This window comes from Pleurodeles waltl, chromosome 9 (assembly GCF_031143425.1).
Source record: "Pleurodeles waltl isolate 20211129_DDA chromosome 9, aPleWal1.hap1.20221129, whole genome shotgun sequence".
Classification (NCBI taxonomy): Eukaryota; Metazoa; Chordata; class Amphibia; order Caudata; family Salamandridae; genus Pleurodeles; species Pleurodeles waltl.
In genome coordinates, this window is record NC_090448.1 from 271,063,639 (window position 1) to 271,207,817 (window position 144,179).

Here is a 144,179-nt window from a genome sequence, read left to right on the forward strand (position 1 = left end):
GGGCCAGTGGGGAGGCCAGAGGATGGATGCTGCAGCCCAGGAGGTGATCTCTGAGGTCCTGGAAGCATACCAACATACACAAGACAGAATATGCCAGATCCTGGCCACCCTCAAACAGAGTCAAAGGCTGCAGATAGCCCAACATCAAGAGACCATGGAGCAGTGGAAACAACGTAATGCCACCATGGCCACTGTTGCAGGGGTGCTGCAGCACCACTACTTAACCCAGCCTGAGACCCCCACAAACCTGGAAGCCCCTACCACTGCCCAAGACACAGACCAGCACTCTACATCAGCAGCAGCAACTGGACTGGTGGCACTGGCAGAGGACACACAGGAGACCAGCACCCGTACCCGTGCAGCCCAGCACCAGACCCTCAAACGGTCCCTCAGATCCAGATTTGGCACATGAACACCTGCCAAGACCAAGGCTCCCACTAAGAAGTGACTCTGACATGAACTGTCTCCCAAGTGTGCCACTGTGCTACCATCCTCACCCGTCAATAGCAATTTAACAACTTGCAAGGGACATATGGACCTATACCCACTGCCACCAATCGCTAGGCCCATGTACCTAGTATGGACATCCACCATTGGCCCACTCCCTATCACTGTATAGCGCACCAATGCATGTGTGACACCAAATAAAACACATGTACACCAATTCGTATGTCCCCTGTCATTATGTAGAATCAATTGTAAATGTGAATGCAGTTGCCAGTCAATTCCATAATCAGACCTTTATTGCAGGAATGCCACGCACAACATCGTCTGGAGTAAATCAAAATGTACACCATGTATGTTCCCATGGCACATGCCACAGAATCCTACAGCTAACAGTGTCAATGACTAAAGACCCCACATCCCCAAACAAATTAGTCTGACAAACATCATGCAGTGCAGACAACATCATCAGTGAACAGTACCTCATAGTCACTGGAAGTATAGTTGGATCAGCTGGTTCTTGGAGTGGACATCTTCCCCCTCTTCATCCTCACCATCACTTTCATCCACTCTCAGAGGAAGCAGGTCTGGATGTACAGCAGTCTCCTCCTCTAGTAGGTGTATAGCTCTCCTCACAGCCACGTGGTGCAGCATGCAGCAGGCCACCACTATTCTACACACCTTCTCAGGGCCATAGCACAGGGATCCCCCAGAGAGATGGAGGCATCAAAATCTAGCCTTCAGGAGACCTATAGTGCACTCAATCACCCTCCTAGTACATCCATGGGCCTCATTATAATTCCTCTCTGCATCTTTCCTGGGATTTCTCACAGGTGTCAGGAGCCATTGCATGTTCGGGTAGCCAGAATCACCTGCAAAAGTGGTAGAAACAGGACTGTAACAAACTGCCATTCCCTGCAGACAGCCTGGCTGTCAGCTATGTACTGATCCAGTGTCATACACACTCACCTATGAGCCATCCTCTGTCCCCTTGTAGTTGTTCCATCATGTGGAGCACACTGCTGTTCCTCAGGACGACGGAATCATGAACTGATCCTGGAAACATGGCATTCACATGTGAAATGTACTGGTCAGCAGTACACACCAATTGTATGTTCATTGAGTGAAAGTTCTTCCTGTTCCTGTACACCTGTTCATTCACTCTTGGGGGGATGAGAGCTATGGGGTGCCATCAATGGCACCTTTTGCATGGGGAATGTTAGTAAAGGCATAAAAGTCTGACTTGATGGCAGGGAGTTCAGCCCTTTGGGGAAACTTTACATATGTCTGCAGGTGTTGTACAGATGCATCCAGGAATTTGGACAGGATGAGGCTAAACACTGGCTGTGAGAACCCTGCACCCATGCCCACTGTCACCTAAAATGAGCCTGTAGCCAAGAAATGGATTACAGGGAGCACTTGCAATTCAGTTAAGATGGCATGCTGATTCTGATTAGCCGGTCTCAGTACAGGATCCAGTAATGCACATAGGTCATGGATTGTTGTACGATTGAGTCTGTAGGTGACAATAATGTGATGTTCCACCATGGTCTCCAAATGAACAAGAGGTCTGTACACAGATGGGGCCCTTCCTCACCATATGGGTCTGTACCTATGGGGAGGAGAGAACACATATGAGGGACACACATACGCATGCAAAACATGTTGTGTAAGAATAATTGCTGTACAATATGTAGGTTACACACGCAAGCGATGTATGATGTACAACTTTAGGGAGATGTATGCAGTGATACCTCTGGACTGATGTGAAGAACAGACACTCATGTGGGCAGGCGACTAAGGGCTGGGATTCATAGGGCCTGAATGCGGCCCCTGACCAGGAAATATTTATATTGTGCTAGCAAAATGGCAGCCTCCTTCCATCCAGACATGTCGGAGTGGAAGTGACCTCATTCCGCTGGCGGTTGTTGTCATGTCGTAAGGTGGTGCTCACCGCCATGCACCCATTCATTGGTTAACATGGTTGCCAATGGGGAACCCGGGCCTATCATGATCGCCGCCGCCGGTGACGGTGCACACCGCCGTGGGGCATACGCCATGTCGTCACCCCAATTTCACTTGACTCCTGGATCCCGTGCAGGGAAGTAGTCCACTGAGTGTGCTGCTGAGTCCTGACTCTGGTTACTCAAATGGCATTAGTCACAAGGGAAAGGGCCCCTGCCTTCTCCACGGAGGAGCTGGAAAAACTGGTGGACGGGGTCCTACCCCTGTGTGCCAAGTTATATGGGCGACCAGAGGAGCAGGTGAGTAGGCATTTGCCATGCATGGATGTGTGTGATGGTGGCGGATGCCTGTATGCATGTGTGATCGATATGTAACTGCACCGGCATAGAATGTGTGGCAAGTACTGTGAGTGAGGTGGTGAAATGATCTTGTGAAGTGTCCATCCCATAGGGAACGTATAGTCAGCTGTATCACATGGCCATATCCTAAACTCAGTTTTTCTTTTCTGTGTGTCCCATACAGATCAGCGCCCATCAGAAGAGGGCACTCTGGCAGGCCATCGCCAGGGAGGTGCAGACCCTGGGGGTCTACAACCGGCAGAGCACTCACTGCAGGAAGCGGTGGGAGGAACTGTGGTGCTGGGCCAGGAGACCTGCGAGGCCCAGTTGGGGAAGGCCTTCCAACTAGGAAGGGGTGCCCGTCGCACCCTGACCCCCTAATGTGCCGCATTCTCGCAGTGGCATATCCAGATTTGGATGGGCGCTTGAAGGCTGCACAGCAGCCACAAGGGGGTGAGTACCAACACCATTTCATGCCTCTCTGATAGATGTCTGAGGGAGCTGTTGTATGTATGCTGTCTAGTGCCAGGAACTCTCACAGGTGTCTACCAGCAGTCCTGCCCCCCATGGGCACGGAGATGATTAGGGGCAGGTCTAACAGTTCATCGGGTCCTTGTGTCATGTGGGAAATGAGTTGCATGCTGGGGTAGTGGCCACTAGTCAAGAGCGTAGTCATGACTATCGTTGTAGTGCTGCGTGTAGGTGTGTAAGCTGGGTGCGAGTGTGTGTGCACCAAGTATGTACATTCATTCAGTTATTTACAGATTTGTCTCATGTTTTGTCTCCCCACCCCTGTACTCTTGTGTTGTCTGTCTACGTCAGAATCATCTGGCGAGGGAGCAGTGGCACCGGCGAGTGGGGATGAAGTGGCCCACGGTTCCAAGGAGGCAGAGTCAACCGACGCCAAGGGGACCAGTGGGTTGGAGGGCGAGGGGAGTACCACGGGGAGGCAACTACCAATGTGAGCTCCCTGGTGGTGGTGGACCCCAGTGGGCCCACCCATTCTGTGTCATCTTCCGCCACCCCCCATACCATCACCGCCCTCCCCGTTGCTCCCCACCCAGATGCCTGTGCCCACTCACCCAGAGGGGTGGGTGTCTCCTTCGCTCCTTCCCCAGTCAGCCCTGCTGCCCTCATGGAGGAGGCTATTGACCTCCTGAGAACCATCTCTGTAGGGCAGACAACCATTGTGAATGCCATCCAGGGGCTAGCATCCCAAATGCAGCAATGCAATGCCTATCTGGAAGGCATTCACGGTGCCATGTCTGGCCTACAGAGATCTTTTTAGGCTCTGGCCTCCTCTTTGACGGCAGCCGTGTCACTGGTCTTTCCGTCCCCTCTCCAACCACCTCTACCACTTCCACAACCCCGCTCCCTTCACCTATCCCAAGCACACATTCAGACAGCCATGCACACACCTCAACACACAAGAAGCACACAGAGAAACACAAGCACCAAACTTCCCACCACAGGCATACACACTACCAACATACAAAGGCACACACAACAACATCCACTTCCCCCAGTGTGTTCACCTCTCCCGCCTCCCTGTCTGTCACCTCAACATGCACACCCACAAGCACTGCACCCTCAGTCAGTGTTGCTGGCCCCATTCTTGCAGTCACCACAACGTCAGACATTCAATCATCCACCCCAGACACCACACCTGCACTCACCACAACAACATTGACTGACACATGCAGCACACTCACAGACCTGCAGACACCCAGACAACATCCATTGACAATTGGCAGACTGTCCTGTCCCACTGTGTCCACCCCCCTCCTCCCAAGACACTCAAATGTTCACAGACACCCACCCAACACACATTCACACCTCAGCATACTGTACAGGCACCTGCATCCATGTCCAGCACACCTACACCAGTTGCAGGCACTCCCTCTACCTCCAATCCCACACCTTCCTCCATGTCCACCCCAACTGCCCCTAAAAAACTTTTACTGTCCCGTGTTGACCTGTTCGAACCCACTGGCCCACCCCGTCTCATCCCTAAACATGCCCATCTCCTTGCCCTGTCCACTCCTTCCACGTCTAAGTCCACCCCAGTCCGTCCTTCCCATTCATGTGCCCCTTCCCCAGAGAGGAAGAAGCCCAGTCCTGCCACAGGTCCATCTGCCACCCCCAGTCCAAACCCACTCCCTCACCTTCCAAGAGCAAACCCAAACCCCCTCCACCACCCAAACGTAAGACCAAGCCCCTCCCTCTCAGACGTACGTCCCCATCCCCACAACCCCCTGCCCCTGTTTACCTGAGGTGCCTGACTGCCCCTTTGATGTCCCTTTATGGTGGAGTACCATGTGCACATGTGGGAGTCAAGTTCAGCCTGTTTCATATGGCCTTATTTGGACATTACATTTTATATTATTTATTTAAGTTTGAGTGCCCAGTGTTGCTGTTGGCACAATCTGGAGACGTGGTTCATCATTTCATTGTGGGGGTGTGGTGTGCACATGTGTGTTCTTTGGGAGTGTGTTGTGTTGGGTGTGTAACTGTGCCCCTTTTTCCCTTGTTTAGTAGGTTGCAATACTTACTGTCGCCGTCTTCATCTGCGGTCACGGTCGTGGAGATATATAACAAGGAGCAGCACTGGCATGATTTCCAACTCTCTCTCCATGTCTGCTTCGGCGTGTTGTGTGTGCCTACGGTGAGTGTTTCCTTATATTTGGTTCGTTTCCACCCCAGAACTGACGGCGGTCTTGTGCGTCATTATTTATTGGGCTGGTGGGGCCTTTCCGTCGGCCTGTGGCGGCCTCTTCCGTCGCTGTCGGCACTCCTATGCTGGCGGTGTGTGGATTTCACGCTTGGTGTTTCTCATGTGCTTCATTATTTGGCAGTCCGGACTGCCAGCCTGTTGGTGGTAGTTACCGCCAGCGGTGCAGTGTTTACCGCCATGTTCATAATGAGGGCCTTAGTCTGGAGCAAGTGTTGATGGCTGAGGAAGATGCTGAGAGACAAGATGCTGTCATGGATGCAAGAGGTGCCCAGAATAAGTCATGTGTGTGAAAAGTAATTCGAAAAAAAAGACTGAAGGATACAAAGTGATGTCTACCCGCAAAAATAAGTTACGTTTCAGACGTGGATTTGCAATGCCATGCAAAGGAAAGTGTCCCAAAATTGCACATATATGCAAAGGCTGTGGTAAAGAGAACCATTTTGTAATGATGTGTAAAGCAAAGAAAAAAGGAAGGCCCTCATTACAAACCTGGTGGTAAATCCCGCTTACCGCCGTGCCGACGGCCACCAACATACTGTGATCGCGGTGGAAATCCGCTACGGGTATTATGACCCACACTGAGAAATCCACCACTATACAGACACCCACACAAGTCCACCACACCAAAGGTCAGTGATAAACTGGCGATAGCAAAACCCAAACCATCACGCCAACAGGAATACGACCACGGTATCACGACCCACGAGTCAACGCAGCGGTCTTTCAACCGCGGTAAACCATTGGCGGTATACACCTCCACGCTCACAATACACACACCCTTACGAAACACAACCACATTGGACAATTCTAAATACACACACCTGACACACATACACACACCATACCCACACCACTATAAAACACACACCCACATTACCCACAACCCCTTACAGCAAATAATTCTGAAGAAGCAAAGAGAGAGAAAAGCAAAGACCACACCATCATCCAGAGGCATAGAACACCATCACACATACACCATACACACACCTCAAAGCACACACCCCAACCCATCGCCCCACACATCACATCACACATCACCTCACACATCACTCACACCACATCATGGCACCTCAAAGACACCCCAGGTTTTCTGAGGAGGAGCTCAGAATCATGGTGTAGGAAATCATCCTGGTAGAGCTACAGCTATTTGGATCACAGGTGCAGCAGACGTCCATTGCTAGGAAGATGGAGCTATGGCGGAGAATAGTGGACAAGGTCAACGCAGTGGGACAGCATCCAAGAACAAGGGATGACATCAGGAAGAGGTGGAACGACCTATGGGGGAAGGTACGTTCCGTGGTATCAAGACACCAGGTAGACGTACAGAGGACTGGCGGTGGACCCCCTCCTCCTCCCCCACAACTAACAACATGGGAGGAGCAAGTCTTGGCAATCATGCATCCTGAGGGCCTCGCAGGAGTAGAAGGAGGACTGGACTCTGGTAAGGCAAATCTTTACTACTTTCACCCCCCTACCTGCATGGCATCACATACTCCCCCCCTCACCCTCACCCTCACTCCCATCACTCCACCACCTCTCACACACCCCACCATCACAACCCACCACTCCCACAACCAAGCCCTGCATGCAACAACAATGCATGGACACCCATCACAGACCTGCACAGACACCCATGACCACAGCATGCCCAATAGAGAGACTCACCCAGCCCACAAACTCACCACTCACACAAGGCCCAAGGTGTTAGTGCAAGCACGTTAATAAAGTGAAACACACCCATTGCACAAGCTGGCACACACAGATACAATACCAATGCATTTACATCCCAACAGGACCCCTACCCAACGTCACCAGACAGGAGGTGCCAGCCGTATCCAGTCCCCCCACAAAAGAGGCCCACAGTGATGGTAGCAACTCTGCACGTCTAGATCACGATGACCAGCCTGGCCCATCTGGGACCTCTGGACAGACGGTTACCCTGCCACAGTCCCAAACCACCACAGAAACTCCCCCCTCAGGACACACCAGCACAGCACCCACCCAGCAGGCCCATGCCACTGTCCCCAGGACACTTCAATCAGCAGTGTGTCCACCATTGCAGGGACCCCAGGCAAACCCACTAACCCAGGACGATCAGGGACCTGGGGTCAGTGGCAGTGGGGACACGGTTCAGGGGACAGAGGCACAGGACAACATGGAAGCTGGGAGGACTGCTGTGCAACAGGGGGAGGACAGGCCCAGGGAACCGACCCTCCACGAGGCACTGACCAACATCATGGGAGCATACCACCATTCTCAAGGAGACCATGGGCACGGTACTGGCCAAGTTTCAGGAGACCCAGCGGCTGCAGGAGGGACACTACATGGGGATCAGGGAGGACCTCACCAACATATACACCATCCTGGTCACCATAGCAGGGGTGCTGGCTGACATAGGCAAGACCATGAGGGAGGCAGTGGCACAACAAAGGGCCCCTGACACTAGCCAAATCGAGGGACAGTCTTCCACCTCTGCCAGCGCTAGTGGACAGAAGGCCCCGCCACAGGACCAACAGACCACCAGCACCCCACCCCCTGCAGAAGGAGAACCACCCCGCAAATGATCCCTGCGATGCAGGAAGAAGAGAGAGAACATTGCCAAGACCCCCGCCATGAAATAAGACTCCCCTGATTGTCACCCTTCTGTCCCACTATGTCATCCTGTCCAAATTGAACTGCCAATACTCCCCTTCCTATGCCCCACTGGACAATGCACCTATGATACCAAGAGACTGGACTCTACTATGGGCCTTCCTCCACCATCACCCCAGCCCCTTGCACATACCCCTATACTCATTAGCCCCTAAATAAATACCCTTTAAACACAAAGCAATCTGGATTCAGTCTGATCTTTCACATATGTATAATGACAACATTAGTAACAAATAACAATGCAAATGTTCATTTACTCATTCCAATGTATCACAGTTGTTGGGCAGCAGTACATGTAGCAGAAGGCAGAATGGGGTACCCAGATCTGAAAAATGGAAATCCAAAGTGAACAGTCAGTGTCCATAGACAGAGGTTAAGAGGCTGACTTGTACAATGTCCTACAGTATTCTGAAATGTGAGGAGGAGTTACAGTCTCTTACCTGTGTGTCACTAGAAGTACTGCATTATGATGATCATTCTGTTGTCAATATCTTCTTCCTCTGCCTCCTCTTCCTCACTGTCCACAGGCTCCACCGCTGCCACAAGACCATCACCAGGCTCATCCTCCTGCAGAAAAGGCACCTGGTGTCTCAATGCCAGGTTGTGCAACATGCAGCATGCCACGATTATCTGGCACACCTTCTTCGGTGAGTAGTATAGGGAGCCACCTGTTAGATGGAGGCACCAGAATCTGGCCTTCAAGAGGCCGAACGTCCTATCAATAATACGCCTAGATGGCCCATGTGCCTCATTGTACCGGTCCTCTGCCCTTGTCCTGGCATTCCTCACTGGGTTCAGTAGCCATGAGAGGTTGGGGTACCCAGAGTCACCTGCAAATGTCGAGGGATACCTGTAAGACACACACACAACCCCATACCCAGAAACCTACTCATACTGTGTGGTAACCTTGGGCTCCCCTATTAGCCACACCCGGTGCCTCTGCAGTTGGCCCATCACATAAGGGATACTGCGAATCCTCAAAATGTAGGTGTCATGCACAGAGCCAGGATACTTGGCATTCACATGGGAGATGTACTGGTCCGCCAAACACACCATTTGCACATTCATCGAATGGTAGCTTTTTCTATTTCTGTACACTTGTTCATTTCTGCAGGGGGGACAAATGCCACATGTGTACCATTAATGGCACCAATGATGTTGGAGATATGTCCCAGGGCATAAAAGTCAGCCTTCACTGTGGGCAAATCCTCCACCTGGGGGAACACGATGTAGCTGCGCATGTGTTTCAGCAGGGCAGACAACACTCTGGTCCACACGTTAGAAAACATTGGCTGAGACATCCCTGATGCCATGGCCACTGTTGTTTGAAAGGAGCCACTTGCCAGGAAATGGAGCACTGACAGGACCTGCACTAGAGGGGGGATTCCTGTGGGATGGCAGATAGATGACATCAGGTCTTGTTCCAATTGATCACACAGGTCTTGGATTGTGGCACAATCAAGTCTGTAGGTGGTTATGATGTGTCTGTCCTCCATTGTCGAAAGGTCCCCCAGAGGTCTGTACACCGGAGGATGCCGCCATCTCATCATCTGCCCCAGCGGTTGTAGCCTATGGAGGAGAATGGTGAGCAGAGGGTCATTTACCACATAGGTTACACGTGTGTCTGCAGTAATGTTAGTAAATCCGTGTGTGACGTAGTTAGTCCGTATATGTGCCAAAATGTGCTGTGATGCAGTTAGGTGCCATGCCGTGTGCCCCCCTGAAATGGCGGCTGCCTGACTTGTGAGGAGGGACAAGGGGAAATGAGGTAACTGTGCTGGCGTTGTGCTGCCTTGCGGTAGGCGGTCGAAGACCGCTGCGTAAATCAGCATTAGTTATCATTGGGCCCTATGGGTTCCAGGAGCCAATGGCCATGTACGCCGGCGGTGACGGTATGCACCGCTGTGGACGTGACCGCCATTTTCTATCTGTTCACTCACTTGATACCTGACCTTCAACAGGAGAGGACCTACACTGCAAGTGCTGCTGTGACCTGAGTCTGGAAGCCACAATGGCTCGAGTGTCTGGGGAAAGGGCCCCTGCCTTCACAGCGGAGGAGTTGGTCAAACTGGTGGATGGGGTCCTCCCCCAGTACACGCTACCCTACGGTCCTCCAGACAAACAGGTAAGTACACTGTGAGCATGATGCGTGGGCAATGCCTGTTTGGAGTGCTGTGGATGTAAGCCATATGTTGGGGGGCTGAGGGCTGCATGTGAGGATGGTCAGTGTATGTGCGTCAGGGCATGGTTGTGAACTGGTGGGTAATGAGTCTGACGGTCCGGACAGGTGAGTAATTTCCTTTCCTCCTGTACCTTTCCTCTAGGTCAGCGCCCACCAGAAGAATGGCATAGAAGTGCGGACCATGGGGGTCTATCATAGTCGGAGCACCCACTGCCGCAAGAGATGGGAGGACATGCGCAGATGGAGCAAGAAGACAGTGGAGGCCGAGCTGGGGCTGGCTTCCCAATGTGGAAGACCAGGGGGGTCGCACCATGACCCCCCTGGTGTTCCGCATCCTGGCGGTGGCCTATCTGGAGTTGGATGGGCGCTTGAGGGCATCACAGCAGCCACGAGGGGGTGAGTACAGTGTCATCAAGCTGACTCTGCGTGGTTTAGGAAGTATCTGGGTGGGAGATGTGGGTGCCCCTAGGCCAGGGCGAACATGGCATTGTAGGTCCCTTGCTGGGCAGGCTCTGAAGCACTCCAACCCCAATAGTGTTAGTGGGCATCTACTACTGGGCAGGGTCCTGTGGGTTTCAGGTGTGCAGCTAATGGCGTTAGGCATTGTACCCCATGGGCTGGTGACTTTCTTAGTAACTGGCAGTGCATGGCCTAGTGCATAGGGCTGCTCCCTGTGTGTTGTGTCCACCAACGGTAGGGGAGTTGCTGGCATTGACCATGTGTGCCTTCTGTCTTTCCCTCCCTTCTTGTTTTGTAACCCTGCCCTTGTGTGCATTAGCTTCATCTGGCGGAGGAGCAGAGGCACCGGTGATGGAAGGAGCTGCATCCCACATGGCCAAGGAGGGTGAATCCACGGAGGGTGAAGGCACCAGTGGGACGGAGGGTGAGGGGAGCTCCACGACGGGGACAGGAGGGGATACCAGTGACAGCGACTCCTCCTCTGATGGAAGCTCCCTGGCGGTGGCAGACACCTCTGTGCCCACCCCAACAACAGGTACAGCCGCCAACCCCCCTACCAGCATCGCCCTCCCAGCAGCCCCTCAGCGAGTTTCCCATGCCCGCTCACCTAGGAGAGTGGGCATCTCCTTCACCCCAGGCACCTTAGCCCCTGCCCCTGTCAGCCCTGCTGCCCTGAGTGAGGAGGCTATTGACCTCCTGAGATCCCTCACTGTTGGGCAGTCAACCATTCTGAATGCCATCCACGGTGTCAAGAGGCATTTGCAGCAAACAAATGCATACCTGGAGGGCATTCATTCTGGCGTGGTGGCCCAACAGAGAGCATTTCAGGCTCTGGCCTCAGCACTGATGGCAGCCATTGTACCTGTGTCCAGCCTCCCCCCTCCAACTTCCACTACCCAGACCCAATCCCCTCTACTTCAGCCTATCCCAAGCACACCATCAGACCAGCATGCACACACATCAACACACAAAAGTGGCTCAGGAAAACATGAGCACCACACATCCCACAGGCACTCACACAAGCACCATACCCATGCACACATACCAACATCCACTTCCTCCACTGTGTCCCCCTCCTCCACGTCCTCCACCTCCCTCCCAGTCTCGTCTCCACTCACACCTGCATGCACTACATCATCAGCCACTGCCTCCATCACCAGCACGCCAATCACAACACACTGCTCACGTGCAATCACCACCCCCACTACCATTCACACATCCCCTGTGTCCTCTCCCAGTGTGTCTGTAAGCCCTCTTCCCAATGTACACAAATGCAGGCACACACCCACTCAACAGACATCCACCTCACAACAGCCTCCAGCCCATGCACCTTCACCCAAACTCAGCAGACGTATACCTCCTACATCCAATACCTCTTCCTCCACTCCCAAACCCTCTCTATCTTCCCGTCCCAGTGTGTCTAAAAAACTTTTCCTTGCTAACATTAACCTCTTCCCTACACCCCCCCCGTCCTTCCCCCAGGGCCAGGCTGTCTAGATCCCAGCCCAGCACCTCAGCCACCAAATCTGCATCCGCTGTGGTCCCTGCAAGTCTGGGAGCCTCGAAGGGGGCACCCGTCAGAGCTGCCAGTGTGCCACCTACAGATAAGATGGACCACCCTATTCCGCCACCTGCAAAGGTCAAAAAGGGCCCTGCTTCCAGCAGGGAAAAGTCACACCACCCACCCAGCAAGGCCTCGCCCAAACACAGAGAGGACAGTGCCAAGGTCCCTGTGGCAACTGCCAAGGTGGGGAAGGGCCACAAGCCAAAGGGCAAGTCAACTCAGGGCATGATGCCTCCTGGTGAGGGGCTGGTGACCACCATATCATCAGGGATGGCAGCGACCTGCACCACAGTCAACACTGCCACTCCGACCGCCACCTGCACCCCCACCTGCACCGCCACCTGCACCGCCGCTGCCACAACATCAGGCTGCAGCATCCTCCCCAAGGATCAGCCATCCGAGGCTGCCGGAGATGGTATGGTGTCTCCCTCCACCACAACAGACACTTGCACCACGGCCAGCACTGGCAGCATCTCCGCCGCAGCCACCACCACCTGCACCACCATCTGCACTGCCACTTGCCCAGCCAATACACCTCTGTCGGACGTCAGCAGCATCCCCAGTGGGCAGCCGTCCGAGTCTGCAGGTGATGTCCGGGACCCTGTACACACCACTTGAGGCACCACCTTCAGCACTGTCACGACCAGCAATCGGCAGCCTAAGTCGCCGCAGAATGGAGTGTGGCTCTGCCTCCATGGAGTATCATGCTACTTGTTCCAGGTACATCGCGTGGCTCAGACACCCAGGTGAGAGGATGTCAACTGCCACACCCAGCTGCAGCATCACTGGGCACAAAGCCCCCTCCAGAACCAGTGGAGAAATGCATCCACTAACCCAGTCCTTGGCAGGATGAAGCACTCTGGGCACAAAGCCCCCTCCAGAACCAGAGGAGAAATGCATCCACTAACCCAGTCCTTGGCAGGATGAAGCACTCCGGGCACAAAGCCCCCTCCAGAACCAGTGAAGAAATGCATCCACTAACCCAGCCCTTGGCAGGATGAAGCACTCTGGGCACAAGACCCCCCTCCAGAACCAGAGGAAGAAGCCACCCACTTGAGAGACTGTGGCTTTGCACTTCCCAGGACCAAGCAGTGGGCAACCCACCCACTTGAGAGACTGTGGCTTCGAACTCCCCAGAACCAAGCAGTGGGCAAACCATCCACTTGAGAGACTGTGGCTTTGCACTCCCCAGGACCAAGCAGTGGGCAACCCACCCACTTGAGAGACTGTGGCTTTGCACTCCCCGGGACCAGGCAGTGGGCATGTAGCTCTCTCGAGGAGTAGTGGCGTCGTACCATCTTCCGGCTGAGGTGCCCAACCTCCCCTACCCCCTTAGGTGCCTGTTTTTTTGTTCGACCTGATGCCCGTGCAGTGTTCTCTCCGTTTTGAGGCAGGTATCATGTGTGGGCTTCGCCCATGCTTTTTGGGACCACTGGTCCACGGACATTTACAAAGGGACAGTGTACGGACTTGTGTACTTTATGTAAATATTTGTGTATACTGATTATTTGCGTTTCTCTTGATATATCTGATTGCTCCAATATAACACTAGTTAAACTCATTTCCTTTTGTCCTTGCGTTCTTCCAGGGGGTGACGGGGTGTATCTGTGATGTTGTTGGATATGTGTGTGTGTATGGTGTTGTGGGTGAGGGTGGGGGGTGGGGTGTTGCGTGCCGCATGTGTGTGTCACTCTCTTTTCCCCCCTCCCCTCCCCTGTGTGCTAGGTGCAGTAGTCACCGCCTTCGCCGACGCCGCCTTCTTTCTACTTCGTGGTGTATTAGTAGATACACCAACATGGGTAGGATCTGCAATTCGGGCTCCATGGTGACCTGGTTCTTCGTGGAGTGTCGAGAGGTGAGTGGTTCCCATTCGTTGTTCAGTTTCCGCCGTGCTTTTGATGGCGTTGGTACCGCCCCGGAAAAGCTGCCGGATTGGTGCCTTGTAATAGTGTGGGCGGTACATTGTCTTCCGTCTGTCTGTTGGCGGTGACCGCCGCTGTGTTTGTTGCTACCGCTGTGGCGGTCGGAGTGTTAAAGTGGCTGTCTATGTTGGCAGTTTCCGCCATGGTCGTGATCCCATTTTTTTTTTACTGCCGGCCTGTTGGCGGTATTACCGCCACTTTAACACCGACCGCCAGGGTTGTAATGAGGGACTATGGGCCTGATTACAACTTTGGAGGAGGTGTTAATCCGTCTCAAAAGTGATGGTAAAGTGACGGATATACCACCAGCCGTATTACGAGTCCATTATATCCTATGGAACTCGTAATACGGCTAGTGGTATATCCATCACTTTACCGTCACTTTTGGGATGGATTAACACCTCCTCCAAAGTTGTAATCAGGCCCTATGTGTGTCACGGACACAAATTAAGGGGGTCATTCTGACTCCCGCCGGCGGCGGTAACCGCACGCCCGGCGGGAGCCGCCGAATGACCGCACCGCGGTCAAATGACCGCGGCGGCCATTCTGGCTTTCCCGCTGGGCTGGCGGGCGACCGCCAGAAGGTCGCCTGCCGGCCCAGCGGGAAAGCGCCTTCAACGAGGAAGCCGGCTCCGAATGGGGCCGGCGGAGTTGAAGGCGTGCGACGGGTGCAGTGGCACCCGTCGCGATTTTCAGTGTCTGCTTGGCAGACACTGAAAATCAATGTGGGGCCCTGTTAGGGGGCCCCTGCAGTGCCCATGCCGTTGGCATGGGCACTGCAGGGGCCTCCAGGTGCCCCATGACACCCGTTACCGCCATCCTGTTCCCGGCGGTGAAAACCGCCAGGAACAGGATGGCGGTAAGGGGGTCGGAATCCCCATGGCGGCGCTGCAAGCAGCGCCGCCGTGGAGGATTCCCTGGGGCAGCAGGAAACTGGCGGGACACCGCCGATTTCCCGTTTCTGACCGCGGCTGTACCGCCGCTGTCAGAATGCCCATGGAAGCACCGCCAGCCTGTTGGCGGTGCTTCCGCGGTCGTTGGCCCTGGCGGTTGGTGACCGCCAGGGTCAGAATGACCCCCTAAGTGTGTGACTGCCAGAATGTTCCAGAAGCAATGTTTGACACACGCCCACAAGCCCAAGCGGCGACATCTGTTGAGGCAAACAGATGCTAAACTAAGGTGATCATTATCTAAATCATCAGCACACAGTTCTTCCGCCTCAATAATAAGTGAAAGTGAAGAAAGTGATTGTGCCACCTCATTGTTTGCCTTAGAAACACTTGCATGTGCTGGACTGGTCGCATGTGAGAAGAAAAGTCAGTCAAGGAAAAGTCGACATGTCAAAGCACAAAAATATCATACAAACACTGTCCAAAGATTACATTGAAAATAAATAGATGTTCAATACTTTTCAATATCGACAGCAGTGCATTACTAAATATATTACCTAAAGGGAAGTACAAAGAACTGTCTCCATTAATGGGTCTTACGCTGTCAAAGACTAAAGTCTATACTTGGGCTGCATTGGCACCCAGGAGGAGTAAGGGGTTGCAGCAGCAGTGAAACAAAAGAAAACAAAGGTAAAACAACCGATCCATGGGCTTCACGGTACAGGGGCAAGTGCCTGCTTGCTCAGTTTCAACATGGCTGCTGACATGGGATTGATTTCAGTGAATTCCAACATGAATGCTCATCACAATATAATAAGTCAATTCCCTTCATTGTTTCATAGTTTAAGGAAGTTAAAGACTATGAAGGTAAAGCTGCGTATTAATGAAGATGTCTGTCCTGTTGGTCTGAGCCATAGGCAAGACAGGCAATTACAGGCAAGTTGCTTTCCATTAACAAGAAGCTGTTGGAAGAGACCTTGAATCATTAATTAAGCCTTTTGTATGGGCAATCAACGCATCCAAGTAATTCCATTGTTTGGCACCCGCAGTGGAACTGGTCCTCTGGCAGTATCCCTGCCCAGGATTTACAACAATATTCACTTCCGCTCTCAAACAGATTCGCGGCCCTGAGTTTGCTTGAACTATTATACTGACTTCCCCAAAAGAAGAGGCCACTGTAGGTATGGTGGAAGTAGATTTGGCCTCCCCAACTAATAACTGGCCACCAGATGTAGCTATAATTCCTCAGATGAAGACTACCGGTATTATCTTTTGGAATGTTGCGGACTACAGTCTAAAATGGAAAATCCAGACTGTTTATGATAGTGGAATAGCATTTATTCATCTTTTGTCATGAGACTTGGTTACTGGATGCACCTCATTTAAATGGATACACTACTTACCATGTACCTGCTACTCCTTCAAAATCTGGTCGGGCTAAAGGTGTTTGGTTACTTTTATCTCTGTAGCATTAATGGGGGTGGTAGTACGGGTTGGTGATGTTTCACCTAACTATCAAATTCTCCTTTTTAAGCCGTGGAAGTCCTTTGATTTGTTGCTGGTAAATTATTATCATAACATTTTTGTCCCTACTATAACAAAGATGGTTGATGACCTAGAGAATTTCCTGAATAAGTTACTTGACTGTCAGGGTATGGGATTTTAACATTCAGTTGTGTGATACTAGAATCATGGAGTCCAGTGGCACCACCGATGAGTTGGATCAGCCCCTTCCACACTTCAGGCATACCCTGTATGGGGACGCATCAAATAGAGTCATTGCTGTCAACTTCTTAATGTTTGCTAATTCAGAAACTAGAGCAATTCCAATGTATTGTGGTGGAGGGTCAGCTTCTGTGACTGATTTTATTGGTTTTTCAAAAGACTTGCTCCCACTTATGAGAAACTGTAGTGTTATGCCAAATTGCATTAGTGACTACTACCCGCTTAAAACGGGATTTAAAGCGGGGCTTCGATAAGGGTCCTGAAGCCAGGGCATGGTATCCCGAGAAAGGATTTAACACAAACAAGGAACTGTGTGTTAAGCGGGGAAAGGGTGACAAAAAATTGTACTTAAAGATATTTTGGTAAATAACAAAGAACAAACTGTGACTGCCCTTCAGGATGACGTGAACCCTTATGATATTATTCAGGTCTTCACCACTATAACAGGCTACATGGCAGCTAAACTAATGATAGCTATGAAAAGGCCAAATACCAAACCTTGCTGGTTTAATCATCTTTGTTCATCTGCCCACTGAGCACTAAAAAGGCCCCTCGAGGCTCACCCCCGGGATCAGGCTGGTATTAAATTGGCTAGGAACATAGACAAAGAAGCGATAACTGCAAGGATTAAAGAATTGAGGGATAAGGGGTAGGAAGAGCTTATAGCGGATGAAAGACATGAAAGCTTTCTGGCAGGTAATTAATTCCACTAACTAACCAGGAGATGATGCCCCCAAAATAGACACTGTTATACCATCTTAGGTCTGGGTGGAACGTTTTTCTAAAGTCTTTAGTGCTGCTGATCAAGGATATGGTAAACCAGAGGGTGAGGTAATTTTTCCAGGCCACGATCTGGCTATAGCCATAGCCTTTAGTAAGGCAATTGAAGCCTTGGATGTCATATGGGCCATCCAGTGTAGCTCCCCAGACAAGGCCCCTAGTCCAGATAGAACTGCCTCACAATTTTACAAAGCACTTCCTGAATTTTGGGGCCTGTTAATTACTAAAGTAAAAAGATCTGCAGTAACTAGGCCCCTGGTTAAGACTTGGAAGGAGGCATATTTTGTACCCATTTTTAAAAAGGGAGATAAGGGACAATCTTATTGCTATCATCCAATCTCTCTTCTCGACAGCTCGGTTAAGATCTTAGGTTGAGTTATATTAGCCAAATTAGAGGTCTTGGTAGCTGAAACCCACGGTTTTGTCTGATGTTCAATTTGGTTTCCGCCCAGGCTTAGGCATATAAAGGCAAAAAAGGCTGTGTCCACCGTGCCTTTATAGATTTAACATGTGCCTTTAATACCGTGAACAGATGACAGCTATGGGCCGTTATAGCTCAACTGTGGATTGACAGTGGCATCAAAACTCTTCTTGGTAGACTTCATGCATACACTTCTGCTGAAGTCCGATTTAGTCAAGAGGGCGACTTGAGGGAGGAGTTTCCATCTGTTAAGGGGGTGAGGCAAGGTTGTGCGCTAGCCCCCCTTCCTATTTCTCCTTTACATTAATGGTCTGGAGGATCATCTGCGTAGCAAAGGAAAGATCTACCAATTATTGATTCTTGGCCAGTCCCCGTGCTACTTTATGGCGAAGATGCCATCCTGATAACAAGGACAGCTAATGGCCTTCAATCTTCACTGTATGCCTTTAACATCTTCATGGAGAATTCTGGCCTTTGGACAAATAGATCTAAGTCTTTCATCTTGAAGTGCGACCCAAAGTTGACCAAAACTAAAAAAATTGTGCTCGATTGCTCAGCGATCCTAATAGTTCCCATTTCACATATCTGGGTGTGCCAATAGATGAGGACACTAATTGGAAATTTCTAATGAGCATTAGCACTTTACAATTTCAAAGATCTATAGATACTGTTTTTAGGTTTTCCAAAAAATTGGGCCATAAGCCAGTGGAAGAACTGCTTACGGTTTTTAAAAGTAAATATTTATCTATTGCTTCTTTTGGGCCAGGTGTGTGGGGATACGGAAATAATAAAAGCCTTTAGATAGTGGAAAATGTTTTTTTAAACTGCTGCTTGCTGTCCCGCTCTCTACTCCATCATCTTTTCACAACACAGAAGTTGATCTGTGGCCCAAAGATGACTATATCAGATTGCAGCCCCTGCTTCTATGGCTTACAGTTTGGAGGATTCCCGAAGCCTACTTCTGAAGAGCAGTGCTTATGGGCTGCCTTGCTTTGGATCAAGCTCTGGACCTACCCTGACTAAATTTTGTTAGAAATACTTTTGCCAGCCTGGGTGTTGTGAAATACTTCCCCTGACTCTCCACCTGCTTCTTCTGTAGTATAAACAAAGAGTTGTTCCTGCAACATGTCTATGATGTGCGTATGAAGTGTGTAGACTCAGGGGTGGCTATGAATTCACAGAAGCTTTTTCTGTATCCAGTCCTGTATCTCCAAATCATTTCCGACGAGCTGCGCAATTTTTTATTGACCAAGTTCTGTTTGAAAACTGTACATGTTTTGGTAGCATTTCCTGTTCAGGGTACACGGTTTCAAACACTCTCCCCCTGTCCTTGTGATGGTCTCTCTCCTCAGAGCACAATGCACCTTTTTTTATTCTGTAGTTTGCTTGTTGTGATGAGGAGGCAGTTTTTACAGCCAGTTCTCCTGGCTTCAGGTATTAGATCTAGTTTTTCGGCCCTCACTTTTCTGATGGATTTGGGCAGTGAAGTCATTGTTCATGCTGTGTTCAATTTTATCTTGAGCACCCTCCGAATTTGCAGCAACTATTAATGATGATGTTATATTATCTCATTTTTATGTATGTATAGTTGTCTGTTTTAAGTATTTTAATGTTTTTATGGTTGATTGAATGCTCTGATTTTTATGTTTGATGTCAGCTTTTATGGTTCTAGTGAACCCAGTGAAATATTCAGGATGATGATGATTCTTAAGCATGATATTATTGAACATTCCACTGGTCCAACACCATCGGTTTCTCCCATAGTAGTAGTGCCCAAAAAGGACCATGAAGGAGCTGTGCACATATGCATTGACATGCACCAGGCAAACAAAGCAATTGAACGAGAACGACATCCAGGTTTGCACATTGCTGGCATGTTAACATAAGTGAATGGTCCCAAAGTGTTTTCTTGACTTGATTTGAATAAAGGGAAAAAGAAGAAAAGGTCCAGCCAGTTGACTTCCTTGAGTTGCCAAGTTGATTGAAGTTGTGAGAGCCCCAACCGGAGGCCTGGACCCTAAACCTCCCAAATAATTAGGTATTGAGTTAAGTTGGAGGTGAGCTCCCACTTGCAAAAATTTAAAATGCGGAGCACAATGCTTCAATGGTGATTAATTCGCAGAATCAATAAAAGTTCATTTCCAAAACTTTTTTATTTTGATTACAAAGGTGGACTTCCTTGAGTTGAAAAAGAAGAAGGGGAGAAAATAAATCCCAAAATTAACTACTTTGTCGTCCAAGTCAAGTTGGTCAAGATTGAAAAAGGGTGAAGAACAATGTTCGATGGAGGACAGCCAACACGTGTTTCACCCCATTAGCAAATTAGCGGGGGCTTTCTCAAGGCTGTGAAAGATATGTATGGACAATTATAAGTTACATGTCAGATCTTACCCAAATGTGAGCATGCATTCCATGCATATCATGCAGGACATGTTGTGCTCCTCATCGTGATGTAAATAGAAAAAATGAAATAGTGCCATAGTAGTCTCCCTGGTGTTAACCAAGGGTTAGAACCCTACAAAAGTATTAGTAGAGTGTAATGATAGATCAATTTAGAGGGGTCCACTGTTCTTATTCTTGTTGTAGAAGGAAATAAAGTAATTAAAGTTAAATAAAATCCTACTAAGTAGTAGGTGAGAAGAGGAAATTCTTTACAAACTGGCACTCTCGTGATGTGAATACATGCTTAAGAAAGGAAAATATGAGCAAGTGCTAATATAAAGTCAAGTTGTGTGAAAAGGGATAAAATTTGTGATATATACACATTTCTGAAACAAAGAATAACTTTACCTAGTTCAAAACATAGTAACAGACTTCAGACATCAATAGTCTCCATTGTCGGTGCAAATCTGAACATAGGAATCGAGCAGTAAAAACACACTTATATGACCAATAAATACTATACAAAAAACAGAGATGACAACTTTTCAATTCTTGGGGAAAGCAACTGCCCTCCCCTGACATAATCAAACAGAGCCCATTATTTTCATGAGCCTATTTAAATCCCCCAAAGAAAAAAGGAAAATTCGTTAACACAGAAATTCTAAGTTCACTCAAATAAGGTGAGATATATACCCCAATCATATCAGTAATGAGTCATCAAAATTAGAGGTAATATAAGCATGGTACAAGTAATCAACAGAACCACAAGACCTAGTTTATACCTGTAGTGCCATACATGCCATGTAAAAGAGCCAAAGGCATTAATAGGGATTTTTATGAAAACGTTTTTTGGACCGAAGAGCGTGAGCCTTAAATTCACCATGAATCATAAATAAGATAAACAGTGGTACCTGAAAGCGCAATAAGCGCATGAAGAAAACGGCGAAAAATCGCCGACAGGTCCCGCGTTCAAACGCTGCAGGCGCGTTCTCACTGCAGCTTGATATGCGTGATCAAGTGTACTTTCTCTGTTTCGGAGGTATCGAAACAGAGAAGGGACAACAGGTAACCAGCATACACAGAAACGACGGCGGCCATATTGAGTATTGCCGAGGCAACAGTCGTAATGGAATAGTGGGAGGCAAAATTGGATGAAAGATATTAAATACAATGGACTAAGCTTCAAAATGGCAAAAAGGCCTAATTGGGCGTTTGCAAAGTATATATTTAACGATAGTAATAGTAGAAAAAGGATGGTTAGTAGAAAAATAATATAATTAAAAGAGTTGGACCCATAGTAGATATTAAAAACAAAAACTCGGGAAAATCAGAGAGGTAAAAAATGAAATGGGAAGAAGAAAAGGAGAGAGAAAAAGAAGAAAGAGAAAAGGCATAGTCCAGAGAAAGAAGTGATAACCACTACACGAATAGCAGTGAGAAATAAAGATAATACTAGAAATCATATTTACTAAGAACCAGAGTTTTACCCAAATGAGTTCACAAATGCAAATACCCAAGTGGAAGAGGGAAAGGAAGTAACTGGGGAAAATAGTTAAAATAGCCAATAGAAAGGTGAAATCAATAAAGAAAGCTGATTTAGACTCATAAACAAAACCAATAATTAAAAAAGGAGAGAGAAGAGGAGAAGTACTGAGTCTACAGGTGTCAAAGAATTGATACAGCAAAGCAAATAGTGCAATACAATACTTTGAGCAAGAACAGGTATTTACAAAAGCCAATAGTGCCATTCATGATCTTGATTCAGGCCATTGTTCACTGTGTCATATTGGATAATCATCCTGCTTTCTTCCTGGCGGAGGCGTAATTGTAGGTTCCCGCCCCGTGGGGATGAAGTAAGACGACATATACCACTGAATTCAAAGCGTCGTTCATTATGATGAAATGTTTTATAGTGATCCACTAGGGGCGCCTGAGTGTCCAATTTGAGAATGTTCAGAAAATGTTCTTGGATGCGAAGTTTTAGAGAACGGATCGTACTGCCAATATAATACTTGTGGCATGGGCATACAATCAGATATATCACATTTTTGCTTTCACAATTGATGAAATCCTTGATCACAAGTTTGTTATTGTTGATGTATATGGTAGTTGTTCTGTTAAGTCCCAGTTTACATATTGAACACTTCGTACAGGTAAAAAAACCTTTGGGTTTAGAAAAGTAAGGATCAGAGGCTTTTTGTTGAAAAAAGGAAGGACAAAGTGTATCTCGAAGATTAGGAGCCCGACAAAACCCCATTCTTGGTTGTTGTGTAATGTACTTTTGAATAGAGGTATTGCTGCTAATAAGATGCCAATGCTTACGAAGCTGTTTCCGTATTAGATAATGACCATTATGAAACTGGGTAATAAAGCGGATAGTAGTATCCTCTTTCCTTCGTGGGGATGAATTAATCATCTTAGTCCGGTCCATTTGACCCAGTTTACAGATGGACAAGTGCAGTAACTTGTGATTGTATCCCCTATTCAACAGTCTCTCTGTTATTTGTGAGGAGAACAGGTCATAATCTCTAGAGTTGGTGCAGTTGACTCTTGCTCGTCTATATTCACCTTGTGGAATGTTTTTATACTTGAAGGATGACAACTGGAGGCATGTAGAATTGCATTCGCCGCTGTAGATTTTCTAAAAAAGCGTGTCTGTAGTCTAGCATGTTCCACATAGATCAGTAAATCTAGGTACTCAACCTGTGAATCAGAAATGTTATATGTAATGTCAATGTCCCATTTATTTGGAACCAGAGATTGCAGGAATTGTGTTAAGAGAGTTCTTTGTCCTTGCCAAATCAACAGAATGTCATCGATATAGCGCATTAGTATACAGGCATAGGGAGGTGCAAATTTCGCCCCCATCACCGTACCCTGTAGTTGTAGGTAGAACTGACCATCAAAAAGCATTCTTCTATCAACTTCTATCAAACACCAGGACGGCATAGATGCTGTCAGACAAGCACTTTCAACTAAACCAGTGTCATTTACCACTCACAATAGCATGATACTGAACATGTTACAATTCTGCCTAGAAAATAATTATTTTCTTTTTGATGGTCAGTTCTACCTACAACTACAGGGTACGGCGATGGGGGTGAAATTTGCGCCTCCCTATGCCTGTATACTAATGGGAGCAGTAGAACGAGAGTGGCTATGGAGTGACCAAAATGAATGCTTCTCCCACAATATCATCTTCTGGGGGCGCTATATCGATGACATTCTGTTGATTTGGCAAGGACAAAGAACTCTCTTAACACAATTCCTGCAATCTCTGGTTCCAAATAAATGGGACATTGACATTACATATAACATTTCTGATTCACAGGTTGAGTACCTAGATTTACTGATCTATGTGGAACATGCTAGACTACAGACACGCTTTTTTAGAAAATCTACAGCGGCGAATGCAATTCTACATGCCTCCAGTTGTCATCCTTCAAGTATTATCAAAAACATTCCACAAGGTGAATATAGACGAGCAAGAGTCAACTGCACCAACTCTAGAGATTATGACCTGTTCTCCTCACAAATAACAGAGAGACTGTTGAATAGGGGATACAATCACAAGTTACTGCACTTGTCCATCTGTAAACTGGGTCAAATGGACCGGACTAAGATGATTAATTCATCACCACGAAGGAAAGAGGATACTACTATCTGCTTTATTACCCAGTTTCATAATGGTCATTATCTAATACGGAAACAGCTTCGTAAGCATTGGCATCTTATTAGCAGCAATACCTCTATTCAAAAGTACATTACACAACAACCAAGAATGGGGTTTCGTCGGGCTCCTAATCTTCGAGATACACTTTGTCCTTCCTTTTTTCAACAAAAAGCCTCTGATCCTTACTTTTCTAAACCCAAAGGTTTTTTTACCTGTACGAAGTGTTCAATATGTAAACTGGGACTTAACAGAACAACTACCATATACATCAACAATAACAAACTTGTGATCAAGGATTTCATCAATTGTGAAAGCAAAAATGTGATCTATCTGATTGTATGCCCATGCCACAAGTATTATATTGGCAGTACGATCCGTTCTCTAAAACTTCGCATCCAAGAACATTTTCGGAACATTCTCAAATTGGACACTCAGGCGCCCCTAGTGGATCACTATAAAACATTTCATCATAATGAACGACGCTTTGAATTCAGTGGTATATGTCGTCTTACTTCATCCCCACGGGGCGGGAACCTACAATTACGCCTCCGCCAGGAAGAAAGCAGGATGATTATCCAATATGACACAGTGAACAATGGCCTGAATCAAGATCATGAATGGCACTATTGGCTTTTGTAAATACCTGTTCTTGCTCAAAGTATTGTATTGCACTATTTGCTTTGCTGTATCAATTCTTTGACACCTGTAGACTCAGTACTTCTCCTCTTCTCTCTCCTTTTTTAATTATTGGTTTTGTTTATGAGTCTAAATCAGCTTTCTTTATTGATTTCCCCTTTCTATTGGCTATTTTAATTATTTTCCCCAGTTACTTCCTTTCCCTCTTCCACTTGGGTATTTGCATTTGTGAACTCATTTGGGTAAAACTCTGGTTCTTAGTAAATATGATTTCTAGTATTATCTTTATTTCTCACTGCTATTCGTGTAGTGGTTATCACTTCTTTCTCTGGACTATGCCTTTTCTCTTTCTTCTTTTTCTCTCTCCTTTTCTTCTTCCCATTTCATTTTTTACCTCTCTGATTTTCCCGAGTTTTTGTTTTTAATATCTACTATGGGTCCAACTCTTTTAATTATATTATTTTTCTACTAACCATCCTTTTTCTACTATTACTATCGTTAAATATATACTTTGCAAACGCCCAATTAGGCCTTTTTGCCATTTTGAAGCTTAGTCCATTGTATTTAATATCTTTCATCCAATTTTGCCTCCCACTATTCCATTACGACTGTTGCCTCGGCAATACTCAATATGGCCGCCGTCGTTTCTGTGTATGCTGGTTACCTGTTGTCCCTTCTCTGTTTCGATACCTCCGAAACAGAGAAAGTACACTTGATCACGCATATCAAGCTGCAGTGAGAACGCGCCTGCAGCGTTTGAACGCGGGACCTGTCGGCGATTTTTCGCCGTTTTCTTCATGCGCTTATTGCGCTTTCAGGTACCACTGTTTATCTTATTTATGATTCATGGTGAATTTAAGGCTCACGCTCTTCGGTCCAAAAAACGTTTCATAAAAATCCCTATTAATGCCTTTGGCTCTTTTACATGGCATGTATGGCACTACAGGTATAAACTAGGTCTTGTGGTTCTGTTGATTACTTGTACCATGCTTATATTACCTCTAATTTTGATGCCTCATTACTGATATGATTGGGGTATATATCTCACTTTATTTGAGTGAACTTAGAATTTCTGTGTTAACGAATTTTCCTTTTTTTGGGGGGGGATTTAAATAGGCTCATGAAAATAATGGGCTCTGTTTGATTATGTCAGGGGAGGGTAGTTGCTTTCCCCAAGAATTGAAAAGTTGTCATCTCTGTTTTTTGTATAGTATTTATTGGTCATATAAGTGTTTTTACTGCTCGATTCCTATGTTCAGATTTGCACCGACAATGGAGACTATTGATGTCTGAAGTCTGTTACTATGTTTTGAACTAGGTAACGTTATTCTTTGTTTCAGAAATGTGTATATATCACAAATTTTATCCCTTTTCACACAACTTGACTTTATATTAGCACTTGCTCATATTTTCCTTTCTTAAGCATGTATTTACATCACGAGAGTGCCAGTTTGTAAAGAATTTCCTCTTCTCACCTACTACTTAGTAGGATTTTATTTAACTTTAATTACTTTATTTCCTTCTACAACAAGAATAAGAACAGTGGACCCCTCTAAATTGATCTATCATTACACTCTACTAATACTTTTGTAGGGTTCTAACCCTTGGTTAACACCAGGGAGACTACTATGGCACTATTTCATTTTTTCTATTTACATCACGATGAGGAGCACAACATGTCCTGCATGATATGCATGGAATGCATGCTCACATTTGGGTAAGATCTGACATGTAACTTATAATTGTCCATACATATCTTTCACAGCCTTGAGAAAGCCCCCGCTAATTTGCTAATGGGGTGAAACACGTGTTGGCTGTCCTCCATCGAACATTGTTCTTCACCCTTTTTCAATCTTGACCAACTTGACTTGGACGACAAAGTAGTTAATTTTGGGATTTATTTTCTCCCCTTCTTCTTTTTCAAATCAAGGAAGTCCACCTTTGTAATCAAAATAAAAAAGTTTTGGAAATGAACTTTTATTGATTCTGCGAATTAATCACCATTGAAGCATTGTGCTCAGCATTTTAAATTTTTGCAAGTGGGAGCTCACCTCCAACTTAACTCAGTACTTGATTTGAATAAAGGTTATCATCAGTTGGTACGTGAAGAAAGTTGTAGGTATAGTACAAACTTGTGAACACTGTGTTTTTTTAAATACAAGAGACTTAGGCGGTCATTCCAACATCGGCGGTAAAAGCCTCTTACCGCTGTCAGAAGACCGCCACCATACCGCTGCGGCCGGGGTAAACACCACGGTCATTCAGACCCACAGCAGGCAAACCGCCAAAATACAGACATCCACAAAAGCCCACCACACCAAAGGTCAGCGAGAAACTGGCGATGACCAAACCTCCACCGTTACGCCAACAGAAATACGCCCACACTATCACGACACACGAATCCACGCGGCGGTCTTTCAACCGCGGTATTCCATTGGCGGTACACACCGCCGCGCTCAAAATACACACACTCTTACTAAACACAGCCACATTGGACAATTTGAAATACACACACCTGAGACACATACACACACCACACCCACACACCCAATTAAATATAAAACACACACCCACATCACCCACAAACCTCCACCCCTAGAGAATTGGTACCATGCACTGAGAAATAGATATCCAAGCACCCAGACGCGCATATTACATTCACCCAGCAATATTACCACGCACTTCACACAACACACCAATACACATCACCACACGTAGCACCACACAATCCACCCCACACATCACCCACACCACCCCATGGCACCGCAAAGACACCCCAGGTTTTCTGAGGATGAACTCAGGGTCATGGTGGAGGAAATCGCACGGGTAGAGCCACAGCTCTTCGGAACACAGGTGCAGCACACCTCCATTGCCAGGAAGATGGAGCTATGGAGCAGAATAGTCGACAGGGTCAACGCTGTGGGACAGCACCCAAGAAATAGGGACAACATCAGGAAGCGGTGGAACGACCTACGGGGGAAGGTGCGTTCAATGGTATCCAGGCACAACATCGCGGTTCAGCGGACTGGCGGCGGTCCACCACCTCCTCCCCCAGAATTTACAACATGGGAGGAGCAGGTCATGGCGATCCTGCATCCTGGAGGCCTCGGCGGAGTATCTGGAGGAATGGACTCTGGTAAGTCTCATCTTCACTACTTCATCCCCCCCACCCCACCAGCATGCCAACTCATACCCCCACCCACACCCTCACCCCCATCACACCTACTCCTTTCAAATGTCTCACCATCACAACCCACCCATCCCAACCGCAAGCCCTGCATGCGACCACAAAGCATGGACACCCATCACCAAAGCATGCCCACTGCACATCCCCATCCCCCCCCAAACCACTGTCACAAAAGCCCCCACACAGGAATGCAAGCACTGGGTACACGGGCACCCACCCATTGCACGCTATGGCACACACAGATGCAATAACCATCCCTTTATACCCCTGCAGGACCCGAACGCCACGTCACCGCGCAGAAGGGTCCACAAATGTCCACTCCACCCCCAGAAGAGGCCCACAGTGATGACAGCACCTCTGTCGACCTGGATCTAGATGACCAGCCCGGCCCATCGGGGACCTCGGGACAGTCGGTTCCCCTCAGACAGCCACAGGCCACAGCAGACCTTCCCCCCTCTGGGAACACCAGCACAGCACCCCCCCAGCGGGCCCATACCTCTGTCCTCAGGACACGTCAATCAGCGGTGTGTCCACCACTACAGGGCACCCAGGTTAACCCACCACCCCAACAACAACAGGGACCTGGGGGCAGTGGTAGTGGGCACACGGTCCAGGGGACAGAGGCCCAGGGAAACAGGGGAACTGGGAGGGCTGCTGTGCGACAGGGGGGGACAGGCCCAGGGAACCCACTCTCCACGAGGCCCTCTCCTCCATCATGGGAGCCTACCATCATTCCCAGGAGACGATGGCGACGGTACTGGCCAGGTTTCAGGAGATCCAGCTCCTGCAGGAGGAACAGTATGTGGGGTTCAGGGAGGAACTACGAACCATCAGTTCCACCCTGGGCACCATTGTAGGGGCTCTGAATCTGATAGTCACCACATTGCGGGACACTGTGGCACCACAAAGGGCCCCTGACACTAGCATGGACCAAGAACTGCCTACCACCTCTGCCGGCGCTAGTGGACAGGAGGCCCCGCCACAGGACCAACAGGCCACCAGCACCCCACCCCCTGCAGAAGGAGAACCACCCCGCAAGCGGGCCCTGAGATCCAGGAAGAAGACAGAGTAAGATGCCAAGACCCCCGCCAGGAAAGGATACCTCCCTGATTGTCATCCCACTGTCCCACATTGTCACCCTGTCCATCCTTAAACTGCCCCTGCTCCACTTTCCACAGGCATTTGGACAATGCACCTGTGATACAAATAGTCTGGACTCTGCCATGGACAATCCTCCACCATCACCCCTCACCGATTTGCAACCACTCACCAATATAGAGCACTGTAATAAACACAGTTATTGCACAAAACAATCAGGAGTCTGGCTGTGATTTTGAACAAATGTATTAGACATTAACGTGCCAAAATGCTTATTTGCATTGTGATGTCAACATACCAATGTCACACAGCTGTAGTTCATGGGGAAACAAAGCAGATGTCACGCAGTGGGGCCCACATCTCTGAAATCGGAAGGGAAAGTCACAACTCAGTTACCATACACTGGGGGAAAAGGACAGACAGTTGAGAGGTAGTAGTGTTTAAGTATATGTAATATGCCGGTGTGTATTCTTACCTGTGTGTCATTGGAAATACTGCTGTATTACTGTGTTCCTGTTGTCTATGTCGTCTTCTTCGGCTTCCTCGTCTTCACTCTCCACAGGCTCCACAGCTGCTACAACACCACCATCTGGACCATCCTCCTGCAGAAAAGGCACCTGTCGTCGCAAAGCCAGGTTGTGAAGCATACAGCAGGCCACGATGATCTGACACACCTTCTTTGGTGAGTAGAATAGGGATCCACCTGTCATATGGAGGCACCTGAACCTGGCCTTCAGGAGCCCGAAGGTCCGCTCGATCACCCTCCTAGTTCTCCCATGGGCCTCAGTGTAGCGTTCCTCTGCCCTTGTCCTGGGATTCCTCACTGGGGTCAGTAGCCATGACAGGTTGGGGTAACCAGAGTCACCAATTAGCCACACATGCTGCCTCTGGAGTTGACCCATGACGTAAGGGATGCTGCTATTCCGCATGATGTACGTGTCATGCACTGAGCCAGGGAACTTGGCATTAACATGGGAGATGTACTGGTCTGCCAAACATACTATCTGCACATTCATCGAATAATAACTCTTCCTGTTTCTGTACACCTGTTCACTCCTGTGGGGGGGAACCAAAGCCACATGGGTCCCATCAATGGCACCTATGATGTTGGGGATATGTCTAAGGGCATATAAATCACCCTTCACTGTAGCCAAATCCCCCACCTCAGGGAAAACGATGTAGCTGCGTATGTGTTTCAGCAGGGCAGACAACACTCTGGACAACACCTTGGAAAACATAGGCTGGGACATCCCTGATGCTATGGCCACTGTTGTTTGAAATGACCCACTTGCAAGGAAATGGAGCACTGACAGCACCTGCACTAGAGGGGGGATCCCTGTGGGTTGGCGGATTGGTGACATCAGGTCTGGCTCCAGCTGGGCACACAGTTCATGAATAGTGGCACGGTCAAGCCTGTATGTCAGTATGACATGTCTTTCCTCCATTGTCGACAGGTCCACCAGCGGTCTGTACACAGGAAGATTCCGCCATCTCCTCGCATGTCCCAGCGGACGGTGCCTATGAATGACAACAGCGAGCACAGAGTCAATCAACCCACAGGTACGTAACCACAGCTTGCACATAACACGATTCTCACTCCAATGAATGCTTTGTATGAGTGTGGATGCAAGGCCTAGGTATGTGTGACGCAGTAAAAAGTAAGCCATGTGGGCCCCTGAAATGGCAGCTGCCTGACCTGTGAAGTGCGACAATGGGATGTGAGGTAAATGCGCTGGCGTGGCACACCGTGGCGGTAGGCGGTCGAAGACCGCGGCGCAAAGCAGCATTGGTTAACATTGAACCCTATGGGTCTCATGAGCCAATGACGATGTGCGCCGGCCGTTGCGGTACGCACCGCCGCGGGCGTGACCGCGATTTTCTATCTGCTTAATCACTCTATACCTGATCTTCGACAGGAGAGGACCTACACTGCAAATGCTGCTGTGACCTCGGTCTGGAAGAGACAATGGCTCATGCGACTGGGGAAAGGGCCCCTGCCTTCACAGCTCAGGAGTTGGAGAAACTTGTGGATGGGGTCCTCCCCCAGTACGCTCTACTCTACGGTCCTCCAGACCAACAGGTTAGTACTGAGGGAGCCTGCTTTATGGGCAATGCCTGTGTTGAGTGGGGTGGATGAAAGATGGTGGGGAGGGGAGCGATTAAGGCATGCATCAAACGACGGTGAGAGCATGTGCCACATGGCAAGGGTAGGGATGGGGGGCCACTCACATTGAATATGCAGAAGGTGATGACTATTTTTCTCCCCCTGTACATTTCACATAGGTCAGCGCCCACCAGAAGATCGATATTTGGTGTGCCATCGCCAAGGACGTCCGGACCCTGGGGGTCCACCACAGACGGGGCACCCACTGCCGGAAGAGATGGGAGGACATCCGCCGCTGGAGCAGGAAGACGGCGGAGGCTCAGCTGGGGATGGCCTCCCAACGTGGGAGGGGTGCCAGTCGGACTTTGACCCCCCTGATGTCCCGGATCCTGGTGGTGGCCTACCCCGATTTGGATGGGCGCGTGAGGACATCACAGCAGACACAAGGGGGTGAGTACACTCTCATTCTGTTGACTTTGCGCGCAGTGTAGGTGTCTGGGTGGGGGAGGAGGGCTGTGGGTATCTTTAGGCCAGGGCGATTTCTGTAGGCTAGGCCCCTCCGTAAGGCATGGCCCTGTGCCCCCGCACCCCACCTCTGTAGGGTGCCTAGTACAGCTATTCATGGCCCTGTGTCATCTATGTGTGCAGATGTCGTCCATAGGCTTGTAGGCCATGTCCCACGGATTGAATAGTCGACCCCAAGTGCGTGGCGTAGTGCAGGGGGCTTCTGTGTCTGTCCTGTCCGCCAACGGTGTCGCCAATGCATGCACTCAACATGTCTTTATTTTCTCCCCCCCCCCTTTTTTGTGGTCTTCCTGTTCATGTGTGCATTAGCATCATCAGGCGGAGGAGAAGTGGCATCGGAGCACGAGGGAGCTGCATCCCACATGGCCATGGAGGGCCATGCAACGGACTCCGAATTCACCAGTGGGACAGAGGGCGAGGGGAGCTCCACAGCGGGGACTCGGGCAGACATCTGTGACAACGACTCGTCCTCTGAAGGGAGCTCCCTTGTGGTGGCGGCAACATCTGTGCCCCCGCAACAACAGGTACAGCCGCCACCCACCGCACCAGCGCCGCCCTCCCAGCAGCCCCTTAGCGTTTGGCCCATGCCCGCTCACCCAGGAAGGTGGGCATCTCCTTCGCCCCAGGCACCTCAGGCCCTGCCCCAGTCACCCCTACTGCCCTCAGTGAGGAGGTTATTGACCTCCTGTGGACGCTCACTGTTGGGCAGTCTACCATTTTGAATGCCATCCAGGGTGTAGAAAGGGAGGTGCACCAGAGTAATGCATACCTGGAGGGCATTCATTCTGGTCAGGCTGCCCTTCAGCGATCGTTCCAGACTCTGGCCTCAGCACTGATGGCAGCTATTGTCCCTGTCTCTAGCCTCCCCCCTCCAACTTCCTCCACCCATACCCTATCACCTGTACCTCTGCCTATCCCAGAAACACCATCAGACCAGCCTGCACACACCTCAACACCCAAGGGAAGCTCAGGCAAACATAAGCACCACACATCACACAGGCATTCACCCAAGCAACATCCACATACAGACATCCCAACACCCACTGCCTCCACTGTGTCCCCCTCCTCCTCGTCTCCCTCCTCCCTCCCTGTCACATCTCCACTCACACCTGCATGCACAACATCTTCAGCCACTACGTCCCTCAGCAGCACACACACCAAAACACCCCGCACACGTGCAGTCACCACCCCCACTGCCATTTACACGTCCCCTGTGTCCTCTCCCAGTGTGTCTGTGACCCCCTCTTCCAAGATACACAAACGCAGGCAGCCACCCACCCAACAGCCATCCACCTCACGACAGCCTCCAGCCCAAGCACCTGCACCCAAAGACACCAAACTTACAACTCCTACAACCACAACCTCTTCCTCTACTCCCATACCCACTACACCTACCCGTCCCACTGCTCCTAAAAAGTTTTTCCTGTCCAAACTCAACCTCTTTCCCCCAACTCCCCCAGCCCGTCCATCTCATAGGACTACAGTCAGCACCTCAGCCACGACAAAACCGGCCCCTGTCATCACAGTCTGCCATGGACTGTAGAGTGCCCCACCCTCCAGGGCAGCCAGTTCGGTACGAAGCCAAGGCACGGGCAGCCCACCCCCGGAGAAACATCCAAAGATAGGCAGTGGCCGGCGCGAGAGGGGGAAAACACCAGGGACTAAAACCCCTACCATGGCTCCGGCAGGAAGTGTGGAGACAGCTGGCACACCGCCCAAGGTGGGGAAGGGCCACAGGCGATCAGGGAAGGCTGGGAAGGGCAGGACGCCCGACAACACCGCCATCAGCCCAGCTGGCCAGGAGGGCCCCGCCAGCCCCATCCCAGGTGGGCAGGAGGCCACCAACAGGCCCGGCACAGCTGCCCAGGAGGGCCCCGCCAGCCGTAGGACAGATGGGCAGGAGGGCCCTGCCAGCCACAGGACAGGTGGCAAATGACCTCCCTGCCATGGCCGGATCCGCTGAACTGGGCCCTTCATCTCAAGCACCGCTGAACTGGGCACCGCCGTCTCAAGCACCGCTGCACTGGGCCCTTTATCTCAAGCACCGCTGCACTGGGCCCTTCATCTCAAGCACCGCTGAACTGGGCACCGCCGTCTCAAGCACCGCTGCACTGGGCCCTTCATCTCAAGCACCGCTGCACTGGGCCCTTCATCTCAACTACCGCTGGCCCCTTGAGCGGCAGGGGCTGGCCCGCATCTGTGTCGGGCAGGGCTGCACGAAGCACTCTGGGCACCAGTCCCCCTCCAGAACCAGTGGAGACTGTTATCCACTTGTGAGACTGTGGCTTTGCACTCCCCAGGATGTAACAGTGGGCAGCCCACCCACTGTCTGGACTTGTGAGACTGTGGCTTTGCACTCCCCAGGATGTAACAGTGGGCAGCCCACCCACTGTCTGGACATGTGAGACTCTGGCTTTGCACTCCCCAGGATTGAACAGTGGGCATGGAGGCCCCTCGTGGATCTGGCGTCGTGCACTCATCTACAGAAATCACCCTTCCCTTCCCCCGAGGTGCCTGTAGTTTTGCTATCTGATGCCCCTGCAGTGTTCTCTCCGTTGGAGTCAGGTATCCTGTGTGGGCTTTGCCCATGTGATTTGGGCCCAGTGGTCCACGAACAATGCCTGCTACATTGCTTGGACTTGTACATTTATGTATATAAGAGTTTTTGATGTGTATATATATTTTTTTGCCAGTAATAGAATATATTCAAATGTTTAGAATCATTTCCTTTTGTCTTTGCATTATTCCGGGGGGTCTGGGGGGTGTCACTCTGATGTGTTGCTATGCATTGATGTGTGTGTTGTAGTGGGTGAGGGTGAGGGTGGGTGTGTCGCGTATGTGTGTACCCGTGATAATTTCCCCTCCCTGTTGATATGGCGGTCGCTGTTGGCGGTTTCCGCCAGGGTCGGAATTCCATTTTTTTTCCCGCCAGCCTGTTTGCGGTTTGGCCGCCGCTTTAAAACCGACCGCCAGGGTTGGAATGACCACCTTAGTTTTGCTGCCATCGGCTGCTGAACTTTTCTCAGACATCATACGACACATCATACAATCTGTTGTAAATGCATTCAATTACATCTATGACATATTCGTTTTTGGAGCTACACGAAGAGCACAATAAAGCTCTCACACAAGTATGTCAATTACTCAGTGATGCAGGTTTCACTTTCAATGCTGACAAGTGTGAGTTCAATCAAACAAAATTTAATTCTTAAACCACGTAATTTCCGATGAGGGCATGATGCCTGATTCTGCAAATGTACAAGTGTTGAAAAATGGTGAACCTCCACAAGATGGTTCAATGGTACATTATTTAATTGGAATGGCCAGTTTTTGATCGAGTAATCAAAAAACCTGATGGCATCTTTGCAACACAGGGCATACCAGCCCTTGTGAAGCCTGGCAATGGTCCACCCTTCAATAGTGAATACTTTAAATATTTTATGGAGCATTTAAACATAAAACATCAAAAGATCATACCTTTATGGCCACAGGCCAATGGACACATTGAGGGGGTTATTCTAACTTTGGAGGAGTGTTAATCCGTCCCAAAAGTGACGGTAAAGTGACGGATATACCACCAGCCGTATTACGAGTTCCATAGGATATAATGGACTCGTAATACGGCTGGTGGTAAATCCGTCACTTTTCCGTCACTTTTGGGACGGATTAACACCTCCTCCAAAGTTAGAATAACCCCCTGAGTGTTTTATGAGTACACTAAAGAAAACAGTACAGTGTGCAAAACTTGAGAACCCTTGAGAAGCTCATTTTGAAAACAGTATTGAATTCTATTCTACCAGCTTTTTGTTCCATACCCCCACTCGTCCACAGGTGAAAATCCTGCAACTTTGATGTTTGGGACAGCAGTGACAACCAAGTTACCTCAATGGACCACTGAAAGAGATAAAAGCAAAAGTATGATTCGTACAAGGGACTTGGTTAACAAACAGAGAATGGAAGTGTATGCTGACAAGAGGCAACATGCAAAAGACCTCTCCTTCAGAAAAGGAGATTTGATGATCACTCAACAGATGCTCAAAAGGAAATCTGATGCTCCTTACGATGCTGAATCTTTCCACTTAGTATCTACCAAAGGACACAATGTGACTGCCCAGCACCCTGGGAAGTCTATGTATGACTAATGATTTTCTAAAACAAATATAGTTTTTCATTTAACAGAGGGGGAGATGTAGTGTCTTGCATGATTTAGAATGGACCCTTTCTGGCTTCCAGCATACTCCATATTAGCGTGACGTAATCGCTAGAATAGAATGTAAAGAAAACTTGGTTTAGAATGTTGGAGTTCACAGGTACACGCATAGGAATAAAGACGTGTTTTACAGCTCTGTGTCTGGCCTAGTCATTTAGCGGATACCAGGATGGGGAAGATGCTACACATAGCAGTAGGCAAGGGGGTACTTGAGTGAGTCTCATCCACCATGATATGACCCCCTATGGTCCAGTCAGGGACAGGCCAACAATATGGCATCCCATGTAGGCAGAATCGTCACCCTCCATACACCCCTATTCTCCGCTCTTTGAATTGCCTCTCTCGCTACCCGCCCATTTTACCAGTTCCAACCCCCATCGTTAGGCATCTGGACTGAGAGATGATTTCCAGCTCATGGTTAGTTGTCTGTGAGCAAGAATCAGTGGAATGGTCTGTAATTCTGTCTGGTACCATCCAAGCCGCAGCACGGTCTTGAAGGCCAAATAGGTGCAGCTGGGGGGCAAGCACAAACTGCCAATCTGTAGCCCTATGAACCACTTATAGGACAGTGGTTCAATATGGAAGCAACAGCGGGCAATCCCACACCATTGAAAAAAGTCTGCATCTTCCACATAGCATCTAGGGCAGTCCGATGTTGCAGCTGAGAACATAGCATGTATTCCCAGGGGGGTAAGGTAAGCCTGGTGCAAGTAGTAAAACTGGATGAGCTTGAAGCAAGCATTTCTAGACACCTGACGGTTGAACTCCAGCATCCTCCTCCATTCCAAATCAGACAAGAGTGTCCCCAAGTCTTCTTTCCAACGCAAGTGGTCGTGTGAGGTATGGTGGTACCCCTTTCAGGAGAGCCCTATGGGGCAGAGTGACTTCCTTTGTTCACCCCACAATGAGGAAAGGATTGTGTAAGCATTCATGTTCTGGCAGTTCTGCAACTCCGTGAACCCACCATTCACATATCCAATGGACCACGGCTCCATGGAGTAAAAAGTGCCCCATGGGGAGGTCATAAGTCTCCTGTAGTCCTGAGAAGGGACATAATTTGCCCTCCACAAAGAAATCACCCAGTACAGTGTCCCCAACTGCCATCGACCTCTGGAGCCCCGCCCATCCCCTGGTCGCTCCCAGCAGCGGGCAACTAGCAGCGGTAGCTTAGCCATGTATGGTGTTGTGACCTGTGTCCACTTGCGTGCGCTAGCCCGAATTAAGTGTGCAATCGAAACATTCATATTTGGCACCCTAGAAGTATGTACCAGCCTCATCAAAATACTAGTCAACAACTCTCTGGATGGTGAGCCACCCTCAAGCATATGACCTCCACTGAGCGACCCATTGCACTTGCACTGCTAAGTAATAAAGCTCAAGATCAGGAGCCACTAGGCAACCCTCTGTCACCAGTAAGCACAACTTCCGGAGCACCACACTGCACCGCAAAGTGCCCCAGTACAACATAAGTAGTTCCCGAAAGAAGTTCTGGGGCAGCTCAAACAGGTGGGCTGCAAACAAGTAAAGGAGACAACCACCCAATCCCACACTGACAACGGTAATGTGGTCCAGGTGGGCACCGATCATGACAAGCTGGTGATTACATAGCTGTAATGTTCTTTGTACAGTAAGGGCCTCATTACAACCCTGGCGGAAGCGCCGCGGTTGCACCGCTGGGAACGGCGGTTTACCGCCATGGTTGTCCCAGCAGTTTTAATCCTCCAGGGCAGCGCTGCACACCAAGGTTGTAATGAGGGCCTAAGTCTGTTGAGTGATAAATGGCTACCCCATACAAATCGGATAGTGTACCATTCCTACCACAGTGTTGAGGAAGTAAGGATATACCTGCCCCTACAATATCACTCCAGAGTAGGTAGACACAAGACTTGTCCCAATTAACCTCCAGACCTGAATAACGTCCAAAGTCAGTAAGCGTGGTCACAACTCCCCTGAGCTCAGTGACTTCCTCTCTCAAGTATAGCAGCATATCATCCACATGTAAGGAGAGATGTGTGCAATCAGAAGCAAGGAACAGCCCCAATAGCTTAGTTTCAATCGAACCGTGCCAGCAAAGGTCTTCATGGTAAATGCAAATAACATTGGGGACAAGGGGCATTCCTGTCTGGTGCCTAATTCCAACACCAAAAGCCTCCAAGACCAGCAAGCCAATGCAGATCCTAGCCAAACAGTTAGTGTATAGGAGCTTTGTCCATCTGACAAAGGGCAATACAAATCCCATGCCAAACAAGGTTGCTTGTAGCAACTCCTAAAAGGGTGAATCAAATGCTTTCCTAATATCACTGAGATGACCAGTAAAGTCACCACCATCCCCTCTCGCTAGTCCATATCCAGGAGTAATTGACAGATAGTAGGAATGAAGGCAGTCTGGTCAGGGTGAACAAGGGAGCACATATGGGGAGTAGACAGGTTACCACTACTTTGCTCAAAATCTTGTAATCGGCATTGAGAGGTGGTGACAGGAGTCAAGGAGGACTAGGTCCTTATCTTTCTCTAGACGCAACACAACAGTGGTCTTATGCAGCAAGGATGGAAGTACACCCCACTTCAAGGAGTCATTAAAGAGAGCTACGAGTCAAGGGGAGAAGTCCAAGGCATATGCAGCACAGACCTCTAGCAACAGACCATCCAACTCAGGTACCTTCCCCTTCGCCATTTCGTTAATCGTGCCCTGTACTTCCTGCTCAGTAACATTCGCACCCAGTTGATCTGCCACTGCAGAATCAAGGGTCACAGGGGACAAGACTACTATGTAATCTAACATATCCATGTCACTAAACCACACCCTGCTGAGTACAAATACCAAAAGCATTGGAGAAACACCAAATTAATCCCTGTCTGTGTAATGACATTCTGTCTCGAAGCATCCCATACTTGAAGAATGGCATTCCCACTACCTTTGCCCCATAAGAGCCATGCAAGCATTCTGCCCGATTTATCATGCTCAGCAGGCACCCTGCCTACATAAGCTCTGTAATCAAAGTGGTACAGGCATTCAACCAGGGCAAGCAGTTTCTCTCTTTCCTCTAGCATGCATGCCCTACCTTCTAAGGTCTCCTCCAGCTTGCAGGAAAGACTATCAATTGTCGCTTCCTGCCTCTGGATATCACAGTGCAACTGGGTCCGCACACCTGCTTTGTTAGAAATGCAATATGGCAGAATCACCACATTCATGCTTCCCACTCCTCCCCCACCAATATTGAGCAATATATTCACCCAGCAGCACTCAAATAGCCTGATCCTCAAGCATCACAGGGTCCAAATGCCAAGTAGAGAAACTTGATTGAGATGTGAACACTGGAGGGAACGCAACACAGGGGAGTGTTCAGAATATGTTTTTGCCAGATATGTCACTCCTGCCACCTTACTGCACATCACATTGCAGGTATAAATTCTGTCGAGTCAGACCTCGATATTGTTTAATCCAGAGAGGTATGAATATACTCTGGGCACCAGATTCTGTACCCTCCAGCAGTTAGCAAGGTTCCACTACGCTACCCTGGCACAACCGAATCCTCCAAGTCAGAACCAGAACCAGAACCAGAACCAGAACCATGGTGTTCTAGGGACACTCGCTTAGAACAGCCCTCATTGGATCCCATAGAGGATGTGCTTTCTACTGCTCTTGTCTGTTCCAGTGCCATCTGTGAGGATATCCTCCTGAAACTAAATCTCTGCCTACACAGGAGCGGGGGCCCGCCGCAGCTCCTGCAAGTCAGGCTGAACAGTACCCTTGTCATAGAGCTCGATTCAGTCCCAGGCGGCAGACGGGTCAGTAAAGAAGTGCACCTTGTCCTCAGCCTGGGCCGTCATTTCAGCACGGAACAGCAAGGAGTAGAGCAGTCCCAGGTCAAATAACCTCTTCTTCACCGCCAGGAAAAAGGCCCTCTTTGTCTGAATATGGAGGGTGATGTCAGGATATAAGGACATCTTAGTTCTAGCCACTAGAAAGGAGCCATACGCTCGAGCCTGCTGCAGGAGATGGTCTCTGACCTTAAAATGCATGAGGCATGCCACCACTGGGCGAGGCGGGGCCCCAGGATGAGACGGTTGCACTGGAACTCTATGCACAGGTTCCAGGGCACAGAATTTAGATAGCCCCTCCGAGGCCACTTACCTCTTGCAGGCAATATTCAAGATATGTCAACAGAGAGTCACTTTTAGCTCGCCCTAGCAGCACCATGATGCAGACATTATTACGGCAGGGCCATCCCTCATGATCATCAAGGCGAGCAGCCAGGGGTCATGTCTGAGCCTCCAAAACTGTGATGTGGAGTTCGACAGATTAAATAGCTTGGGTCAGAGATTGTACAGTGCCCTCCAGGGTATTGAGCCTCTTAAAATTTTCCTTGAGTCTTCTCAAATAAGGTCAAGTTCCACTGAAATGAAGTGAATCTTATCCTCTGAATGTTCCCTATAGCCATCTATAGCAGCCAGGAGTTTCTCAAATTTACTGTCTATCTATGACAAGTCACTACTGCTAGCGCCCTACTTGATTTCCTCTTGGGGGCCACTCTTGGTCACGTCCTCTTTGGTCCACTGTGTGCACCCCATGATGACCCCAGCAAGCAATTTTAAGGTAAAACAAGGATCGGTCAATTCCCAACAAAGATAGTTTAACCCTTAGCACATTTCTGTTAACTTTATCGAAGGCTGTGCAATTGTCCACAAAACACATACAGTGCTTTAATGGCTCCCAGTGCATTTTTACGACAAGTTTTGTCAAAAGTTGAACAAAATGAAATGTTTTAGAGTATTGAAAGATTTTGTGGGGAGTAATGTGAGGGTCCCCATTTGTGAGGGTGAAGAAGCTCCTCCGGAGGGTAAACTAGGCCATTATATAGCCATCAACATCGGGCCCACACATGCATTTGGCTTAACCACTGGGACAAGATCACTGAGAAAGCAGGGGCTTTGTAATTTCCTCGCTATGGTATGTTTAATTTGAATATAATTGATAGTTTGAGACAAGTGTTATACCATATGAAGCTTCCACCTAGAAGAACAGTATGAGGCTTTGAATGCTTGGGAGTGTGCCACACTTGCTAAAGATAAGGAGGAGTATAGAACCCAGAGCTAAAAGGACAGCCTGTAGTTGGATGGGCACTATGTAAGATGCTGGACAACAGATGTGGTGCGGTTGAGGAAGTTAGGATGTACCCAGACCTAGAAAAAGACAACTCAAAGAAAAAGAAAGCAAGAGGAATAAAGCAAACAGGTGTTCAGTTTGAATCGAGTACTGATAGTGAATCTTGGGATTATTTTCTGGAGGACTTTTCCTCCCAACCACCTCCATACAATGTAGTCCAACCTTCTAGAGAAGGCTCCTTGTCTAGTGCTAATGAAAAAAACACTTCCATTCTTCCCATTCAGTCCCAAGTAGGAAGGCTAGCTCTGACAGTACCATTTGTGGCAGTGCTGATTCAGAAAGCCTTAGTTGTCAATGCACCGATCCAGCGGCCTCCGTTGTGCCAGTCCTAATTACAATAGGGCCAACCATGCCAATTCCAGTGTGACTCTCCCTATCATAAAGGGCTCGACTGCAACTATCCTCATTGCAACTACCCCAACAGTAATAGCTGAGGTTACTATATTTTTAAGTGCAACAGTAAGGAACACAAACCTGTAAATAGGAGCTTTTTGGCCCAGACCCTTTTTTTTATTGTTTACAGACCTGATTGCAGAGGTTTGCTACTGGACTCTTGAACTTAGGAGCATGCCTTAGAAGATAAGGGCCTTCCCCAGAAAGTGGAGAAACAGAGGAGGTTGATGACAGCCCAATAACTCAAATGACTTTAAGACCCTTAGATGTCCCTAGATTTGTATGGAACTGGATGAACCTATTAAAGGAAATGCAGATACAAGATATCTACAGAGAAATAAAGAAAATGAGCTATGGTTCTTAAGCAAGGAAATTACTCAACGTGCTGTGAAAGCACACAAAAGACTGTTAGAATTAGCAAATAATTCAATATCGATATATCTAAAAAATCAGGCCTGACAGAACAGCTTTAGAGCGCATGTAGATGAAGAAATGATTGCCGATTTGAGGACATCTGGGTTGAAGATACACATGAAGGAATTAGTTGTTAATATACAAGAATGGAATAATTTTGATAAAATAAGGCACAAGTGGATTGAGAGGATTTTAATAACTTTTTTTACATTGCGGTTGTTAGAGACTTGTGGGCTGAATGCAGGGTGGTGGTACTGTGGGCAAATGCATAACTCCAGAGAGTAGCTCAGATAAATGCACCATCTCCCTTGGTGATGCAGAAGTACTAACAAGTGATTAATTTTATGAAAGGTTAGGACACACTGAAAGAGATTGATTAGTTGCCTACTCGAGAGGATGCTAGCTCCTTTCATAGATTTCCAGTCGACAATCAAAGATCAAATGACCAGTTGCACAATCTGATATATGACAATACTAGAGTATTGAGGTTCAAGAAGGTGTGCTGATTCATTACAAACAGATCACATCTAAGGAATCTAATATAACTTTCCCTAGTGAACTAAGAAGGCCTCTAATCTTCACCAAGTGCATGAACCATATACAACCCAGACCTACGGAAGTGCACAGAAGCTGGCAACCATCAGGCATACATTCACATTCAATTACAAATATGTTCAAAATTACAGTTGGCAAAACAATATACAGCCCCTCTCAATAGGGCCTCACAAAAATCATCACAGTGAAATTCTACTCCCAGGGCCTGTCATTGTGGGCGACCCACACCATTACCCTAGCCTATGATGGTAATCTGTGCAATTACAATTAACCAAATACTTTCTGTCTATGGCCTGTAACATAATGTGACAACAAACCACAGGCTTTACCATATGCTTTTCACAATAAATAGGTCAGGCTTACTGCCCTTGTAATAACTTTCCATAATACACAGGGCAGACCTATGGCAACAGGCACCACATTACCCTGCACATCAATCAAGCATGTAGCTGGTATTGTTGGCCTGTCGCTATAACCAATTCAGGCCTGCTGTACTGAACATAAGCTTTCCCATAAGGCGACCATCAGGCATACAGTTATAAAATCACAAATGTAAACAAAAGTATAGCTGGAAAAGCAAAATAGTATCTTTCCTAACAGGGCTTACCAAGGACTCTTACAGTGCAAATCTTTTATACTCAAGCTTTGTCAGAGAGGTACCCAATACCAAAAATCCTTGCCCACTAAGGTGATCTATGAGATTCTCTGTAACAAAAAACGTGTTAGATTTAGTTCAGAGACATAACGCTGCACCATTAAATGCCTGTTGACATTAGCATATTTTTTACAATCAATATGTAAGGGCTACTGCCTTTATTGTGAAGTTTTATAATAAACAACTAGGCATCTAGGGTTTATCACTGGTTTGTTACCATAAACCAACTTAAGCCCATTGTGCTGAGCATAAGCTTCCCATACTGCAACCATCCAGTATACAGTCATAAAAGTACAAATGTATACAAAATTACAGTTAGCAAAGCAAAAAGCTATTTTTCCTAAAAGAGCCTAACCAAATTTACAGTAGTGCGTATCATCTATTCCCACATTAGTTCTGATCGATTACTAACACCAAAACACTTGCCTACTACAGTAATCTGTGAAATTGCATGTAACAATATCCCTGCCTACAGACATTAAAACAGTGTATTAACAATACATCCTTAAACTGATATTGGCTCCAAAGCATGCTTTTCACAATAATTAGGTCAGGCCTTCTTGCTTTGTCATAACATTTCATAATAAACAGACCAATCCAATGAAATCTGGCATGCTTTTCCTAATAAGCCTTTACCCTTTAAATTGGCTTTACACTTCACTTAAAACCAGCCATTTCAAGTGCACACAAGCTTGCAACCATCATGCACACAGTTATAAAATAACAAATATGTAGAAAAATGCAGCTTGAAAAAAAATAAACCCCACTCAACAAGGCCTAGCATGAATCGTCAAAGTGAAACCCCCCATGGTCTGTCAGAGTGGGTGGCCAACATCAACATCCTTGCATTGTATGTTAATCTGTGATATTCAAAGTAACAAAAAGCCTATTTGCAGGCTTTGATATAGAGTAAAAACAATCCACGCCTAAATGGCTTTTGACTTTAACGTATGGTTTTCACAATGAATACATCAGGCCTAGTAAACAGATCAGGCCTATACCCGTAATAAATCACCACCATAACCAACTCAGTCCTGCTGCATCAAGTATAAACTTTACCACAAACCAAAAGGTGCAATACATGCAGTCCTTTTAGTGGAACCACACAAATTTGGGCCAATCAAAAATTAATATACAGGGGGACCAACATGTGGGTGAAATCTAAGCCTCTGTCTCAGTAGAACCCTGAAAGCTCCTTTATGTTGATCACATAATGTAAGCTGACAGTTACACTGTCATGCAGACCTAAAAATCCATATAGGTTTATGACTGCCCTCCTTCCATCTGTGCTGCTGCCAGAGAAATACATCTTTAATGATCTAGTTACCTATTACACTTTAATAGCATTAGAATGTTTATGTGTGTCCCTGAAAGTCGAAACTCAGTCAGCTTTATAAATAAACAAAATGATCACAGCTATGTAGAGGGTCGCAGCATGTGGGCAGAGCCAAAGCTGGTGATTTTCACATAATTGCCTGGTGAGAACTGAGCTGTTAAGCCAAACCATAAAAATCATTGCACGTTGTCACTCACTCTGCAATCATATCTACCTGAGACTTGAGCACCGCACCATCACTCTAGTCTCTCACACCTACTAGCTTTCATAATGTGATTTTTTAATCGCTGCTAAATAGAAGGTGTTTAGTCATCCTCGGATGCATAGCATCAACATTTTACTTACAGACAGACCGGTTTCTCAGGTTGGGCCCATTTCTGTAACAACAGAGCACTTGTTGTCATGAGAAGACGAAGGATTTATAATGCAAACTTGAATTCTAGCTGGGCGTCACCAATAAACTTGACACAAGCAGGCTGACACCACTGTGCTGGATAAAGGTAGGTGCCCCTGGGAAAACAGAATAATGTGTTCCCGCAGACTGTGTTTGTCATTGATTCAAAGATGCCCCAGGCTCTCCTAGAACTCCTCCCACAGGGTGGTGAAACATGGCGAAGGAGAGACTAGGGGTATAGCAAACAAGAGAATGTCTGATATCACAGTGTCAGAGACTCTGTAAAGCTTATAAGTAGTGAATCCTAGGCTAGAACAAAAGCAAGGTACACCATCAAGGTCTGACATTCGTTCAGAGTCAGGAGGGTTTCCTGTTATGCTAACTTACTCGTGTTATGCATGATGTCTTACACGTCTGTGTAGTTCTTAAAACGTGGCTTTGTATTTTTCAGAGAACTTGATGGAATGCAAGATTATTTTATTCTGAAAAAGTATGCACAAGTAAACCACCAGTCTCACTCATCCAAAACTGGTATGTAAAAGGGTATTTTGCATGCTCTGCTGCACAATGGGCCTGGTTCAAAAACATTTTGCTCATGAAGATGCAAATATATAATGGCTTTGCGTGCGGGTGTCAACTGCAACAACAACAATGTGATGGATGAAATGCTTGAAGTATTCTCAGCCACTGGCAATCGCTTGGGGCCGCATCCCTGAACCAGACCACAAGTAACCTAGGATCGGTTTCTCCCTGAAAAGGGCTCACCAGCCAAGAATAGTTGAGTCCACTTGCTCAGTGAGCATGGCTCCCAAATCTGGGCATACCCATCTAATAGCCACTGGCGATTGCTTGGGGCAGCACCCCAAGCCATCATATTATACCCACCATGCCACCTCAGTTTGGACCCAGACATGTGCAAAGCAGTCTTGACTCTGCTCAAATGGGAACAGTCCAGCCCGAACCACCAAGTTAGATCCTCCCTGAACTGGAATACAAGCAACCTATGACCAGTTTTGCCCTCATAAGTGCTCTTCAGCCAGGTATAGCTTGATTCCAGTAGCACAGTGAGCACAGGACCCACGTATTTGAGTACCTGTTGCACCTAGGGTGTCATCTGCAACAACAAGATGATGGAGGGAGTGCCTAAATTAATCTCAGCCACTGGCAGTTGCTCAGGGCCACATCCTGATCCATCATTTTTCACCCACCGTGCCACCTTAGTTTGGACCCAGCCCAGGGCATGGGTGAGCACGTCACAAACAGATGCAAAAGTGGCTCAAAGCCAAGATGCCATTTACTATTCACCACAAAAGGTGCTTTGGTCTGGAAAGGTAAGTTTTCCACAGTGCACAGACTGCTTTGTACCACTTTGTGTCAAGGAGGCGCAACTTCGGTGGATCAATACAAACACCCATTTACTTTGACGCAAAGCCCAATCTACTAAGGAAAGCTAAACCGGTTTAGCATAATAACTAGCACCTACTTGAAGCAGACGCAGTAAACAATACAGGAAAAAAGTGTTAATTTATCAAAAATAAGACATTGCATGTGCTGGAGTGCACAGCTTATCTATTGTGGGGAACCTTCTAAGTTTGTGTGCACATAGGAATTGTTTACTGGCAGGTATGCCTCCGGTACAAATCATCTGCTAGACAGAACACACCTCTGCAGAATGGGGCCAGGCAGTGAGTCACGTAAGGCATCCTCAGTAAAGCGCCAGCGCAGGGGATGACTTCAACTGCAAGCCAATTTGTGTAGTTAAGGCACTGCGCTGTTGTCCTTGCGCAATGCAGCAATTTGAAAACACAGTAAATAAGAACCTTAATTGTGACTTCTGAGCACAAAAAGACAGTTGCAAATAGACATTTTACACCGGGGTTGCTCTTTGTTGGGCACTAGCATTATTGATCTGACTTATGGTGTCCTGTGGTCACAGTCATCACAAAAGGGGCTGTGGATCTGTTTGACCACGATTCAACCACCAGGGTAGGCCACACTTTAGAAGTAGATCAGGGTTGTTTCCACACACGCCTGCTTGCAGCCGAAAAGACGCTGCTAGTGTATGGTGCTTTGGCAGCATTTTTGGCATAGGGAAGATCCTATGCTGAAGCCTTCTACATTCAGACAAGACACTTTCCTGTCTCTTTAGCGGCCCTGCTTCCGGGCTTTCTTTAGTGTTGTCTTCTGATATTCTGTTCTCGTATTGTGTTCTATGCACGGTGTGGACTGCAAGACAGCCTCGGTTGACGCCATGGCGCTGTTCTGCACATGGAAGAGGCGTGCTGATCTCTGCAACTCTCTTATGTCAATCGCCAGGAAGGTAATTCATGCAAAAGGAGCTCCGCGTTACTATGCTCATTTAAGCCAGACCTACTGGATGAGCCACTGCTTCTTTCGTTCTGTGCAAAATTTGTTTGGCCCACATGAAACGAAAAACCGTAACATTTAACACTGTTAAAAAAAGCGTGACCTTTCTGCTGTAGCTCTTGAATAAAATGTAGCTATAAAGGAAAATTTCTGAAACGACACTGTCAGTTGTACCACAAATGCTCTTTTATATAAAATACATCATCAATTAAATAACAATATAATAAAACTGGAACAGATTAACATATAGGGTTGGTGCAGGAGGTTGTTCCTTTGTGACAACCCCATTTCCCACTCGTGGTTCCATAGGTCTTAGCGGAAGCAGTGGTAGCAGGCATGTAATGCCAGCAAGGCACGGACCCCAGGGGCTTACCTACAGCCCCTGGGCTGTAGTGGGTACAGTGGCACCTAGTGATCCCTGAAAATGCAGTATTTTACTACACCAACAGCAGTCAAAGGGGCAGAAATAGTTGCTTGCACCAGGGCCCATGGCATTCTTGCTACGCTGCTGGGGAGCACTGGTTGTTGTCAATCTTAGCTAGTCATGACGATGGAGGACAATAACCAGAGGTTCAACTCCCGGAACACTGAACACTGGGTGTTTAAACAGAATATCTGAACCAAAAATATTGTGGGAATAAATATTGTGTAAAAAATGTTGAGGACAAAAATGAATGAAAATAAGTTTATGTAGGCAAGCAAAGTGTTACTGTAACTTTACCTTGGTGATGGATGTATGACGGAACCATGTATGCAATTACCACGCATGCTTTTACAATGCGTGCACTACAACGCATGCTTCTTTACCACGCACGCATTTACTACAAACGTTTTCACCACGCATATGCCTTTACCACGCATGCCTTATATTTTTATAAAATTACCTTGACACCTAAAAACCTTTTCCACCCAAAAACCCTTTACCCACCCTAAAAACTAAAACAACCCTTACCACCCAAGATCCCATACCCACTCTAAACGCTAAAAATACCCTTACCACCCAAAACTCATACCCACCCTAAAACCTAAATATGCCCTTACCACTCAAAGACCCATACCCACCCTAAAACCTAAACCCCCTTACCGCCCCAAAACCAATACCAACCCTAAAACCTAAAAATGTCCTTACTAACCAAAAACCAATAGTCACCCTAACCCCTAAAAACACTATATATATATATATATATATATATGTATATATATATATATATATATATTCACTTCACCGCAAAAGGTGAAATATCACTGGACCTACCCCTTCTGGATTGCCTTCGAAGACCATAATAAACAGCATCACTTTACAGAGCTGGATGAAGTGGCTGCTCTGTTGGGCCTCAATCCAGCTACAGCTACAGACCCTGGGAACCAAGATAGAGAAGCACTACGGAGTAGCCCCAGAGAGGCCTCCCCCGGGGCATGGCAAACACAACGGAAAGTGAAACGGAATGTCAATAGGAAACCTTCACACCACTTCATTTCACCGGACGGCGGGCATCTCTTACGCCGTGGGATAGGGATCATGGGCATGTAGAGGTCTGGTGATTGGGACACAGATATCATAGACTGAAGCATTAAGTACACCGGGAAAATTGTAGAACCTTAAACTGTTTCTGGCTAAGTCCGTATGAAGGAAGCAAACTGCAGTGATTGATTCACTAAGCTCTGATAGTACTCCTCAGATGGCAGCTCTTTGCATATGTGGGGTTGCTTGGTGGGTTTAGGTTCATTATACCCCTAATTTGTTAACACCAACAGTGTTGGTAGGATGGAAGGAGCACCTTCTCCCAGATTATCTATACTGTTTGTCTGTTAATTGTTGCTTGCATGACGGGCCTTCACTTTTGGAGTAGGGATGGTTCTGGGGGGGGGTTGGAGGGTGTAGGGGAGATGGGAGGACTGTTGAAGAGTGTTTCGCGATGAACCATAGTCGTTGGTTACTTTGTCTATAGCTACTAAAATGGTGTTAAACACTTTGACATGGAATGTTAAGGGGATTAATTCCCCCAATAACCGCACACAAGTAAATAAATATTTGCTAGCTAGGCAGTTTATTGTCATGGCACTTCAGGAAATCCACCTCAAATGGGTGGAAATGCACAGATTGCATAGAGCATATCCCTGTATCTATACCACTTGAGCTGCTACAAAACATAATGGGGTCGCGATCCTTATCCAATCTAGGGTCAATTTCAATTTTCTAAGTAGCAAATCAGGTAAAGAGGGGCAATTTATGGTGGGTAAGAGTGTATGCACGTTGCAACTATGTATGTTTCTAATATGGGCAAATAGGACTTCTCCCGCTCCTTCCTTTCTCTGATGGGTAGATTTGCAGAGGGAGATATTATACTGATGGGGTATTGTAATCTAATATGAGACTCTAGCATGGACAACACACATTCACACAGAACCCATACAGGGCTCTTTCCCAAAACTACTAAAGCGACAATACTCCAGTTGGGCTTGATAAATGCATGGAGATTATTGAACCTCACTATGAGGGATTACACATTATTATCTCACTCACATGGATCCTACTCCAGGGTTGACCACACATTTGTGAACCAACAGCTAGAACACTCTATTTCAACTTCTACTACCCATCCTATATCATGCCCCCCTGGAGGCGGTTCTTGAGTGGCATCCCCAGAGCCCCTCCTTACGGAGATGGTACTTTCCTAATGTTCTATCAAGGGGGCCTACATTTTGCACTGAACTCAGGAAATCGATCAGGGAATATTTTCAGCTTAACAAGACTGAACAGGTAGACCCCCCTATATTATGGGATGCCTCTAAGGCTGTTATTCGTGGGAAAAGCTTATCCCTGATAACTACACTAACACGACAAAAGACAGAGGAGGGGGATTTACTTGAGACGAAGTTGACCAAAGTCGAGAACGCTCATAAGTTGGCCTCTACATTTACCCTACAAAAGAAAATCACAGCTCTTTGAGGGAAATTCAAAGCCATATACCCTAATAGGGCAGAGCTCTCCCTCTTACAGCTTAAACAAAATGTATATGAAAAGGTTATAAGATAGGCTCTCACTTGGCAAAGCAACTAAGTGGCAAACGGGAGCAGACCTATACTAAGCAACTTAGAGACGAAGCAGGACAGCTCCAACACTCAGGACAGGGGAAGGCGCGAACACTCTGAGATTTTTATGAGCATCTCTACACCGCAGACCCAATGAATGATGGGGAGCAACTAGCTTATCACGAAGGTGTTACCCTGCCTCAGGTCTCCCCAACCCATAATAAGACCTTAAGTGCCCCCATTACACCAGAGGAAGTACTATTTGCCATTGATTCTCTGAAACCCCATTAAGCTCCTGGCCCAGATGGCTTCAATGCTTCCTTTTATAGGAGCTTCAGCTCTGAGTTAATCCCACATCCGACAGACCTCTTTAACCATATAGCCGATACCCACGCAGTCACCCCACCTATGGGAGAAGCCTTGATTTTGATTATCCCATAGCCAGGGAAACCCTTAGACTTATGTACATCATATCGCCTGATAGCGCTCCTTAATTTAGATGCTGAATTGTATACTAAGATTTTGGCTCATAGACTAGAGGAGGCGATGCCTCAAGGGGCCTTCCTCTGTTTTCATGCCCCACCCACACAAGGACCCTTTACCTCTTTCAGTTCGGATCCCCTCCAATGGATCCCCTTGGGGGGGCACCCCGCGGCGCCTGCATGAAGGGTACCCCTTGTGAGGCGCTCTATCCACCCTACATAGAGCATTCTGCAGTTGTATCCTGATCATGCAAGCTGTTATTGTTAACCCTTTTGGTTGTAATGTGTTATATAACTGTGTTTATGGCTTCTATAGGAAAATATGATGAGTTATGGATCTAGCTCTTTATTAATGTGTTATCTAAGTGATACCTGTATGGCCTCTTTACAAATATAACACTAATCTTGTCATTAGCTTCACTTATGCTGCAGGCCATGTTCTGGGCATTTTTATGACTGTCTTTATCCTGATTTGAAAAATAATAAAAACAGTTTGTTAAAAAATGAGTGAGATCACTTTTCAGTATGAACCTAGAACGCTTCAAGTTTAAAATAAATGAAAGAAAGTGAAAGACCACAGACACACCTGGAGTAGAACCCTCACATTTCAGAGTGAAGATCTGTGACCTTAACTATTACACCACAGGTGACTCCTCACCCTACTGCTTCCAGACATACCTATGACATTCATCCCACGCATGTGATAGGAAAGAAACATGAATGTTCCATCACTATGAAGGTCAAAACACTAGTGAATAAGCATGCACACTGCCAACCATTACTATGATTTGAACCTTCAGACTACTGAATGACAGCACAAGACCTTGACCGTTAGGCCAGAACTGACTCTGTCCTGCTCTGCATCCAAACGTAACTATAACATTCGTACCAAACATCTTGCTAGTTCAACGCTTTGAAATCACTGCAAGGAGAGACCACTGCAATGACAAACTCTATCTCTCTCTCTTCCATCCCACTATGGGATGGAAGAGAGAGAGAGAGTGACAGGACCAGAAGGGGAGCCTCAAGGCCCCCGCAGTCCTAGCTAGCTCCCCACATCCTGCAAGCATTACTCCCACTGGCAGGTAACTGCTTTAAATAGCAGGTCACTGCTTGGTGGAGCAATGGTTTCATCTGTCTCTCTGCATGCATATTTTTGTGCAGGAAAACAGATGAAAACTTCCCATTCTGCATGTGAGAGTTGTTTGACAGCTCTCACTTGCAGAAAGTGAAGTGTTTGCTTTGACTTGGTGGGAGCTGTCAAAGCTCCTGCCAAATCAGAGGAAACAGCTATGTCCCAGGGGTGGGTACCCTCAGACATAGCAGGAGCCTGCCCAGGGGTGGCGGTCCCCAGAGCCATCAGTGGCTCCTCAAGCGGGGCTGTGCGGCCCTCCTCCACCTAAAATAGCCCCGGGGAGGTGGTGGTCTTCAGGGCCTGGGGGTCCAAAACGGACCCCCTTTCTTGTTATATTAAAGCCCTGGATGGTGGCTGTCCCTGGCGGGGAGGTGGGCAGCCCTCCCACATTTTGCTTATTTGAAGCCCCAGGGAGATGGCGGACGCTGGATTGGGAAGGTCTGAACTGGACCCCCATCATTGTTTCTTTCTAGCCCCGGTGGGGGGGGGGGGCCCTGCGGGGCAGCCATGCTGCCACCTGCATTCCCTGTTTATTTTAGCCCTGGGGATGTGGCAGTCCCCAGGGGCTCTAGGAGAGGCCATAGGGCCTCCCTATTTGAAAATAAGCTATTGACCCAGGGAAGTGGTGGTTCACGTGGCACGGAAGGAGCCACCTGCCCCCCCACATTCTAATCACTGATCATCCTGTGGAGGTGGGCCCCCGGGGCTAATGGAAGTCCTAGGAGGAGGGCCCTGTGTGCCCCCTCGTTCATAAAAAGCCCCAATCCCCCTGGGACCTGGTCCACCCAGGGCCTAATTAAGACAAAAGTTTGAGAGACCACCCATTTTTTTTTAAACGTTGGAAAATCTGTGGATTCACAGATTTTGCGATGTTTAAAAAAAAAAATGCTTTTTAGCCCTGACTCGGTCCCTCTGGGATTCCAACACCAGAGGTAAGAGGTCAGGGTGTCCCTACCTCAGCCCCTTTTCTTTTTTTTGACTTTTTATTCTGGGACTTGGCTGAATTCGAGTCCCAAGATGGCTGCCAACACTTCCTGCCTGAAGTATTGACAGCCAATCAGATATCTGCACAGGGACAGTCTGATCCGCGGAGGATCTGCGTCTCTCTATATCTATATTTTTTAAACTTTAATTTCTCAAAAACTACTGAACGGATTTACACCAAATCACAAAAAGCGCACTTTTGGGATCAAGATCTAGCTTTCTGACAAATTTGGTCTAATTCTGTTTGGCGCTTCGGGCTGTAATCGTGTTCAAAATTTTGAAAAATCCAATTGACACAGAATGGGGAAAAACTTTCAAGACAACAGTTGAACTGACAGAAGTTGGTGTTTTGACAATTTTGTGAAGATGCGTCAAGCGGTGAAAAAGTTATTGGCAAAACCATCTATGGTAAAAAAAACGCCTAACTATAACTATCTAGTGGTGACCTGTTAAACCTTCACCACACGTACACATTTACCATTCATGCCTTTACAAAATAAAAAAATAAAAAATACGTACCTTTAAAACCTATAACACGCATATGCCTTTACCATTCATGCCCTTAGAATGAAATTCATTGTAAAGGCATGCTTGATAAAGGCATGAGTGGTAATGGTTGCATTGTAGTGGTCATGCATGGTAATGACCACATTGTAATGGCTGTTTGATGATATATGTATCTCTCCAAGGTACAATGACGTGGAGTTAAGAAAAGCAAATCTATGCTTACCTTGCACTTATCGTCTAGATATTTTGGTCCTTGATATTTTTGACATGATATTCTGTCCACATGATATTTTTGGTTCCAATATTCTGTCAGTGATCCGAATGCTGATAAGCTGGGTGCTAATGGGAGCAATTTAGGAGATCTGGGGGCTGCAGCAGACACCCCAACACTAAGAATCAACACAATCCAATGCCAGCTGTGAACATCAGAGGAAGGAGAGCCGGTGCTGCAGCAGCAGGGAGGTGACTGTGCGACTGACACATTGTGGGACCATGACTTTTTTTTGTTGATCTCGAAAGGCATCAGGTGGCCATTTTAGAGTGAGGCTGTCATGATGTGCGCAAAGAAAAGGGAATTACACTGTCAAATGGAGTTTTGGTCGTACTAAAGGTCTGACAAAAGCATTCAAAAATGCCCACTACAGAATAACAATGAATAGTTTCTGTACGTAATGCATCCATAACTGAATAATTAAAAGTGACAAAAAGTGTAATGCTTGAGGGTGTTTTAGAACCAAAATAGTGCCTCATGCGATTCAGTGAAGGCACTCAATGGAAGGCTGAAAGATACACCTAACAAGGTGTTTCAACAACAGAAGTCAAACATCAGACTATTGGCCCGATTTAGATCCTGAGGGTATTACCGCCAATCCGCGTTGGGGGCAGACCCGGGTACTCCATCAAGTAGAAGGTGTTTCACCCACTGTATTTAGATATATTGCAGCTGAGCCACAGACAGCCATGATGGAGTGCTCTTCCTGCCATCAGGCTGGCAGATTCCTGCCACCTATATTTAGATTTTACAGTCCTGCAGGAGGTGTACTGCTGGCAGATTGCTGAGGGAGCCCGTCACTGGACCCAATGGACATCGTACAATGGCAGAGCCTATGGAAGAGAGGTTGCACCCTCACATTTTGTGTCCCCCTGCACGATATATAACTCAACTCACCATATAAACATCATTATCCAATTCCACAACAAGACAACATGTACATCCCAAAAACACACATTGCCATACATCCAGGACCCACCCACACACACTATTAACATTGCACCCACACACGACACAACCACAACACCCAACACAACTACAGACTCATCTATACAAACACACTCACACAATGCACAACTACACACATCAGGACAACGTTCACCACACAAGAACAACACTTACCTGAATGTGCACACAGCAACACCACACACAACCAACCATACACAACATCACACCCATATGCATGTGGCACACATACTGACACAACCACATCACCCACTCCAGCTCCCTCTACCTCAAACAGCCAATTGCATTGCACACAAACATACATGTACATACCCACATACACTACGATAAGCACAACATCACAGGTAAAGGTCCTCTTGCAATTTGCACCCATGGACATAGTTGACAAGTGTGAATTTCATGTCTTTGAGGTGCCAGCAATTATTTGGCAATGAACACTGACCCCAAAGTGGCATTTGTGTATGTGTGAGGTACGTGTCATTTACCAGTGTGTCCCCATCCAGGTCTGATACAATTGTGTTCCTGTCATTTGCATGTCACAGTAATTTCTAAGAATTACTGTGACATGTATATAACTGCAGTGGTCCCAAGTCCATGTGCAGTGCCCACACAACATATACCATGCAATACGCATTCCCTACCTTCGAGTCCGGTGATGGAGCGCTCATGTTTTTTCTGTGGGTCAGTGGGAGTGGTGACGGTAGGTCTTGACCAGTCGTGTCAAGTCGAAAACGGAAGTGGAAACTGGAAAAAAAGGAACGTTATCGCCTCATTACCCCTCATTTCCCCTCCCATCCACCAACTCAGGTTTGGAGGTCGGACTGCCACAGTTGGCTTGGCGGTAATTCACATCCAAATCTGCTCAGCAGTAAGGGTGGCTGGAGTCTCACCGCTGTCACTATTTCCTACGGTGCCGTTCACATGGGTGGAGTTTCTTCTTGGAGACAGCAGGACTTGGGCGCTCTATTGTCTAAGGAACCCCCAACATCTAAATCAGGCAGGCGTACCACCAAGGCGGTGGACAGATTTTCAGTTGAGAAATCCATGGCAGGATTGTTACCGCCAAGATCAGGCCCTATGTCTTCTCACCCTAGGTCAGCCAATGAGGGAAGGCAGCAGTCCCAATTTCGTCACAGAGTGGGATGGGGTCAGTGAGACTGCTGACCCCACCCCACCCCACTCTGTGACAAGGTGTAACTGACTGACACTCACCCTGGGCGCTTCAGGACTTAAACCTGAAGTTCCCAGGTCGAAGTCAATGGGTGACGCTTCCCTCGTCTCCCGGGGGAGGGCCTGGAGGCACTTTTGCTGAGCCGAGGAGGTCAAGCCTATAGGAGCTGTGACCGCTTCTGCCCAGCAAAGTTCAGCTCAGGCAGCCAGGAGTCTGAGCAAATCGCGCATGTCTGCTCCTGGCTGCCTGATCTGAACATGAAGAGTGTCTATCAGGCTGACCTTTGTTCAGCCTGACAGACACTCTTCAGGAGGGGCAAAAGGTGGGGGGCGTGGCCCCTCCGCCCTAAAGGACGGGCCATGCCTGCTATGTATTCTTTAACATGGAATTGGTGTTTTCTTTTTTTATTCTGACTGCAAAGTGAGAGGAGCTATAAAGTGAGTTATGTGACAAACCTTGGATGTCAGTTTTTTTTTGCAGCACACAACAAAATGTAAACACCTGTTCATGAACTGTATGCTTTCAGCAGTTAGGAAAGCAAAATGGAAATACATTTCTTTTGCAATTCTGAGTGTAATAGGATCAAAACAAATAAAGCCACTTTAATTAATGATGGACAAATGATACATATTCACAGAAACCTCATTTCCACATATAATTATTTGTGTGCTGTATGGTGTATAATTTTATCAGTAAAGCTATATATCTGTGCAAAGTTAGTGGACATTTCAATGGAAAATGTGCTGTCTGTAAATTACAATGCGTTACCACACAATGTTTTAGTTATATAAAAAAATCACTCCTTCTCGTGTCTATTAAAGGTAGGTGGTCACGAACATTTGTCTTTCTAAAAAGTGGACCGTAGTTCTGAAAAGTTTAGGAACCACTGCTTTAGGCTGATCTATCATGTGATAGAAAACGTATCAAACCAGTGGCTGAACAGGACTGTTCCAAAGCCCACTTTTTAGGGTCGAGCCTGCGTCACATGTGCTTGCGCATGCGTTTTGCTTGTGAGACGCTTTAGGAGTTAGAAAAGTGCTCGGAGCCCTGTCCACGTGATGTCAATGTCTTTTATTGGTTCGTGGGCTTGCCTGTTAAAATCTGCTTGCTTTCATTAGTGGAAGGCACACATATGTCATGCCTTTTCTGGTGGTTAGCCCTCCTCCAGCGTAGCTACTAAGTACTGAAAACATGCGAGGCTCACTGTTTCCTGTCAGGTTCGTGGACTACTTTTTATCTTTTGTTCGCAGCGTGATCACGCTTGGCAGACGTCGATCGCTTTGCAGAACATCGAACCTGTTACATAGTTAATTGCACTTTTGCCGGTTACGTAGATAATTGCACTTTTGCCAATAGGTTTCATCACAAGTGAAATATAGCAGCGCGATCGCGCTGTTTTTTTCTTTCAATGTGGCAAGAAAAATCCAGTTGGGAGTTTACAACTGCTAATAGCTGTAACTCTGAGAAATGCGAGAACCTAGTGCATTGCAAATGCTTGTTGAATATTGGAAACAGTAGGTCAGAAGACAGCTGACCTACCACGGGCTAAAGGTTAAAGAAAGCCTCAGTCTCTGCAAAGCTGCGAAAACCAATAACCTAGAAATAGCTCTTCACTGAAAACAACAGGTGATTTAAGAGAGCAGAACAAACACATGCACAAAATAATTATTAAAGGGTGTGCTTTGTAATCTGCTCTCCACACCCAGCACCTTTTTATTGGTATATTTACTCCAGACCGAAAGTCTCTTTTCTCATACCTTTGCGTTTACGTATAGGTTTGCTACTAACTTCAGAGGCGTATACAATTAACTTTTATAATTGTACCTTTTGTTTTCCATCAGGCGGATGATAAAATAACATGCTCCTTTATGTGATCAATTTAGTTCAGTCGCCTGACATGCACTTTGCATTTCTCCACTCAGCTGTATTGCACAGCTGGCAGGAGAAAGTGCATAGGGTCCCACTCCATGTGTGAGCGCCAAACCAGGCCATCCACACAAATCACGATGCTACTGTCATGCTGGTGACAGCGGTGTTGTGATTGGCTATGGGGAGTTTGGAGCCTGTGTGCTGCCAGGAAGAGGACGAGAACGGAGGAGAGACAAAAATGTTTCCCAAAGGAGAAGGTAAGTGTTTATTTTATATATTTTTAACTCCCCTCGCCCCACCACCCCCGTTCAGTGGAAGGCGCCACTGAGAATCAGACTGGATAACAAATCACTATTCCACAAGGCATCAATTAAAATCAATCCCATTGATATTCTGTCCTCACTACACTGCAGCAGAAGGGTTGTGACTTCATGTCATTGTCACCAAGGTCAGACTGTCCTATAGGGCAATCAGGCAGTGCCAGAAGGGCTGACCAGACGGGTCATTGGACAGGCCGTTTTTTTGGCTGGTTTTGGGCCTGAATTATGGTCTGGTGGTTAATTTCCTTAACATTACTGCAATCATTGCCTGCAGCAAGCATAACTACATACAATGTCCATACCTTGTAAAACATCTATGTAGCATCAACAAGTTAGCAAGTTAAGAACTGACCCACTTTGCAAATGTGGCCTGCTTTTTTAGCTACCTCATTTGCAAACGGGGACCACTTTTATTGTGGAGCCCACATTTTTGTCTGTCCCAGGTCGGCTCTGACTGCAACCAAGCCATGGCTATGACCATACATTTTGATGGACACCGTCATGTACTAGCATGTGCAGAGCAGTCATTGGTTTGTGCCAATTACATGCAATCTGTAGATTTTAAGATCATGCATCATTTAGCATTGTCCTTCAAAACCATCATGTGTTTAGTAGCAAAGTTTTGTCAGAACATGCTTGTAGGAAAGTGGTGCATTATATGGTGTGGGGGTCATTCCTCACCGTGTAATACTCTCAAAATACTGCAAAGATGGTCCATAGATTCACACTAGAAAATCCTTAGCTAAATCCTGGCAGTGTGGCAAAGAGCAGTAAGCATTTACTATGAGGAACATGTGTTAAGCATTTCAGATCACCAACATGGATGAGAAGTAATTGACATGACTCGAAAAAAAATCCAACACCAATTGATAAAAATAGAGCTTATTTTCATATAAATTTGTACACCAAAACAAGTAGAATTGGATGAGTATAACCGGAGTTATAACTTTTGGAAACAATATTAAATCACAGCAGAATTGGCATTTAAACGCTGATTTGAAGTCTATAGGAGAAATGTCCCTAATTGAAAAAAACACACTTAGAAAGCGAGTTGTGTTGACCCCTTTTGGGGTTAAGGTTGTGCAGTCCCTAAGACCAGATCACAACAGTCAGTGCAGTTTCACCTGGCCCATGGTCTCCAGGTGCAGAGTTGTCTTGGCTGTCCATGGTGCTGAACAGGACTCATGTTGAAGTCAATGGCAGAGTTAAGGTTGTGTGGGTCCTCGGACTAGGCCACAGCAATCAGTTCACTTTGCCCTTGCCATGGGGTCCGAGTGCAGAGTTGTCCTCGATATACGTGGTGCTGAACGGGACTCATTCTGGTGCTGATTACCGATTACACTCTGTCACTGACCAAGGGATGCAAAATCTAAGCTGGGGCTATGTTGCAGATGACAGCTGCACGCAGCACGCTGTGCCCTGCACCAGAGGCGTTGAGTGTGGGGGTTTGTTACGGGACTGGCAACTAACAAGCCTTGGCAGCACTGAAGGTGCAAGATTCAGATTAAGAGCTTCAGGAGTCTGAGGGGACAGTGTAGTGGCGTAAAACTTAGAGGTAGGCTAGACTACGACTCCCAGAAGTCACTGGACTGCCTGGTTTTTGATGATCCCACAGTGGGCCCAATATCCACTGAAGATTTTTAATCTGCAGTTGCTTGTACCTGCAGTTTGCAGGGGACTAGTGTCACTGATTCAAGGGAGACTGAAGGTGCTTCTGGCTTCCACAGGAGACCCTCTGATCTGGAGTGACAAATTTCAGCCAAGGATAAACATCCATCACACAGTTTCCAGTCTGTTGCCTCAGGGACAGAGTTTCCAACTTTTGCTTTGGAGCAGTGAGTGGATAGAGCCTGGTTGTCGGTGATGCAGAGCTTCTCTTGGTTCTTCTTTGAAGTTGGTTGATCAGATCTGAGGTTTTGGTGTCAGGGGCGTCACTTAAATCCCAGATTTGGGGGGGGGCAGGGGTGTGGAGACTAGTGGCCAACGGGCAGCTAACCCCGCAAGCCAATCCACCCCTGAGACGACCACATCCGGTAGGACCGGTAACCATTAGCTACCCAGAACCCTCCAATCTGTTACTCTTAACATGGCAGAAATCACAATTTAGTGCACAGACCGGGCTGCCCACCCAAGATGTGTTCTCAGCCTGCTGGGGGTGTGCACAGTCCTGCATACCTAATTTCCCACATGTCCATGGGCAAATGTGCCTGAGGGAGGGCTGTTTCCTCGCTGGAAGACATCACTGATTGCTATTTGGGCAGGGAAGCCTTTGAAGCTCACCACCCTATTGGCTCTATTTACTAGCCTGGCTGGGGGGCGGGATGAGTGACCTCCTTCCTGCCTCAGCTTTTTGATTCTGACCTCTGGGAGCAACTAGGCAACCTGGCAGGAGGTCAGAAACATGTCTTGGCAGCAGCGACCATGGGAAAAAGTGCTGGCTGCTCAGCCAGAGCACAAAGAAGGGTGGCAAACAGATGGGAAATCTCTGGTGTGCCACCTGGGTGCATGCCAGCTGTTCCTCAACATGAAATTCATGTTTGGGGAGAGAAAGCAAGTTTTTAAGACCTAACTGGTCAGATCATAGTGCAATCCCTTTTACCATCAAAGTTCCATCTGCCATATGCCCTAGGCATCATACTTTGCCCACTGTGGCCAGAAAGTGATCTAAATTGGACACTGTCCCTATAAATCACCAACTTCTCATCACAAAACCGAGTCTTGAAGACTTGGTCCGTGTAGATGAGGGTTTGGTGGATAATTGGATATGGAATACATTGGACGAAGTTTTGCCAGTTGTGTTCAGACTTTCACCTAGAACAATTCCACCTGCCCTTTGGTTTAATGACACTGCGCTTGAAGAAAAAACACTTTAAGGCCTTGGAATGGATTACGAGACCTGCCTGTGATATATCTGTGAAATCCTCTCATAAGAAAGCCATCAAGGATTATATTGGGCTTTACAAGAAGGCACAGGCTTCTTTCTTCTCTGACAAGATCACTTAGGCTCATAACTTCCAGAAGATTATTTTCAAGGTAGTTAAGGAGCTTTCTGATCCCTGTTACATGTCTCTAGGGCTTCAGCTGTCACAATCTCAGTGCGAGGAATTGGCATTGTTTTTCACAAAAAAGGTAGCCCACATCCATTTGAAATTGACTAAGGAATTACTTGGCCCTCAAATGATGTTGCACTCTGATAGTTGAAATTCTATGGCCATTTCCACCTTCATGATTTCATATTGTGTTACGCTCATGGAAAAGTCTCATCAGAGCAAATTGAGCTCATGGCCTTTGTTGAATTCCACCTCTTTTTTGGGTCTCCTTCAGTCTATCATATCCGTTTCACCACTGGATCCTTTACCTCCCTCTAAGTTTAGTTTGATGAATCCAGATCTTCTTGAGATAATGGTGAACCTTCTTAATTCCTCCTTGCAAGACGACTATGTCCCAGACTCTTGGAAACATGCTATGGTGCTTCCACTTTTGAAGAAGTCCAATCTATATCCTAACATCTAATCGAACTTTCAGCCCATTTCTCTGTTGCCCTGCCTTTCCAAGGTCTTGGAGAAACATGCAAATGCCTCATTGACATTGCATCTGGATAATTTAAATATACTTCATCATTCACAGTCAGGTTTCCGGGCAGGACACAGTATGGAATATGCCCTCCTTGGAGTTACGGACAATCTAAAAAAGTCCTGGATAAGGTGGTACTTGATTTGAGCATGGTTTTCGATACTGTGCCACACTCCATCCTGATTGAGAGGTTGCCATATCTCGGGCTTGATGGCACTGCACTGGCTTGGCTGAACTCATGCCTTCATAATAGGTCCTTTCAGGTGTTCTCAGCCAGTGCAGCATCTGGTAGACAGTCCTTAACATCGGGTGTTCCTCAGGGCTCAATGCTTAGCCCATTACTGTTCAACATCTATGTCCAGTTGCTAGCTGAAATAGTGGACAGTTGTGGTTTGACCTTTTTTCATATGCAGATGACACCCAACTAGTCTTCTCATTAAAATCGGTATAGCACCAGAGTCCCTCCGATCATAACCTTGGCTTGAAGTCTATTGAAACTTGTATGAGGAACAACTCGCTCAAGCTGAAAGGCGGCAAGACAGATGTGATGATTTTATGCAAAAACCCTCAGCTTTGGGGCGCACAACATTGCTCCCCTTCACTGGGGCCTTTTTCCACTCCTTTTTCCAAAGTGAAGAACCATGGCTTTGTACTGGATGAAAATCTCCCATGAGTTTTCAGGTGGTCCAGGTGATGTCCTCCTGCTTTGCCACACTAAAATGACTGAAAAAGATCATTTGGATTCTGCCTTTTTCTGTCCAGAAAACAGTGGTCCAGGCCTTAATCCCGTCAAGCCTGGAATATGGTAACATTCTCTATCTGGGCATTGATCAAATTTCTATTCATCGCCTTTAGACAGCTCAGAATGCAGCTGCTTGTCTTCTATTCTGCCTTCGAAGTCTGCCCCAATCACCCAGCTCTTGAGAGAGCTTCATTGGATCACAATCCTAAAACGCATTCAGTTTAAGGTATTGTGTTATGTCTTTAAAGCTAGAAGGGGAGTTGGCCCGTGCTGTATTCAGAAGCTAACACAGCCTTACCTTCCACCACGCTCTTTGAGATCCCAGCACTTGGCCGTCAGTACAGGCCCCAGGTTTCGCCAAACCCGAATGGGAGGCCGGTCTTTTTCAGTTCTGGGCCCCAAACTTTAGACCTCTCTTCCACATTCTCTCAGAAACTGTCCCACTCTCTCAGTCTTCCATAAGAACTTGAAGACATGGTTCTTTTAAGTCTGGGATCAACCTTTCACGGTCTTTGTGACTTAGCGCTGGAAGACCCTAATTGGGTAGCTGTGCGCTCTATAAAACTAAAATCAAAATCAAATTAAATGAAACTTGACATATCTAGGTGGTACCATAATGGAGCACGCAGACCTGGTCAACTGGGGCTTAAGTCCCATGTTATCCTATGAACCGGCCTGTCCTTATAGTGTACCTTAATGGAAAGGACGCTACAGAGACATAGCAGCTAGTGCTTCTATGTCTGCACCTTAAATATTATGCTCCCTGCCTCCTGGATTGTAGAGGCCTACCTTAGGGGTGTCTGACATATATGTAAGACAGTGCATGGGACTGTACCACTTTTGGTGAGGGCAGAGTCAAATGCAAGCAGTTTGCGCCCCTCTGGCAGTCTGCAATGAGAGGCCTGCCACCAGTACTTTTAGGAGGGTCACTCAGGGCGACACAAAGTCATACTGCAGTCCTGTCGGCCCCTTTACCACCTATGCCCTGGGTACCCAGGGTAGCACCTATAAGGGCCTTGTAAGGGGATAAAGTCTTGCCAGTCAGGTAATCACCAAGTGGACACATAATTTATGGAAAGAACATATACACCAGGCCTGGTTAGCAGGTATCAGTGCACTATCAGAGCTGAAAAGATATTATTTGGGGGTCCAAATGGGGGCAAAATGGTGGGGGGCAGCTGCAAAGAGCAAAGTTTTCTAACAATGCTGTATAAATTTGCTATGCCATTAAAGCCATGAAAACACCTCTGGTGATCCTTTCCTCAAACTTCTCAGCAAAGTTGCCTTTAAAAAACATGTGGTTTAAAATGCTGTATTAAACTATTATGTGGAAGACATACCCATCGCTATGGGCTGATGGCCACAGTCAACACTGATTGTGCCCATCTATAACCACCAACAACGCCAGGGGACACTGCCTAGAAGAACTAAGCTGGTGCAGATATTAAGACCACTGTCTGCAATAGTTGCTCATACTGCTCTTTCAGCATAGGCGAAACCAAGGTTCAGCACCAACAGCATTAACTTTACAGCCTCCCAATGCCCGAGCCTGTGAAACAAAACCTGAGATTCAAAATCGCTCAGAAAACCAACATTTTAGCCAAATGTGAGTGGGATGTGAAAGTAGCCATAGTAGAAGAACAGACGTTCCACCTGAAGCATGGCAAGTCTGTCAAGGAAAGGTCAGAAGTAATACCAAGTGCCTACGAGTGTTCAAGATGTCTAGAGACACATGAAGGACCCTATAAGCAGCTGAGATAATTCAGTGTTAATGGTTGTAACCTGCTCATGTTATTAACTTACTTGTCAAGGAATCTTAAGAGTGCAGTTCTTACTAAAAGGCACTTGCTCTTCGTTTTTAGGTCGAGCATAGCAGCGCGGGAGCGCTGCTTTTCCGACGTGTTTGTATATATCTGGGCTTTCAACCACGTCCACCTCACGACCATCACTTTCACTGGTCATGAGCTTGCTTTTCAAAAATTCTTTGATGACATTGGTAAATAATTTACCTTTGTCCCTCCTTGGGGCGGTTTCGTTAGCATCTTGGCCATCGACCTTGTTACATGGATAATTGCACTTTTTACCGCTTTAACTGCAAGCAAACTTCTTTTTCCTTTTGTGTCTCTATTTCGCGCTCATGGCAGCTGTGGTGCTTTGAAACGGCTCGTTTGTATTGTTGTTCTTGAACAGGAGACTTTTTGGGAGTACCCACTATCTGGACGGAAATCTCATGTTCCTTTGGCGCGCCTGACTATTCTATGCCTCACTCCCTCCCCACAGCAGCCCCCACTCCAGTACAGTCTCTCCCACCAGTAATTGTTCTCATTTATTCGTAAAACATTCGCGGTGCCTCCTTTTTTTGCACAAACTTCCCACACTTTATAACCAACGACAAGAGGTACTATTGTTAACATGCGTATGCATGTAGTATCAGGTCGTGCATGCGACATGCAAAGCTCCGTCCTCCTTCATGCGGGCTGCATCTGAGGGGCCGCGTGTTTTGACAAGGAGACGGCGAAACGTGTTTATATGGCAGCTAAACTCTGGATAAACTTCAGGAAAAAAGTTTGTGTCTCTGTTTGCCCTGTTGTTATTTTCCAGAAATCTGGATTACAGGAAATATTTTCTTTTAAAACTAACAAAGAACTAAACAGTCTGGGAAGATGTGTGACAAGGATTGCAAGTTCGCCCTCCCCTCAACAAAATGCCGTGGAACCCCGACTGAAGCACGACACTTTGGGAAAGAAAGTGAGGGGGGTTTATTCAGCATTTCACGTTTCCAATGTCGATTACAGGACTACAGCTGAGTTAAGGTATTAATAAAAACATGTTATCAAAGTGCCAAAATGCTGTTCAGATCGCATTGTGCAATTTATACGTACCTAGTATGAATAAAAGAGGATTAGGATCATGGGCGTAGGAAGTGTGGGGGACACGGGGGATGTATCCCCCCCAGATTTTGGAAGGCGGGGGACACGGGGGACGAAGGTGGGGGGGACAAGGGGACAACAATTTGCCCCTCTCACTTCTATTATTCAGAGGGCCATTAGCGCACAAAAGCGTTACTTTTAATATCCCTGTACGTACCATCCTCCAATCTGATGGTAACAGAATGAAGATGAGTCTGGAGGCCCCCTGCCCTTTTGTTTGTCCTGTTCACAGCTGTGGGCATTAAGGGTGATCATAAGAACAAAGGGCAGGAGGAGGAGAAAAGAGTTTTTGATGATTACTGTCTGCATCACCTGCCGCCTTGCAGAGGAGAGCTACAGGAGCTACAGGACGCCTTCAAGAGGAGCTGCAAGACACTGAGGAGAGAACAGAGTGGCACTCAGCCTGACACCTGCAGGCTAGAAAGGAGACTCTGTGAAACACAATATTTGTATTTGCCTAAGATCACACCAGTTGGTGAAACAGTGAAGTGGAGATTGAGCCAGATTTTACCTTTTCACACAACAGTTTAGCTATTAGAAGGGTATATTTTTCTAACATTTATGTTTAATGTTTTGTTATCTAGGTAATGAAGGGCTTGAGCACAGCATGGCTAACAGGGAGAAGTCATATTTCATTTTGGGCCGTTATGCCTAGCGTTATTATTTATGTTGTTGTTATCGTTACATACTTCACCATATTGAAGTATATTATCTTTTCTGTATCTTTTCTTCACTCTACTCTGAAACAATCTACCCTATGCCACTGCACCCTACACCACTTTTCTCCACTCTGTGCTACTCTACGCCACTGCAATCTATGCTGTACCACTCAACTCTACACCAATCTACTCTGCAGCACTCTACTCTACGCCACTGCAATCTATGCTACTCTACTCTAACCATTGTACACTACACCCCTGCACTCTGCCAGTGCACTCTTCACCACTTTACTCAAAACCAATGCACTCTATGCCATTGCACTCTATGCCAATCTACTCTGCACCACAGCACTCTATTCCACTGCTTTCAATGCCACTGTACTCTGCGCCACTGCACTCTATGCCACTCTACAATACACCACTGTACTCTGCGACCCTCTAATCTGCAACATTGCATTCTCTGCCACTGAACCCCATGCCACTCTACTCTGCACCACTGCACTCAATGCCACTGTACTCTGTCCCACTGCACTCTTTTCTGCACCACTGCACTCTAATCTACTCTATACCACTCCACTGTAGGGCACTTCATTCTACTTTGAAATCATCTCCTCTATGCCACTGCAATCTGCGCAGCTCCACTCTATGCTATGCCAGTCCAATCTACCCTGCACCACTCCAATCTACCCTGCGCCGCTCCAATCTGCTCTGCACCACTCTATGCTACTGCACTCTACATCACTATGCTCTACTCTGCAACAATCTACTCTTCACCACTATACTGTACTCTGCAGCAATCTACTCTATGCCATGGCACTCTATGCAACTCTATTCTACTCTGTGCCACTGTACTCTAAGCCATTCTTCTCTACTCTGCATCACTCTACATCACTGCACTCTACACCAATGCATTCTATGCCACTCTAATCTACACCACTGCACTTTATGACACTCTACTCTGCAATACTGCACTCTGCTACTGAACTATACTTGTCTGCACCACGCCACTCTACTCTGCACCGCTCAACTATATGCCACTCTACTGCACTCTACACCAATGTACTATATGCCACTACACTCTATGCCACTCTACTCAGCATCACTGCACTCCACAAGTGCACTCTACACCAGTCTACTCTACTGTGCACCACTCCACCCTACGATGCACCGCATCACTCTATGACACAGCCCTCTGAACCACTGCAATCTGTGATGTGCCACTCCACTCTACCATGCACTGCATCATTCTATGACACAGCACTCTGCCCCACTGCACTCCGCACCACTGCAATCTATGATGTGCCACTCCACTCTGCTCCCCTCTACTCGTCACCACTCTACACTTCTGCACTGTACGCTAAACCAGTGCAGTCTTCACCAATGCACTCTACACCACTTTACTCAAAACCATTGCACTCTATACCACTACACCCTATGTCAATCTACTTTGCACCACTGTACTCTATGCCACTTCACTCTAGACCACCCAACTCCACTCTGACACTTCACTCTGACATTACACTCCATGATACTAGACTCTGACACTCTATTCCATTAAACTCTAACACTTTCTCCACTCTGTAACTCCCTACACAACTCCCAATACGCCACTCCATTCCACTTTACTCCACTCTATACCACTCCACTCTATGCTACTTCAATCTATGATACTCTACGCCACTGCACAACCCTGTATGCCACTCTTCTATACAACAATGTACTATGCTCAACAACACTCTACCCAACTTTCTCTATGCCATTTCACGTTACTTTACTTCACTCTACTCCAGTTCACTCTTCTTTATGCCTTTCCACTCTACGACAACTCTGGCACTCCACTCTATGACACCCTATTACACTGTGACACTACTCCACTCTACTACTACTTTATGGCATTGGCGCTTGATTAGAGATTCAGATCGCCATTGATTGCCTTGTCACTCATATGAAACGTGAGTCAGATTTATCTTTGCCATTTTGGTTACAGGCACTCTGTCACCCTTTTAACTCAAGCTTAACGAAGGCTTAGGATGATCCTGATACTTGACTATGGGATCAAAATATCGTTGGCCAAAGTACCTTGACTTGAATTTGTGATATTGTACATAAGTTGGCATAAGCATAGGTACTATGAGCTAATGACTTCTTGATTCACTATTTGAGTAATTCATGTAAAAGTCGGTGTATAAAAGCTTGTAAATCATTATTGTGGATGCTAACCTTGTAGGAAAGTAGCCTCTTTCTAGCTTGGTTACCCCCACACTTGCCTGTTTGTCAGTGTGTTTGAGTGTGTCTACTGGGATCCTGCTAATCAGGACCCAGTAGTTATGCTCTCTCCCTTAAATTATGATTGTTGCATATTGGTAACCCAGTATTTCACCCACAATTGGCATACTGGTGCCCCCTTATAAGTCCCTAGAATATGGTACTTAGGAACCCAGGGCATTGGGGTTCCAGGGGATCCCTATGGGCTGCAGCATTTCTTTTGCCACCCATAGAGAGCCCATGCAAAGGCTTCTGCAGGACTGCCATTGCAGCCTGCGTGAAAAGGTGCATGCACCCTTTCACTGCCAGTTACACTGCACCAGGTCACTTATGAGCCACCCCTATAGCAGGCCCTCCAGCCCTGAGGGCAGGGTGCAGAGTACCTGTGTGTGAGGGCACCCCTGCACTAGCAGAGGTGCCCCCACGACCTCCAGGACCATTTTCCCAGACTTCGTGAGTGCGGGGATGCCATTTTACACGTGTACTGGAAATAGGCCACTACCTATGTCCAGCTACATAATGGTAACTCCGAACATAGGTATGTTTGGTATCAAACATGTTGGAATCATACCCCAAGGCTTTTGTGAGCATTGGTTGTATGATTTCATGCACTCAGGGGGCTCCTTAGAGGACCCCCAGTATTGCCATTCCAGCCTTCTGAGGTTTTCCAGGCAGCCCAGCTGCTGCCACCTCTCAGACAGGTTTCTGCCTCCTGTTGCTTGAGAAGCTCAAGCCCAGGAAGGCAGAACAAAGGATTTCCTTTGGGAGAGGGGTGTTACACCCTCTCTCTTTGGAAATAGGTGTTAACAGGTTTGGGAGGGGTATTGTCCTTCCCCAGGCCACTGGAAATGCTTTGAAGGGTACATTTGGTGCCCTCCTTGCATAATCCAGTCTACACCGGTTCTGGTACCCCCAGTCCCTGCTCTGGCACAAAACTGGACAAAGCAAAGAGGAGTGACTACTCCCCTGTCCATCACCATCCCAGGTGTGGTGCTCAGAGCTCCTCCAGAGGGTCAGTGGGTTTTGACATCTTGGATCCTAAGTTTGCAGTGAACTCTGGGAGCATTTGAGTGGCCAGTGCCAGCAGGTGGCATCAGAGCCGTCCCCTGATAGGTGGTTACCTGTTAAGCTGTCCAATCCCCCTTTCAGGGCTATTTAAGGTCTCTCCTTTGTGAGGTTCTTCAGATTCGGATTGCAAGACTTCAGCAGGGATCCTCTGCATCCTTTACTTCACCTTCTCATAGAAGAAACTGCATCTGGACCCTCCAGGAACTCCACAAACTGCAACAAAGAAGCAAAGACGACTTCTGCAACATTGTATCTTCAGCTCTTGCCAGCAAATGCGACTGTTTCCCGGTTGTGCATCCTCAGAGGACAGCCTGTCTTCAGCCTGCACTAGAAGAATGAAGGAATCTCCCTTGGAGTGAAGAAATCACTCCCCTGCTTCAGCAGGCACCTCTCTGCAATGACGACCATCTGGGTGGGTCCCCTCTCCTGATGAGTTGCATGGATTCTGCATCACGGGTGGTGGACTGAAGTGGTCCCGATAATCCTGACGTCCTACTGTCCAACTTTGGTGGAGATAAGAGCTTGCCTTCCCACGCAAGACAGTATCCCTGTGTACCACGTGTTTTTCAGTTGCCAAGGCTTGTTGGCATCCTTCTACGAAATTCTTTGTGCACAATTTAGCTCCGGCCCCCAGCACTCCTTCCTGCAATGCACAGCTTCCTGAGTGGTTCTCTGGCGGCGTGGGATTCTTTGTTTTTGTGCTGCATGGGCCTCCTTTTGCAACTCATTTGTCCCCGTGCTGGGGGACTCCTGTGCGCGGTGCCTGGTCTTCTGTGGGCTCTCTGAGCTGCTGAGAGCCCCCTCTGACTCCATCTCCTTGGTAGAGTCCACCAGGTCCCTCCTGGTCCCGGGCAGTGCCATTTTCCGCTAACCGTGAGCTTTGCGTGTGCCAAGGCTTGTTGGTTGAATCTAGCGACGCAAACCAGACTGCAGTCATCCTTCCTGTGTGGGATATCATCTGAACCAACTAGGAACCTGCATCCATCTTCTTGGATGCAGTACTGACTGTTGTTCTTCACCAGTGGTTCTTCTTTTGCACCTTGATTCGGGTTAGCAGGGGCTCCTGTCCTCCCTGGACTTTTCTGTGCTTCTTTGACTTAGTCCCATTCTTCCACAGGTCTTTAGGTCCAGGAATCCACCCTTTGTGTCTTGAAGTCTCTTCTGGTTCTTGCATTATCTTCTTTCTCGTGTTCTTATGTGTTCTAGGAAAGTGACTGTGATTTACTCCTGCTTTCCTGGGCTCTGAGGTGGGTTCTATTACTTACCTTTGGTGTTTTCTAATACTCCCAGCACCCCTCTACACACCACACTTGCCTAGGTGGGAAACCGACATTTACATTCCACTTTCTTAGTACATGGCTTGTGTTTCCCCTAGGCCCTTTTCTAAGCATTGTGATTTTCACTAATTGCACTGTTTTCTAACTGTTTTTATTGCTATTGCTACATACTAGTGTATATAATTGGTGTATTACTTACCTCCTAAGGGAGTATAGTCTCTATGGTATTTTTGGCATTTGTGTCACTAAAATAAAGTACCTTTATTTTTGTAACACTGAGGGGGTCATTACGTCAGAGACTGCCAGGGGTAATGTGGCGTCCGTACTGCCAACAGGCTGGTGGTACGGAGACCCATATTACGACTGCGGCGGTTTCTTGCCGTTTTAGCCCCAGCGGTGATAATCCACCAGGGCAGCGCTGCAAGCAGCGCTGCCCTGGGGATTATGACTCCCCTACCGCCAGCCTGTTTCTGGCGGTTTGCACCGCCAGGAAGAGGCTGGCGGTAAGGGGAGTCCTGGGGCCCCTGCACTGCCCATGCCACTGGCATGGGCAGTGCAGGGGCCCCCTAACAGGGCCCCCTGCAGCTTTTCACTGTCTGCATAGCAGACAGTGAAAAGCGCGACGGGTGCTACTGCACCCGTCGCACGGCCACAACACTGCCGCTCCATTAGGAGCCGGCTCCTATGTTGCGGCCGCATCCCCGGTGGGTCGGCGGGCGTAAACTAGGTTTGTGCCCACCGGCCCAGAGGGGGTGTTGTAATGGGGTCCGTGGGAGTGCGGCCGCATTCCAATGTTGTAATGACCCCCTGAGTATTTTCTTTCATGTGAGTGGGTATTGTGTGACTACAGTGATATTTCATGAGCTTTGCATGTCTCCTAGATAAGCCTTGGTTGCTTAGCTACAGCCACCCCTAGAGAGCCGGGTTTCTAGACACTGCCTACATTTCACTAATAAGGGATAATTAGACCTGGTATAAGGTGTAAGTACCATAGGTACCCACTACAAACCAGGCCAGCCTCCTCCGAACCACTGTACTATATAGGTTACTTTTTACATTTTTCTTGTAATTGGTGACATTGGGTCATCCAGATAACTTGTGTAATGCCCGCTTACCAGTCTTTCTCGATTTCTCCTGTTGATGTTTTCCCACTATATTTGATCTTTTATATTTTGATTGAATAAATGCATGAAACATTCCATTTGCATACTACTTTAATATCACTGTTTATGGGAGTGGTGTTGCATTTTATTCAAGGGACCCCTGTTCCTTTAAAGTTAGTTTACTGCTCCATTCTAGGACACTCTACTTACTCCATGACACTACGCCGCACCAGTCAATGACACATCATTCTCCTTAATGCCATTAACTTTGAGCCATGCTGAATAGTAGTCTTACTAGTGTACAGCATGGCTAAAACACATTGGCAAAGGCAATCGAACTTGCATAGGCGAGACCTATTGGCTTTGCCAATGCTTGTTTACAAGGTATGAACTTCAAGGTGACTTGCAATATCCTAATGTACGGAGGGGGTATTGTACCCCATATAATACATGGTAACACCGCCACCTTTCCCACAAACCACTTAAAACCTTAGTGCATAGCTTCTGTCATTCTGTCATGAGGAGAGTGAAATGAATATAATGATCAAAACCCTTGTTCCAGGGACGGTCTGGTAATTCCACACCATCCTTACTCCATTATATGTGGTTGAGAGTGTTTTGACCATTATATTCATTTCACTCTCCTCATTAGTTTTAACCTTGGCCTTCACCCTCTATGGTTGAATAAATGGTTACCCCTAGGTTTTGGGTCCTGAGCCAATTTTAATTCCTTTTGCCATCATCTTCCCCCTTTCTCTCCTTCCGAACTCACTATTTGGGGTCTTGGCATCATCGAGTAAAGATCTCCGGCAAAGAGTCCCCTTGCGGGGGGTGCCCGTCAGACATTGCAGCGCCAATCTGACGAGGAGCAACTCCGATGATGAAGCATGACACCCATTTGGGTGTGTGAGGATTCTTGCTCCTAGAATTAGGACTCCCCTTTCCGCCTTTCTCTTTGGAAAAGTGTATTTTGGTGTAGCGTGTATTCTATTAGGGAGGCCATACACTGGTCCATTATTCCTCCCTATCCCTCTATTTGTTGATTTGATAACCTTATCATAGTCATTTTCTGATGTCTTTTCTTTATAATCAATGAATGTCTTTTCTTTATACGCAGTGACTTGGTGCATCACAAACAGCCAATCCTAAAGAAATTAGTGACTGCAGTTTATACAAAGATTAAAGAATCCATGTTTATATAGCCTGTAACTCCAAGAGCGTCTTCAGTTGAAATGCTTCTAGTTATGACTGATGTGGAGCTGAGCTTCCCAAGATCACACACAGGAGTAGAAGTGTTATTAGAACTATGGTTTCCGAGCACAGTTTACAGCTGTTGTATCGAATCGCTTTTGATATCTCCAGTGCGGTTCCAATTGGCATGAGGCGAGGGGCATGATGGGTGTGGGGCGCAAAGGGTATGTTCTTCCTTTTTACCCTCCTACCTTTATTTGCTTGGTGCATGAAGATGCAAGGTTAATCAACATGTTATTTTCACATTTGAGCTAATTACTATGTGAATGTAAATAACAATAAAATATACTTTGAGAATGTGAAAACATGCCTTCCTTTCTCCTTATTTCACTTCCAATATATAGGATTGTGTATGTTTATCGGAGCCTGCAGTTCGCAAACAACAAGCGATTTGTATAGGGTTGATTGAAAGTCCCCAAGGCTGTCCCTGTCCCCCCCAGAAATGTATTGTCTCCTACGCCCCTGATTAGGAGGGCCGAGATGGTCCCAGACATGCCGACCTGACCCCTCGAGTCTCGTTCAGTGTATCTTTCTCACACCTTCGATCACAGATTCATTCACTAGGCGCTAGTCTGAAGGCTTGGAGTGCAGTCTATCTTTGGAACGCTTGTACATCAGTGAGCTGTGACTCGTCCGATGGAAATTGTACAGCTTGAAGCATAGATTCACTCACTGGGCGCTAGTCTGAAGGCTTGGAGTGCAGGCTCACTCTTTGGGGTGCTTGTACATCAGTGCACAGTTTATCATTCAGTGTGAATTTTACAGCTTGGAGCACAGTTTCACTTGTTTGGTGTAAGTCTCATGTTATGGAACACAGTTGCCATTATCCTAATGTCTCACACGCTGGAGTACAGGGTCACTCAAAGGCCACACATCTCACTCTTTCATCCACAGTGTCACTCAGTGGGTGTGAGCCTCATGTTTATACAACTCTTTGGGTAAATCGCACAGCTTAGACCTCACTGCCACTCAATGGGTGAAATTCGAGTGTTACTCGGGTGCACATTACCCACAGTAGATCACAATGTCACTCATTTGTGTGAGTCTCACACTTTTGAACAGAGTGTCAATGAATGACTATGAGTTTCACATCTTGGATCTCAGTCTACTTTATTGGTTATGAGTCTCTTACCTTGCAGCACCGTCTCTTGCTGTGTGTGTGTGTCCTGCACCATGGAGCACAGTTCCTCATACTTCAAATCACACTCATTTGGCGTAGGTATCACACATTTGGGAAGCTGTGTTTATAAATGGCTATCAGTTTCACATCTTACATCACAGCTCCTATGTTGCAAGTCTCACTTAGCATAGTCACCTGCAGTATTCATCGTGGAGCACAGTTCCATTCTATAGGTCTAAAACTTTGGCCCACATTCTTATTCACTGAAAGTAAGCCTTACATCCCACAATACTATCTCCATTGTGGTCAATCTCACTGTCCCCTCTGGTTGATGGAGCCTCACACCCAAGAATCTCGATTTTCTGGTTAAACATTCACTTTTTCTCCAAACACCATACACTTCACCTTTGTGCACTCTTGCATTTAGAGTTCTCACTCAGATCTAAAAACCCACATTCAGCGCTGAAAAAAGTATAATTTCCCCATTTAAAGAGGGCAGACAGAGAGGACAAACATGCTAAGTGGGTGTACCTTAAGAGAATATGCTTTCTCAGGTTTTCACTTCATTGGTCAGAAAGCATTCCTTGCCTATCTTCTTTCTTGATTGCACCTTTGTCTGCTGCCCTCTATTCAGCCAAATAAGTCATAGCCCAATAATGTGGTGTGAATTAAAGGTGCCCCACTTTTTTATTGACCACTCAGCTACAGTGTGCTAAATTATCTGGTTAATATTTTAATAATAATGACATAAAGTGCCCCCTTTTGTACATTATAAGGATTTTGCGAGTCACGGAGGAGTTCCCTGACCATATAGAATAACAAGATTGAAGGCTAAGTTTCTTTATAAAGTTGTGGAACTCTGATGTGAGTTGCAATATTCTTATTATGTATGGCAGGGGTACTTTATTCCTTATAATACATGGTCACACTATCACCATTTCTTCAAACCACTTAAATCCTTGATGCATAGCTCTTTCGTATAAACGAGAGCGCATGTTTGCAAAAATGAAGAAAAAAATAGAATCTCTAGTGGAAAATTAAGCACATTAAAAAGCTATTAGATATTTATTGAAAAAAGATGTTAGAAGCAATTTAAAACAAGTTAGTTTTTTTAAATATTTGCAGTAGAAACATACAGAAATATTCTCCCTTTTTATAATTACCAAAGGAGTGCAAAAATAAACATGTTCCTGGAAACAGCTATTTTCTTCTTGTCAATGTACAGCTGCCAATCGATCAATCAATCAGGAATTTGTAAAGTGCACTACTCACAGATGAGGGTCTCAAGGCGCTGAGGAGGGGAGAGGGAGGGAAGTTCAGGGGGGGTGCTGCTACTGCTCGAATAACCAGGTCTTGAGAAGTTTCCTGAAGGTAAGGAGGTCTTTGGTCTGGTGCAGGTGGGTGGGAAGAGTGTTCTATGTTTTGGCGACAAGGTGCGAGAATGATCTACCGCTGATTGTAGTTCTGCGGACGCGTGGGACAGTTGCGAGGGTGAGGTCGGCAGAACGGAGATGTCGGGTCGGGTGTAGAAGGAGAGCTGTCTGTTGAGGTATTCTAGTCCTGTGTTGTGCAGTGCTTTGTCAGCATGGATGAGGAGTTTAAAGGTGATTCTCTTGATGACTGGGAGCCAGTGCAGGTTTTTTAGGTGGTCTGTGATGTGGCAGTGGCAGGGGATGCCCAGGATGAGGTGTGCGGAGGGGTTCTGGATGCGTTGCAGACTCTTCTGGGGTTTGGCCTTGGTTCCTGCGTAGTGGTCATTTGCCGTAGTCCAGTTTGCTGCTTACGTGGGCTTGGGTGACTGTTCTGGTTTCGGTGGGTATCTAGATGTAGATCTTTCAGAGCATACGGATGGTGTTGAAGCAGGAGGAGGAGATGGGGTTGACTTGCTGGGTCATGGATAGTGAGGGGTCCAAGATGAATCCTAGGTTGCGTGCGTGGTCGGTGGGAGTCGGAGGGGTTCCAGGAGTGGCAGGCCAGCAGGAGTCATCCCATGTGGAGGGGGTGGAGCCGAAGATGAGGACTTCCGTCTTGTCAGAATTAAGTTTGAGGCAACTGCTCTTCATCCATTCGGCAATGGCCTTCATTCTTTTATGTAGGTAGGTGTTGGCAGAGTCCTTGGTGAGGGAGAGGATCAGCTGGGTGTCGTCGGCGTATGAGATGATGTTGAGGTTGTGAGATTGGGCGATGTTAGCGAGCGGGGCCATGTAGACATTGAAGAGGGTCGGGCTGAGGGATGAACCCTGGGGTACGCCGCAGATGATTTCGGTGGCCTCCGAGCAGAATGGGGGAGGCGGACTCTCTGGGTTCTGCGAGAAAGGAGGTGACCCAGTCCAGGGCTCTGTCGCGGATTCCTTCGTTGCCGAGGCGTGAGCGTAGGGTGTGGTGGTAGACAGTGTTGAACGTGGGCGAGAGGTCCAGGGGAATGAGGGCCGCAGTTTCGGCGCTGTCCAGTATGGTTCTGATGTCGTCAGTGGCGGCGATGAGGGTACTTTCGGTGCTGTGGTTGCTGCGTAATCCAGATTGGGAAGGGTCCAGGGTGCAGTTCTCCTCTAGGAAGCTGGTTAGTTGTCTGTTGACTGCCTCCTCAATGACTTTTGCCAGGAAGGGGAGCAGGGAGATAGGCCGGAAGTTCTTGAGGTCCTTTGGGTCCGCCTTGGGTTTTTTGAGGAGGGCGTTGACCTCGGCGTGTTTCCAGCTCTCCGAGAAGGTGGCCAACTCAAAGGAGCTGTTGATGATCGTCCATAGTTGGGGTGCGATAACAGAGCTAGCTGTGTTGAGGATGTGGTAAGGGCAGGGGTCAGATGGAGAGCCGGAGTGGATGGTGTTCATGATTTTGATGGTGTTGTTGTCGTTGACGGGGGTCCAGGAGAGCAGGAGGTTGGTCAGAGTTGAATCTGTGGTGTTGGTGGTTGCCGGGGGGGGGGGGGTCTGGGTGCTGAAGCTGTTGTGGATGTCTGCAATCATGTGGTGGAAGTAGGAGGCTAGGGAGTCGCAGAGGTCTTGGGATGGTGGGATGTAGTTGACGTTGGAGCTGGAGTTGGAGAATTCCTTCACAACGTTGAAGAGCTCCTTGTAGCTGTGTGCATTGCTGTTGATTCTGTCTTTAAAGGCGGTTCTTTTGGCGGCTTGGATGAGTTGGTGGTGTCTGCGGATGGCATTTTTGAAGGCTGTGTGGTTGTCCAGAGTCTGATCTTGGCGCCACTTTCTTTTGAGTCTTTGGCAGCTTTGCTTAGATTCGTGGAGGTCGGCGGTAAACCAAAAGGCCTTTCTGTCAATGCGTCTATTGGAGGGATTCTTGATTGGGGCTGTAAAAACAGGGTAGAGTTTTAGAAACAATTGGTTTAATTATGCTCTGTCACTTGACCTTCCTTTTCCCTTTGTCTGGTGGCTATAGAAGGAGGAATTGTGTCACTAGAACTCAACTGCATTGTTATTCCAGTAGAGTTCTGGCATAATTTATTTCTAACTAGCTACCAGGTGCATCACAAGACACAATTTCATTTAAATGTTAAAAAGTCAGACATACAATCCTAAAAATTTACAAAGCCAATAGATCTCGCCTTAGTGAAAGGAATATTATTTGTAGTGTTACTGCAAGTGTATACCACAACAATAAAAGAAGAAAAAGAGTTGTACTTAGAACACACTTACACACCCACCCACACACATACATCCATACCATATTGAAATCAAAACACATAATAGGAAAATATGATTCTTATTGGTGAAAATAAAATATATTATTGGCTTTGAATTATTGCAAGTTGAAGGCATAGGCACACATACCATGATTACAGTAAAAAGAATAAAGTAGAGTATAGGCCTACTGGCCCTGGTAGTAAACTGCACTTCTTATTCACATTGAATGTGTACTCACTGAAAAGTGACGCCTCGCCAGGGGTAATAAGCTCTATATAAATACAATTACAATTACATGGGATCAGGCCATTGCTTCCAATGCAAGAGAGACAGTTTCTGAAATGATCCAGCCCATTGCATCATATGGTGTCTTGTGGTGGGCAGATGCAAAATGTGAATGACAGCTGAACAGACCAATTGATGAAGTGGGTTGACGCATGAATTTATGTTCTTTTTATGTTATATGAAGCTGTTTCCAGGCTAGACATAAAATATATAATTACATTTATCCTTCTAATATACAACATGCTAAAAAGCAAGTCATAAATATAAATTGTGTCTTCAAGACGGAATCAAAGTTTAGAACTTAATATTGATAATTTTTTTTAGATATAATGGTCGCGCTCTGGGAGTTATTGGTTTGTAGCAGCAATCCTGATCTTTCCACGTTCTACTAAAAACTGCACCGCCACAACCACTAAAACTAGTAGGAAAAAGGTTCGACAATGTCTAACGCAGAAATGGGTATCTCAAGACATTTGAAGGCTGTCCTATAGAGGGCAGAAGAGGAGAAAGACTGTCGCATACTCAGTTGCCCCATGGTCATATAGGCGTTATTCAATTATCTTTTCCTGCCATTTACACACTCTTGTAGAAAAAGATGGCTGTCCAATGCACTAAATTGAGTAAAACTGCACACAAGGAAATATTGAAGACCGTAATTAGATTTATATTTGAAGATGTCTATCTCGGCGATCTTGAACCATTAGTAAGGTGCATACCACATTTGTAGTCCTCAAAAGCTTTCCTAGGACCAGCCAACGAGATATCCCTTCTACAAAATGTCAGATGGGGCCTTCCTGTACACAGAGCCGAACTGGAATGTGGTGCCCGAGTTTGGTCAATTACTGCTGTTTTGGTGCTGCCATGACAAATGATAAGAGTCTTAAAGTATACTGATCTCAAAAGAGTTGGTTTTACTGCATTTCTTTCTTTTGTGGAAGGGATCAAAAGCACATACTTCCCCTCAATAAAACAATGAAAAACCTCCCCTCCTTCTGAGTAAGACCAGGAGCATATTAGAGACAACTTCGAAACCTTGTCACCAAGTATTAAGGCTAACTTAAAGAGCATAGCACAGCTCCTTAAACTAGCTAGTAAATCAAATATCCTGAGTCACAAGGGTTTTTCTGTAATTCACAAAATCCTGCTGCAGTGCTTGGAATACCAGGCTGGGGTTAAAGGACAAGCCTCACAGAGGGGAAGGTCATTCTTTCCTCACCAGAGCAAACAGGCAAATACTAGCTTGTTCCTTTTAAGTCGCACGTGCAAGCTCTTTGACCTTTTTTTAAGTATTGTGGCCTTTTAACCATGCCCACCGCACACCCATCACTTTCACTCGTTCGTGGGCTTGCTTTTCAAAAATCCTTAATTTTCATAGGTAAATGCTTTACGTTTGTTCCTCCTTGGGGTGGTTTTGTTACCGCCTTGCAGACTGCCCGTTACATGGATAATTGCATGATTGCCCATAGGTTTGACTGCAAGCGAACTTCTTTTTCTTTTTGTATCTCTTTATTGCGCTCATGGCGGCCATGGCATTTTGAATCGGCTCGCTTATACCAACTGTTTTACTTTTCATTTTCAATTTAAGTGGCAAGAAAAGTCCAGTTAGGAATTTACAATGCTAATAGCTCTAACTCGAGCAAATGTGACTCTTTGCATTGCAAATGCTTGTTAACACTTACCATGCATTTCATGTTCTCAAGTCTGCATTCTAATTGTCTGAGAGAGTGCACAGGCAGGTCGTTTCTGTGTGCCAAGTTTGGCCATATTTTCTTTTGATTGCCACTCAGTGCCACCATCTTGAAGAGTTGCCAGTCTAGTCTTTGACTAGATGATTCCAGTACCCCTTATTACCAGGGCTGGTGCATGGGCGTGCTGCTGGTGCACCAAAGGCAAGCCCATCTGCATCTATCTGCATCCTGATCTCAGCCAGCGCCAGCCACCCTGCCAGGGAGGCAATTCAGCCTAAAAGGATCTCCTACTCCTCTATGGAGCTATGTGGCTTCAACACATCTATGTCAGTAATGTATGTCAGTAACTGCAAGCTACTGGAATTGGATCCTGGTGGTTGCTGCTTTTTCGTCCTGCATATGCATGGTCTTGTGTGGAACTCCAGGGGAGGAATTTTTTATCCTCTCAGAAGGGTCATGATACTGCCCGGATGTACTTTTTTTTTAAAGAGACTTGACTATCTGTGTCCTGTAACCCACTTATAGCACTTGATTTGCACAGGAAGGAGTGAAAGTGGCCATTATCTTTAAATCAACCTTTCAATGCAGCACTTTCCATATGGAAAAACTTACTGAAGCAGAAGGTAATAGGGTAAAAAAAAACGTCCCCTAACGTTTCCTTTTCGAGTGCACTCATTAATTGTCCTTCTGTTGTGTCTGGGAAATTTGTGAATTCTGCAAGGAAAGCAGGGCTCCTTTCTGTGTAAAAGTTGCTAATTTCTCAGTTCTGGGTGATTTTAATTTACAGGTAGGGAACCTGAATGATTCACAAGCTGATCGTCTGGTGGAGACTCTGGCAGGTTTACATTTTCCTCAATTTATAACGTCTTCAACCCATAAGAGGGGCCATATTAAACTAGCCTCAGAAGAATATCAGAGAGTCAGATTGTGCACGTGGAATTTTTTGCTTCAAAAATCAGAAAGACAGACAATTTTGTGCATGAAACTTCCAATATTGTAAAACAGTTTCTTCATCACAAAGCATGTTGCACAAACATTCCAGCTTTCCAGGAGCTACCTAATAAGCTTTTCACCTTCTCTGTTGATATAATAGAGAACATCTAAGGCAGATTCGCCAACAGGGAGCTGGCCATGCCTTCTCGGGATGTGGGCCTCCTAAAGCCTGATGCTAAATGCACTCTGTCCTGCTTGACCGGGTTTGTCTTGAAAAGCCGCGGGAGGCAATCCTGTTATGTAAATCTGGCTCGCCGCTAGATTCCTGCCCGCAAGTGCTGTATCGCATGCGATTGAGGTAATTAACCCCGTTTCTAACCATGTTTTTAACTCTTCTCTGGCTTCTGGCCTTGTACCTAAATGCTGGAAGCAGGCAACAGTGATCCCTTTACTTAAAAAAAACCTGCAGCGAATCCGACAAAATTGAAAAACGTTCACCCTTTTTCTGTGCTACCTGTAGCAGCTAAGGTTTTGGAAAAACTAGTGAACCGCCAATTGAGCAGATATTCAGAAGATAATAACTCGCTTCGTTTGTCACAACCAGGCTTTCTCTCCAAGCACCGAGACGGCCCTTCTTGAGAAATCTAGAAGATCGAATACCGCATAGATCAGGGTCGGATGCCCGCCCTCATCCTATTGGATTTGTCAGCAGTTTTCAACACTATTTCTCACTACCTTTTTGCTATCTGGAGTCGCCGATTTTAGGATTACTGACATGGCCTTAAACTGGATACAATCTAATTCACAATACTACAACCGGTGTTCTTGGAGTCTTACTTCTAGGCACCTAAGGAGATGAAATATGGAGTTCCCCAGGGTTAATCATTGAGCCCTCCATTGTTTAACATGTAATATACGCCTATTTTATAGAAACGTTTTGAATTAAATTGATTTCTTACACTGATGATATCAAGTTTATTTTCTCCTTTGGGAAGGAGGTTCCTGCTGAGCCAGCCTTATTCAAATCATGCCTGTGTGAAGTGATAAGCTGGATGAACAGGAATTGTTTAAGATGCAACGCTTCTAAAACGGAGCTACTTCTTTTAGGTCATTCTGCTTTCGAGTGGTCCAATGATTGGTGGCTAAAGGAACTAGGGCTTCCCTCCCCACCCTGCGAAATGGCAAGAAACTTGGGAGTTACCTTTGACAACACTCTTTCCTTTCGTCATCAGATCTCCTCAGTGCCGAGATCTTGTTTTGCCTTGCTTTGGGCTTTGAAAAAAACTTTCGAATTTGCTCCCCTGGATATGCGGAAATCCATTGCGCTCGTCTCTGTTACTTCAAGACTCGACTATGCCAATACCCTCTATCCAGGTTTGGCAGCATACCTGTTTAACCACTTGAAAAGTGGGCAAAATGCGGCTGCCGATCGAATCTTGGAACTTCAAAAAACGTCAACACATTTTCATTTGAGAAAGCTGCATTGGCTCCCAATTAAAAAGTGCATGATTAGTTATTTCTTTTCGTGTTTTTCATCATATGACCCCTAATACCTTTGTAATAGGCTTCATCTTTACCTGCCTGGGTGCACTTTAAGATCGGAGCATGCTCTACTTTTAAAAATGCCCTTGGTTTCACCTGTAGACTAGGGTCAGATGTTCTTTTTCAGTCTTGGTGGCCATGTCATCGAATTTCACATCCTCTTGCCTTGAGGCTCTATGAGAGAGAGGGTCTGTTCAGATCTCAGCTGAAGACCTGGTGTTTTGACTTGGACCACTCTGTCATGGCTGAGGATTCCTATCTTGTGTCTTTTCCCCTAGGATGCCTTTTGCAGCTGTGCGCTGTATAAATCTTTGAAATACATACATATATAGAAATGTAACTTATAATAACCACTCTCATGTTGATTGATTGATAAGAAGAACACTTAGGTGCACATGTTCCTAAACTATTGCATGTTCAGTAACCCCATGATCCTAATCAAGTACACCATGCCAAAAGTGAATGACACACTTGACATCCTTTGTTGGAGGGAATGGTGGTCTGAACTGGATCTCCAGAGTGGGTGCTATAAGGATGAAGCAGACTGAGAAGACCATTAACTTGCCCACTGGGTTTCTGTGTGTTCAGAAGCATGTCACAAGGACCTGGCGATTCAGCTATCTTTCAGACAACTGTTCAGCATGCATTGTGAATCATGAATTTCCTAAAATTTATTTTCTCCTACAACATTATATTAGCATATTCAGGAAGATACAGCAGAATCATGAAAAACGCTGCCTTAAGTCCCTGATCTAGCAGAAGAGGGTCAGAAGTTTTCCAGTACTCAGGATGCATCATCTCAGAAAAATAAGTTGAAGTAGAACTCAGAAAAATGGAAGCCCTCAGCATTGGGCTTCAGCCCAACACCCAGAAGGTGCTCCAAAGATTGCTGGAGATTCCTGATGCAGTTATTAAACGACTCCTGAACTGATGTATCATGAGATCAAGACCTCTTTGGACCCTGGTGGACCACTGACTGTGAGCTTACTTTATGAACTTTAGCTGAAAGAATGTTTATTGTCTCTGTCCTCACTTTTGCTTAATCCACCAAACTTTGGCCCTCATTACAACATTGGCGGTAAATGCCGCTTACCGCCGTGCAGAAGACCGCCAACACACCGCTGCGGCAGTGGAATACCGCCACAGCTATTACGACCCACAGCTTGGAATCTGCCAAAATCCAGACACCCACACAAGTCCGCCACACCAAAGGTCAGTGATAAACTGGCGATAATAAAACCTCCACCGTCATGCCAACAGGAATACGCCCACATTATCACGACCCACGAATCCACGCAGCAGTCTTTCAACCGCGGTATTCCATTGGCGGTACACACCGTCGCGCTCAAAATACACACACATTTACAAAACACTACCACATTGGACAAATCGAAATACACACACCTGATACACATACACACACCACTCCCACACACTCAGTACAATATAAAACACACACCCACATCACCCACAAACCCCTATGACCACAATTGTGACAGAAGGCCAGAGAGAGACACCACCATCAACAAACTAGCATCTACAACCACTCAACACCATCACTCACACAACATCCACGCACCTCACACGACACACACAAACACATCCCCTCACACATCACAACACACACCACCTCACACATCACCCACACCACCCCATGGCACCCCAAAGACACCCCAGGTTTTCTGAGGAGGAGGTCATGGTGGAGGAAATCATCTGGGTAGAGCCACAGCTATTCGGATCGTGGACAGGGTCAACACAGTGGGACAGCACCCAAGAACTAGGGATGACATCAGGAAGAGGTGGAACGACCTATGGGGGAAGGTACGTTCCGTGGTCTCAAAACACCATATCGTGGTGCAGAGGACTGACGGCAGACCCCCACCTCCTCCCCCACAACTAACAACATGGGAGGAGCAGGTCTTGGCTATACTGCATCCTGAGGGCCTCTCAGGAGTACCAGGAGGAATGGACTCTGGTAAGGCAAATCTTTCACTACTTCATCCCCCACCCTACCTGCATGCTATCACATACCCCCGCCCTCGCCCTCACCCCCATCACTCCAACTCCTCACATATGTCCCACTATCACAACCCACACATCCCAACACCAAGCCCTGAATGCAGCAACAAAGCATGGACACCCATCACCAATGCATGGCCACTACACATACCCACACAGACCCCAAACCAATTATCACACAAGGTCCTACACAAGAATGCAAGCACTGGGGTACATGGTCACCCACCCATTGCACACCATGGCACACACAGATGCAATAATTATGCCTTTACACCCCTGCAGGACCCCTACTCAACGTCACCGGACAGGAGGTTCCAGACATGTCCACTCCACCCACAGAAGAGGCCCACAGTGATGACAGGGGCTCTGTCCAACTGGATCTAGATGACCAGCCCGGCCCACCTGGGACCTCGGGACAGTCGATTCCCCTCACACTGGCACAAGCCACAACAGAGCCTCCCCCTGTGGAAACACCAGCACAGCACCCACCCAGCGGGCCCATACCTCTGTCCCCAGGACACGTCAAGCAGCAGTGTGTCCACCACTACAGGGAACCCAGGCTAACCCACCATCCCAACAACATCAGGGACCTGGGGGCAGTGGCAGTCTGCACACGGTTCAGAGGACAGAGACCCAAGAACACAGGGGAACTGGGAGGGCTGCTGTGCGACAGGGGGAGGACAGGCCCAGGGAACCCACTCTCCACGAGGCCCTCTCCAACATCATGGGAGCCGACCACCATTCCCAGGAGACGATGGCAACGGTACTGGCCAAGTTTCAGGAGACCCAGCGGCTGCAGGAGGAACAGTATTTGGGGTTCAGGGAGGAACTCAAAGCCATCAATTCCACCTTGGGCACCACTGTAAGGGTGCTGAAGGAACTCGTTAACACCAGGATGGACACTGTGGCACAAGAAGGGGCCCCTGACACTAGCCTGGACAATGAACTGCCCACCACCTCTGCCGGCGCTAGTGGACAGGAGGCACCACCACAGGACCACGACACCAGCACCCCACCCCCTGCAGATGGAGAACCACCCCGCAAGGGGTCCCTGAGATCCAGGACAAAGACAGAGAACAATGCCAATACCCCCGCCAAGAAATGAGACCACCCTGATTGTCATCCTTTTGTCCCACTTTGTCACCCTGTCCATCCATCAACTGCCCCAGCTCCACGTCCTATGCCCCTTTGGACAATGTACCTGTGAGACTAATAGACTGGACTCTGCCATGGACATTCCTCCACCATCACCCCTGACCATTTTACAATCCCCTCCACTATTTAGCACTTAAATAAACACCCTCAAATCACAAAACCATTTGGAGTCAGTCTGTGCTTTCGAAAATGTGTATTTGCAATAACTGTGGATAAATGCAATATCCATTGTATTGTCAACATACCTATGTCACACAGCTCTAGTCCATGAGGAAACAAAGCGGATATCACACAGTGGGACCCACATCTGTGAAATCGAAAGGGAGAGTGACAACTCAGGGTTCATACACTGGGTGAAAGTGACAGACAGATGAGAGGTAGAACAAGTGTATCAGATGTAGCAGGCAGTGATGTCTTCTTACCTGTGTCTCACTGGAAGTATTAATAAATCACTGTGTTTCTGTTGTCGATGTCCTCTTCTTCTGCTTCCTCGTCTTCACTGTCCACAGGCTCCACAGCTGCCACAAGACCTCCATCTGGACCATCCTCCTGCAGAAAAGGCACCTGTCGTCGCAAAGCCAAGTTGTGAAGCATACAGCAGGCCACGATGATCTGGCACACCTTCTTTGGTGACTAGACTAGGGAACCACCTGTCATATGGAGGCACCTGAACCTGGCCTTCAGGAGGCAGAAGGTCCTCTCTATAACCCTCCAAGTTCGCCCATGGGCCTCATTGTAGCGTTCCTCTGCCCTTGTCCTGGGATTCCTCACTGGGGTCAGTAGCCATGACAGGTTGGGGTAGCCAGAGTCACCTGCAAATGTCGAGGGACAACTGTTAGACACACACTAACCCTTAGGAACAACCCCAGACCCAGACAACTATTCACACTGTATAGGGTCCATGTCCTCACCTAATAGCCACACACGGTGCCTCTGGAGGTGCCCCATCACATAAGGGATGCCGCTATTCCTCAGAATGTAAGCGTCATGCACTGAGCCAGGAAACTTGGCGTTCACATGGGAGATGTACTGGTTGGCCAAACACACCATCTGCACATTCATCGAATGGTAACTCTTCCGGTTTCTGTACACCTGTTCACTCCTGCGGGGGGGACCAAGGCCACATGTGTACCATCAATGGCACCTATGATGTTCAGGATATGTCCCAGGGCATAGAAGTCACCTTTCACTGTAGGCAAATCCTCCACCTGAGGGAACACGATGTAGCTGCGCATGTGTTTAAGCAGGGCAGACAACACTCTGGACAACACGTTGGAGAACATAGGCTGGGACATCCCTGATGCAATGGCCACTGTTGTTTGAAAAGACCCACTTGCCAGGAAATGGAGTACTGACAGCACCTGCACTAGAGGGGGGATTCCTGTGGGATGGCGGATAGCTGACATCAGGTCCGGATCCAACTGGGCACACAGTTCCATGATTATGGCACGGTCCAGTCTGTAGGTGACAATTACATGTCGCTCTTCCATTGTCGACAGGTCCACCAGCGGTCTGTACACCGGAGGATGCCGCCTTCTCCTCACCTGCCCCAGCGGACGTGCTCTATGGACGAGAACAGCGAGCAGAGGGTCAGCCAACACTGAGGTACAAAAACACAACTTTATTGCACACATTTTTCAATCCGCTATGTCCCTGTCGTAATGTGTATGCAAGGCCTAGATATGTGTGACGCATTTAAAATTAACGCCATGTGGCCCCCTGAAATGGCGGCTGCCTGACCTGTAATGTGGGACAAGGGGATATGAGGTAACTGCGCTGGCGTTGTAATTTGTCGCAGTAGGCGGTTGAAGACCGCAGCGTAATCCTGCATTGGTTAACATTGAACCCTATGGGTCCCAGGAGCCAATGAAGATGTACACCGGCGGTGACGGTACGCACCGCCGCGGACGTGACCGCCATTTTCTGTCTGTTCACTCACTTGAAACCTGATCTTCGACAGGAGAGGACCTACACTGCAAGTGCTGCTGTGACCTCAGTCTGGAAGAGACAATGGCTCATGTGTCTGGGGAAAGGGCCCCTGCCTTCACCACGGAGGAGTTGGAGAAACTAGTGGATAGGGTCCTCCCCCAGTACACGCTACTCTAAGGTCCTATAGACAAACAGCTAAGTACACTGTGAGCATGCTGTATGGGCAATGCCTGTGTGTAGGGGTGTGGATGGAAGATGGGGGGGGAGAATGAGGCATGCATGAAACGACGGTGAGTGCATGTGCGTCAGGGCAAGGGTGGGAACGTGGGCCAATGACTGTGACGGTCCGGACGGTTATATCTTCTCCTTTTCCCCTGTACCATTCCTGTAGGTCAGCACCCACCAGAAGAAGAATATTTGGCGTGCCATCGCAAAGGAAGTCAGGACCCTGGGGGTCCACCACATACGGAGCACCCACTGCCGTAAAAGATGGGAGGACATTCGCTGCTGGAGCAAGAAGACGGCGGAGGCCCAGCTGGGGATGGCCTCCCAACGTGGGAGGGGTGCCCATCGCACTATGACCCCCCTGATGTTCCGGATCCTGGCGGTGGCCTATCTGGAGTTGGATGGGTGCTTGAGAGCATCACAGCAGCGACAAGGGGGTGAGTACACTCTCATTCAGCTGAATCTGCGCGCATTACGAGGTGTCTGGGTGGGGGAGATGGGCTGTGGGTTCCCCTAGGCCAGGGCGAGTTTAGTAGGCAAGGTCCCTTCGTAGGGCAGGCCATGTGGCACCCTACTCCACCAGTGTTCAGAGGCAACTACACCTAGTGAGGCTCGTGTGACATCCATGTGTCCATCAATCGGGCATAGGCTTTGTACCCCATGTCCCTGTGAATAATTAGGGAACTCTAAGAGCACAGCGTAGTGCAGAGGTCTTCCCTGTCTGTAGTGTCCGCTAACGATAGCGGTATTGCATGCACTCAACATGTCTTTCTTCTGTCTTTCCCCCCCCTTTTTTTGGTCTCCCTGTTCTTGTGTGCAATAGCATCATCAGGCGGAGGAGCAGTGGCACCGGAGCAGGAGGGAGCTGCATCCCACATGGCCCTGGAGGGTGAGACAACGGAGTCTGAAGCCACCAGTGGGACGGAGGGCGAGGGGAGCTCCACAGCGGGGACAGGAGCTGAGACCAACGACACTGACTCCTCCTCTGATGTGTGCTCCCTTGCGGTGGCGGGCCCCTCTATGCCCCCGCATCTACAGGTACAGCAGCCACCCCCCCTACCAGCACCGCCCTCCCAGCAGCCCCTCAGTGTATGCCCCGTGGCCACTCACCCAGGAGGGTGGGCATCTCCTTCACCCCAGGCACCTTAGCCCCTGCCCCTGTCAGCCCTGCTGCCCTCAGTGAGGAGGCCATTGACCTCCTCAGATCCCTCACTGTTGGGCAGTCTACCATTCTGAATGCCATCCAGAGTGTAGAGAGGCAGTTGCTGCAGACCAATGCATTCCTGGAGGGCATTCATTCTGGTCAGGCAGCCCAACAGCGAGCTTTTCAGACTCTGGCCTCAGCACTGATGGCAGCCATTGTCCCTGTGTCCAGCCTCCCCCTCCAACTTCCTCCACCCTGACCCAAACCCCTGTACCTCAGCCTATCCCAAGCACACCATCAGACCTGCATGCACACACCTCAACACACAAGGGAAGCTCTGGCAAACATAAGCACCACATATCCCACAGGCACTCACACAAGCATCATACCCATGCAGACAACCAACAGCCACTGCCTCCACTGTGTCCCCCTCCTCCACGTCCTCCTCCTCTCTCCCTGTCTTGTCTCCACTCACAACTTCATGCACTACATCCTCAGCCACTGCCTCCATCACCAGCACGCCATCACCACACCCCGCTCACATGCACTCACCACCCCTACTACCATTCACACATCCCCTGTGTCCTCTCCCAGTGTGTCTGTGAGCCCACCTCCCAAGGTACACAAACGCAGCCACACACCCAACCAACAGCCATCCACCTCATGACAGCCTCCAGCCCATGCACCTTCACCCAAAGTCAGCAAACGTACACCTCCTACAACCACTACCTCTTCCTCCACTCCCAAACCCCCTCCATCTACCCGTCCCAGTGTGTCTAAAAAACTTTTCCCGTCCAACCTTGACCTCTTCCCCTCACCTCCCCCACCCCTTCAGTCACCTAGGGCACGCCTTTCCAGGTCCCAACCGAGCACCTCAGCCACCGCATCAGCGGGAACAGTGGTGCCAGCAATAACCGGCTTCTGGAGTGCGCCAAGCAGCAGGGCAGCCAGTGTGCAAAGGAGCCAGACCACGGGCAGTCCCCCACCTCAGAAGCATAAGAAGTTGGCCACTGCCCAGAGGGAGAAGGGTAAAACACCTGCCACCAAGGGCCCTCCCAGGACTACAGTTGGGAGTGGAAAGAAAGCTGCGCCACCATTCAAGATGGGGAAGGGGCACAGAAAGAAAGGGAAGTCGCCGCCAACCTGCACGGCGGACAAGACCGCTACTAGCACCGCTGCACAGGACACCGCCACCACCAGCACCACTGCCAAGGACACTGCCGCCACCAGCACCGCTGCCAAAGACACCGCCGCCACCAGCACCGCTGCCCAGGACACCGCCGCCACCAGCACCGCGGTCGGAGTGGTAAAGTTGCTGTCTTTGTTGGCGGTTTCCGCCATGGTCGTGTTTCCATTTTTATTTCCGCCGACCTGTTGGCGGTTTTACCGCCGCTTTAACACCAGCCGCCAGGGTTGTAATGACCACCTTTGTCGTCTTCATGTAAATGCCACTTTAAGGGTTTGCCAGCCATCTGGTTCCAGGGGGAGGAAAGTCTAGCAGCATATGTCAGCTTCAGTCTGCTAGTGTCTGAAAAGACGTTTAATTATCCTTTCCACAAAGCCAAATTCCAAGTCCTGAAGTGAACAGTAACCAGTATATTTCTCATCTAATTCTATGGGGGCAATTTTTTTGTCAAGTTTGCATAACAATCCTCTGAAATACATAAAACCCATAGTCAAGTTGAAAACCTATGTTAGGTGATAGTTCACTGATAGATCAGCACTCAAATTCAGCTCCAGTACCAACCAGGGAAATCCAACATAGTTACAGAACACTTTCAAGAGATTTGCATCCATGAAACCTGAACCACGCTGGGTGGACAGATCTGCAGCAGAGTTGATATCACTTTGTTGTTCAGTCCATCTATGTTGTGGCCCAATCAGATCATGCAGCTGTGACCCTATTATCCATGCCTTATGCCCTTCCAGTTACTTACTAGAACCAATCAAAATTGAATATGATAGCTTCACATTTCTGCATTGTGAAGACATCTGTGCTGCACAGATAAGGGATTCCTGCTTCTCAATATTGATCAACACTGAGAAAATGAGAAAGCCACTGTCATCTTTCAGTTGCATTGTCACAGAGGAGATCATTCTGCATGGCCCACCAAGCCAACAATATGGCATGGTAGATTCATATACATACATTGGGAGTTTACTTCCCCTTGCTGCTGCATTTCTTTGAACACTTGCAGTTACTTCTGCTTATTTATCTACTCAGGGGAGAGGGGCAGCCTGCCATGTGTCTCCCTGCATGCATCTATTCAATACCAATATGACAGGGACTGTGGCCTCCTAATATTCACACCTGGTTCTAATGAGTGATTGGCTCTTTGGAATCCTTTAACCTTATGAGATAAACTCACTGCTCTGTTGGTCCAGTTCCTCACGCACTCCCAACTATCACAGGCTGCACCTGCAAAGCTGATGCGAGGTATTTTGACACATCAAATTGTGAACATCCCTCGCAAAGGATACCACATTCTAGTCTCAGACTTGCCTATTCCAAGTGTCACACCGGGAACAACCAACCCTGCTACATAGAAAAAGCTTTCGGGGCCTTTTCTCAATAAGGCCATTTTTACACTGTCACTGTGGACAGCACACTGAGATTCACTTGTGACATTTAACTTACAGGCCACTTTTGTGGCCATTTTTGTGCCATATACTAGGGTCTTATAGTTCAGTTAAACGTGCCTAATAGAGCCATGCCAATTTTGTTGTGTTGGCAGGGGGAGCACAGGCACTTTATCACTGCCTAACAAGGGTAAAGAGCAAAGAGTTCTACAGCGTAGGGCAAGTCAAAAGGACAGTGACAGACTGCAAGAAGTGCTGGCATGATTATAAGAGCAGAACCAAGGCGAAACTGGCCAGCAACTTGAAGGCAGCCATGCAGGTTGGGAGGAGGACCTGAGGTCCTGGAGGAGCTGATGCCTTTGGAGGACCAGGTGGCATTAGTCAACCCCACTGAGTTGGTGGCAGGAGTGGAAGTACCTGACAATGCAGCCTATGAAGACCAACAAGACCTACAGGGTAAGTTGCAACAAGGGACAATATCAACAAATATGTCATGCTCAGCAGTGCAGCATGCTACGTTTCTATGCAGCACTGCACTGAGTGTAAAGGCAAGGGATGGAAATGGCCACATATCAAGTCACACATCATAGAAATGTAACTTAAAATAACCACTCTTATGTTGAACAGCCCAGTCCACATCTGTCATGTGTATACAGTCCATGTGTGATCTGCTGCACCAGTCCTGCATCACCGCTGGATCTTGGACTTGTTGGGAAATGTATAACATCAGTGTCCAGGACTACAAGTCTCATAATGCCAAGCAAAATATCCGGACTGGAACACCACAACATGGAAGGAGACTGGAACCTTGATCAGCCTGACTTAGGTAATGCATGTCCCCTTGCACCACAAGGTTAGTGGGTTCCTCTTGGGGGCCGTGCAGTCAAATCTGGACTGCAAAGCAATGAATGGAATGGGGTTGTCAGGGGATCAATTCATCACCTGAGAGGGGAGTCAGGTATTGGGTGTGTGAAGTACCACCACATAGGACCTTGTGAAGAGCCATGTTCAGACTAGCATAATGAAAAAATGAAAACAATAGGGGCACAGAGTAGGGCAGCAAGTGGCTATGCTGTGCTGCCCTGTGCTACAGGGAAAGGGCAGTAATGCTCTGTATGTACAAATATGGTGCATTCTTGTTCCTTTTCTCAGCACTAGTGCCCTTTGGCAGCCTAGCGACAGGACAGGCACACTTGCATGAAGGTGCAAGGGTAACTGCACTGCTTGCAGGATTGATTTTGTGCAGAAAGGAAACTTCCTACACAAAAACGATCCAAGGAGTCATTGTCCTCTTCTTGTGCTGCAGAATGCAGGACATATGGAAAGAGAAAAAGTGAAGAGAAATAGAGATATTTCTCCTTATGCCTCCCCTGGTGAGATCTATGGGTTTGGCACATTTTTAGGTTTACCCATCCTTGTAAATCTGGGAATGAGTCAAAACCATTGGGGGTGCATTGGATAACCCACCACAACGCACATGGAGCACCCCATGATGCAGAGTAAGGCAACACAGCTTTTTGCCCCTCCTTGCCTTACTCCATACATATGAGACCAATGAAACCCATGCAAAAAGCCTTTGCTTGGCCTCATAGATATAGGTATGCCATCTGCACCGCTGGAGCCTTAGTCCCTAGCATGAAACTACATTGCACACAACTGCACTGGTGTGTGGTTTGTAAGCACACAGGTGTAGCCTGCCATGGTAGCGAACACCCTAACTCCTAGTATGTTAAAAATCGCAGGGGTGATGCATAAAATAGGGATATTTGTGTTTCATCAAACAATAGATGGTTGTGAGACTCATTGTCCCCTGGTAGTGCTGTTCAATGTAGGTGTGGCTCAGCACATTGAACTGGCAGTGTGTTTGAATGGGGGTGCATTGGATTTCAAGGAGGTGAGAAGTGGTATGTGTACTGCAAGGTAGCCTGAGCTATACACACGCACTGTGTTTGACAGTAACACGCATCTGTTGCAGCTAGAAAGAGATGACATAGAAGAGGGCATGGGTGTACTATATCCTACATGTGATGTGGACCAGGGAGAAGATGTACCATGTTTCAGGACGGAGAAGCAAGAAGAAATCTTGTACCAGACTAGATGTGTCAAAGCTGGAGGATGACAAACTGGTAATTCAGAAGTGACAGGATGAGCTAGGTTGCTATAACTATGGGAAGAATGCTGTGATGGTTTGAGGCTGAGAAGCATGGTAAAGTTGTGTGGCAAACCAGGGAAGGTACATGTTATGCTTTATCAAAACTACTAGCATATTTGGGTACAGCCTGATACCTAGCTCACAAATACAGGCAGCCATGTTAGGCAATTGGAAGTGGTGAATCTAATTGTAGGTCTTGGTGTCAAATGTGAGTCAATGTATGATCAGGCCTCCATCTGTGTGTGACAGTGAGTGGAGTCACTGAGCCTAAATGAGGATTGCCAGAGGAATCATGTACTCGTTCAAGTGATTGGGGCTGAGTCTAACAATGTGTGATACTCAGTAGATACCAACTCTGGCAATGATGAAACCGGGTGAGCATCAGTGCTACCTTTCTACCTAGTTTGACTGTGCATACCCCCTCAGAGTTAGCACACACTGGCCACTGTTTTATAGATAGCACACCTATGGAACTACATGCACTTACACACTCCCGAAGTGTATCAAGCTTCCTAGCTGTGTAAATAGTGTGGATGCATGACCAATATGAACCTTGCCCACATGAATGCACAATGTGCATGCAAGACAGCACAACAAGGAAAACTGTTGTGGTGTAGTGTGTGTAAGACTGGCAGCAGGATCAAATTGAATACATCAACAAACACACATCACTTTCATAGGAGCTGTGCCCTAAGTAGTGGCCACAGACAAAGCTTGGCACCCTGGTGACTTGGGGCAATGTTGGTGCAACATTAAGCATAGCCATCATGAAATGAACTGTGTTAAGAATCTAATATCCATGAAGTCAAGATTTGTATGATAAGATCCTTATTTATTCAGCATCCACGACAGTGCCAACTCTTCATTCCTGCTTCCTGCCACCTTCCTCCCAACTCCTTCAGAACCCTGAGTCCTCTGATTCCGTTCTCTGACATCACTAGCTCCAATGATGTCAGAGACCAGCAGAGTCCACAACACATCTCCCTCATATAGAAATAATAACAAATTTAGCTAAAACATTACTTGAAACATAGTAAACTCAACAACATAAAAATAAAAGGTACATCAACAAACTTGCAGCTACAGTTCATAAGAATGCAAGCCGAAACAATGAAATGACAAAATAATGAGTAATAAATATGCAATCAACATATAATCAAGTATTGTCCAATCATGCGATGACATCCTTAACGTATAAAGTCTTCTAGGTATTTTGGAGTTGTTCTATTCCTCACACCTTTTTTAAACTTCTCATTGGAGTCTAGATTAGACCCATGAAGATTTCCTTCTTTAAGTGATTCATCTGATACTGGTTTATCATTCATACACTTAGCTAGACGCAACATGCTCCATACATCACCTCCTTCAAGAACAACAACATTTCTATTTACTTGTACAATTTTCTTCGGACCCATAAACTTAGAGGTTCCTTTTTTTGACCAAAAAGGTTTTTTAATGTACACCAGGTCACCTTCATGCCATAACCTTTGATGGGCACCATGTCTCTTATCAAATGCCTCCTTATACTTCGCCTGATTATCAATAATTTTGCGTTGGACAATACCCTTGTCTGCAGGTGACTCCCGAAAACCCTTGTCAGCTAATAACCTCAAGGGATTAAGTTTAGAACCGGCCAGTCTACCCTTCAATAGTCTAAAAGGGGACATACCAGTAACAGCATTGGGGGTATTCCTGTGAACCCATAATTTCTCCCTGAGAACAGTTTTTAAAGGAACGGTATTGGCCATGGCAGTTTGAGCACTGCCCACCACCAATTGGGGATAAAGGAGCAGTTCTTACATTCCTGGATTTATCACTACTTGCACAGTACACACAATCCTTTACTATCTCTTCAACCTGTCTGTCCAAGCCTGGCCACCAATAACATTCTCTGATCCTGGACTTGGTCAAGTTCCTCCCTAAATGTCCCTCATGGACTAAATTAATCAACTTCTCATGCAACCCAAGTGGAGGAATCAATCTATCACCTCTGTACACATCCATCCCCACAATGCTCAATTCATCCCTAACACTCCAAAACGCTTTAATACTGTCTGGACAAGTGTGTAAATCAGGCCAACCTTTTACAACATATTCTAAAATAAGTGCACGAGCAGTGTCTTGTTCACATTCCAGTTCCCATTCTTCTTTATCAACAGCTGGCTCCTTCACCCACAAAACTGGGACCTGAACATTTATGGTATTGTCTGACAAAGGTAATCTAGAAAGAGAATCGGCAGGAATATTCTCCTTTCCTGGAAAATATTCCACATGAAAATTGTACTCAATTAGATTCTCCACCCAACGTTTGATGCGAGGAGTCATATTCTCTATATTGCGACATGAAAACATTTGTACCAAAGGCCTATGATCCCTCCTAATTACAAATGGTAACCCCCAAAGGTAGTATCTAAAATGGTTGACAGCCCAATTACATGCCAAAGCTTCACGCTTTATTACTGAATAACGTGTTTCTGCCTCTCTTAAGGAACGAGAGGCAAAAGCCACCACTCTCTCCTCACCATCAACCAACTGTTAAAGGACTGCACCCAGACCTTTAAGGCTCGCATCTGTGAACAAGGTCTTCCTTCGAGTATCAAAATGCCCCAGTGTGGGCATCTCAGCAATTCTGGATTTGACAATATCAAAAGCCTCATCACACTCCGAAGACCACAAAAAATCAACACCCTTCTTTAGCATAGCTCTCAACGGCTGAACTACACTTGCAACATTTTTAATAAATTTCGAGTAGTATTCAGCTAAACCAAGGAACGATCGCACTTGATCTCTGTCAGAAGGGATAGGCATAGATATGATGGATTTAGCCAATGTCACTTTAGGCTTGATACCGTCTCCGGAAATGGTGTGCCCCAGAAAAGAGACTGTACCAACTCCAAATTTACACTTTTCTTTTTTTAGGGTTAAACCCTTTTCTTTTAGTCTTCTCAAAACTGCTCGGAGAGCAATGTCATGTTCCTCTTCATCCTTCCCATATATTAGCATATCATCTTGAAAAGATAACACTGAATTTAAACCCTTAAGAACCTCCTTCATTACCCTTTGAAAACATGCAGCAGCCGATGCCAAACCAAATGGCATTCTAATAAACCGGAAAGCCCCCAAAGGCGTGACAAAAGAGGTTAGATGTCTCGAGTCTTCATGAAGTAAAACTTGATGATAGGCCGCCGATAGATCCAATACACTAAGTACTTTAGCCTCCGAGAGCATGGTTAGAGTCTCATTAATGTTAGGTAATGGTTGGCGATCGACCCATATACACTGGTTGAGGCCTCTCAAGTCTACACACATCCTAATTTTTGAACCATTATCCTTGGGAACCAAAACAACAGGGGCCAACCATTCAGAAGCCTCCATTTCCCCAATAACACCCAAATTTAACAATCTATTAAGCTCATCCTGCAACAGAGACAACATCAAATGAGGGACCTTTCTTACCTTATATACTACTGGTTTGGCTGAATCCTTTAGAATGATCCTATGTTTGAAACCAGCTAACAAAACCAATTTGTCACTAAACACTTCAGAAAATTCATTTACAATTGAAGTATCATTCCCTAAATTAGATACAGACAGAACTTGTTCCGGAGAGTTTGGATTGAGAATAATGCCAAGATCCCTTTGATGTCTCCACCCTAGCAAGTTATCACCTCCTTTGGCTACATAAATTTTCCCAACCGTTTCACAACCTTTGAATTTGATTGTCATTAGAGAATAGCCAAATAAATCAATTCTCTGTCCCCCATAGCCTATGGGATCAATGTCTGGAGGAAGAAGTTCAATATGATCATTGCCAAAGATTGTTTCCCAATTTTTGTCTCCTATTAAGGTGAAAGGAGAACCTGAATCCGCAAGAACCTGAACAATTCTACCATCAATTTCTATATCACATTTTGGCATAATTAACTGAGTATCACTATTTATAAGAGAATTATGAATGATAGGACACTTCACATTTAAGATTAAATCTTCACTTAACACAGTTTCATCTACTGCATTGACCTTTTGGTTCTTACAGACTTTTGCCAAATGTCCCTTCTTCCCACAATTTCTACAGTTGACATTTCTAGCAAAACATCTTGGATTATTCGCCAAATGTCCAGGACTACCACATTTGTAACATCTTGGTTTGGGATCTTTGATCATTTCATTGCCACCTTTCAAATGATATGTTAACGGTTTCTGTATGACATTCCTGTCTACTTGAGTCGAGACTTTAGCTACTGCTGGGTTAACCAGAGGTTCAGTTAAGCAGTTTGAAGTAGTGTTCTTCATTTCCTGAACCCAAGAAGTAGCATGCTCTAAACTTTCCACGATGGCAACGGCTTCTTCCAAAGAGGGATTCCTAGCTAATAATTTTTCTTGAACCCTTGGATTATTTGTGCACCTTACTAGTTGATCTCTGATGAGAGAATCAGTTAAGCCAGCAAACTCACAAGTCTGAGCTAATGTTTTCAAAGATGCAATGTAATTACCCACTCTTTCCTTTTTGGCTTGTGCTCTCATAAAAAATGTATGTCGTTCCATGACTATGTTTATACGCATATCAAAATGTTTTTTTAACATCATGACAGACATGTCATAAACATCTCTAGGGTCTCCATCAGCAGTGCCAAGCGCAATTAAATCAAGACTGTCATAAATATTTCTTCCTTCAATACCTAAATTATGAAGAAGAATACCTTGCTTCCTTGCAGGCGAAACATTTTCTCCACCTATTCCAATTAAATAAGATTCAAAAAGATTAATCCATTTCTTCCAAGGTAGAATGGGTTCTCCACGTTCAGATAAGAATTGTGGTGGTTGAGCCAAACTAAGCATAGCTAATTGAGACATGGCGTGAAAACTTATACAAAAAATGTAAAGTAGTAAAAGTAGTAATAATATTTATAACACTTAAATGCAGTCAGAATATTCAAAATTGAGCTACTAATCATTAATTACCTTCCACCTAAGTTATAAGTAAATGAAGTTAGCAGTCTAGTCTTTTGAGTGTTCAACACACGCGAGATTTGATATGAATATCAACCTCACAGTGTTGAAACGAAACTCCTGTGGTTGTGAGACACTTCACTTGAAATTGAAAAAGAGGTAATTATTATTTCCTTAAAGAAATTGTACACGCCGTCATGCGACTTCAAGGTGAGTTGCTGACTGCCAGGTTATTATTATTTCAAAAGGTTTTTCTTTACTGAGATTTCACGCGCGGTCGCGCGAGTTCAAAATCAGCTGCCGCGGCTTAACGCAATGAGCGGCGGCGACTTCACACGATGAGCAATGGCTTTGCGCGATCAGCTGCGGCTTGAAGAACACCGGTGCAGTTTCAGTTGCGCGCTAAGAATGTCATGGTTTAAATCTACACAAGGTCCAACTGTGCATTGATGTCGTTGTTGCCGCTATCAATAGGAAAATATAATCAAATACAAAGACAAAGTTCAAAGAGTATTACCAGGCGTTTTTCACGAAGTAGAAATAATAAGTTCAACGAAATACTCCTTTGTTTCCTTCTAGGCACACTGAATAATAATAACACTGCTCATCAATTCAATAGTCGGTAATCTAAATGTCAATGTTGCAGGAAAACTCAGAATTGTAGATCGTAGTTCCTAGATCCAAGTCATTAGTATTTTAGGATACCTGTAAAATCAAGGTGTCCAGGCGCAGCGGATGCTGAAGACCCTCGTCGCCACTGTTAAGAATCCAGTATCCATGAAGTCAAGATTTGTATGATAAGATCCTTATTTATTCAGCATCCACGACAGTGCAAACTCTTCATTCCTGCTTCCTGCCACTTTCCTCCCAACTCCTTCAGAACCCTGAGTCCTCTGATTCCGTTCTCTGACATCACTAGCTCCAATGATGTCCGAGACCAGCAGAGTCCACAACAAACTGCTAATCCCCAAGCTCGATGTGTACCTTACCTCAACTTATCTGCACTGGTAAGGCAGGCCAGCAACTGTGTTGTAATTTGTGGTATGACACAAACAAACACCCTTGTCACACAGTGGCATGTAAACAATGCACAGATACTGCCAGCTGAAAGGCAACTACAGTGCCACTTCCCCGCAATACATACAAGTTACATAGGTACTGCACATCAATGTTGAGATGAAAGTGAATGAAGATAAATACTGTATGTCAGCGGCATTGCTCCTGTCAACACCTAACATTGATCAACATTAACATATACCAACTTTATTGCAGAGGGTTAAACAGCTTCTCCTGACCAGCTGTCTGTCCATGGTGACCAACCTGCTTCCAATGACATCCTGTCCCCCATGAACGAAGACACATTTCAGCAAATATTGGACTACATTGTCTCACTTTCCTTGGGTGTGGGAGGGGCTGACAGCGTAATTGGGTCTCCAGAGGAACCACCTACAACCAAACCTACCCCATCTTCAAGTCCTAGCCCAGCTGTGGACTCCAAGGACCCACAAGTAGTATTTCAACGCAAAGCGGTAGTAGGAGTCCAGCAGCAGATGTTGGATGAGCTGCGGGCAAGGAGATCATTGTGGACACCTTAAAGGTAGTCTGTTGGTGCCCCAGTCCCAATAGGGAGCTATCTGATGCAATTAGAGGCACCTACACTCCGCTCCAGAAATTGGAACAGTCCCTGGCTGACATCACTGGTGTCATGAGGCAGAGGAAATAACAAAAGCCCTGCCAAATAGACAGTAGTGAGGTTGCAACACAGCTGGGGAATATAGGCACCATCCTTCAATCTATGGAACAGAAGCAGGACCCCTATATTACAAAAGTGTGTGTCTTTCACCATGATGCTGTTGCTGTGCTGACAAGCAAGCAGGCCCCTCTCAAAGCTGTGCTGCATTCCCTGTTGGCACAGGCAAATTCTGCTGCGGACAGGGGATCCATATCTTCAGCCCCTGATGTGCATGTGTCCTAGATGCCTCCTGCACAATCACCACCACTCTCAGGGGAGGCCCACCACACATCAGAGGAGGCGGATGTGGACTTTCCCACTTTCAGAAGGAGAACTTCCCTCTAACATTTGTCAGTGACCCTTGGCCAGTTTCCCATTGGACCTCTGTTAAGTAACATCCCTGACCCTTGTTATCTGGCACTTTGTGTTTGCCTACCTGTTGCTCTTATCCATTTGTGGACTGTCAATGTGGTCTCCCTTCTCTAATGGCAATTTGGATCTCCTCCTCAATAAAATACTCCAAGTGTCGTATGACATGTATCCCCCATGGACTCTGTCTAGACATCCTTTAACTTTCAAACAATGTAGGGATTGTTGCTGCAATAACTGCTACTGTGCGCCTTCTTATTTGAACACATAAATAAATGCAGTATCTTTAACCTGAGTGGTGTATACCTGTTGCTCATTGAACTAAGTACACCATGGTGGATATGTTGACCCTAAAAACAGTACCTACTATCTAAAGGGAATTGTGTTTCATTAGACCCATGACAAAATCTACACCGACCAAGGGAAATAGTCAATGTGAACCCTATGTGCATCTAAACTAGCAAGTTGTTACCCAAGGTCACAAGTATAAATTGCAACAATTAGCAATCAGTCAATGGTAAGGGTGAAGGAAGTTTCTGCCCATGTGGGGGCCACTTCCATGGATACTAGCCAGCAAACAACACTGATATGGCAGTAAAACTGTACAAGGGTGAGTATGTTAGTGGCTGATATCAGTGTGTTACCCAATACATTCTTGATTAATGACAATGGGTTGACATAACCATCCATACAATACATGTAGCATAACTTACACACACACACAATGCTACAGTAGGTGATTACCTGTTTTGGAGTGTGTATCCATTCACAGCAAGAGTGCCCCTTACTGTGTACAATCAAGTTTGAAGATCCCTTAAGTGACTCCATTGCAAACCTGACAGGATCTTCTCTACAGGTGTTTCACCGAGTAACATATGTATACAAACACTGGATGGAAATTGTACAGCCTGTGTTTAATACAACCTAAGCATTTATGACACCTCCTACGCAGTAAAACATTAAGCAGTCGTGAAAGCCAAAAACATTGTTTACTATCATCATTATAAAACTATTAAAATCTAAAAACAACTACACTACACAACTTATCCAATCTAAACTATGACTAAGCAAACCTATGCTAACTAACCCACACTACCTTAACTCTATCTTAACCTACCTAACCTTAACTTATACTACTCTACAAATATACAACAACGGACATGTTAAATATCAGTCTTCTACCCCTTAATACACATATTCTCACAATACAAACATAAACTACACTTATACAAGAACTAGCTAAACATTAAAACCTAAACAAAGATATATTTTGTATTTTTGTTTTATAAACATATCCTAAACATTACCCCCACCCACTTAATAACCTACCCATCCATATCCCCACCTAACAATAACTCACTAATGAAAGGCTAAAATTACTTATACTAAACTAACCTGTCCCTATGCTACAACCTATCCTAACCAATGGTAAAATTGTAATCTATAAAACCAAGGTATAAAAAACAGGAGAAAGGCTAAATGTCCGCAGGGGCTAAATCTATGTGGCAATCAGATCCACGGACTGCTGCAGTGTTTGCACCATCTGCTTCAATGTAGCTACTTGCACTTGCAACTCAATCCCATCCACCTTCAAAGTCTGCAAGGTTTCTAAGGGCCTGTTTTTCAAATGTGGATTGCTGTCTTGGGGTTGTGGTCAAAGGCTGCGGTGCTTGTGCTGGCTGAGCTGTTGAGGTGCCTGGAACCTGCAAGGTTCTGCCACTATGGGCCACATCAACATCCTGCATCCTGGTTGGTGCTTTCCCTGGCCGGTCCTTGTTCGCCTTGTTGGCCTGGTTGGCCTTGAGGTCCAGACTTCCAGGTCCTGGCCACCTACCCTTCAATGTACAACCTTCCCATGTGCCAGTAGGCCTGATGTGGCAGTATCTCTCCAACCAGATGGTATAGGATTTTTCCTGTTCTGGAGTCATGTTGTCTGGTAGAGAGGAAAGAAATATGTATCAGACAAATCTGAAATTGTACATGTTGTCATCATTAAAAGGCTTAAGTTTTTAAAAACATCACATATGGCATGTCCAGCCAAAAACATTTTTTTTAAACAAAAAATGAGTAGCCATCATAAGAAACATATCATTCTCCTAATGTAACAATGCAAACGTACTCAGGTGCTGGCATTGTAGGTATATGAAATGACAGTGTCTGCCCAAATAAACATATACCCATAATAATACTACAGCTGATTAAGAACTATGACCTTGTGCACACATAGAATAGTACACACGGTCCACCTAGGGACTCCTTGGGGTTTCTTATGCAGCATGCAACATGATATATTCTATAGCTAATAACCTATGTCAAATGAGTGATGTCTTGCAAGTACAGGTATTGTGCTTCAGCTTTGCGTAACTGATATGGGAAATATGCAAGGCCGCACATATTGCAGCACTGACTGACTGTACCAAGGTCTGGTGGCTTAGTGGACTAATGCGTCCACTATAGGGGCCTGTGTTTGACCTCATGGTCACAGGTTCAAATCCCGACAGGTTCACTCAGCCTTTCATCCAAAATTCTGAGGTTGATAAAATGAGTACCATTGAGTTGGGTAACAATAAACATCTGTTATTCAGCGCCAAGATGCCTGCGGGTGAACGTGCGCTTTACAAATACACATGTTATGTTACCAGGTAGTTGAAACATAGGTGATGGTGGCTAGCTACCTCAAATTAAACAAACCTGCTGGACACTTCTCCAATAATGAGTCATGGAAATAACCAGGAGCCCTATTACATAGCTCAATGAATGAAATTCAAGCAATATCATGTGGACCTTTACATATCTTAGTGTCTGTTCATACGTGTCAGCAAGGAATCTTACCTTGATGCACAACACCTAAGACCATATCCATGTAGTGAGTTTGTGCATGCATGCTGTAGATCTCATATATAAGTATATTGTGCTGTATTTTGCAGATATTTGCCAAATATGAATCAAGCGTGACAGATTTGTTGGGAGCCAGTAGGGGTAACGCCACCAGTAAATGGACTGTGTAAAGGACTGTATGCTGACAACATAGTGCAGACAGGCATGTGGTCCTTTACACATTGGCTACTTTGTTCAAAAACACTACAAAGGTAAGATCATGTATCGAATATAGTATATTGGGTATATGAGGGCACGAGTCAGGCATTTAACTGCATTACCATATGGGAACTGGTGACATGTGCCACTTCTAGCCATACCTATTGTGTCTGCACTGAGGTAGGTTTCCTTACATCCTGTCTGGACCTGTCAGACAAAATGTCCATACATTGCCATATGGACAACTACACAAAACAATGTGCATCAGATATATAGATTGAAGTTGAATCATCCTAAGCCATGCTCAAATAGAGTTTCTCTCCTATATCCTTAAAATCACCATGGCACTTTGCAAAATGCTCCTTTGCCACCTCATCTCACATGTTACTAATATACAGTACTCTGAGCGATGGCCAGGTACTGATGGTGCAGGACAGTTGCTATACATCATGATAAATGTGGGCTAAGTGGTGAATCCAAGTAAATCATCACTATGGACAATGCACTTGCACACTCACAGCAACACACGGAGATCTGCCATTTGGTCACTGGTATTGTCTAAGATTTTATATATTTTAACTTTGCTACCTCACAAATACATATGCAGCATCTATCCTAGGAAGGAATGTTGTTTTGTTATGCCTAGCCTGCTCACATGGTCACATAAAATTATTGGATTTCAAAATTTGGTGAGACGCCTAGCTACTAGTTCATGTATGGATCCAAAAACAATGCGGCCGCACCCCCGCCGCAGCCATTTGGAGATCCCCACTGGGCAGGCGGGCGGAAACCTGGTTTCCGCACGCCGGCCCAGCAGGGATCACGGCCCCAACATAGGAGGCGGCTCCAAATGGAGCCGGCAGTGTTGCAGCCATGCGACGGGTGCAGTTGCACCCGTCACCGCTTTTCACTGTCTGCATAGCAGACAGTGAAAAGCTGCATGGGGCCCTGTCAGGGGGCCCCACGACTCCCCGTTCCACAAGCCTTTTCCTGGCGGTGCAAACCGCCAGAAAAAGGCTGGCGGTCGGTGACTCGTAATCCCCTGGGCAGGATTATCACCGCCGGGGCAAAAGTGGCGGAATACCGCTGGCCCCGGCAGTGCGACCGCGGTGCTTCCGCCGCGATCGTAATACGCCTGGAAGCACCGCCAGCCTGTTGGCGGTGCTTCCATCGTTTTAGCCCTGGCGGTCCCGTACCGCCAGGGTCAAAATGACCCCCTCGGTTTTTTGAGTGGCATGAATGTCTGAACATGCATTTACTCCTTCGCACTGTACCAACTGTGGCAGTGATGAGAAACATATTCTGCATGTATGAGTATAGTATGTTGTCCACACACAATAGTAGGACTATTAAATTTGGAACAATGCTAGCTGTGTGGAGTCTTCCATAAACATGTAATGTTGACTATTGGTAATGTTGTTTGGGATATGTGTTACACCCCAACCCCACTTGTTTCCACCAGAAATTTGGACTTGGGCAAACATACTGTGTCTTGAAAATCTCAGTCTATCTCATGCAACATTTCTGTCACATAATTCTGGGAATTATTTGCTGCTTTCTGACCATGGTATGGGTGATGGACAATTGTACTTATGACCATCTGTTGGTCTTGAGGCTGGTGATGGTACATATGCCATACGCATCCACACCATAACTGGCTAAACACTACCACTGCAGATTCTGAACAATCAATCATGTGGGCCTGCATACATTGTTAACACGTACACATTGACATTTGACCCTATCTATTGCACATGCCACTTTGTCCTACATCATTTGTGATTTAACATGTAAGGAAAATTGTTTAAAGGTAAATGATGATACCCCTTACACATCTCAATGGAACCAATAACAGAGATCATACACAATCCTGACAGAGCAGATAAAACATTTAGGTGACACTCAATGGTAGCATTGGGACCCCTGAATGTGTCCTCCTCAGCATTGGTGCATGATGCATGTCCACCTACAAGACAAAAACTTGGTACATTGCTCTGTGAATATTGAACATGTATACTGTGTAGATATGAAGCACAGTACATTGACCTCACAAACATCTGTTATTGTTTGCATGTTGGACATGTAGCATATGGCAAAGTTGCCATGGCCTAGTGATGAACAAATGTATGCCACGTTGCAGTGTTTACAGATAATATGATACAAATCATGTTTCTGGTGCGCAGAGTGCAGACAATGTAAAAAAACATCCTTCCTTGCTACATGGTGCAAGGGTGCATGGCTTTGATGGCTATGTGAACAGCCAAATTTGACAGACCACACTCTGCAAGGTATTCATTTTACTGGGGCCTTCTCAACTCTATACGTGTTTTGAACAATGCTTCACACATTAGACAGTAGCTATGCTTGTTTTTCTTCTACACTTAGTTTCTTACATGTTACTAGTGCAGGGTAAATAAACATTAACCATTTATGCCCTGTATAGGCTCATTGATGAATTGTGACCATGTTTCAAAATAAATGTACATCAAATTATGTGGGGTGAATCAAACGCCCTGTCCAACTTGCGGCATGATGTAAATGTGACTGTTCTTCCCTGCAACATACATGGTGGATGTCCTCCATGTTTTGGAGCCAGTAATGGGCTCACATGTGAGGGGACAACACTCCCTGCACATTGCTGGATGGGGCCCCCAGCATCTCTGGGCCTCCCCTGCACTTCATGGTCTGTTGGGGCTATTGTTATGCCACTGTGAACAAGGTCCTAGGGCATGGTATTTGCTCCAAATGAGTTAGCCTGTATTGAGGCATACTACCTCAGAAGATATCTGACCCTTCTAGTCGAAAAATCAATACCCGATTATTGCTTGAGACACACAGCTACAAGCTTATGTAATATAGGTACTTACCAACAGATTCATGAACTTCCAATCCAAGATGGTCAATTAGATCGTTCTTCCAGCTAGCCACATCTACCCATCTGTGCTTGAGTTGGTGAACAGTGTGGTTGACTCAAAAAAGAGAGCTTATGTAGAACTGGACCTTCTCGCACCGCTTCTTTCACTCTCTGTTAGGGTAACCTTGATTCACCCTACCTCTCATCAATTGTCACGGATTCGGGCGGGTCTGATCAGGACTCTATTTGGGACACCCCTTGAGGTCACAGAATATCCAGAAGAAGTAGTGTACTGGGGCAGAAGAGCAGCTAAAGGCATACACGGAAAGGACAGCTATGGACATGCTCAGGAAACAGGAAAGTAAAAGCAGAGCAACCCTTGTGTGAACAAACAGGAGGCGGATTACTAATGGACAAACACGCTGGGGTTGTACACAGAGTAGGGCGCAGAATCTCCCACAGTGACAGGGAATGTCAATGCCTCTGTGCAGTTTGCTCTTACAGATAGCCACCCTGCCAGCACCATAGAAAGGAGGTAGCAGAAGTGATTCTGTCTCAGGACCCTAGAGCACAAACAAGGATAGTACATACATACACAAGACAAGCTCTTGTGGGTCCAGCTGGAAACACAGTGGCGATTCCTGGGAAAACAGCGATAGCACACTGTCCCTGTTAGGCACGAAAGACAAGGTATAACACTAGACAAGGATGGGGGCTGGACTTGCTCCTGGAAACTAGGAGCCAACCCCAGTAAAAAGGAGGACACTTATACACTGGTGAAGACTGATAGAACACTTACCAGACACAAATACTGAGAAGAAAGGTAAACAGAAGGAACAAACTAAGAGGCAGAGGCAGGAACTGGGAACAGGCTCAGGCTGAAGCAAAGGCAGGACTAGGACTGGAAAACAGGGTGCAAACTTCTGTCTGGAACAAACAGAGACAGGACTGGGAAACAGAGAGCAGGCTCTGGATGGAACAAGCAAGGACAGGGCTGGAATACAGGGAGTAGGAATAAGCAGAAAACAGGACTGGGAAACAGAGAGCAAGTTCAGGCTAAATCAAGGGAGGAGCAGGACAAAGAAACAAGGAGCAGGCTCTGGAAGAAACAAACAGGTACAAGGCTAAGAGATAGGTAGCAGACTCTGGCTGGAACAATAAGGAGCAGGGCAAAGAAACAGGAAACAGGTTCAAGCTGGAACAGAACAGGAGCAAAACTGGAACACCATCCGATAAGGGGTCTGTAACACAAAGGAATCAAACTCCAATGCACGACGAAGGATCTTGAGGAAATGGCTGCTTATAAGCAGTTCCAAGCTGCAGAAAACCCCAGGTGGAATCACATGACTGGGCTTCACAGGAGAGGTCTTAGGTGTGTATAGTTTCAGACACTCCCAAGTCCTGGAGGAGAGGATCCGGTGAAAAGGAGCAGCTGGACTTCTCCCATAGAAAACAATGTAAAACAGAATCCAGGCTTTCCTGACTACCAGGCTGTGCATTGTGGGATTTGCAGTCCCAGGAAGCAAATGTAATACTACAAAAGCATACCATGGCGAAAAGAGAAACAAACGGGAGTCAGCAAGGGACTCTAGATAAGTGTTCAAGGTGATTCCCAGGCTTCCGACAGTCCCCTTACAGCGACCCCTAGAAATGGGACGACAGAGTCGTAACATCAATATCAGGTTGAGGACATAGTGAACGAGCAGCCACAGACGGCCCCCAAACTTCTCCTCAAACAGATTCTTCGCTCTGCCCTTCCCTGACATTTCCCTAGCTAACCTCCCCTCCCTTAACTGGAACTAAACTAAAACTACCCCTTTCCCCACCCCAAAAAGTACAAACCCTTAAATAGACGCACACCCAACAATATAGTGAACAAGACAATACAAAAGACAAATATAATACACAAATTACAATATTTATACACAACAGGGACAGCACAGATGCAGACAAGCCCACAATATGCAATCAATTACAGGGCACACACCAAACACCTCCACCAGCCAGCACAAACAAAAAGACTGTAAGTGAAAGTTTAAAGCAACTTCACACTTCCTAGTTTGTAGCACGCAGAACATATGCATCATTTCCTGGGTGGATGCAACATATGTTCTACAAATGGTTGTTTTTTTCTGACACATCAGTAGAGAAATAGCCAATGTGTGATTTACTCACAACTCATGCCAATTCACAATCCATTGTTTTTGACGCATTGGCATTGATACGTCAACTCCGACCGATGCTCTGTGTGCAATGTGTTGCACAAAAGGCAAATGTGTGTGTTTTGATTGACGCAACTAGCCTATTGTTTGTGGTACAGTGTAGTGAATTGTGTAATGCAGGTAAACACTCCCAGGGCTGACTTTTCTTGCTCAACATTTTTTTAAGCTGATATGCTTGAAGGCTTGGGATGTGTTTTGCATCTGTATGTTAACTGTGCACATATTTGTGACTAATTGCTTCCATGGTGCGAACCTTATGAGAGACAATATATTTCTGTGAACTGCACATACATATTCTGAATTGTAGAGACCGTTACATTATTTATATGTATTACAGTTTGTATTATGCTTGGCTGAGCATAGGTAGCTGCATAATAGGCTTTTTTATTTCACAGACATTGCAATCCTGCGCAAATGAAATACACATTGGTATACATGGTTATGCAGAAACTTATATATACTATTTGTTGGCATTCCTGAAATAGGATGTGTTACAGACACAAAAACCACTCAAGGAATGACATACACTGCCTGCCTTAGCCAATCTCTAATGTATGGGCCTCCAGCTCACAGACTGACTGCATGGATATGAAAGGTATGTCGTTAGGCCAATTTGAGACCTGTTATTATGTGCAAGACATTAGTTACCAGACTAAAATAACCTACGACCACCATATAATATCAATCAATCAATCAATCAATCATTTCTAGAGTGCACTACTCACCCATAGGGTCTCAATGTGCTGGGGAGGGTCCTCAGAGATCAGTTGAAGAGCCAGGTCTTGAGGTCCTTCTTGATCTGAGGAAGCAATGGCGACTGTCTGAGGTGCGGTGGTAAGGTGTTCCAACCTTTAGCTGCCATGTATGAGAATGATCTTCCTCCAGCCGAGGACTTCGTTATGCTAGGAGGTTGGCATTCGACTGTTGGGACGAGCGGAGAAGTCTGGAAGGAGAGTACCAGGTGATGTGGTGGTTGAGATAGATGGGTCCGCTGTTGTGGAGGGTTCTGTAGGTGCGTACGAGGAGTTTGAAGTTGATCCTCTTCTCGGCGGTGAGCCAGTGGAGGTTTTTCAGGTGTTCAGTGATGTGTTTGCAGCGGGGGATGTCTAGGACGAGTCTGGTGGTGGTGTTCTGATTTTGTTGCAGCTTGTTTATGTTCTTCTTTGAAGTTCCAGCTTAGAGGGCGTTGCCGTAGTCGAGTCTGCTTGTGATTAGGGCGTGTGTCATGATTGTCCTGCAGTCTGTTGGTGTCCATCTGAAGATCTTTCTGAGGAGTCGGAGGGTGTGGTAGCAGGTGGAGGTGATGGAGTTGACCTGCCTAGTCATGGTGAGCATTGAGTTGAGGATGATGCCGAGGTTTCTAGCATGGTCTATAGGGGTGGGATGCCTGCCGAGTGTAGAGGGCCACCAGGAGTTGTCCCAAGCTGACACGGATGGTCCCAAGATGAGGATCTCGGTTTTGTCTGAGTTCAGCTTTAGGCAACTCTCCCTCATCCATGTAGCGACTGCTTCCATCCCGCCTCTGAAAGGGGTTCTTGGTCAGGGAGAGGATCAGCTGGGTGTCATCAGCGTAGGAGACTATGCTCATGCTGTATTCCTGACAATGGGGGCGAGTGGGATTATGTAGAATTTGAACAGCGTTGGGGCTAGTGTTGATCCTTGGGGTACTCCATAGCTGATGTCAGTGGGTTCTGGTTGTGTGTGGCGGGGGCCTGACTTTCTGTTTTCTGCCTGTTAGGAAGGAGTGTATCCATCGAAGGGCCTTGCCACGTATGCTTGCCGCATGGAGTCTGGCACATAGTGTATGGTGGGACACTGTATTAAAGGGGACTGAGAAGTCCAGTAGGATGAGGGCAGCTGTTTGTCCACAGTCGAGGAGTGAGCGGATGTCACCTATGGCAGTGAGCAGTGTGGTTTCTGTACCGTGGTTTGTTCCAAATCCTGATTGGAAGAAGTCCAGGATGTTGTTGTCCTCGATGTGTTGGCGTAGCTGAGTGTTTTATTAGTTTCTCAGCGACTTTAGCTGGGAAGGGTAGCAGTGAGATGGGGCGGTAGTTCTTGAGGTCCGTCAGGTCGGCTGTGGGTTTTTTTCAGAAGTGAGCGAATCTGAAGATGTAGTGTGGGCAGAGGTGGGTCTGGGCTCCCGAGTGGATGCTGCTCATGATGGAGTGGGTATCAATCATTGTGAGGGGGGGTCCAGGCGTGCAGGAGTCGTGTGGGTTCAGCTGGTCCTGGCAGGGATTTTTTTGGTGGGCTTGAAGAGTCTTGGGGTCAGAAACTGTTGTTACACACACATCTGCTGTCTGAGATTGGTGTCTGGCACAATATGTGTGGCACATGCATATTACACCTGCGGAAAAGGGTTTGCCAAAAATGTTAGCCTATATTTTGATCATCCTGAGGCCAGCTTGAGGAGCCCAAACAAGTGTGATGGCTTCCAAGTATGAATGTTTACCATTTCCATGTACCACAATATTCGGAAACAGAGAGGGGTCAAATGGACTTAAAATGTGAATAGTCATTCTCACCAGACGGTCATATCTGCATTTACTGACAGATTACGCCACACTAAACTGGAATGCGTCAGTGCATGCTACATTGCCAGGAGTTGTATTGCATGTAGATATCCCTTGACATCTATTTTGCTCTTTGGTTTTCTTTGTGTCCTGTTTTTATCAGCACACATAGATGGAGCTGTAGGAGTCACATTATCATTTGTTTAAGAGTAAGACACACCAACACAGCCACATCCATTCCTGCATGTAATAGTTGCATCTTTGCCTAATGGGCAAGTGTGCCTGTATTTGGCCTAGGTAGCCAATCTCAAAAAGAACAGATGATGGCCCGAACCCTGAGCACATCAAACATTCACCCCAAGTCACAGTTCTGGGTTTAATCCATAATTTTTGTTCTTACCATGCCACCCCAGTTTGGACCCAGCCATGTGCAAATCAGTCTTGAGCCTGCTCCCCATGTGAAGAGTCCAGCCCAAATTGCCACGCCAGGTCCTCCCTGGACAGGATATAAGTATCCTGGGACTGGTTATATCACTTGTTCTTTTTGCGATTGTTGCCCTAAGTGAGACAGGTATGCCCAGACGTGGGACCCATGCTCCTTATGCCAATGGAGTCAAGCTAGCTTGGTTGATGAGGGTGATACCCTGAAAGCAGGCCCAGGATGCTTGCTTCCAGTCCAGGGAAGACATGGCCTAACAGTTCGGCTGGACTGTTCCCATGGGGAACAGGGTTAAGACTGGTTTGCACATGGCTTGGTCCATACCAAAATGGCATGGGTAGCAAAAAAAGATTTAGGCCAAGTTCTCTGTACTGGGGACAATGTTTGACATTGTTCAGCATTCCGTTCATCACTAGTTCTTTTTGCAATAGGTAGCCAATCCAGAAGTGGTACAGGTAAGGACTCAACATTTAGATGTGTTATGTAAGATACCACAATGATTTTGCTATGTGTTTGCAAACATTGAAGTAGCATATGGAGACTGTCTGGGTGCACTGCATGCTAGTGCACATCCTATGAGTCTTTGTTCACAGTCACAGTCATAGGTCTATAAGGTCACTATATTGGCCTCCACATATGTCAAGCAGTAAAAAAATGTAAAGACGTACAACACACACACTCAGTCATGGCATACTGTTTACATCTACACTCCCTTTGGGTTGTGATAGGATGTCTGACGGTCAGTACACTGTAACAGCACATATTCTGACAAAATGTGCACAATGTTCCACATTGCTACCTTTGTTCATTGTATGTCTTCCCGAAGCACAAGCATTTGGCAATTGTTGTTGATATGCACACATATTTTGGTCTACACGGTGTTGTCCTGGGGTGAGTGTAACTCCTAGTTACATACCTTTGTGGGTCAAATTCTTATAGGTGAGATGTGAGTTTTGATGTTTACAGTGACTGTGAAATGAAATTGCGTACACAAAGGTAGTTTCATATATTTATTTACATTTTTGAAGAATGATTCACCCAAAAAATCATTTCAGTGAAAAAGTTCTGTACAATGAGGTTTCTTCGTCGGGTACCCGCAGTTGTGGCAACATTTGCTCCTCTGTCCTCATCTTCATCCTCGTCCTCATCCTGTGTTCCATGGTCTTCATGGCCCATGTCCCATAGGACATTTGTCCGTGCACAGATGTTGTGCAGTATACAAGACACAAGGATAATTTTGCTGACCAAGAGGGGTAGTAAAGCAATCCCCCCAGACATGTCCAGGCACTGCAAGTGAGACTTGAGGGCCCTGAAAGTCTGCTCCACAAATACCCCTGGTCTTGCCCAGTGCCTGGTTGGAGTTGTGTTTTTTTCCTCTGCCTAAGGATGTGCAAATGGGGTCATGACCCATGGTTGCAGACCATATCCTTGGTCAGCTGAAAAGACAAAAAAAAATCAGCCACTGATCATGGTGATTGTTCAGCCAACTTTCAAGTACATGTCTGTTATGTGTACTGAATGACTCATACACATTTCTACCAGTATTGAACAATATTGGTAACATTTAGATTAGCACATTTTATTCCACTTGTCTCTTCCTGTTGTGTGTCATATCTATATATGTGTATGGCCTTCTACTTTTGCCACTGCCACAATCCAGCAATCACATTGGGCAGTAGCTTAGTGGGATAAGTGTTTTGAAAGTCCATTGTCACTGTAAGTGACAGTATGGTGTTCTTAATTTGGTCATCTCTAGGCAGGCTGTGCCAGTGCCAATCTGTTTCACACTCACACATACATGTGTCCCTGTGGAACCACTGGTATTGTGGCTGCACTATCTGACAATACCAGGGCCTTTGGATTGTTCATTTCCTTTAGAAAGTGACATCTGGTGTGTACATGTGGTGCATTCTAAGCATGTTACCTGAATAGTTGTACGAATTATTGTAAGCCTTCAGCTGCTGCTTTTCATCAGTCAATATGTGATGGTGCACTAGGATTGAAACATAGGTATGCAATGTGGGGAACCTCTATGTAGGACACACTGATGCTATGACCAATATCTGTCCACCACAGAGCTGTACACAAGACATTGGTCTTCACATGTATGTATCGTACTGTAAATTGTTGTTTGCCTATTTGCAATGGTTCTATCACCATTGCTGGACCAAAGGGATGTTGAGATGGGTATCATGAGTACACTGTAGTGCCTTGTCCAGGTTGCATTGCAATCTGTGTTATATTGTTTGTGACTTACACACTGCTGCATTCATATTGTTTTCCTTTGTGCAAATTACCCCCACGACAGGTGTACCAACACATTGTTTGCATCTATCGATGTGGTTGTATACCTGAGGTTATGTCTGTACCTGGACTGTCACTATGGCTGAGAGATGTGTTGTTTTTGTATTGTTGATGTATCTTTGTGAATCTGTGTAGGCATTTACCCATGTTTGGGGCCTACAATGACATTACGCATGGCCTTTCAAGATTATTATTCCTGACACTTTAATACACATACAAGTTAACTGGCATGTGCTAATTTAACATAAAACATTTTCACTATAGCCTGAAAAGAATGAGTTTTGAATGGTACGGAGAGTAGGTACACCATTGAGAAGACACTTATCTTACCCTTCTCCATTGAGTTTGCTTGGCTTTTCTGACCTACAACATGTTTTATTTTTTATTTTGTTTCCCGGTGCAGATGATGTGGCCCCATTCATTCACACAAATTAAAACCTGACAATAATAGTCACTGATGTTAAGTAGCTACTACCATTGATAGATTAGTGACTGTATGTCAATGTGGAACATCATTGTCTACAGATTACTGTGCATTGGGGCCACTATGTGGGCAGGGCACAAGGGCCCAGATGTTTGGAAATGAGGCACTGTACAGTGCATCAAGTAAATTATCAGCACTGCACTGCCTCACTATGAAAGGGCAGTGAAGGACATATTTAAGGCCAACCAGCTCAATCCTGAGTTGTCAAGACACGCAACAGGCTGCATAGCACCAAGACAGGAACAGTTGCAATATGGTGATCATATGGCTGCATTTCAGGTGAGATTTACTTTGTGTATGATGGGCCACCTTCCTGCACAGCATGAACTCTTGGAGGCCTGAAAGTCTGTATATGTGTACCATGGAATGTGCCACACATAGTTGGCATGAGTTGACTTAAGTAATTTTTCCGTGGTACACATGACCTGGGGAGGGAAATTGATTTGAGGCATTTCACAGTTTACCTGGTGTGGGATGCATGACATGACTCGTGAACCATGGGAGTTACATTTGGACACACAGACAACAACCAAGGAAGCCCTTCCTTTCACACAGTGATGCAACACTGCATTTTCCTAGTGTTGCATTGCTCTGGATAACCATTAAAAGGCACACATAGTGGCCTAGTATGTCTTAACATGTGTGACTTGCGGGGTTGCATTGCACCAGTGCCATGATGTATGGTGCAAGTATGAGGCCAACCCCTCCTATATATGCACTGTCCCAGTCCCCAAACACAGAAATGGATATTTTATCAAACATTAATTTCTGTTACTAATTCTGTCATGTACTTCAGATGTACTTACCAACCAGTTGCGCATTCCAATATCTCACTTTCTGGAAGCGCTTATTGATGATGGAGTGCCTGAAGATATAGGCATCATGAGAATTCCGAGGGTACTTGGCCAGCACATTGATGAACATCCCCAGATGATCCACAATTACCTGTATGTTTATTGAGTAGGTGTGCTTCGTATTGCAGTACACATGTGCTGTTGCAGCAGGAGGCATCAGTTGCACGTGTGCAATCCATAGCCCCCAAGACATGTGCAAAGCCAGCAATGGCATAAAAGCCTTCCTTTGTGTCCAGTTGCTGTGTCTTGGGGAACATAAGGTTCTGGCGTGTCAGGCTGATGATGGCATCCAGGACAGACGGAGGATATGAGGGATGAAAAAGATGGCGGGTAGATTCCTGCCACCCTGGCGGTCTGGAATGACCCAGATGCCAGCATGGGGATTCCCTCCTGAATCTGTAGTAGGTGTTGACCTTCTCCTCCCTGAGGTCAATAATGGTAATCCTTTGGTGGTACACAAGTTCCCTTATCCTGCGCTGCCTATGTGGTAATGGTGGAGGGGGTGGTGGTAGGGGTGGTTGTGGTCTCCTTGCTGCTCCTAGTTGATGTATTAGCACCTCCATGGAGCAGTTGAGCATCCCAAAGTGCTTTGGGTATGTTCTATTTGTATACCAGAGCCAATGCACCATATCTTATGCCTGGGTTGTCGATGCACAGAAATTGTGACGCACTTCAGGCTCTGCATGCTGCTTTCAGATGATGCGTCACTTTTTCCTACTCTCATAAATACCACTGCATTGGTTTTACATTATCTGCTTGGTGCAGATGGTTCAAGCGCAGGTATATTCCGACACAAGTCTACAAAAAGTTACCTAAATGCATCACCTTGGAAATATGGAGTATTGACTGAGTGACTGGAGCGTCAAAAAAATTACGCAACGGCGGTGCAACCTCCTTGTAAATAAGCCCCCTGGTGTACATGAAGGTCTGCAACAAACAGCTTGAGAAGATGTGTGAACTGTCTACCGATGCTGCTGCCAAGACCAAAACTAGAAACATTGCATAGAGGACAAAACAACAGTGAATATTGCTAAGATTCCAACATTTACCTTTTGGGATAGATGTTTCCTGTCATCTCAGTGCAAATGCTTTGCGGAGACTGTGGAATTAGAGTGGTCAAGCTTCTCCATCAGAATCTTCACCAGCCATGGGACATCTTCGTGAGTTTCCCAGCACTGAGATACAGCAGCTAGCGCCCTTGCCCCCAGCCAGAAGACAAAGAAAGGACTCCTAGCTGGAGGGCTATAATAATTCACATCACTCTGTCAGCACAACTGGTCATACCATTTATACGTTAGAGCTAGATGATTTAGCATGTAGTGTCTTCGGGGCTGATGTCCTAGATCCAAACGTAATGACAGCTTTGCCTAGTAACAGGCCATTTAAGTGGTGCACAGGGAAGTTACAGTTTCTGTAATGGCGACAGTCCCTGCCTCATCTGGCTAGGTGAATAGGTTTGATTACTTGCAGATGAGTTATTTTGAATGCAGATCTAATGGAATACAGCACTGGTTCAGTACATTTTATGTATAATCTAGTTGCAAAGAGTGACAGTTCTTACCAGTAGCTCGATTAGCATGACTAGCTTCCAAAGGGAAGTGTGAAAGAGTGGACCCTGGTAGACACAGAATGCTTTTTTATTGAACTCTTCTGCATATCTTCACTGGACTTTGAGGCCCCAGGTTTTGCAGGTCAGTCATGAAGTGTGACAGCGATGAAAGGGCTTGTGAATCTGTATATAATCATGTAAGGTAAAACTTGAAGAAATAAAGCTACATGGGAATGTGAGGCACTGCGTGGCTATAAAAAAAGAAGAATGGCAAGGGCACGCTTTCTAAGACCAAACCTATTTTCTGAATACAACTTCTTTGGATTTAATGGCAAAAAGGACAAACAAATGTTTGGTGAAGGATAGGTTTCGTTACATATAAATTAAAACCAGTTTTTGTGTGAAAAATAATGGATTTTCAAAAATGTTAGCTAAAAACGAGGTTTATTTTCAACAAGCTAGTGTTAAAGGGCAAAATAATTGTTATTCACAAAATGTAAAACCTTATTTACATAAGACATTTTTTAAACCCAGAAATAAGAACATAACAATATTTTGTAAACATAGTACATAACATTATGAGAGCCAAAAGCCATATGGCAGAACCCTAGGGGCATGCTTGGGTTACTACCCCAACCGTGGTGGTAGAGGCCTTTAACTCCTGATGTCCCAGAGGCCGGCCTTCTATGGATCGTGAGAAACTGGCCCAAATGACCCTTCCGCACTTGATTCTCGGTTGTAGCTGTGGATGAGCAGTCAATGGTTCCCTCTGGTGTAGTGTAGATATTGGTTAGTAAACATGTCTTATAGCTCAAAGTGCAGTCAACATTGCCAATAAATCAATGTCCAGTCAAATAATTGTTATATTAATAAGAATCTTTTTATTTTATTTCTAACTATACACATTCAGAAGTATTACAACATTCATAAACAATAACACAATCCCCTTGAGCTTGGGACTCTAGTGTTTGACAGACAAAATCCTGCCCCACCCTCTTCCTTGTAATATGGTTAGGGTTATTCCCCATTCAGTGGTGGAAACAACCAGGGAATGCTCACTAGTAGGCCTTACTCAAGCGTGCACTCTGACTCTTAGGAATCAGTAAAAAATATCTAAGGTGACGCAGCACCGCCAATGCTTAAGTCTTGCTCAGTCAAGTCAGTCTGTATGCGGGATGTATGGCAGCACCCGACAAGTGCAGGCTCTCTCTGAGGTGGGTGGCTGGCTCCAACAAAATTGTAGCTACTCCTGGCTTCCATTGGTGCAGTAAGTTCAGCATTTACCCAAACAGGAGATGGGGGAGTTAGGGGTGTTTGATCTCCACCGGGTCAGAGTGGCAGAGTGATGTTCTCTCAACACCTTCTGGAGTCCCAGGATGGGTCAGGGGCAGGTCTTGGTGCTTATTACCGGCCCCAACTTCATAGTACCTGGTACTAGCAGTCCCGCATGGCACACCGGGGTGCAGCAGTACTCTCTGGCAAGGAATCTGTCTTCATTGCGCAGCCACCTATACCACCTATGCCTGGCAGCCCCTCCTGGCATATGGGTCACTGCTAAGAACTGCACAGGCCTTGATGCTTTGTTTGCAGCAATTACTTCCTCGGTTGCCCCTTCAAGCTTACAGGATAACTGCAACGAGGTGGTATGGGTTTGATGCTCCCCGCATGGCACTCGAATCATGGCTTCATAGCCGCCCTCTCCTGGCATACGGTGGTCACTGATCTAATCCTGCATATGGGCAATGTCCTATTGAATGCATAGCTGTCTCCTCACATCCCACACTGGGACCCTACTCTGCAGGGTCCCCCACTGACCTCGCTTCCTCCAGTGCTGTGCTGTCCTCTTCCTCACAGAACAGACTAGTCTTCTGAGGCAGGCTGGCACTGGTGGTCCAGGTTCCAGGGCAGGTAGTCTTGATTTCCTTGGGTGATGTCTACACACCCATAAGGGAGACTAGCAGGCCTGGTCATAGAGGTTCCTCTCCTCAAACAGCCTGTCTGGCTGCTTGGAAGATGACAAATGTTTGGGGTCTCGACCTCCCCTTCTCATAGTCCATTTCTAGACACCAAATGTGACTGAAGGTATGGGTCTTTGAAGTTGCATGTTGAGGTTCTGCTTCTTTTGATATACACCATTCGTTCCTTTCCTTCCTCCTGAAAGGCCTCCTCTCACAGCAGGAGAGACTTTAAAAGAAATCTGATAGTCCTACAACACAGGGCATGGGAGTGAATAAAGTTCACACCTGGATGTCAGCCACAGTGATATGTGCATCAAAAGGTTAATCCCAGGCTCCTGGCTCTATTCGTTATGATTCCCATATCAGCCCCATCTCCTACCTAAGAGCTGTCCAGGCCCCTTCCTTGTGATCTCTCACTGAATCAAAGAACAGCCTTTGTAGTGTACAGGGGGAGTCTCACTCTCCCTTCTCCCTTCTCCAATGTGTCCCATCCAGCTCACAGGGAATCAGGAATTCACAATTCTATCTGGGAGGATCCCCCTACTCCTCATGCCTTCACCAGGCAGGTCTAGGCTTCACAAAAATGAACCTAGAGTACTTGCACACAGTGTATGGATACAGCAGAGAGATAATTCTATATGGTTACCTCAGTACCTTGTACCTTCACAGAGTTACATACATTCAGCGCACACATTTGCTCTACACACTGTTCACTACTGTAGCCTTTCTGTGTGTGTGCTACTTGCAAATGTGTACTGCCAGTACACACATTGATCATGAGCACACTGCACAACCTTTCATGTATTGTACTTATCACAAGCACACATACACCCAGTACATGCTTCCATGTAATTTATCCCTCGCAGTTATACATACTCCCAGTTAATGCAATCACCAGGCATGTACTACACAGCACTGCTCTATCCCTGTGCTGTACCCTTCCCAGGCACACATACAATTAGTGCACAGTCACCACTCTTTCTCTGCACAGCACTTTTCATTTAACTGATGTAGGCGATGGGTGTATTAAGCACACAGCAGTTGAACTTTTAAAAAAGGCGAATGACCTCACTCCAGTGACACAGGTTAAAAAGGACCTATTCACTCCTACTGATGACTGAACAATATGCTGCCACCGCCACAATTCTGTTGCCTAACTCTTGGTAAAGGGAGTAGGCTTCCACCACTATGAGGGATGCGCTTTAGGAACCCCTCCCCCACCCAACAGGATCACAATACTTGAGACAGGTCTATACCGTAGTGCACACTAATGGTCCATGTTTGACTATGACAGCAAGAATGAGCATTGCGGATCCAGACAATGGTACCACTGGGCACTCAGAGCAGGGATACATGTCCATTACCCTGCTGAGGACTTTTGTATTTCAATATATAAATTAAGCATATTGGTTCCATGATTAAGCTATAAGGATCACAAAATGAAAGAAGCAATAAACTGTTCATATTGAGGAAACAGAATCCAAATCTTCAGCTCAAAGTGGTACTTATCCTCATAATAAGTATGTGCCAGTACCGTAAACCTTAAACTCTAAGAAGGATAACAGAAAGGAAGAAAGAGCAATAGGAAAATCAGACAGAGTTTTAACATAAGATAAACCAAATCGTTTTCACTTCTATCCAAACAAAGATGATAAGGGAAGAACCTTTACTTTCAAAAGGAGACTCAAGAGGCTATCCCAGAAGGGGTCATTGATACAGTCATTGAAGATAGTTTTGATAATAGGTGATATAGGGCCAATCTCATCCACAATTTGGAGCAGTGTAAATTCTTAAAATTTGAAGATTCCTTCCAAAATAGATCAGATTTTTTAGCATAACTTATCCACGACCGCGTGCGTAGAAAAGTAAATCGGTGTCAATTTTTCCAGCGCAGCAAAGTCAATGTGTTGTTTGTTTCCACACTGCAAGGTGATGCGTCGGTTTTCCGGGAGTGCAACCTTATTTCCTCCCTGCGATGCACAGGAATGATGCATGGAAAATCCAGAATCCGTTGTGCAAAGGCAACAGGTGCTGCATTGATTCCGCAGGTGATGCGGCGATTCTTTAGATGTGAGACAGGCACTGCATCGCTCCTATAGGCGTTACATCACATTTTGCAGAAGTTGCATTGACTTTCCAATGCACTGGAGTTTCTTCTCTTCTGTGAAGTCTTTGATAGCCCTGAGACTTCACACCAGGAGGCAGCCTCAATCCAAACCCTTAGAAAGAACTTGTGGAGGAAGGCAGAGTCCTTCCAGTAGAGTCAGGGACCAACAGGCAGCAGGGCAACAAGCAGGCCAGCAGTCCTTCCAGCAAAGCAGTCCAGTTGAGTCCTCAGGCAGCCAGACAGTCCCTCTGACAGAGTCCAGTTGTAGGTCCAGAAGTGTATGATTTGAGGGGGTAACAGACCCATTATCTATACTCAAAATGTGCCTTTGAAGTGGAGGAAAACTTCAAAGAGTGGTTTTGAAGTGCACTAGTTCCCCTTTCAACCCATTCCTGCCTGTCAGGAGATCTGTGGGGGGATATCAGTCCTTTTTGTGAGGACTGATACCCCTAGCCTTTGAGGTGTAATGGAGAGCCTTTCCACCCCTCCTACGCAGGAAGGCCCATCAGTATTCAGATGAATGCAAATGCAGCTGAGTATCCTGTGTTTATGGATGTCTAGGTAGAATGCACAAGGGGAGCTGTCAACAAGCACAGAGATCAGTAAGTGCAGAGAAATGCCTACATTCTAAAAGTGGCATTTCTAAAATAGTAATGTAAAATCCAACTTCACAAGTAAGCAGGATTTCTCATTACCATTTCAACCATACCAAACAGGACAAGCTTATTCCTCTCAGATCAGAAATTACCACTTAAAAAGCATATAACGAAATTTCTAATGCTGGCCTAAGAGAGAAGCCGGCTTCACAGTAGTGAAAAATGACTTTGGGAGTTTTTCGCTACCAGTGCATGTAAAGCTTATAAGTACATGTCCTGCCTTTTAATTACATCGTATCCTGCCCTGTGGACTACCTAGGGCCTGCCTAAGGGTGACCTCTATGTAATAAAAGGGGGGGTTTAAGGCATGGCAAGTAGTTTTAAATGCCAAGCTGAAGTGGCAGTGAAACTACACCCACAGGCCTTGCAATGGAAGGCCCAAGACATGGGTAAGTGCTAATTATGTTGGTGGCACAATCAGTGCTGCAGGCCCACTAGCAGCATTTCATTTACAAGCCCAAGGCACATGTAGTGCACTTTACTCAGGACTTACAAGTAAAATAAATATGCCAATTGGGTATGAGCCAATATTACTATGCTTTAGGGAGAGAGCACATGCACTTAAGCACCAGTAAGCAGTGGTAAAGTGCCCAGAGTCATAGAGCCAACAAAAATGATGTCAGAAAAAGGAGGTGGAGGAAGGCAAAAAGTTTGAGATGACCCCTCAGAAGGTTTCATTTTCAAACAAGGTGTATTACAATATCCTGATTAAATATTTTGGTGAGCTAGTCTCTAAACTTTTACCCAAAAGGAGGCAATCATCCCATAAGCATACATCATATGTGACAGAGTGCCGGAAAAACCCTTACAGAGCCAACAACGGTATCATTCTGGTAATCCTAGTTTAAAAGGTTGTTAGGGTCAAAACTGCCCTGTGTGTCAGCAAAAACCTCGACTGTGCAATTTTAGTGGAGATCGCGGTCTTAAATGGTAATTCCAATATATAATAGTCCACGGTTTATCATCTGTTCTAGATCCTTCTTTCAAGCCTCTTGAACATTCAAGATTTAATTCTTGTTTCTTAAAAATGTATAGATGAAGACGGCAGCATTTACTTCCTTCACAGACTTTCCAAATAGTGTATGAAAGGCTGAGATGGATATTTTGGTTTGGAAGGAGTACTTTTTAAATTCAAAAAGTCATGAACATTTAAGTTAGCTATATCAAATCTCTCACACATCTGGTTGAATGAGTGGGGCATACATCATCATAAAAACTCTAATCAAGTGACTATCTTTGTTAATCCAGGGTTGCCAGGACAAAACCCTATCATCTAACATTAGCTCCTTCCTGCCATAATTGTGTATCCATTAATTACAGTAATCAGGGAGTAGATAGCAGGGCATCAGCTATATCTTTTATGATCTACAAACAGGATTGAAATGTTTTTGGTTTTGCTACCCTAAGCAATACCAATTATACTTTGTACATGAAGTCTTTTTCCATCAACAGCCAGGATAGATATGAACCTAGTTCCAGAGTATTTTGAAACCCCCCCCCAATAATTTTGTATGCTTAAAAAGTTGTTTGATCATTTTAAAAGGCTGCAGGTCTCGCTCTCCATTAGTTTGTCACACCACAGTCTAGGCATAGACTAGCATATTTTTGTTAGCCCATATAAATGAGATAACAATGGTATAAATAGTATCTTAAAAGGTTAAGGGTAATCAAACGGGCAACATAGCAGATGTGTATTTCACAATGGGATAATGTCCATTTTAGGGCCTCTAGTCTTTTCTACAACAATATGATTCTCGGAGACTATGTTATGAGAATTTTCATAACTTTAGATATCGTTTTCTCTGAATTAATCTGAATACATTCAGCCAGACTTTTAATAAATTCCAGACCTAAATATGTGATAGTTCTTATTGCCCATTCAAACTTATATTACTAACAAAGTCTTTTGTATACTGTATATATAGAGACATAATTTCAGATGTGGATTTCATCAATCAATGTCCTGATTTTAAAGAGTAGTCATACAATATTTAAATTATTTGCAGGACTGAGGTTTGGACATTTTTTAAATTAAAAATGCCATTGTGAGGTTATGCTGTCAATATGTAGTAGTTGTTTCCAATCTGAACTTACTGAAATTGAGGTACTTTCATTAAAGCCTTCAAAAGTAGTTCATCTGAGATAAGAAAAAGTAAAATGGATAGATACCATCCCTATATGATACCTGGTATCAACAGGATGATTTCAGAAGAGGAACCATTCATCTTGATATTAGCTTTTGTTTGTCAATAGAGTGCTATGTCCACCCTAATCAAGTTGTCACCAAGAGTGGCCTTTCACAGTGTGGCATGCAAAAGGTGCCATTACACTCTTCCTAAGGCCTTTTTGGCATCTACCGTAATTGCAGTAGTTGAAGATCCCTATTTATTGCCCTTGTTCTAGGATATGGGCAAAAGGTTTGGGGTTTTCCCTCAAACAATTGCTAAATAATTCCCCTGACACTTTCAACCAGTTACAAGAGAATTGGAAGCAAGATCTGGGAGGGATGGAAGATGACGAATGGCCAAAAGCCCTAGCATCCCCCAGAGAGGTGGCCATTAGATCGAGATTTCACTTGATACAGCTCAAAATCCAAGGTGTTATTATGCACGTACTACGCTGGTTGAAACGGGTAAAATGGATACGGCACTCTGCCCCAAGCAATGTGGTCAGGAGGGGATATTTTTTGGGAGCTGTCCGATGCTCCAAAAGTATAGGTCAGAGGTGATTGACTGCTTCAACAGGTTGAATGGGAGTAGCATCGTACCATTGGTGAAATAGTGCCTCCTAAACATCTGGGAGAAGATTGATCTCCCCTGCACAGCCCATCTATGGTTTACACTGTGGTTGATGGTGGCTAAACTCAACATAGGGCGGTTGTGGAGAGCTGAGGCATCGCTGCACCTCAGTGATTGGAAGAAGGATATGGACTGGTGTATGCAGGCTGAGAGAGTGGTCTGCAAAAGCGGTGTTGTCCTAACAAATGGATGAAAATATGGGGAAAATGAAATGAGTATCGAGGAGGGTTATGTGCTTCACTTCCACAAAGCAACCGAGAGTCCTGGAGCCAGAGTTTTGATGCAGCCCTTTGAAGTGCTGAAGGGGGTGGATGGGCGGTTCTGGGACTATGGGACCAGGTTGGGAAGCAATTATTGTGAACCAATGTCTTGCTTACTGAGAAATTTGCTGCTGGATGTCATCATGATTCGCAATCGTCTCGCCATCCACACCTTTCCAGCTTTGTTTCTGTGGTGCACAAGTACAGCACACGTACAAAATGGTAGTGTCCAATTTTGTCAAATCATATAATTTTGTGCTGGAAGGGTACACTTCAAGTACAAAATCTATGCTGGACATCACGGACTTTGGTGCAAGCGTGCATGAATTGGTGCAAGGCAGTTCAAGGTACGCCTGCACTAGAGGACAGCAGCACCATATCTTAGCAGACATGGGGCCTGATTTTAACCGCGGCGGGCGGCGGTCGCCGCCCGCCATGCGGTTACCGCCAAATGACCGCACCGCGGTCACAAGACCACTGCGGACATTCTGGCTTTCCCGCTGTGCTGGCGGGCGACCGCCAAAAGGCCGCCCGCCAGCACAGCGGGAAAGACCCAGCAACGATGAAGCCGGCTCCGAATGGAGCAGGCGGAGTTGCTGGAGTGCGACGGGTGCAGTAGCACCCGTCGCAAATTTCAGTGTCTGCTAGGCAGACACTGAAATTCTTTTTGGGGCCCTCTTACGGGGGCCCCTGCAGTGCCCATGCCATTGGCATGGGCACTGCAGGGGCCCCCAGGGGCCCCGCGGCACCCCCTGCCGCCATCCTGTTCATGGCGGGTTTCCCGCCATGAACAGGATGGAGGTAGGGGGTGTCTGAATCCCCATGGCGGCGGAGCGCGCTCCGCCGCCATGGAGGATTCCCCCGAGCAGCGGAAAGTCGGCGGGAGACCGCCGACTTTCCGCTTCTGACCGCGGCTGAACCGCCGCGGTCAGAATGCTCGTGGGAGCACCGCCAGCCTGTTGGCGGTGCTCCCGTGGTCGGTGGCCCTGGCGGCCACCGGCCGCCAGGGTCAGAATGACCCCCATGGTGTTGTTGTGTTCTCTCCTTTTCACAAAACATAGCACAGCAACTTTGGTTACTGCGCTGAGTGAAAACTTAGAACATCTGTTCCCTGGTATCTCAGACTTAGGGGCACATTTATACCCCATTTGCACTGAATTTGTGGGGGGGGGTTTACGCAAATTCAGTGCAAAACTAACTCCATATTTAGGCCCTGATTTATACTTTTTACGCTAAACTTTGCAATCGCAGTTTAGCGTCAAAAAGTATACCACCGGCTAACAACATTCCAAGTCACCCTCCAGGCATCATATTCATGGGATGACGGTAGCCTGCTGTAAGGCCTGGCTAGCGTCATAAAAAAGGGTGCTAGCCAAGTGGGGGAGGTGAAGGGGGAACTGGGGATTTAATAAATAATGCCTCTAACCAGACTAGCATTGTTTCTGACGTTAAAACCCCATGGACATGACTCCTGTCTAAGTTAAGACAGCAGTCCTGCCCACCACCCCTATTGCCATTCCCAGAGGACAATGTCCCCTGGGCATGGCCATTGGGCCCAGTGCCATGTAGGGGGGTCCAAGATAGGCCCCCCTATGGCACTACAGAAAAAAAAAAATGTTACTTACCTCTACTTACCTGGGATGGGGTCCCCCATTCTCTGCTGTCCCTCTAGTGTGGGTGGGGTGTCCCTGTGGCTAGGGAAAGGCACCTGTGGGCTCGTTCCATGGTCTCTGACCATGGAAAAAGGCCCACAGCGCCCCTAATGCCTGCCCTGACACAGGCATTAAATAATGGCGCTAAGCAAGCTTAGCGCCATTATTTAGGCCCGCCTCACTGCCGTGCACCATTTTTGCATGGGAGGATAAATAAGGCGCCTGGACCCAAGAGTCATTTTTTGCCCGGGAACGCCTATCTTGCATCTCATTGACGCAAGGAAGTTTTCCGCAGGCAAAAATGACTTTAACTCCAATATTTTGACGCTCGATGGGTCTACCGTCAAAATATAAAAATTACGTTAAGTTTACGCTGAAATAGTGTAAAAAATGACGCTATTTCAGCGCAAACAGAGTATAAATATGCCCCTTATATTTTGATGTTAGACCACTCTAATGTCAAAATATTGGAGTTTGCGCCGTTTTTTAGTTGCATGAACCTACCTTGTATCAATGAGATGCAAGGTAGGCGTTCCCATCTAAAAAATGGTGGTAGACCCATATTTATTCCCCCATGCTAAAATGACACACGGGTAGGAGGTGGGGCTATTATTTAACGCCTGGATCAGACCAGGTATTAAGGGACCTGTGGACCCATTTCCATGGTTAGACACCATGGAATGGATCCACAGGTGCCCTCCTCGAGCCCCTGGACCATCCACACCCATACCTGAGGGACACCAGAGGATGGGGGACCCCATCCCAGGTAAGTAGGGTAAGTATAGGTAAGTAATTTTGTTTTTGTTTTTAATTAAAGTGCTATCAGGGGCCCAACTTGAAGCCCCCTGCAGGGCACAGGGTGCAATGGCCATGCTCAGGGGACACTAGTCCCCTGTGCTGGCTATTGGGGTGGTGGGCATGACTCCTGTATTTTCTATGACAGGAGTCATGTGGTATGGGTGGTTTTGTGTCAGAAAATGGCACTAGGCTGGTTAGACTCATCTTTTTTAACTCAAACCAGACTAACATCATTTTTTGGTGCAAATCCCTCTTCTCCCATACCACCAGCCCCACCCGGCTAACATCTTTTTTTTTTTACGCTAACCCACCCTTTGCACCGGCTTGCGCTATGCCATAAATATGGAGCCCGGCTGGTGCTCAGGAATGGTGCAATCTGGTGCTGAACTTTTTGGTGCAAAACTACGTTAGTGCAGGTTTGCACCAAATAGTATAAATATGCCCCTAAGCATCCTTAGCATACAATGTCTACTAGTATGATTGACATGTGACTCCTACACCTTACAGGCTTCATTATCTTAAGTAACATTTCCTAAACATTGATTTACACACTTCTATGACTTAGGGGCTCTGTATATGGTTGTGATGTAAAGCACTCTGACATTCTACATTGGGATGGATAGCACTATAGCATAAATGCAAGAGAGGGGCTAAGGAGAGGTGAGGGCACCAATGGAGGGAGATAATGATAGACTTTGTGAAGAAGGAGGTCATTGGGGCTAAGCAAGGAAAGATTGTTGCTCGGGCACCACCAACCTTCAGCCGGCCCTTTGGACAGTCTCTATTTGGGAGACTCTCCATTTTCTGAAAGCTTTTATCCATAAAAAAACATACCAAACCATGATTGACTCCCTTGTCAAATATGTGAAAAAAGGTCCACAACCCTTAAATATGTTTAGAAAAATATGAATTAAATATTTGAAAAAAGAAAATTAAAAAATATTGAGGCTCACTTTAAAATACAAAACTGCATTGCGGTGATCTATTTTCTATGCATAGTACACCCGCGAGTGGAAGGAGCAGAGAGCAACATCGAATAAATGGACGAAAAGATGACAAAAAAATGGGGGGAAAAACATAAAGCGTAATGGGCGCAAGGAAGGGAATGGAGGTGTGGCAAAGAAAATACGGGGTTTGCGGTTGCAAGGAGAATGGAAGGGAATGTGAAGAAAAGTAGTGACATATTGGGTAAACAGGAGAGAGTCGAGGAGTGGAGTAGGAGACAAGGAACGTGCAACTCACAGAGCAAACAAAAAGCATGTGAAAAATATGAGAAGGCGCACATGAGGGGAGAGCTAAAACATTGTCCCAAAAGAGGGTGAATAGAATGGCCAAAATGACGGTTGCAAAATTGGTGAACATGAGTAATGATTACACGTGGCTTGCAGGTTGTGAGAAAATGTCTTCAACATAGTTTTTCGTCTGGATTGCATACAACTGACTGGCAATCTAGTTGGAATTATCCGGTTCAAAAAATCAAAGATATTGGAATAAAAAGTGAATTAAATACTTTAAAAAGAACCTAAGCCTTTTATCTAAATGGAAACTTTTAGAGTAAAAAATATTTTAGTGGTTTTTGAAAGTTAAAAGACAACACAAAAAATTATACATTAAAGGTATATAAAGTAAATATATACATAACTATAAAATATGCTTATTGCATTGTAAATATATGTAAAATATGTAATTGTCTTAGATTTAATAGAAATAAATGTTGAATAAGGATCAAACAAGGGCTACTTCTAATGCCATAGGCTTCCAATTACAACTATAAGAAATAACAACTGTGATTAATAAATACCTTGCATGTATGTAGCTATATAATCATCAATCGGCCTCCATAGCTGCTGATATAAAGAAGTATTTTTACATGTCCCCTTAGAGGATACGTGGGCTCCAGGTCTAATGAATGTAGCATAAGACCACCAAGTCTTAATCAACACTGTTTCAGCAGATTTCGTATTAGACGTGATGGACATGATGGTAATAGCAATGAAGAGATCAAAAAAGTTTAGTATGGGATCTGATAAGATACGAGATAATGCATAAGATTTACACATACTCATACTATATGTGAGGGTATCAGTGATGGGAAGCAATTTAGCTTGAATGGATGATGTGATGTGGCACAGCTCTGGGTCTCCTTTGGGTGAAGTGCGCATGTCGGGTTGGACGGGTGCCTTGCTCTGGCCAGGTCGACATGTGCACTTGAACCCTCTCCTGCCTGAAATGCTAGGAGCCTGGGGGGAATTATATCCACAGCTCCCAAGTGTCCCAAGGAGCGTTGGCAGCCCCTGACCCAGCCTATCCTGATGCTGTTCTCTAGGGTGACCACCAGTCCATAATTTTCATGTACTGCCCGTAATTTTGCCCTGCCGTCCGTTGTCTGTGATGGAAGGCTTAACGGACGCCATTTGTCCGTAATTTTAGCCTTTCACCAAAAGGACAATAGACAGCAGGGCGAAATTACGGGCATATTAGTTTCCCAAGCTGGATTGAAAGGCAGGGAGTCTCCTGTGCTCTGTGGGAAGGGGGGCAGACAAATAAGAAACAGACCTTCTTGCCAGGTTGTCTCCTTCCCTAACCTGAAGAAATGCAAATGTGGGCAACTGGTAAATCTGCAAATCCATTGACTTTAACCAAAGGAGTCACTTGAAGCTTGCTGATGGCAAAGATATTTTCTTTTAGAGAGGTACTGTAATGGTGTTCCAAGGTGACCTGTGGAGTGTGTGGTTTTAATGGAGTGTTATAAAAAATGTTAGTACTAGGTATAAACTGTATATTATTCAAATCTGTATTTGAGAAGCCCTTTTTTTTATTTAACCGAAATACATTTGTGCATTTTGTGGCAGGCTATATTATGATGTAATTCTATTTATATAGCGCTTACTACCCCTGACAAGGCGTCAAATGCATGTTTAAAATAAGGACTTACACATTCACAGTTCTTTCACATACCTCAGTACCTCATAGTACTAACAAACATTGGCAAAGCCAATAGGCCTCGTCTATGCAAGAGTTATTGGCTTTGCCAATGTGTTTTAGTCATGTTATACACCAGAGTGGCTGCTGTTCAGTACGGCTAAAAGTTTGTGTCATAGTGGTGTGGAGTGGAGTAGAGTGGCCTAGGAGCAGTGGCGTAGAACCGGGTGGTGCAGAGTACAGTGCAGTGGGGTACAGTACAGTTGTTTAGAGTGCATTGGCATAGAGTGCAGTGGCATGGAGTGGCGTGGGACAAAGTAGAGTGGCATAGAGTGCAGTGGAGTAGAGTGGCATACAATAGAGTGGCAGAGATTGCAGTAGTGTAGAGTGGTGCAATGGCATAGAGTGCAGAGTAGACTTGAGTGGCAGAGAGTGCTGTGGTGTAGTGTATAATGGTGCAATGCAGAGTAGAGTATAGTGCTGTAGAGTGCAGTCGCGTAGAGTGGAGTGATGCAGAGTAGAGTGCAGTGGCATAGAATGCAGTAGCACAGAGTAGATTGGTGTACAGTACAGTGTCGGAGAGTGCAATGTTGCAGAGTAGAGTGCAGTGATGTAGAGTGGAGTAGAGTGGCACAGTGAGCAGTGTGTAGAGTACAGTGGTGCAGAGTAGAGGGCAGTGGCGTACAGTGTAGTTTTTTACAGTGCGTTGGCGCAGAGTGCAGTGGCATAGAGTGGCATGGGGTAGAGTAGCATAGAGTGCAGTGGAGTAGAGTGGCATACAATAGAGTGGCAGAGAATGCAGTAATGTAGAGTGGTGCAGTGTCATAGAGTCCAGAGTAGACTGATGTGGCATAGAGTGCAGTGGCATAGAGTGGTGCAGAGTGGAGTATTGTAGAGTGGTGCAGTGCAGAGTACAGTATAGTCAATAACAAGTAAAGTGCACAGTTACAGAAAAGACAGGGGGGTAAATTTATTAACAGGGAACCCGAAGGTTTAGGAGCAAGAGCCCTCACACACCCAAATGGGTGTCATGCTTCATCATTGGGAGATGCTCCTCGTCAGACCGGCGCTGCAATGTCTGACGGGCTCCCCAATAAGGGGGCTCTTTGCCAGAGATCTTTTGTACAGGTCGCCAAGAAAGGGTGTCTAGGCAGACTTGCATCCAGCAACAGGAGAGAGAAGATTAAAATTGGTTCTAAACCTCAATGTCTAAGTAATTTACTAGCAAAAATCTGGGGTCTAGACCAAGATTAAAAACAGTGTGAAAGTGTGTAAATGAGGTATAATGCTCAAACACTTTCTTCAAATAAGTCAGGGCGAAAGAATAATCACTAGGCCTCTAGACTAGGGTCAACATGTTTCGCGTCTAGTGGTCCAAGAGGATCCAATGACGCTTCATCAGGACCAAAAAAGAAAGGGCCTTCTCCTGAGAAAAAATGAGAAAAAAATGAAAAACAACCCTGTAGGTTTCTATAAGGACAAAAAGAGGTTAAGTTAACCTTCAAGTAACTTACATTGCAGCCTATTGTCCATCCGGTCAGTTAAACATACGGTCACCCTGTAATCAAAAAAGTTAAATGAAAGGGAGGGTGTGTTATAAATTCAAACATAACCTGTGTAAAAAAGTGCTTAAGAGTAAAGGCAGTGTCATACAGTGCAGTTGTTTAGAGTGCACTGGTGAGGAGTGCAGTGGCATAGAGTGGCATGGGGCAGAGTAGAGTGGCATAGAGTGTAGTGGAATAGAGTGTATTGGTGCAGAATGTAGTAGTACAGGGTAGAGTGGAGTAGAGTATATTGGCGGCCAGTGCAGTGTTACAGAGTATAGTGTCAGCGTGCAGTTGTGTAGAGTGCATTGAACTAGAGTGCAGTGGTCAGGGTGGCATAGAGTGCACTGGCATAGAACAGATTGTTTCAGAGTAGAGTGCAGTTGCATATAGTGGAGAGGTTCAGGGTAGAGTGCAGTGGCATAGAATGCAGTGGCACAGAGTGCAGGGGCATAAAGCAGATTGTTTCACAGTAGAGTGAAGTGGCTTAGAGTGGAGAGATGCAGGGTAGAGTGGTGTTGCATTGAGTGGCATAGAGTGTGATGGCATAGAGTAAAGGGATGTAGAGTGCCATGGCACAGAGTGCAGAGGTGCAGAGTAGATTAGAGTGACGTACAGTGTATTGCTGTAGAGTGCAGGGGCATAGAGTTGAGTGTTACAAAGTAAAGTGCACTAGCATAGAGTGTATTAGCTTAGAGTACAGTGGCGTACAGTGCTGTGTTGCAGAGTGGCATGAAGTGGAGTTGTGCGGACTAGATTGGTGTTGCCTAGACTGGGGTGGTATAGCGTGCAAAGGAGCTTAGCGCAGTGGTGTAGAGAAGCGTAAAGTGATCTGGCATAGAGTAGAGTGGTACAGAGTAGAGTAGAGAGGCATAGCGAGAAGTAGCATAGAGTGCAGTGGCATAATGTGGAGTGGTTCAGAATGGAGAAGAGTGCAGTGCAGTGGCATGGAGTGGCGTAAAGTGGAGTGACACAGGGTAGAGTGCAGTTGCGTGGAGTGGTGCAGAGCAGAGTGGATTGGAGTATAGATGGTGTGGTAACACTCTGCCATTACAGCCAACACATTTTTGATTGAAATAACCATTACATTTGCACAGATATACCGTTTTTCAAATCAAACTATACTGTGCACAGACAATGATGTGTGGAAATTGCATCACCTAATGCAATGATTTGTTTTATTCATATAAAGGTATTTGTTTCTAGTACAGTTCAGAATTAACAAAAATGTGCTTCATTTGTACCCCTAGATATATTCTGAAACATATTTAAATGTTTTCATGTGATGGAAAAAACTCTTTCCTAGCCCCAGTATCCAGCAAGATTGTCGCATAAATCCTCTCACTTTAAAGTCAGAGAAAGAAAAGTAAAGACTAAGGCCCTCATTATGACCCTGGCGCCCGGCGGTATTTTGGAGAAAAGTACTGCCAACAGTCTAGCGGTACTGCTCCCCAAAATATGACATTGGAGGTTTTGCTCAAGTCAAACCACCAATGTACTACTCCGTCCGCCAAGGCAGTAACAGCCGCCGGGCTGGAGACTTCAGTCTCCAGCCAGGTGGGCGTCACTGTCCCACCCGCGGGTTTATGACCCCGCCTACCGCCATGGTTTTGTGGCTTCCTTACCGCCACAAAAACCATGGTGGTATGCACTTTCAGTGCTAGGGAATTCCTTCCCTATCACTGACAGGGGTCTCCCCCGCCCCACTCCCTGTTCCCCTCCCCTATCCTCCCCCACCCTCCCCAGAACCCCTCACATACACACACTTTTACGCACCAACATGCACATGCATACCCACACTCATACCTACATTCACCCACGCATTCATACATCCATTCACACACACATCCACTGACATACATACAAGCACCCACGCATTCACACAACACAACATACACGCACATTCACACCCATTCATGCACACACGCATTCCACACGCTACACACACGCATGCATGTACACAGAAACATACACCCACCCCCCCACACACACACACAACACCCCCCAGCCCCCTCCCCTGTCGGAGCACCTGACTTATCTGCTTGCAGGGGGACCTCCGGCAGGAGACGAGGCGCTGCTGCCAGCAGAAGCGTCCGCCAGCAGAACACCGGCAGGCATATCATGTTTCATGATACAGTCTGCGGCGGTCTACTGGCCTGGCGCTGCTGCTTACTGACATTCACCACCATGGCCGCAGCCGGAATTCCACCAGCCTTCTGGCGGAATTCCGGCTACGGTCGTAATATGGCGGATGGTAGGTAGCCGCGGCGACAGTGTTTTGGCAGCCATCACCGTGGCGCTAGGCGGTCATTACCACCAATGTCATAATGAGGGCCTAAGTTCCCACCGAAGACTGAGCCTCACATTTGACTTTGTTCTTTGAAGGCACAGCAAATGTGATGAGATAAAAAGAAGGCCTGTTTCCAGAAAGGGAGCACTCAGAAGGATACTGTAAATACAGGTTTGGCAAGGGAAGGGATGAACTCAAGCTGCATAGCCTAAAACAAATAAATCCAGCAAATTGAAAGCAACAAAATGTGAGTTACAAACCACAAGGACAATGGCAAGCAATGGGCGGAATGCATTCATAAGGAAGCATTATGATTGTACTTAAAGTTACAGACATGGGATACCTTGTGGGTAAAGTCCAGAATTTTAGTCCAGTCCATATCTTGCAGAGGTTTGGCGACATCAATCACCCAGGTAGTATGACAAGAAGACCTGAAGTGGTTTCCATGTTGCAGGAAAGGTCTGTACACCCATTCTATCACTTAGCCACCAGTTCCTATGTTGTGGAGCTTCTGGCACACCTCTTGTAGGGTTAGTGCTAGGTGGCAGACATGAAATAGGGCATTTAATGATTATTTAAGGTGGTTGTAAGTAAGGAATTGACCACGGTGAAGATGGTAGTCTGCCACAAGGGTTTGGAAATTTAGTAGTTTGACATCCAGAAACAAATCCCCCAATTTTAAGATACCTGCAGCATGCCACTGATGGAGTTGCTCTGAGCACAGCCGTCCTGTGCGAGTGGGAAGGCTTAGCAAAGGTAGTGCAAGAGCATAGGGTTTCTTCGGGTCAGTGAGTTTACAGGTTCTAGCAAGGCAAGAGAAAGCTATGCATGATAACCCCAGATGATGATCCGTAGAATGGTCAGTAGGAAACAATGAGCAGTGCATTAGGCCTTCCTCAAAAGTCTTTACTGGTAAACCCCATCTCATGCAGGGAGGTGGGCAGAAAGTCAGCGAGCCACCCATTGGACCTCTGCAGCTGAATAATAGCATTCTAAGTCCAGAAGACTTTAGAGTGGAAAGAGCTACCCGATGGTGCAGCAGCGACCAAATCAGATGTGTGGCATGTCTAAAGAAAGAATGAAGGACGAGCAGGGGAAGGTTTGCAAAATAATACTACATTGGGGTAGCACACCATCTTTACTAGTGCCACGTGGCCCACTACAGAAAGCAGAAGAGAAGACCAAAAAGCAAACTGGGCTTGGAGGGACCGTGACGCTCTGCCAAGATTTCCATCCTGCAAATCAGTGGGAGAATGGTAGATATTAATCACTAGATATCAAAAGGTAACTGGTTCCCAGTTCAATCTGATATCTAATTGTATATAAAGGGGAAAACAGTGCCATATGTTAAAGAAACACTAATTATTTTCAAATTGTTACATTTTGTTTGTGCAATTTACATCCCACATATTTTGTAGATTCTATGTGTACGTGACACTTAGGGATAACCCAGATCACTAGTTTGGCTTTTACTCAATTTCAAAACCATTTAAAGACATGGACAAAGCGGGCAATTGCCTTGCACAACCTTGCAAGGGGTCTGGCCCCTGCTCACCCTTCACAAGCACGAACAGCAGACCATTGCACTAGAAGTGTTTGCCAAGGTGGATGGGTGTTGCTTGTTCAACCACTTGACAGTGCCCCTTCTGGTTCTCTCCTGTGTGCAGAGACAATTCGCCAGGTGCCCAATACCTTCCGTTAGTCTTGGTGGACTCATCTTGTCTGATTATAGGAATTGTCCTACCTTGTTCTTCTCTTCCTTATTTATCCAGTTCTTAGCAACAACCCTTTGAATCACTTGCTGTGGATCTCCCATTTGATCTTGATTTCAGCCTCTTCTTTTATTATCTTTGATTGGTAGTCCAGGCTTCCATTTCTGAGATAAATGTAGAGTCCCAGACATACACTTGAGTGCTCTGAGACTACAGACAAGCTGTGGGTACCTCACATCCTGGCATTAGGTGTGAGACTGTCGCCCACACCATCTGCCCTGCCTCTTTAAAAAAAAAATAGGGTGAAAGTCCATGGGCGGTTGGGGTAAGCCAGATGTTTTTGTTCAAATTGTTTAAACTAACATAAAGTTAATTCCGTTAATGTTTCCCAAACTGTTTGCCAGGGGTTTTAAAATGTTCAGAAACATAATCAAAATGTTGCTGTTACTTTCTCTTTAAGAAAGATTGGGTAGATATGGGTAGGGGTGATGGCTTTGCCACAATACTGAAGGGCAATAATTTACTACTGAACAAGGACGTAATGTGACACCTGAATGTAGCATAACAGGAGGCAATCACAAAAAGACCACATTGAATAAATAGTGCTATGTTGAAAAAGAGTAAATTAAATGCACTGACAACATAGTGAGGCATGGCCTCTCTTGCGTGTTTGTTTTTGAATTTTTGTCTTGAATTTTGACCCTTTGTCCTGAATTTTTGTCCTGAATTTTGACCCTTTGTCCTGAATTTTTTACAGTCCTGTCCAGAATTGGCCTCAATGACAGGTGGTCACCCTACTGCTCTCATGCTGTTTACAACAAGGGAGCAGCGTCTAGACTGGCTCTGGAGTCATTGGGGTGAGACTGGAGGGCCGAGCTGGTGAACAGTGCACTGAACTCCCATGAACGCCTGCAGCCAAAAAGTCACGAGTTTTTTCTCTGCGTGACTGTGACGGGCCGGATGGTGAGTATATGTACAGTCATGCTCCCAGTGTGTTTGCAACGTAAGGAACGAAGAGTCATCGGGCTGAAAGAGGGCAGCTGCAGACTGTAAGCCTCTAAACTGAGGCACAGCGTGCAGTCTCCTCTGGGGTCCCTTCATCAGTTTTGGGTGTTTAAATAGCAGCACTTCAGATGCCTGGATTTTTAAAGCAAATTATGTTGCTGGTTTCTATTCGAGGAGGGACGTGACGAATTCCCCCGCAAGCAGGTATCAGTCACGAGACACCCAGTGCAGTGTTCACACCCAGTGTGTTTCCCGAATATTTGCGGCTTTTAGGTGCGCCAAATCTTAAAATAATTAGACGTTTGCGTTCCTAATTACACTGAAGCTTACCTCCGCCATAGTTCTTTCTCTAGCTCTTGGAAGCCCGGGTGTTTTGTGTGCAGTACATACAACCAGCCTGGGTAGTGACGTAATTTTAAAATTTGCATACCTACAGTGCCCCTGTGCTTCAATTCATGTAATGCAGGTTTTTTTTCCCATGTTTAAATGTTGCTTTTAAGAAGAAGGCTTAACTAATATTGCAGGGAAGCTTACCTACCACAAACGTAATACCCACAGTTTCTGGTTTGAGATGGCACTCTTGTGAAAATAACTCCGCGTCATACTGTGCTACGTAGCAGCAGTCAGTGTTCTGACACCTGCTCACAGAAGAAACATGTTAGATGAAGCCACTTTAGAGGTTTTTTCACAAAGCATTTCTGCTTTCAGAGCCGAAAATGGAACCTAATTTGAGGGTAATTAGAAACCTTGCACAACAGAGCGGCACATTCATTGGTCCTGGTGGGCGTAGGGAACACTGCCCTGCTGAAAGGAATGGTGCTGGTGGAGAGTGCCGCAGATCCCAGTGATAGTGCAGCAAGGCCAAGAGGGAGAGGGACGGTCCAAAGAGAGGGAGAATGCAGGTCCTTGTGGAGAGTATCGATGAGGGCAGCATAGCAGAGCCCAGGTGAGAGCAAAGTGTCCAAAAAGCAGTGCAACGGAGTCCATGTGAGAGTGGAGGCCCCATAGGGAAGTGCAGCAGGACCAGGAGGAGATTGAGTGGAGAGAGACCATGGGGTACCAGGGAACAGCACTACGAGGATGAGGAGAAGAGCAGAGGGATCCATGCAGGGAGGAGTGAAAGCGCCCAGTGGAAAGTGCAGAAGGGGCAAGAGAGTGAGGAGCCATAGGCAAGTGCTGCAAGACCCAAAGGAAATTGACCCATGAAATAAAGTGCACTGCCCTTCACTTGTCAGTATTCACTACCCCTAAATGCAATGAGGCAAACCACTGTAGGGGGTGGGCCCCATAAACTTTCCACAGGTCCTGGGGAGGGAGTTGCATGTCCAATGTGTGTGCTCAAACTTCTTAGTGTGCTGTTAAAGTGCCCTGTAGCTAATGCTGACCGGGTGGTGATGAAATACTGCAGAGGATGAAAGCTCCTCACAGGAGTCAGTCAGAGCTCGGGCTCAGCATTCAGGGCATGTCTGTGGTCACATGGAGCTATGTTAGCATAGGAAGTGGTCTGCGTGAGTCCAATGCACACTTAGGGCACTCTCGTACCCACTTATGGGGTGGCTTGCTTTAAATCCTATGTGGCTGCAACATATTGTGGGGGTGGCTCTGTGCAGATGTGCACAGGGGGTTATAAGCAGGAACACACCCCACCAGCAATCACCACCACCTCTTTCATCTCTGCCTTTTTTGTTTTCTGCATACCTGGGGAGGTCACCTCCAATTTAAGTTTAAGAGTTAAATTATCCCACCTGCAGCAGGAGCCTGAAACCAGAGGGGCTGGGGAATGCATTCATGTTCGCCACCTTGGTCCGAATACTTACTTGATTCTGTTAACTTATTGCTCATCTCCATGAGAAAAATAAGAAGATACTCAAAATATAATTAGCACTGCCATCGAGGCCCTGCGGAATGTGCAGGGTGTAGGGGGTCCTGAACTGGGTGGCTGCAAACAGATTGGGATCAGGCTGCACACAAGGCAGCCCCCACTCAAAGCACTGGGTTGCTTTCACAAGAAAGCAGAGCATGGTGGCCCCCTTCCAACAGAACACAGCCACACACTTCCCCGCCAAAGGGTACGTCCCCTCCACTCCACACTGTGCACTTCCTCCTTTTCCACAGTGCCACTAAAGAGCAGACACAAAGCCCACTGTCAAAAGGTCACTGTGCCCCCCTTGCGCCTCCAGGGGTCACTATGGTTGACAGAGTATTGGAGTGCTGCTGCTTGCCATATCTGCTCATTTGTCTAGCACTGTATTTGGGTCATAGTAATGTGTCTGTAATGCTCCAGCCAGTCTTATACTCCTTGGTCTGTATTTGTTTAACCATGTGTACCAAATTGTTCGTAGAGCACAATGATTCATTGGTCCCAGGGATATGTGAATATTAACACACATTGGGGGTCATTACAACCCTGGTGGACGGTGTTAAAGCTGCGGTAATACCGCAAACAGGCCGGCGGAAAAAAAGGGAATTATGACCGTGGCGGAAACCGCCAACATAGACAGCCGCATTAACACTCCGACCGCCACGGCGGTACAGACAAGCAGGGCGGCGGTCACCGCCAACAGACAGGCGGAAGACAATGTACCGCCCACAGTATTACAACAGGCCAATCCGCCACCTTTTCCGGGGCGGATTCACCATGGATAAAAACACGGCGGAAACAGCTTTTGCAATGGGAAAACGCTCACCTTAACACACTCCACGAGGATGGAGGGCACCATGGAGCTGGAACTCCAAATATTCCCTGCGCTTGTCTTTCTGCTCCTCTACGAACATAAGCAACGGCGGCGCTGAAGACAACGGTGAGTACTGCACCTACGACATAGGGGAGTGGAGAGACAAAAGTCAGGGACACACACACGCAACACCCCTACCCCCAACCCGACCCTCGCATACTACAACACACACACCAAATCATTTCCAAACATCACAGTAACAACCCCCAACCCCCCTGGAAGAATGCAAAGACAAAAGGAAATCAGTACAACCATTGCAATGTATCAAAATACAGTAAGCTCATATATACAGAAATATATACACATTCCAAATATATACATCACGATTAGTAGTGCAGGTATGCACAATTTAATGTCCGTGGACCACTGGGCCCACAATGCATGGGCGAGGCCCACACACGATACCTATCCAGAAACGGAGAGAACACTGCAGGGGCATCAGATAGAAATACAACAGGCACCTCAGGGGGAAGGGAAGGGGGGGCACCTCAGCCGGATGACAGCACCACGCCAGATCCACGATGGGGCTCCATGCCCATTGATGTATCCTGGGGAGTGCAAAGCCACAGTCTCTCAAGTCTCTCCAGTGGGTGGTTTGCCCACTGCTTTATCCTGGGGAGTGCAAAGCCACAGTCTCTCAAGTCTCTCCAGTGGGTGGTTTGCCCCCTGCATTATCCTGGGGAGTGCAAAGCCACAGTCTCTCAAGTCTCTCCAGTGGGTGGTTTGCCCACTGCTTTATCCTGGGGAGTGCAAAGCCACAGTCTCTCAAGTCTCTCCAGTGGGTGGTTTGCCCACTGCTTTATCCTGGGGAGTGAAAAGCCACAGTCTCTCAAGTCTCTCCAGTGGGTGGTTTGGCCACTGCATTATTCTGGGGAGTGCAAAGCCACAGTCTCTCAAGTCTCTCCAGTGGGTGGTTTGTCCACTGCTTTATCCTGGGGAGTGCAAAGCCACAGTCTCTCAAGTATCTCCAGTGGGTGGTTTGCCCACTGCTTTATCCTGGGAGTGCAAAGCCACAGTCTCTCAAGTCTCTCCAGTGGGTGGTTTGCCCACTGTACCATCCTGGGGAGTGCAAAGCCACAGTCTCTCAAGTCTCTACAGTGGGTGGTTTCCCCACTGTACCATCCTGGGGAGTGCAAAGCCACAGACTCTCAAGTGGATAACACTCTCCACTGGTTCTGGAGGGGGACTGGTGCCCAGAGTGCTTCATCCTGTCAAGGATTCAGGTGGTGGATGCAGTTCTCCACTGGTTCTGGAGGGGGACTGGTGCCCAGAGTGCTTCATTCTGTGAAGGATTCAGGTGGTGGATGCAGTTCTCCACTGGTTCTGGAGGGGGGCTGGTGCCCAGAGTGCTTCATCCTGTGAAGGATTCAGGTAGTGGATGCAGTTCTCCACTGGTTCTGGAGGGGGACTGGTGCCCAGAGTGCTTCATCCTGTGAAGGATTCAGGTAGTGGATACAGTTCTCCACTGGTTCTGGAGGGGGACTGGTGCCCAGAGTGCATCACGATCCCCGTGACGGTCCCAGTTCCGTCACTGTCCCAGCCGCACATGGGCTAACGATGCTTGAGTTGGCGGTGCTTGCCATGGCGGTCTTTGCCCTGTTCAGCGGTGCTTGCCATGGCGGTCTTTGCCCTGTTCAAGCGGTGCTTGACATGGCGGTCATAACCCTGTTCAGCGGTGCTTGCCCTGTTCAGTGGTGCTTGCCCTGTTTAGCGGTGCTTGCCATGGCGGTCTTTGCCCTGTTCAGCGGGGCTTGCCATGGCGGTCTTTGCCCTGTTCAGCGGTGCTTGACATGGCGGTCTTTGCCCTGTTCAGCGGTGCTTGACATGGCGGTCTTTGCCCTGTTCAGCGGTGCTTGCCCTGTTCAGCGGTGCTTGCCATGGCGGTCTTTGCCCTGTTCAGCGGTGCTTGCCCTGTTCAGCGGGGCTTGACTTTGCTGTCTCTGACCTGTGCAGTGGTGTGTGGCATGACGGTCCCTCAGTGCCCAGCGGGGCTGTGGCTGCCGGGGCCCTCCAGGGCACTGACGCTGGCGGTGGTCTCCGGACCAGTGACGATAGTGCTGCCCTCCAGGGCACTGACTCTGGCGGTGGTCTCCGGACCAGGGACGACAGTGCTGCCCTCCAGGGCACTGACTCTGGCGGTGGTCTCCGGACCAATAGTGCTGCCCTCCAGGGCACTGACTCTGGCGGTGGTCTCCGGACCAGTGACGATAGTGCTGCCCTCCAGGGCACTGACTCTGGCAGTGGTCTCCTGACCAGTGACGATAGTGCTGCCCTCCAGGGCACTGACTCTGGCAGTGGTCTCCGGACCAGTGACGATGGGGCTGGCGGTGGCGTCCTGGCCAGCGGGGAGGATGGCGGCCTTCTCTGCCGTGCTGCTCTTACCAGACTTTGGAGACTTCTTCTGCCCCTTCACCACCTTGGGAGGAGTCACAGCTGACTCGACACTCCCCCCGGGACCCTTGTGAGCGGCTTTGCTGGCAGGAGTCTTCCCCCTCTCCCGTTGGGCACTGTCCAACTTCTGGTGCTTTACAGGGGGTGAACTGGCAGTGCTTTGGCTCCGTGTCACACTGGCTGCCCTGGTGCTCGGTGCACTCAACATACCTCTAACACGCACCACTGGTACCAGACTTTTTTTTGGCTGAGGTGCTTGTACTGGACCTATGAATTGGGGGGGGGAGTGGTGGGACAGAGGTCAAGGTTGCTCAGGAAAAGTTTCTGACGAACACTGGGACGGGTAGCTGGAGGGGGTCTGGGAGTGGAGGAAGAGGAGGTGGTTGTAGGAGGTGTAACTTTAGATGATTAGGGTGCAGGTGCATGTTCTGGAGGCTGTCGTGAGGTGGATGGATGTTGGGTGTGTGGGTGCCCGCGTTTGTGTACTTTGGGAGGGGGCGTCACAGACACACTGGGAGAGGACACAGGGGACGTGTAAATGGTAGTGCGGGTGGTGAGTGCAGGTGAGCGGGGTGTGGTGCTGGGTGTTCTGGTGCGAGTCCTAGTGGCTGTAGTGGTAGTGTATGCAGGTGAGAGTGTAGACAAGACTGGGAGGGAGGAGGGAGATGACGAGGAGGGGGACACAGTGGAGGCAGTGGATGTTGCTGTGTCTGTATGTGGGTGATGCTTGTGTGAGTGCCTGTGGGATGTGTGGTGCCTATGTTTGCCTGAGCTGCCCTTGTGTGTTGAGGTGTGTGCAGGCTGGTCTGATGGTGTGCTTGGGATAGGCTGGGGTACAGGGGATTGGGTCTGGGTGGAGGAAGTTGGAGGGGGGAGGCTAGACACAGGGACAATGGCTGCCATCAGTGCTGAGGCCAGAGATTGCAGGGTTCGATGATGGGCAGCCTGACCAGAATGAATGCCCTCCAGGAATGCATTAGTGTGTTGCAACTCCCTTTCTACACCCTGGATGGCATTCACAATGGTAGACTGCCCAACAGTGAGTGACCTGAGGAGGTCAATGGCCTCCTCACTGAGGGCAGCAGGGGTGGCAGGGGCTGAGGTGCCTGGGGCGAAGGTGATGCCCACCCTCCTGGATGAGCGGGCACGGAGCGAAGGCTGAGGGGCTGCTGGGAGGGCGGTGCTGGTAGTGGCGGCTGTACCTGTAGAAGTGGGGGGCACAGATGGTGCCGCCACCACAAGGGAGCTCCCATCGGAGGACGAGTCCGTGTCGCTGGTTGCTGATCCGGTGACCGACGTGAAGCTCCCCTCGCCCTCCATCCCACTGGTGTATTCTGAGTCCGTGGTGTGGCCCTCCATGGCCATGTGGGATGCAGCCCCCTCGTGCTCCGGTGCCACTGTACCTCCGCCTGATGATGCTGATGCACAAAAGAAAAGGGAGAGCTCATAAAGGGGTGGGGAAACAGAAGAAAGACAGGTTGAGTGCATGGCTTACCGCTACCGTTGGCGGACAATACAGACACAGCAGCCCACTGCACTACGCCATGATCTTGGCATCTACAGATGCAGTTCCTGGGATATGGCCTACATGGCTATGAGTGTCATCTGCCCACATAGATGACACAGGGGCATGTATACCTGTACTTGGCACTCTACAGAGGTGGGGTGGAGTGTCACATGGCCTGCATTCCGGAGGGGCCTAGCCTACGGAACACGCCCTGGCCTAGGGAAACCCACAGCCCTCCTCCCCCACCCAGACCCCTCCACTGCGCGCAAAGTCATGAAAATGTGAGTGTACTCACCCCCTTGTGTCTGCTGTGATGCCCTCATGCGCCCATCCAACTCAGGGTAGGCCACTGCTAGGATCCGGAACATCAGGGGGGTCATGGTGCGACGGGCACCCCTCCCACGTTGGGAGGCCATCCCCAGCTGAGCCTCCGCCGTCTTCTTGCTACAGCGGCGAATGTCCTCCCATCTTTTCCGGCAGTGGGTGCTCCGTCTCTGGCACGCCAAATATCCTTCTTCTGGTGGGCGCTGACCTACATGACATGTACAGGGGAAGAAGCGAAGTCATTAGCAGCAGCACCGTCGAAGTGAGTGGCCCACATCCCTGCCCTTGCCATGTGGCACATGCAATCACACTTCTTCATGCTCGCAGAACTCTGCCCCCTTCCTACTGACATCCAGCCCTCTCCACCCAGGCATAGCCCATACAACGTGCTCCCGGTGTACTTACCTGTTTGTCTGGAGGACCGTACAGTAGCGTGTACTGGGGGAGGACCCCGTCCACGAGCTTCTCCAACACCTGTGCAGTGAAGGCAGGGCCCCTTTCCCCAGACGCACCAGCCATTGTCTCTTCCAGACCGAGGTCACAGCAGCACTTGCAGTGTAGGTCCTCTCCTGTCGAAGATCAGGTATCGAGTGATTGAACAGATAGAAATGGCGGTCACGTCTGCGGCGGTGACATCCGCGGCGGTGCGTATCATCACCGCCGGCGCACTTCGTCATTGGCTCCTGGGACCCATAGGGTCCAATGTTAACCAATGCAGCATTGCGCCGTGGTCTACGACCGCCTACCGTGACGTGTACAACGCTAGCGCAGTTACCTCACATCCCATTGTCCCAGTTTAGAGGTCAGGCAGCCGCCATTTCAGGGGCCCACATGGCTTCATTTACAACTGCGTCACACATACCTAGGCCTAGACTCAACACACATACAGGCAGAATTTTGTATTTAGTGTCGTGTTCTGTGTAGCTGTGGGTACATATCTCAGAATTCGTTGACTCTGTGGTCGCTGTTGTCCTTCCTAGGCACCGTCAGCTGGGACATGTGAGGAGATGGCGCAATCCTCC